Below are 144179 nucleotides of genomic sequence, written 5' to 3'. Positions count from 1 at the left end.
TATATATATATATATATATACACACACACACACACACACTCATAAATTACCATTAAGATTATACTAAAGATAAAATTTGTAAGGTTATATTTTTATACAAGTTGTTGTGTTTTTATGTGGAAAAATATACCTAAAGATTTTGGTTTAATTGTGTTTCACTTTCTGGTTACTGTTGAAGTGCTGCACTGTGAAATACATTTTATTCTGGAGAAAAAAATACATTGATGAAGATAAAAGGCTTGAAAATTGTTGGAAACACAAGCACTCAATTAATTTTGGATTATATAACTCTATTTTTAGTAGCATTTTTGGTTTAAAATACACCAAGAATACCTTAAGCATTTACTACCTCAAATGAACTTGATACCCTTGGAAAGCTTACTTGGGTAAAAGATGACTGTAAACTACTTTTATACCTCATTTATTGGAATCTTAGACAGTATTGCCCCACTGAAATCAATAAGGGTAAAATATATTTCACATCCATGAATAACAAAGGAACTAAAAGCAATGATATAGTCTGAGTCCGATGTACAAAAACAAACTGCAGAATGGCTTGATAAAACACAGGAAAGTCTGAAATGAGCACAAATCTGTCATGAAGAATGGCAAAAGTATTTTTTTTTATTACAACCGTCCATGTACATCCATTCAAAATTCTGTCAAACAATAACACAATTGCCCAGCTGCCCAATTCCCTCTCTTGAATTAACCAGATAAAATAATTTCTAAATTTATACATTCACATGTTGTGAAGTCTATTTTTATTTTCCCCATCCCGCATACCTCAGCTAGAGAAAAGTCTGATCAGCTATCATATCATAATTTCCAATAAAGTAAATATCTTCATAGTTAGAAGACAATAAAAAGGATGTAATCATAATTTCTGCTAAACTATGACATAAATTCATAAAAGTGTCCACTTACTCCCAAAAGAAATCAGCATCAATGCTTATAAATGTAGTGGCAGTGGCACAACAGGCTGTACCCTCACCTTTTGTGCAGATGTTTGTGGGTTCTATTTCCGCACCAGGTAGACGGGTTGTTGACACTGCAGTGTAGCATAAGGGGGATGCTACACTCCTGAATGCTGTCCATCAGATGAGACATTAAGCAAAGGTCCATTCTGTGTGACTTGGTTGTAGCTCAGGTAGATCTAAAGGATGTCATAGCACCTATCAAAAGGAGTAGGGGACATTTCCTTGCTACCCCAGCTGAGCTTCCCCAAGAAGTATAAATACCACTTTGGACCTCCCCTGAAAAGAAGACAAGTTTTAAAAAGGAAATTAAAATTTGAGTATCAATAACTGCAACATCTGATACACATAATTCATCTCTGTTTAATTTCTCCAAGTCTTTTGAGTTTCTAATACCATAATGGGAATGAACCACATTCCTAAGTCAGAATGTGATTAAAATTCATGAAATTACTATTGTTCCAGTCTTTGAGGTTGGCCAAAAGTGCTGTTTGTAGCACCAACAGTATGCCAAGAACTAACTACTAATGTAATTCATATTGCATTACATGTGTCAATAGGGTATCTAAATACAATCGTAAATTATTTTTTTAATAAACCTGTTGCTCCTACTAGTACTACTGGAACTGAGTATTCTTCTTCCACATTGATCTCATTTCCCCTAGCAAATCCTGGTATTTTATGATTTTGTATCTCTCTGTATGCATGACACTGTAATTATTGGGTGTAGAATTTCAGTGCTACTTTTGTCTTTTTTTCCTGGACTACTATACCAGGTTTTTATTTTGAACTGTTGGTAATGGGTGATCCCACCTGATATAAACTTCATCTTTCTGTTTCCTTTGCTTATCATCTACTTCAATATTATAGTTCGCACAACCCCCAGTGTGACAATATTGCCAGATTATTGTGCCCTTCAGTATACTGGCCCTCTGCCATGAGTGTATCACATCCAGCAAAAAGATGTGCAGCTATTTCCAGTTCTTTTTTACAGAACCTGCATTTATCTGTTTCTCCCACATGTTCAATGGACTTTGTAAACCGATGTGTACATAGTCCACTATCCTGGGCTGCCATTATTAACTGTTCACCTCAGTTTCTGTGTTATATCCTAATCAACATGAGGTTGCTCCATGAATCTAGAATTACTCCCAGTTAACAATCATCTGTGAACTTGATGAGCCAGATGCCTTTAAAATTAGCCTTGACTTCTAAGAAGTAGATGCCAAATAGGAGCAGGATAATCACAGAGCCCTGGCATAGTCTGCTGGTGACTGTTCTTTTCGTGAAGGTGGTTTCACCAATCCTGACTTCTTGGGTCCTGTCTGTGAGCCAGCTGGCAGTCAAAAACTTATGTAGGGATTAATGTCTAGCTCAGAGAGCTTGTCAACAATGCTTTGGTGAGGTATTTTATCAAATGCCATGGCCAGGTCAAGATAAGCAGTATGCAATGTTTTAACCTCATCCATTGTCTTTGGGACTGTCTCAAAGAAGCTAAAGAGGTTAAGAAGGAATGACCTTCCCTTAACATAGCCAAACTGCATTCAGTGTCTGTAGGTTGCCAATGTTCTTGTTTATTATTTTCATGATAATTCGTTCTATGGTTTTGCATTTTAGACTCATTAGACTGATGGGTCTGTAGTTCCCTGAGTTGGTTGATGGTTCACCCATATTTGGAATGACCATTGCAGTCCTCCATTCACTTGGAACACAGCCTGTTTCAAGACTGTAGTTGAAGAGTGCTTCAAGTGGTCTTCACAGGTTGTGTTTTAGACCATTCAGGAGGCAACTGGGGATGGTGTCAGGATCCATGGAGGCACTGTTCTTGGCTTTAGTGAATGTAGTCAGCACCTGGTCCCTGCTAATAACTGGAGAAAGTATGTTGGAGGATGTTTCCCCTGGTGGAGCTTGGGGGATGTGGGTTTGCTAAATATATCAGCCAGTAGATTTGCTAAGTCACCCTGATCGGTGAAGGTAATACCATTCACCACCAGTTCAGCAGACTGCTTTGTGTTGTCTTTAACATTCTGAACATAGGTTCATAGGTAGGTACTAGGCTATTGGCCCTAGTGCCTATATAAGCCTAGACCAAAAAGGTACCCTGGCTTTTGCCACCCAAGAAAATTATTTTCCTATGCCCCTGTCGAGCAGAGCCACAGAAGTGATCCTCGGGGTGATTTTCCTATCTCCCATCCAATCATCAAGCTTTTTATTGAAGAGTGCTAATGAGGAGCTTTGTTTGATATATATAGGTAGTTTGTTCCAGAGTATGGGAAGTCTCTGGGACATGAATCTATCCATCCAGCATGTTCTGTTTATTGTGGTGACAAGGTTTATGTCCCTAGAGAGTGTAGCTCAGAAGGAATGGGATTTCTTTAAGTGGAGCATGTCAAACAGCTCTGGGTTTCACATAGATTTGTATGTTAGGCAGAGATCACCTTAGAGTAGGCGATACACTACAGAGTAAAACTGGAGTTTTTTGAGATGGTCAGTGTAGGGCATCTCTCAGAGGCCAGTAATCCTCTTTGTGAGGTATTTCTGCAGCCTTTCCAGTTGTTATAGATGTCTTTTGAGGTACATATCAAAAGGGGAGTTGTACTCTATAATTGGTCTGATGAGTGACGAGTAGAGGGGAACAATGACCTCTTTTTTTCTGGATGAGAAACCTTTTGTGATAAGGTGTGCCATGTAGAAGGATTTCCTGACTACTGCAGCGATGTGATTATCAAAGGAGAGACTACTGTCCACCTGTGTCCCAAGGTCTCTTACCATACATTCGGCATTAAGTAGACTGCTGTTTATGTGGCAGTTCATGGGTACAGAATTTTTACCAAAAGGGATGACAAAGCACTTTCTGGCATTAAGCTTGAGGCCATGGCTTTGACACCAGGCATCTGTCTCAGTGAGGCCCTTTTGTAGGATGTCCACATCGTTAGGTGTTTCGATTATGGCTCCTAGTTTTCAGTCATTTGTGAACTTCATTAGTCAAAGACCTTCTGTGTTAGCCTGTACTTCAGAGAAGTAGATGCCAAACATGAGAGGACCCAGGACCAAACCCTGTGGTACTCCACTTGTCACTGGCCTGAAGTCGGATTTGGAATCTGCTACTTTCACAGTGTGGGTTCTGTCAGTGAGCCAGTTGGCAACCCATCTTGTGACATAGGGATTTATACCTAGTTTAATGAGTTTATCTATAATTCCAGAATGGGGGATGGTGTTGAAAGCCTTGGCAAGCTCTAGATAGGCTGTGTGAACCACCTTACCCTCATCTACTGCTTTGGTGACAGCTTCAAAGAAGTCTATCAAGTTTAGGAGACATGATCTGCCTTTTATAAACCCAAACTAGGTGGGGTCCAGAGTTTGGAGATTACCAGTGTCATTGTTTATAAGTTACATGATGATACATTCCATAGCCTTGCAGACCAGGCTCGTCAGGCTAATGGGATGGTAGTTCCCGGGGTCCATGGTGGTTCCCCCTTTGTGGAGTGGGATAATCATTGCTGTGCGACCATAGCTGTGCACCATAGCTGAAGAAGGGTTAGTGATTGTCCTTAGCCTGCAATGCTACCTTGACCTCATAGGCGGCCTTGCTGGATTAATTAGACATCTTAATTTCTTGTATAGTTTTATAAGAGAGCACTTGCCTTTAAGGGAGTTGCTCTTCCTGATTCTGACCATGAGATGTCTTCTTTTATTATATACCTGCTTAAGTGAGGATTCCAGCAGTGGGGTTTGTTTTTAATGTTTGTTTGGGGTTTATTTCTGGTAGGTATTGCAGCCTCTATGCAGCCTTTCACATGTTTGTATAGGGACTATGTGAATATTTCTTCATAGGTAACTGTGGTCTGTGGGTCAGGGGGAGTTTTGAATTTTGACAAACTGTCACTTAATAGGATGTAGTTGACCTTATAATAGTTCCTAACTGTTACTGGTTTAGCTAGGTTTTCTTTTTTTTTTTAAATATTTTTATTCATTTCCAAAAACAAGAAAACATGAATGCAGGTTATTTATGACAATGAAGTATTTACAAATTATTTAAAAAGGTAGGCTAAAACCTCTAAACAGATATTAAACATTAAAACCAAAATAAAGTATTTACAAGGGTGTCTATTGTTGACATATAATTGACTTTCTATGCAGTTACCTGATTATAATCTGCTGCAGTCATTATTCTCCAGTATTTCAGTTACTTTTTGCCATGCTACGTATAATGAAGTAGTTCTTTCAGTTCTTCCTTTAATAGTGTTCATTTCCAATTGCGATACTGCTGACATCATATTCATGAATTGCTTAAAAGTTGGAGAAGCTTTGGATTTCCAGTTTGATGTAATGTTCTTCCTTGCAATAGCTAGGAGAGTCCATAAGATTACATATTTTGTTCTTGGCACACAATTGGGTACAGGTGCATTAAACAAAATAATAGATTTGGAAATCTGGAATTTATCATTGAATACCATTTGCAGAAAATAATTTATTTTATCCCAATATGGTTTAATCAAATGGCATTCGTAGAACATATGTTGCCAGTCTGCTTTTATTGATAAATCACATCTCCAGCAGCCAATATTTTTCTTAAACATAAGTTCCATTTTATGAGGGGTTACATAAGATCTGTGTATGAATTGCCATGCAAAAAAGTCTCCAATGTAATGAAAGTGATGTCTGCTTTGGAGAGAGAAGAATTAGTTTTTTATCTCTTTCATTTGGCACATGTCCATTAACTGATCTATAATAATTCCATATTTTGTCATTATTATGCATTTTTATTTTTTGTTTGTTTTATAAATAGATGATAAGTATCCCTTTCCAGTAATGGGTTGATTCGTTAGTAATATTATATGTTCTATAAGGTTAGGAACATTTTGTCTTATTGATGGTTGCATTGTTTTTTGTTTGCTTAATATATACTGTCTTAATTCTTGTACATGTAACCACGAACTATCTTCCATATTTAATTTCTGTTTAATCTGGTCTATTGTCAGAGGTTTTCCAGAGTTTAGCAATTGATGCCAATATATTAATCCCTTTTCTTTAAGCATGTTGACTACTTCCATATTAAATGTTATTATATTACCTTGGGTTTTCTGAGTCGTTTTTACTTCAAAGAAGACAGCTTTGTAATCTGGCCTCACTAGTGATAATGTGACATGTGGGGGGGTGGGGGTCCAATGCTGTCCTGTGTTGGTGAGTACCAGATCTAGTATGCTTTACCTTTGGTTGGGACGTGCACTATCTGTTCCAGGGTGTTTATGTTGATAAGGTTCAGGAAGCATTATACTTCAGTTTGAGGCAATGTATATTTCCAGGTCTATAGAGAGCTGTTTAAAGTCATGGTGACCACCTCTAGTAGGCCTAGATAAGATGGTGACCTATTAGTTAGGCATGCTATGGTACGGAACCTTATCTATGGTGACTTGCATGTGGATGCGCTCCATGGTATCATCCTGTTTAACCAGCCTGGAGGGATGTTTTTTTGCTAATGTAGATCAAGATGCCTCCATCTTTGGCCCCAGTGAGTGTTGTTGCTGATCTACATGTATGAAAGGAACTGCAGCCTTGCACTGGCTGAGTACTTACTATGGCTTTAAACCAAGTCCCAGCCATGGCTCAGATGTCTACATTCTCCAGAGTTAAGAGGGCTTGAAAGGTGCAGAGTTTTTTGTTTAGGCTCCTAGCATTGAGCAGTAACACCTTATGATTGTTTGTAGATGTTTTCATTATGTTGGTAGTTTTGTCTTTTTGGCATAAAAAAAGCTCTAAGGGGGTGGATAAAGCCTTAGTCAAAATCCAAAGCCTATGGGGGGCATTTGCAACCCATTCTTGTTAAAGCAATGTGGTATTCTAATGATGTTCTCCTATGCTGACAAACATTGGACTTCCCGGTAATGATACCAAAAACTAAATCAATTATTAAAATCAATAATTTTCTTTTTTATTCTGTGGCATCATCCTTGATGCAAGTAGAATACTGCTCAGTATTGGAACCTGGGGTGCAGTGACTTGAGTGTGTGCATGATATTGCAGTTCCTTACTCTGGATAGGCAATTAACTGTTATCTTCACCTTGTCTAACCTGGTGAGTGGGAAATCAGTGTGATGCACGGTGGAGTCCCCAAAGATATGTGTTTTAGGTAACATATATGCTTGCCTTATGGGCTTTGTTGTTGGGGAACCTTTAAGTGTAGGCCTATGTGACAAGTTTGGTGTTGCTTTTGGTGTATGTTTTAGTGATTACTTAGGTACAGTGTTACCATTTGATAGCTTTGGAGGCCTTTAAGGTTTGGTAAGGTTTCTTTTAAGCACTTCAGCATAAGTCAGTCTGTGTGTGTGTGTGTGTGTGTGTGTGTGTGTGTGTGTGTGTGTGTGTGTGTGTGTGTGTGTGTGTGTGTGTGTGTGTGTGTGTGTGTGTGTGTGTGGTAAGTGGAGTGTGTGAGGGATGTAGAGTGGGTATTCCTGACAACTTCGGTAGTATATGAGATTTTTTCTCCAAGGAAGTTGTGTATTTACATCTCTCATGTACCTTTTTATTTTCTTTAATGATTAGCTAGATATCAGAGAATATGAGATAATTGCTATATTGCCTTAGGATGTCCAGATTTACCAAACTGATCACAGAGACATTTGGAAATTGCATATCCATGTTGTGCAGACCGGTAATAGGGTAGTGTACATAGGATTAAGGGCTGGGTTTTAAGAGGGTTTTCTGCGGTAGTTCTAGGGTTAAGGCCAAGATGTTATATAGTGATAGGAAATGGCAGAGCTATTTGATGCACAAGTTAGTTGCTCTAAGCTTAGTTCCACACAATGCCACACTGTTTAACATATTTTGGACCTAATTATAACTTTATAGTAGCATTTGCTACTATACAGGGCACTGCTAACTGTTGCTACTTGGTGAGCAGCTCTGTACAACTTGCTTGATTTATAGTACAGAAAAAAAGCTTGAAAGCTGACTTCATGCCCTCTAGCCAATAAACAACCACACTTTGAGCTTCCTGGTGAGCTTTGTAATTCAGAGAGTAAACACGTTCTGCAACAAAATGGATGATTCTTGAATTTCTTAATGTAAAAGAACAGCAAAAGCAGCTCTCAAGTGCACATTAAGTTAAAAAGAACAAATAACTACCAAACAACTAAGTCCCTGGCTAATTAGCCCTTCTGCAAGGTGATTATGAGACAAACAGAACTATAAAAGCCAGCAAACACAGAAATGTCTATTTTGCCACAAAATAAATCAAATGCTTTAAAATGCTCAAAAACAGCAGTGATCACTGTATAAAGTAAGTACAAGTGCAATAAATCAAGAAAATATAATTGAGGAGAGAGTCCTTCCCAGCTTGTACCATATAGAAGGCATGCCTCTTAAATCCAACACAGTCATTAGTGGTTTAGGCACATTTGTCAATAGTAAACTATTCTTTAATCACCATGTAGTAGCCATAGGTAGAAAATATTTCTGTCTTGCCCATTTAATTTCCAAGACCATTTCTTCTTGCTACAGGGAAGTTTTACTTCCTCTCCGTACATCCCTTAGCCTTCTCATTATACATTGCCTTGTATAATCTCTAGCTGATCATCTCGTCCTGGCTTTTTATGCTAGGAAGTACCCTACCCTTCTGAATTTCTCCACAAAACCAGTGACACCATGAATATCCACATTAAAAACCTCAAGGTTCATCTGTGCATAAATAGTATCTGTTGGCATGATAGATATTTAACCAAGTGCATCCTCTTTTCTTGCATCAGACTTCCTCTGCAAATCAATACCCTAGCTAACCTTAAAATTCATGGCTAGTAAATGGATTGAGTAAGTGGTATAGCTCATTACTGATTGACTTACTGCATATCAGCAAGTCAAATGACATCAGAAATACTCTGTACAAGGATGTAACCATCTTCTGCGACATCAGTAGAATGGTTTGGAGAGACAGGTATATTTCCTGAAGATATCACCACTATGGAACAGACTCCCTGTCCACATAAAGCAAAGTTCAGCCCTGTCCATATTCAGATGTAACAGATCTGTGGATAGGAAACAGAAAATTTACCCCAGGACTGTACTCCCATTCTTCTAACAGACAGAAGCAGCTCTTAAGTGCTTTATGCCATGCAAGGGTCCCTTGAAATTGTCTGTGGAATGATCCCAGTTATTCTTAATAGAGGTAAAATATAATTAACGACCAAGGGATGGGTAAGCCCAGTCCATAACCAAATGGGCTAAGTTATATTGAACACAAAAATTAAACTGACCAGACTTAAAATGACCCACAAGGGCAGCTAGCCTTGTACATGCCTAGGAACCTACAGCTCTCCTAAATCAGAATGGCTGATGCATCACAATTCATTTAGGTTATTTGCCTGTTTTTCCTCAGTGGTTAACTAGACTGTGTATGATCCTGTGAACTTATAACTCTGTTACTAATGTTTGGCAATGAATTTTAGATTCCCTCTGTGAAAGTTAAATAACGACCTGCATTGTTTGTATGGGGATGATACAAGATTATTAATGGGAAGGACATCTTATGTATGGAACCATAAATAAAGGTACACTATTGCATTCGTGAACTAATTTTAATGTAAGCTAGACAACAAATGAATAATTACTTAGAAAGATGTACTATTGGACTGAAACTCGTATGAAGGTTGAACTAAAATATATAGAAATATTATTACTGTTTTCTGGCTAATTAGCATAGCTTCTTAGAGATAGATGCATTCCTTGGCAGCTCACATAAAGTATAGTGTTGGAATTCAGTGACAGTGTTATTTGTTCATAATTTGCAATGTAGCTATAAAGACAGTTGCAAATGTTACTTATAAAGAATACATAAGAGGACACTCTGATTTTGAAAAAGATGAATCTAGTTTGATTTTAACTGGCTGACTAGCAGACAGGTAATACAATAGAAAAGATGGTTGACTAGAATGTCTCAGGCCTGGGGTACTGGACAAAATTAAAGAACTACAAAGCAGTACCATTACACTAAATAAATGAATGAATTAATAAATAAAAAAATACAATTTTGGTTGCTTATGTATGATTAAGTACCTTGATAAGGAGGGTGCCACTATAGGCTAGAAGGGGTATGAGGCAATTTAGACCTAAATTTGTATATATAAATCTCCATTTAAATAATATGCCATCTCAACAATTTAAGTATAATATATACAATAATATAGACCATTGAGGTACGAGACATAACCATCAGGACTGGGTAAAACAAATTTGTGTTAATGGAAAGTTTAAGAGTAAAGAATGAATACTTTTGTTATACAATGAAAGTTTTTAATGGGAATAAGGACGAGTGCATCCAGCTCCTGTAAGAGAAGATGTGTACACTGAATTAAACTGAAGGATAATCACTGCATAATATTATTACAACCTACAGTTAAAACAGTAACGAAGTAGGTATGAAAATGTCAGTGGAAGGGCCTAATAAATGGTTTGGGCAGCTTTATACCTGCATCGCACTACATTTATGTTTGTTCTTTTATAAAGATCGCATTGAAGGATTATGGTTTGAAAGTCTATATCCAGTTCTTTCATGGCTGTCTGATATTATAGTTTACTTCATTTATTTTTTTCAATCACATGAAATGATCTATACCATTTGGTCAGTAATTTGTTTTCTGTTGAGGGTACTATCAGTAATACCTGAGATCCAGGGATAATTTAAGTTCAGCATTCTTTTTCTCAATCCAGTGTTTAATTTTTTGGGTGTTTTCTGCATGTGTTCCTTTACTATGGTCATAACCAACTTTAACATAGGCTATAAATAAGCATAGTGTTTTGTCATGCTTTTAAATGATGTTTTGTCTTCTTTCAAAGTTTACTTTGCAACATCGAGCAGCCCCTTTAAGTTCTTGTCAATGAAAAATGGAAATGGAAAAAAATGAGATGAAGCTTGAGGCACCCCTCTGCAAACGGTAAGTACAATAACAAGGACTCACAGTTTTTTCACATCTGTGATTTTCCTCAAGATGGATTTCATTTTATTAAACCTATGTAGTAATCCATTACCTTGTGGCTGGTAGGCTAATGTCTTCAACTGTTTGAATTTAAAACACTCATATAATGCATGATTCTTGACACAAAGGGAGTGGTCTGGTCAGTGTGTATTGTTTTAGGTATACTTATTCTAGGGAATAACACCAGATCTCTGGAAATACCCTTGGGTTTAGTTTTCTGTAATGAGACTGCTTCTGTAAATTATGTTGCATAGTCCATTACTATTAGAGAGTACTGCTCCCCACTTAGCTAAAGCTTAAGTTACCCCATCTTTCATATCTAACTGCTTAGTGCACACAGCAATGCTTAGGATATTAACCCATGTTTTTATATCTTACCTTTAAAATCTGCAACATCTATTGAAAGACCATCAACTATTGGAAAGCCCATATTCTGCTTTTCAGTAGTTATCTTGGGATGAGTGCTTCTGTTTGAACTGGCGAGAGAAGGAGCACAGGACCGTTATTTCCTGGATACTGAAGATTACCAGAAAGCCTAATAACTGATTCTTAGGTGACAGCTTGACATTTGTATTTATATCCTGCTCTTGGTAAGTGAAGGAGCAGAGTGCATTGATTCCTGACTGTTTCTGATTGGGCAATAAGAGTCTGTGCTTGACTTTCCCGATTGGTCTGGCTACTATTTAAGGCATGTACCAGAAAAAGCTACAACAAGCCTATAGACCCTTGCGTCAACTGCAACAAGACTGTGGATCACCAAACAGGCTGTGGCCTGCTTCTCATCTTGGGATTGGTGCTAATGTTTTGCTTCTGGTGAGAGAAGATGCAAAGAAGCATTGTATTACAGCAGCATGAAGCTGTGGTGAGACCAGCACTAGTAGTGTCCAGGCAGTAGCCATTCCCACAACTCCCCTCTTTTCCTCATTCTTGACAAGCTAATGCTTTCTTTTCAGTAAGTACTGCTTGATTTGTTTCTAACTTTAGAATATTGGCCTAAATACTTCATAGTTAAATTTTCAGGGTCTACTAATTAGTTTCCCCTCAAGAGTTTGACAGTGCCCTGTATGGACACAGACACCCTGAGTGACATTTTTCCTGTAAATCATGATTGAAATTTCACCAATACCTACTTGCATACAAGTCAGCTAGTTTGCAGTGACAACCACTGTTCCCAGAGCTGCAGACTGGATACTCCTGACATTGCCTTATATTCTCACACCAACTGGCTAATCAATAAAAAAGGGTCTTTTGTCATAGATAGGAATGTTCTCACTATCTCTGTTACCAGCTTGGTGGATATGGACATCCTGTGGCAATGTAGAAATTGCCTCATGATTACTGACAACCAGTTAATTCTCAAAAAAAACTGATATGCTATGTGAGAGATGTATTTACACAATGTCGATGGAGGCAAAGCTCTCACTTAAAAGTACTCCTAAGGTCAATAAGGTTATCAGGAGTACGCACTCTGTACCCATCACACACAATTCAAAGTAGGCATATAGATCCACATATACTGAGGCACTTAAATGTAACCTTATTAAACTCCAAAGACCTCTTAGATGAAGTACACATAACAAATACCCTCAGCAGCCCTGACTGCCCTCTTTCAAAATAACACCGACATCAACACAAACAGCCACATCTCATGAAGCCTCTACGTCTAAGCCAATAAGGCAAGCCACCACACAATCCAATATTCTGATCATTGGAAACTCCATTGTGAGACACACTAATGTCCTTCTCACCAGGCTGAGTAAACAGAAAGTCATGGTCAGTTGTTTATAAGTGGCTAGGATCCACAACATTACGCACACACTCAGGTCATTGGACCACAAGTACCAGTATTACTCAGTCATAGTCCATGTGGATGTGAATGACTTGAGATGTACCTCCCTAGTCTATATGAAGAAAGACATCATGGAGCTCTTGGAATATGTGTCCCAGGCTGGTATGAGCCTAGCATTGATCAGCATTTTACCTTTTCTAAGGATAATGCCACAATACGATCTAAAGATGATTGACTTTAATAATTGGCTAAGTTTCTGGTGTAATTGTAAGAGGATTTAATATTTGTCAGCATGGAGGGAGATGGTCAACAGACCATGCTGCTTTGCCAGGGATATTCCTCACCTCTTCCCTCTAGGCTTTCAAGTATTAGCTAAAACATAGTCTTCCCCCATAGTCCCTTTTTTAGGCAATGCCAAACTCAAAATATTTCCGACATAGCAAATCAAAACCAATAAAATCTAAAGGCATTACTGCTCAATGCTAGGAGTCTAAACAAAAAACAAACTGCACTCTCTAGAAGCTCTCTTCACCCCAGAGAATGCTAAGGTCTGTCTAGTCACTGAGACATGGTTTAAAGCTGCTGAGAGCACATCAAAAGTGCAAGGTTATAATGCCTTCCACACATTTAGACACAAACAGGGAATAAAGGTAGAGTTTTTTTTTTTGATTTACATAAAAAATAAATATACCTCAAGGCTGTTCAAACAGGGCAAGACAATGTACTTAACAGCAATATTTGGTTTATAACAGGTGTGAGAACAAGTTTTGACCTTTCACTTTGAATGTATATTTTAAAAGTCCATCTAAAGATCTTTGTATGTATTTGAGTATATGGTTCAAGCAATGTCCTATTACTATTTAAAAGTAAGGTTTCATGTATTGATTTCCAATATGATGTTTCTTCTTCTTCTTTCGGCTTTTTCCTGGTTAGGGGTCGCCACAGCAGATCACGCATATTATTCCAAAGCAACACTGTGTTAATAAAGGTGGAGTTTAAATAAAAATCAGTATTTGGAAACCCTATACCTCCTTCATCCCATCTTGTGGTGTGCCAGAGAAGAGAAATTCTTGATTTTTTGGGGGGATACCAAAGAAAGTTGTGTAGTAAGTTATTAATTGTCTCTTTACTTTTGACAGGTGGAGGAATTATTATAGCCTGGCCAATGAATAAGATTTTAGCAGGGGCAGCTTGTGCTATTGGACTGCAGGACTGCAGCACCCCCCCCCCGATGTAAATAAACTGAAATTAAAATAAAAAGAAATTAAAAAAACAGAAGCAATCCCGGAACTCCACCCGTGCATGCGTGTTATTCCTGAGTCACACATAGGAATCAGTCTGGACTGCTGGTGAACCAGTTCAGATTAGGAAGACACCATTCATTCAGACAACAGAGATCCCAGAAGTCTATGCAGTTACAACTCCATAGACTGGAAGGGGATCGGCCTGCAATGTCTGCAGGCTGGGTATTGCTCTCGTGGGAAGGGAATGCAACGTCTGGCTGGGTAGCTTGCTCTCGCAGGGCTTAGAAGGAATGCGCAAAGGGCTTGAAGCTGCACTTTTGGACTTTGCTTTGAGAATGAGAAACAGAGATATTATTTGCTTGCTGCAGGGCTTAGAAGGAATAACCAAAGGGCCTGAAGCTGCACTTTTGGACTTTGCTTTGAGAATGAAAAATGGAGGTATTATTTGGTTGATGTGAAGCCTGTGAGAAACGGAGGTATTATTTGCTTGTTGTGAAGCCTGGGAGAAACAGAGGTATTATTTGCTCTGTGTGTGTGTGTGTGTGTGTGTGTGTGTGTGTGTGTGTGTGTGTGTGTAGCCTGTGAGAAACAGAGGTATTATTTGCTTTGTGTGTGTGTGTAGCCTGTGTGAAATAGAGCTATTATTTGCTGTGTATGTAGCCTGAAAAACAGATGTATTATTTTTTCTGTGTGTGTGTAGCCTGTGAGAAATGGAGGTATTATTTGCTTTGTGTGTGTGTGTGTGTGTGTTTGTGTGTGTGTGAAGCCTGTGAGAAATAGAGGTATTATTTGCTGTGTGTGTGTGTGTGTGTGTGTGTGTGTGTGTGTGTGTGTGTGTGTGTGTGTGTGTGAGTGTGTGTGTAGCCTGTGAGAAATGGAGGTATTATTTGCTGTGTGTGTGTGTGTGTGTGTGTGTGTGTGTGTGTGTGTGTGTGTGTGTGTGTGTGTGTGTGTAGCCTGTGTGAAATGGAGGTATTATTTGCTGTGTGTGTAGCCTGTGAGAAACAGAGGTATTATTTGCTGTGTGTGCATGTAGCCTGCGAGAAACGGAGGTATTATTTGCTGTGTGTGTAGTCTGTGAGAAACTGAGGTATTATTTTCTGTGTGTGTGTGTGTGTGTGTGTGTGTGTGTGTGTGTGTGTGTGTGTGTGTGTGTGTGTGTGTGTAGCCTGTGAGAAATGGAGATATTGTTTGGTGTGTGTGTGTGTGTGTGTGTGTGTGTGTGTGTGTGTGTGTGTGTGTGTGTGTGTGTGTGTGTGTGTGTGTGTAGCCTGTTAGAAACAGAGGTATTATTTGCTGTGTGTGCATGCAGTCTGTGAGAAATTGAGGTATTATTTGCTGTGTGTGTAGCCTGTGAGAAATGGAGGTATTATTTGCTGTGTGTGAATGTAGCCTGTGAGAAATGGAGGTATTATTTGCTGTGTGTGTAGCCTGTGAAAAACAGAAGTATTATTTGTTGTGTGTGTGTGTTTGTATGTGTGTGTGTGTGTGTGTGTGTGTGTGTGTGTGTGTGTGTGTGTGTATGTGTAACCTGTGAGAAATGGAGGTATTATTTGTTGTGTGTGGGAGAAACAGAGATATTATTTTGCTGTGTGTATGAGAAACTGATGTATTATTTGCTGTGAAAAACTGATGTATTATTTGGTGTGAGAAACAGAGGTTTTGAGTGTGTGTGTGTGTGTGTGTGTGTGTGTGTGTGTGTGTGTGTGTGTGTGTGTGTGTGTGTGTGTGTGTGGTGGCTAGAGAGACTCAAAGCCTGTACCATGGGAATCAGGTAGCTAGAACTTAGCTTCCCTACCCACCACTACTTGTGAAATTTTTGCCTCATATATTTGTTCCATTCCTCATAACATCTGTGGTCTTCTGGATTTTGAATTCACTAAATAATGACAGGCATTTGAACTTCAGACTTCATATTCTTCGGAAAGTACATGGTAACACAAAACCTTTTATTCTAGCAATTTTCTGTTTATATGATCAATATTTGGAAATTGTCCCTATTTTGGGGGCTGTATTCCCTCATTATTGGCTTTGTCTGGGTTTTTTGTACTAAGAGGTTGAGAGCTATGGTGAGAACTGAATTCACTGAATGTTTGGGGGCTGTATTCCCCCATTATTGGCTTTGTCTAGGTGTTTTGTGCTAAGAGGTTGGGCTCTTTGGTGAGAACTAAATTCACTAAATGATAGCCATTTAAGTTTTAATCTGTCTTTTAAGAAATGGTTGATTTCATATAGTGGTATGTTACTCTGACTGGAATGCACAGGGTCCTGGGGTCAAGACTTGATAGTGAAACGCATGGTGGTAACACAGCATTTTATTCTAGCAACTTTCCAAAATTATTCAAGCAATGTTTAAAAGGTGTCCCTAGTTTTTGTGCTTTTGTCTCCCAATACATATTGGCTTTTTCAGATTTCTTGTGCTTCAAAGTTGACAGATATGGTTGAGTGTTGAGTGGATTTTGCAAGGATCTGAGAGCTTGAAGAGAAGTTTAGTGCTGCTTATGCTGAGTCCACTTGCATTGTTAACAGAACAACAGGTAGTATCCTTGCTTTTGATGAAGAAGGCTGTGGTTTCTACTCCCACAGTATATAGATGCATAACTGATACTGCACTGTGTTGTACTTTTAAAGGGGGTGGATGCTGTAGTCCTGAGAATGTCCTTTTTGGCAGAGATACCTAGTAACAATGAACCTGTTATCAGTTTGCCATCCATTCCCTATTGCAATATTACTAGCTTATCATTTTTTTTTATTTTTACATAGGCAATTTATTCCTCAAGGGCAACAGGGAATTTATTTGTAGATAAAACAATGAGATATAAAGTTGTTTGCTAGCAGCAACTTCTTCATTAGTTACAGATCTCTTTAATGTGGAATTATTTCGATGACTTTTACTTCTGCAGAGATTGCATATTTACTGAGACTGGTGGATTGTAGAAATCTGAGTAGACTTTTATGATGGGAATGTTCTGAATTGGGCAGTTTGGTCATTATTGGTGCATGCATTTTATGTCATTGTTTACTGGAAAAATGTTCAAAACTATAAATTTAAAATGCCCTCTAAGAACTGTACTATATTATACAAGGAAAATAATTTAATACAATCAGGAAGGTGTAGCAAAGAACACATGTATGTTTCTTGTGAAAGGGGCCTATTATTTGAAAACAGACTAAAGTTAATCTTTATCTGCCACTGGCCAGATATATTTTCTTTGAATGTGGGTTTCAGAGCAGTTTCAATGAATGTGCGTTTCAAGGACAGAGAAGTTTTACTGCTAAGTCTATTTTGATTGTGAGACTGCACTGCGTTGTTTAGCAGATGTCTTTTAGCGTTTGTGCTACAAAATGTAAAATAAAACTTTTAAATGAAATCCATATCATTGTAGAAGTAAAGCAGTATGCACATTACAGTGTTTATGATAAGTGGGGTGAAATAGCCAAGTAATGGGACACTGGAATAGCTACAGGGGGGAGGCCCCATTTGCCCATGATTTTAGGAGGGGGAAGAGCAGCAAACTCAGACAGCCCCAGCTGAACTATACCTCTCAACTGTCCAGATTTTTGCAGAATTAATAGATTTTTGCTTCTTATTTTTGGTCTGCTCCTTATAAAATTTGTGGTTTTCTGGCAAATCATTTAGGAATGACATCACTAAATAATGACCGACATTGAGTTTCAGACTTCATACCTTCAGAAAAATGCATGCTAAAGCAAGGCCTGTTATTCTGACAACTGTCTAAGTTTATACAAGAGCAATTTTTAGTACTGTTTGTATGTTCCCCCAATATATTTGGCCTTGTTCAGATTTCCTGCATTAAGAGGTTGAGAGGTACATGCAAATAAATTGCTTTATAAACTTAGGTATATCCAAACCTCTCAACTGTCCCTGATTTTGGCTCAAAATGTTGCTCTCCCCCAATAATCCCTCCACAAAATGGAAAATTTGGAAGAAAATGTGGAGGGTTTACAATTCATAAATAATTGCAATGATCAGACTTATAGATTACTTTTAATTTCAGAAATGCATGCTGGTTCTCTTATTTTGTCAGCTGCTCAAGTTAACAGTACTAATATTAAAAAAGTGTTCCTTCTTTGACAGGTTCCCTGCTGTTATTGTGTGGCTATTTTATATTTTTGCATCACATTTTTGGTCCGTTTTTTATCAATTTGGGGTTTTCTGGCAAATCATTAAAGATTGAAGTTAGAAAATAATGACAGACATTTGAGGTTCAGATTTCATACCCTTCAGAATATTCATACTAATGCAAGACATACTATTCTATTATCTTTCTAAGTTTATAAGAGCAATATTTAAAAATTGTCCTTATTTTTTAGCCTTTGTCCCACTTCTGTTTATGGCTTTGTCCAGATTTCTTGCTCAGAGGCTGAGAGGTTTGACAAATGTGTCAGGGTCATCACTGTCAGCCAGAGACATTTCAAATTGTGACATACTTGTTACACCTCACTACCCCATGTAGTGACTCTGGATGTGCCCAAGGAAGGCAAGGAGCAGTTATGCAGTGTAAGTGTGCAGAGTATCTCCCCATCCAAGGTAAACACAAGTACTACAGTGGCTTTTCATCTGTCCTTTATTTTGCAGAATGTTCTGGTTTTCTGTCATTTTTATAGTGTTGATTTATGCTTCTTAGAGCTTGTGGTATCAATGGGGGCCATGATACAATTAAAATAATCTGCTAATAATAGCTCACCCTTAAACTTTAATGTTATGGTGTCTAAATGTTTTTTCGTAGTTTTAGCCTCAATACCCAGTATCCAGTAGGTGTTTGCAAAAGTGTATATATTTTTATGTAGTTTTAGTATAACTAAAGCAAGCATACCATCATTGCTCGATTATGAGTCAACTATTTCTGGAATTCTCATTGATTTTCTGTGTAAAAGTAGGACACATCTTCTTTTGGGGTTGTAGTTTGAACTTACAAAAATCTTATAATCCTTAAGGTTAATTTGTTTAGATCTTCTGTTACTAAGTGGGATTCCTGAATGAATGCAAAATCTGATTTATGTAGCATTAACTATTTGTTGACACTACTCCTTTTCATGTGATTGTTTAACCCATTTACATTAATAGATATGATGTTAAATATTATCATTAGATGGGGACTTCTATTATAAGTAAAACTGAAAAGTGCTTTCCTTGATTCATTATGCCAAATACATTTTTAAACTGTTATGGACAATTTAAAAACTCTAAGTTTGAAAATAAAACTGTGTATGTAATAACTTTCTGCATGGATAACTATATCCAGGCTTACTATAACTCTCACAGAAGCCACAAACTAACCATCTCATGACATCTAGTGGGAGTTCATAGCTACTGCAGGTTAATACCAACCAGAAGGGAAACTGCATGTACATTAAAAGCGTACAAAAGGAAAATTTTAATTTACTTTACATGCATGAATTAAGAACATGAAGCTGTATACAATTTCTTAAAATACTAGCTAAACAGACTAAGATAAATTAATTAATCCTAATAATTGTTTGTTGCTATGAGTAAATACAGGACTGTAATGTCATTAAAGCAGACAGGAAAAAAGATGCATTTAAAACTGTCACTGCCAGAAACATATTTGTAATTCTTATTTAAATATAAATGTAATTCAGATTAAATAAATCACTATTTACAGTTTAACATATGCTTATAAGACTTTTTAGATAAAAATAATCGCTAAATGAATGAAAACACAGTTCAAATGTTCATTCTTGAATCTGATTGGTTGTTAGAGTTCAGTGAAGAGAAATAGGTTCAGAGCTCACGCCTATTCCTGGAAGACAGCACAGATTGTTTCTCATGAGTCTGTGAGCTAACTGAAGCCTTTAGAATTTTAAGAGTGTCACAAAAGTTGTCCAAATTCCATCAAAAATTAAGCAGGCATGAATTTTCTAGTGAAGTGAAGCTTTTAAGCATAACTTGTAAAATGATGAATATTTAAAATAAAGGCTCCAAATTACCAACCATACACAACTATAAGATATATTAGCTAAATAGAGCATATTGCTGAAGTTCAGTTAAGTAGTAAATGTATATATAATAATAAAATGTCACCACTTTATTTTTAAAATAAAGGCTCCAAATTACCAACCATACACATCTATAAGATATATTAGCTAAATAGAGCATATTGCTGAAGTTCAGTTAAGTAGTAAATGTATATATAATAATAAAATGTCACCACTTTCTTTTTAATTACCTAACAGTAACACAGTAAGCATTTCTATCTCCTGCAGTGATTAAATACTATCACTCAAGGACTAAAAGAGAAATGGAAAGGACAAACACGAAGAAATAAGTACAGAATATAAAAGAAATGTATATACATGTTTGAAATGAGTGATTTTCCTAATGAAAATCTTTTTTATTTCTGTATTATGTAACATCTATTTGAATTCTGCAATATGGGTTTGTACTATACAAAATATGTATTTACAATTTAATTGAAATGTATATTATGGATCTATGCTCTTTCTGTACTATGCATTTGTATTTCTCTGGAGCTTTTCTCCCCAGGACTCCATTGAAAATGGGCTCCTTGTAGGCCAATGGACTATCCTGGAAAACAAAGTGCAAATAAATAAATAATAAATACTATTTCACTAGTGCTATGTCATGTATACAAAGAGATAAAAGTATAAAATAGTAGTTTGCAGTTGGATAAGATTTTGATTTACTTCAATTTTGAGTAATATATATTATTTATGATGTTAGCATTGTTGTGGGGAATATAATAGGAAGGAGAAAAGTTACATTACCTTCTATGTATGATTCCACTTTGTTTACTTTATTTATTTTATTACTTTATTATGTACTTTTCTGTGTCTCCATTTATATATTTGCTGATCTCTGGTTGAATTTTTCTTTTCTCTCACCCTCCCACCCAACTGCTGTTGTGTTCTTATAGTTTGTGGCTTTTGCTGTTGCCCGACCCTACTGTAAATTTGATAAGGGACAATCCTCCCAGTCCCATCTCATTAGCTCATTCTACCTAATACAGAGATCATTTGGGAAGGTCAAACCCTTTAGTTCTTTTACCTTGAATTTTCGTCTGTTCCTTCTCGCTCCCTTTCCACTTTACTAACAAAAAATACTTTATTCAGCTTCTTTTACTGTATTTGTGTTTCCTCCTCTTGCTCCATTACTTCATCTTGCTTTTTCTGCTATTTGCTGCAGTTTGTTCTCTAAAGTGTTCAATTGCATCTTTTATTACTGCTTGTTTAGGGCCTTTTTAAATTGTAAGTGGTATTCTAAGCCTCTTAGTTTTAGATTTAAGCACTTGGGCTTTAAGCTTAACCCTTAGCTCTCCCTGGCCTTCTCTGTCAGATTCTGAAGGATATGGATGGACAATTTCCTACAGTTTCTCCTGCCAGGCTGGTTGATATGGGCATCCTGAGACAGTGTAGCAACTGCCTTATGTACACAGACAGCCACCTACTACTACCACCTAGGATCACAGTTTACATTAGATGCAATTACATTAGGAACCTAGAGGCTTATGCTCTCTGCCTCACAAGCCAATATATCTGGAACTGAGAAGGTTGTCAGCACAATCACTACACCTCAAACACCACCCACACCTAAACAACACACACCCATATATGTGGAGGTCCTCAACAAAAACATACCCAAACAAAGAAGACCACTGAGTCAAAAACCTCTGAGAGAAAATCATGCGCCATCTCCACAGCCCTGCACACCATATACCATGCATAGTTCACAGACCACTAAGGCTTAACCATAAACCCAACATATTAGTCATAGGAGACTCCATTGTGAGACACATAGATGTGCCTCTCACCAGGCTGGATAAGGAGAAAATCATGGTTAGTTGTCTGTCAGGGGCCAGAATCCACCATATCACACACACACACACTCAGGTTTCTCAACCACAGATACTGTTATGACTATGTCATAGTCCCTGTTGGTGTGAATAATTTAAGGTGTACCTCCCTGGACTATATGAAGAGAGACATGTTTGAGCTCACTGAATATGTGTCACAGACAGGTATGTCCCTAGCCTTAAGCTGCATTCTACCATCACTCAGAATGATGCCTCAATACAAACAGAAAATTATTGACTTTAACAACTGGCTTAGTTTCTGGTGTCATTCCAGGGGGGATCCAGTACCTGACAACCTAGAAGATATGATCGGCAGACCATAATGCTTTACCAGAGATGGCCTGCATCTGTCTCACTTGGGCTTCTGGCAAAGGCACTTGCCTCCCCCATACTGCCTTATTTAGAAAAAGTGATGAGGTTAAAACTATCAACATAAAGATTTAAAAAAACCCAAATTAAATGTCATGCTGCTAAACGCTAGGAGTCTAAACATGAAACTGCACTCATTGTAAGCATTCTTAACCCTGGAAAATGCTGACATCTGTGCAGTCACAGAAACCTGGTTCAAAGCTACAGAGAGCACCCCAGCCATACCTGGTTACTCATCATGTCATACATTCAGACCCCAAACTGTGGGTAGTAAAGCCAAAGAAAGTAGAGTTTCAATATATATTAAAGACATGCACACCTCAAGGCTGGTCAAACAGTATGATGCACAGGAGACACTCCAGGTGCAGTTAACCATTGACAAGACCCCTATACAAACCATAGCTATCTACTGGCCCCCAAATCTGACTCAAGATGCCCAAACTGCCTAGCTATACCTCTTTGAATCTATCAGTGTTCAACCCTTTACCCTGATCCTGTGTGACTTTAACTACCCAAACATGGGCTGGAAGAACTACTCATGTCAGAACACAAATGCCTAGAGATTCCTCGATTTTGTCAATGCAAATGCTTTGGAACAGCTAGTCGATACCCCCCACAAGAGGTGATAATATCTTGGACTTGGTATTAACCAACACGAGTAACCACTGCAGCATCCCTGCAGTATCATCCTTCCTTGTAAGATCAGACCATAAAGCAGTCACGTTCGAAGTCACCATCTTCCCCATCCCTCTTCTAGCTAGGGTCAAACAAAAAAAAACTTCTCCAAAGCTGATTACAACCTCCTGCAGGATGGTATAAAGATATTTACAGCCCCCTCCCCTTCTCTAGGAATTGGCATCAGTAACCAAAAGTATACCAAATTACTATATGAACATTTATATAGATGCATGGAATCAGGAATACTTGACAGGACTACATCATACTCCACAAGGAAGAGTAAACCTGTCTGCTGGACATCTGCAATAAATAAACTCTATAGCAAAAGAAAAAAAATTGCTGTCCAAGACCAAGAAGGAGCAGGTGCCGAATTGGAAGCAATCTCTCCTTAGCCTAAACAAGCAAATAAGAGCACTAGTGAAATCCTCCAAAGCCAAATTTGAGTCCAAATTAGCCACATCTACTAGAGACAATCATAAGGCCTTCTTCACATCTGTCCATAATCTCAAAGGTAGCACCCAGATCTGTTCAGAACTGGTGGTCAAGGACACTACATATACAAATGCAGTAGATATAGCAAACTTGTTGGCTGACAGATTCAGCGAAAATCTCAACCCTCTGTCCCCCCATCAGTAAATTAGGACATTCCCAGTACCTACACCCTTCCCTTTATATCTAAGGATCAGGTCATCACTGCTCTCTCAAAGGCAAAAAATACAGCCTCCATGAGACCCAATAACATCCCAGGCTGCATCCTACATGAACTCAGGCAGGAACGTGCAGCACCATTAGGTGCCCTATTCAACCAAGGCCTGAATACTGGCTTTGTCTCAGCTGAGTGGAGGACAGCCACTGTCATCCCTTTACACAAAGGTGGAGCATCCACCAATCCAGGAAATTATAGACCCATCAGCCTAACTAGCCTGATGTGTAAGTCCATGGAATGGATTGTCATGGACCTCATTAAAAAGGACACTGACAACCTCGAAACACTCAACCCCACACAGTTTGGCTTTGTAAAGGGGAGGTCATGTCTGTTAAATTTGGTCAATTTTTTTGAGACAGTCACCAAAGCCATAGACAAGGGGAAGACAGTGCACACCACCTACCTTTACCTGGCCATAGGCTTTGACACTATTCCCCACTCGGGCATAACAGATAAACTCTCTCAGCTAGCCATCAATCCGTATGTTACCAGATGGGTAGCTAACTGGCTCACTGATAGAGCCCACCTGGTCAAAATAGGGGAAGCCACCTCAAGGGTTTGGTCTTGGGGCCTCTGTTATTTGGGATATACTTTTCAGAGCTACAGACCAAAGCCAGTGGGCTATGGCTGACCAAGTTTGCAGGTGACTGTAAGCTGGGCACTGTCATCAATTCTCTTAGTGATGTGGACATCCTCCATGAGGGTCTCACCCAAACAAATGACTGGTGCCAGAAACATGGCCTCAAGCTGAATACAAAAAAATGCATCATCGTCCCCATTGGGGAAAGTGATGTCCCCACAAATTATCACATTAATAAAAATGTCCTAAGCATGCAGTCAGTTGTAAGGGATTTGGGCACCTAGAGTGACAGCAACCTGACTTTTGACCACCATGTTGCTTCCATTGTATAGAAAGCTTTCTACATGGCCCACCTCATATGTAAGGGTATCTCATCCAGGGACAAGGATGCCACAACATCCCTGTATTCTTCCCTTATAAGGCCCATTATTGAGTACAATGCCCCATTCGGCATGTACCTTGCAAAGCACATGCAGCAGCTGGAGAGACCACAGTTTCCTCACCAGGAGAATCCAGGGCCTCAAAACTCTTCCATGCACAGATAGGCTAAAAGCCCTATCCCTCTAGTCTGTTCCATACAGACTCCTCAGTGGTGGCCAAGGTCTGGCATACAAGGCGATCTTGGACTCCTCCTTGTTGGGACTGCTGCATATCCGCAAATCAAGCTCCACTCGAGTAACCCACACATGTGGTCTCAACTTGGTCTGTGACATCAATAGGATTTGGTGGGACAGATTTGTGTCCCAGAGGCTCCCCCATCTGTGCAGTAGACTCCCTCTCCACATCAAGCAAAGTACCTCTTTACCCCTTTTGAAGTGCAACCTGGATAACTGGATGGGAAATAGAAAATACATTCCCGGTATTCCACCCGTGTTCTTGCTGGACAGGGATATTGGATGCTGATTTGTCTATACATGGGCAAAACTCTTGGCTAGGCTTATAAGGGCCTCAAGGCCAACAACCTAGTAACATCCTATGATCCTATAATTTAGAAGGGAGAAAACAAAAACTTGCACGAAATATGAAGTTATATATCATCATTTGTGTCTGGGTTTCTTTTTTTCTTTAATAGTCCACTCATTTTTTGAAGCTTGTCTTTTTAAGTTGAAAAGTTCGGGTTGACTTAAAAGTTCTTTTTTGGACAAATGTGGATGTTTCTTTGAGAAAGTCAAAAGTTTTATTTCCTTCTGGCGGGGATAGTCATATTCTTGCTGGAAATAAGAGTTGTGCTTTGATTACTTCCTTTTTTAATGATTTTATTAAAGGAACACATGCTCATCTTTTGGACATTACAAGAGGTGAAAAGTCATTGTCAAACCTGATAGTTGGATCATCAATTTTTAATGGAGTAAGGGACCAGGTAGTTCTTAAAACAAGGTATTTCTCTTGAGTGGAGATAAATCTTACAATAATAGATCTTGGATGGCTGCTTTTACTGGATACACAAGTTGTAGTTAAAGACCTGTGTTCCCCTTCTATCCTGAAGGATAGTGCTTCAGGTAGGTTTAGAATATTAGGAATCCAGGAAGTCAGGAAATTAATCATATTGTCCCCCTCCATCTGCTCCGGGATTCCATAGATTCTTATGTTGTTTCTCCTGGTTCTATTCTCAATGTTGTCTACCTTTTCAATGAGTCTGGTGTTTTCTTGAAGAAGAAAGTCTATGTTTTTCTCTCTTTCTGTTAACTTGTAGTCTGTATCTGTTACAGAATCTTCCAAATCAGCAATCTGGGCCATTTGTTGTTTCAGGGCTTCATTTAATAAAGTTGTTTGGTGGTATCGTCTTTTATATTGCCCACTTTTAAGTTTGTCTATTTTACCCACCAAGCCTTGAACTGGAGTAAGGGTGGCCTATATATTTTTCGTCATTGGAGTTGCTTGGTGAGAAAATTTACAGCTGCTCATCTTCCTTTGTAAATGTGGTTTCAGTGTCCCTTTTATTCGAAAGTTTTACAGGAAAATATGAAAATTTTAGCTTTAAAAATTATACAAACTTTTATCTTATGGCTTCCAGAATTTGATTTTAGTAGTTTCAGGTCTTTGTTGGTGAAACTAAATAAAAAATCCTATCAGGAAAAAATGAAGACTGCAGAGCTCAAGAACTCTGCTGCTTTCAGCTTGCCATCCAAGCCACACCCCCAAAGAAGTAGGTTTCTATTGTCAATTAATTAATTCATTTCACAACTATCTTATAGATACACAAAAGTATGTGAACGATTATATTGTTAATCCTATCAAGTTGATGTTTATAATTCTTGTATATCTGCTATTGTACATAGTATTTTTGTGTAACTTTTCTTCCAGGGCCTCCATTGAAAATGGAACTTGCTGCCCAGTCAGACTTCCCAATAAACAAATCTCAATAAATAAATAAGAACTAGAATATGGCTGAAATAGAAGCTCTACAGCTCTTTTAATCCTAGAAAATTGCTTACAGGATTCCTAATGAATAAGCAATATCAAATAAGTTCTGCTGAGTGAAAAAAGTGAAATAAAGCAAAAACTAACCAGGAGCCATGAACAGTCAAGCATTTAATATTGAAAAAAAAACAGCTATTGAACAAGTGCTTTCGCAATATGTTTTATCAGGATCATTGCAACTAAAGATCACATGATACAATATATAATTTATAATGTAATTAAATCACATGACATTAACAAACTGAATAATATATTTTAAAGCAATGCACTCAGTAAGAAAATCTCATCCAAGTACTCATTTATTTCTTTAGTGAATCAGGGGGATTCAATAAAGCCTACATGGTTGTTTTTGACTGTATGCATGTCACGGTGCAAAGCGTACATGGCTATTGAAAGTTTTAGATTCAGTAAGCAGCATGTAGCAGCGTGTACACTGTGAAAACAAAGTAAACACAGTAGCATGCTAATTACAGCATAAGAAAATGAACTGCCATGGTTTAGCTATTCAATAAGCTATAAAGCATCCATGTTGACTCCATGCTGGTTTGTCCAGCATATTCCAAAACTTTTGGAATACAGCGATGGGAAGGAGTCTACATGGGCAGAACCATATTCAACTGCTGCATTTACAAGGTAAATCTTGAACCTGGAGTTCATTGTGTAATAATAGGAATGAGTGGCATATCCTTGTATCACATTACTAGAGCAGCATATCCTTGTTTGTGCCATAACAGTAACTCACCTATGCCCCACCAAAAGAAGAGGAAAATTAGACAATTTGCTAACAAACCCTCTTTGAAATGCTACAAGTTCTATTAAAGAAGCTGGCCCTGAAATATTTGTACATATTTATCACACAGCATACCATTTACATGTATTGGCAGTCATGGATACCTCTGAAATGGCTTGGCAAATGTGTGCATGCCTTCAGTACACTTCTAACTAATGCATACAGATAAAAGTGTAAAAGCTTATACATGTAGCTGACCAAATGGAAGCATACATGCTGAAGTACAGTACTTCTCTGTACAGATATATCCTGAAAAAATAGGGTTATGCACAGTATTTCCAATATAAACAAGTGTCCCCCACCATCAGTTTGCCTAGCTACCTGGTTGCCCTTACAATGTAGATTCAGGGATGTTAGCACAGTGAAGATGCAACTGAGGTGTGAACTTATTAGAATTGCTGAATCCCAAAATCCATGTAGTTGATGTAAACATAGTGCAGGCAATCCCTCAGTGTTTGTTTTTAATGGATTGCAAGTGTGACTGATTAGAGGTTGGGAGAAGGAAAACACAACAGCACTGCAGGCTGACTTACTTCCACTGGGTATGTCAGGTTAGCTCTACAAAGTGTTAGATGTAAGGTTGGAAATGTAAGTAAACAGCATACAATTCTCAGGTTGTTCTCCTTAACATCCAACCTGCCCTTCATTTGCTGGCAACTGCATATGATATAATTCCACTTAATATCCTTATACATCTTAAGGCAAATGATATAGAACTGTTTACACACTGTATGTCTCAGAGTATTGCTCAGATAAATGAAGAATGGCCAACAAACACAGAAATGTAAGACAGAGCTGTAAGTTTGCAAGCAATAATCATGACAGGTTGTGTGATCACTAAGTGCACTACATCCAAAAATAATAAATGTACCATTAACACTTATATGGTTTGATATCACTGTAGATGCTGTTGCAGTTGGTTGTGTGCATATTGAGTTGTGTTCTTTGCTGCAAAGCTGTTTGTCTGGCAAAGAGGGATAAGGCACGCATCCTGTGTTCTAAAGGTACATTGGAGTGAGAGCTCAAATAAGATGCATTGGAATGAGAGCTCAAATGCAGACCTATATAGAAAAATCTCATGTGTACTAACATTTTCTAGTGTGTATTTCATAGATTGGTTTTCCTCATTTGAAATACCTCTTCCTTTTTTTAACTTTTGTTTTGGGAGGGGGCACTATTTGCACAATGCACTGCTTAGCCCAAACTGGACAACTGCCCAGACAGAACCCAGACAGAAACCGGATGCATTCAATTAATACCATTAGGCATAGCACAAACCCACTAAGCAATGTTGAATGGTGGTTAACAGTGAGACTTTAAGAATGATTAGTAAAATAGGGAATGTCATGTAACTATTCCACTGGCAGCAGGTGTTATTGTAGGGCTGGAGTACAGATGGTCCTGGGTTCTAGTACAGGGCATGCAACCTTTGTTTTACTGTTCTGACGTTGCAGTTTATACCAATGAACTGCAACATAGCCAAGTGTTTTCTGAACCTTCTTGTGGCAACAGGTGGAAGTGTAGGACTGCCATACACATGGTCCTGGATTGGAGTACAGTATATTCCATACTCTTTTACTGCTGTTCCGCTTCCCATTACAGTCACTCTCACTTATAACATTTGACATGGTGTAGCTGATATTAATTATATGTATGAGGGCTGAGGCACTAATATTGTGTCAGTTATGTATTCATTTATCTATATATTATTACATTTATTCTCAAATGTATGACTGTGGGTATATTGTGTACTATATTCCTGTAAGTATATTTCTACTATCTGGACTGCCATGGCCTTCACATTTGTCTAAGATACTTACACAACTGGATATATATCCAATAACCTTGTATTTCCTTTACTTGCCACTGTTGCACTCCACTTACCATCATACAAGTGCATGCTCATAGGAGCACAATGTCAAGTACTGTGTTTGCATGATGGTAAGTGGAGCGCAACATTTTCTAACAGTGTGCATGTGCTCCCAGTTAAAGAGATGACTTGAATTAGTGGGAAAGCATAATTTTCCATTGCTCTAAATCCATGGCAGACATGGCAGACAATTGTGAGGAAGGTGTCAGATTTAGAGCACAGAGATGGAGTGTCCAGGAGTCCAAGATTTTTATTGGACTCCTAGATAAGAACCACAGTGCCAGGCTGTTGCAGGGGGACTATTCTCATTCCCAGTATAAGTCAGAAGCTTAGGATAGTTTAGCTCGTGCTGTAACCAGTGCCACTGGTATCCCCCCACACTTGTCAACAATATAGGCATAACTACAATGACCTCCAGAAGAGGAAGTGGGAGTTTAGAACTGCATACATACCACACCTGTGTAAGTATCAACTATAGAGAGTACTTCTAAGATTTAAAAGCTGAATATAGGCAAGACTGAAACTCATAATGGTATTCTGTTCTGTTCTGTTTTATTTCCACAGCTGCCAGTGATCGGGAGGTCAATGCATGAACCCGGGGGGTTAGATTAGTGAGGATAAGGGAAGCATGTGGTATGTATGCAGCAGAATAATATTTATACTCTAGCATTAAATTTAAAGATAGCTTTTTTGGTATTTTATAGAGTTATATTAAAATGAGCATGCATAGCTCAACTGTAAAAGTAAGTATGCACAAATTAGTCTGTAGCACAAACCAATAATCCAATATTACAATATCAGATTGAGCATGCATATCTCAACTGTAAAAACAAGTATGCATGCATTAATCTGTAGCACAAACCAATAGTATAATGTTAGACTTTATTTGGAGGTTGTGGACTCAAAGACCACACTTCCCAACTATACAATACTGTTAATTCTTCAATTTTATGTAATTCAAAGATTTAAAGCAAAAGCTCTATACCAGTTACACACATACCCTGCTGTAAAGTGTAGTCTGTATTATTAGAACATGGCTATGTGCAATGTATGCACATGTCAAGGAGTACCTGCTGCAATCTGTAGCATAGTGTACATGTGTTAGGAGCTGGCAGTCTTACGTAAAAGTTAAGATAATAGAATCAGTTAATTGTTTCAATGCATTGTATGCCACATATGAAGGTACTAATCTTATCTCTTTTTTCTGTCACCCCAACCATTATCTTCTCTTTTTTATTTTATTATTATTTATTGTTTTGTTGCATGTCTTCAAATTATCTCCATGTCATCCATGTGTACCACATCACTAAATACTCCACAGAACAGAGGGGTAGGCTTGCCCCACAGAATCAGCCAGCCCCCACTCCAGAAGCTCCAGCACCATTGCCCACCACCTGTGCTGCCTCTGCACAACCTGCCCCCTCAGGCAGTCCTTCCCTGAAGGCTGGTCCAGTGATACTTTCTGGGAGCAGTGGCAGAGGTAGTAATTTTCTCACCCATGCTGAATTGCCAGGGATTGTGTGTAGGGTTGTGCTCTATGCTGTTGGTGCATGCCTATGCTGGCTGAAGATGCTACTCTCCCTCATTTTATGTAATACCAGGAGGAAGAGACACGGATATCAGGCATTCAAGCTAGCAGCAGAGTGAGGTGACAGTGATGACAGTCCAGTGGGTAAGAACTCGAGTCTCACTGTCCTCCAGCTTGATGACCATGGTTTCATGATGTTCCCACACTCAACTCAATCATGATATCTCCTAACTTTTTGTGTCAATCACCATCCCGGTCTCTTGTCTTGTTTGTCTTGTCTGTCTGCAATTACTTCCACACCTACCCAACTTACCTTACCAACACATTCCTATGTCCCTTCCCCAACATTACTCTCTCTCTCTCTCTCAAAAAAAAAAAATGGGCACCTGTCCCCCCAAAAAAAACATCCTATACAGAGCTCTTCATTTCACACATGTGCCTTCTTGACACACTTGATTTGGTCCATTTGGCTATACAACATGACTGCGTTGTGGTCATCCCTCTCTCTCTAGAGATGACATTCCAAAGTCAGCTAATATTCTGCACATATGATCAGTTTTTACTGTTGAAGAAATTGATATCTATGGTTCTTTCCTACCTCTCTCCTTCACATTCTTGTATTTCTTTCCCTTTGTTCTACCCCCTGCTTGCTCCCCATTTCACCAGTGTCCAAGCGTCCCCATTTCTTTTCTTTAATGTGTTATTGGGCGATGGTGTGCATTGAGCACCAATGAGCAGCAATGGAAATGCAAAAGTTAAAAGTATTACATACAGCTGTATTCAAGCCCAGTACTGTCTGGCCCCAAAAAGGAATGCATCACTGCATTAACTGCATAACACGACCTGCCACAGAGTCAGTTAGTAGCAGGTATATTCCAGAGACTCAGTACTAAATGTCAGATTTTGTTCTTCCTCCTACATGCTCCTCATGTCACCAGTTTCCTGTCTTCCCCATTTTAATATCTTTAATCTGGTCAGAAAAATAGAATCACACACAACACACATAAGTAGTAGAAAAAGCAACAGATCCCTTTACTTTTTGGCCTCCATGTTTGCCAGGAGGTGCACATCATGCAGCGACAGTGAGCAGTGGCAAAATACTGCTGCATTATATCAACACACAGCAACACATTTAGTATAAACAATCCATGTCATTGCATTATCACTCTGTAATGAAAAGTATTTTAAAGTATTAGATGCACTTGTATTCAAACCCAGTACCATCTGGGCCAAAAAAAGGAATGTATTAATGCATTAACATCTGCTGCCACAGAGTCGTTGAATCAGCAGATGTATTTCAGAGATTCAATACTAACTGTCAGGCTTTAGCAATGTGGCTTGCATTTGCACACTTTTTAACTACATGCAAACATGTGTATCTCACATGCATATGCACTTTGCTAACAGTTGTGTAAACCCGCTGCACTATAGCTATGTACATATTATACTCTATTACTGCTGTTTACTGCCCAATTCCTGTGTATGCCATGAAATTGCATGTGGAAACATTACAATCTGAGAGCTTTATCTAACAGTGTGTCACATATTTGCAATACATCTATGTGTCTGCACCTTCAAGCACTGCAACCCTGGGGTCTCAATACTTTTTCCACACTTACATCACCCACACTACAAAATGTAATATCAAATGTTTTGTGCTATGTAATGCACATCAGTCTGGTAACATGCAGAGCTCCAACTATTGCCCATATATCTAAAAAGCCTTAAGTGCAAGGGTAGTGCAGGAATCATCATGGACCATATCCACAGGGGCATAGGTGACCTTCAGCATACTTGACCTTACCCGTTTTGGTTTGTCAAAGGTAGATCTTGCTTACTGACCCTTGTGAACTTCTTGGATAATGATACCAAATACCTGAATATGGGATAACAGCACATAACGCCTATGCTGAATTATCTAAGGCCTTTGACACTATCACCCAATCATGTCATAGTGAAGATCTCCTATTTGGGAATTTTAGGCAATACAGTACTTTATGGAGAGCCAACTGGCTCAACAACAGAACACACACATTCAAAGTAAGGAACTGCACCTCCACCACTAGCCCATTCACCAATTGACTACCATACAGATTTGTGCTGGAACCTCAACTGTTTGGAAAATCCATCCCTGAAGCACAGTCAACAGTAGATGGTCTGTGGTTTATAAGTTTGCAGATGACTGTTGACTGGATGCACTCATATAGAATCCCCCAATGATGTTAACATATTACAGAAGGGGCTGACACAGACTGATGATTGATTCCAAACTCACAGACTGAATCTTAAAGTATGCAATGACTCACTGTCCACTTTGACATTGATGTACCCCTGGTAATTATGATATTCAAAGCACCTCCCCAAGCTCAAGCACAGTGTTGGGAGACTTGGGACCACATGTTGATAGCAGTCTACACTTTCATCACTATGTGCCCATAGTGATGACACACACAATCTGTATTGCACACATCATACATATGGACATCACATCCAAGACAAGAGTAGTCATTTCTCTCCTGTACTCTACCCTCATCACACCAATAATGGAATACAATGCTCACATCTATCTGTACCTCACTAGACATCTGCAGCTATTGGAGAAAACACAGGATTGTGCCAGAGAGAATCCAAGGCCTCCAAACAAGACATTCATGGAAATACTGATATATCTGTCACTGTACTTAGTATTATGCAGGCTGCTGAGAGGTGACCTCTGCCTGCCCTGCAGAGCAGTCTGAGACCCTGCCCTTCTGGAAATGATGAACATCTGCAATTCACATGGGACAAGAATAATTTTCTCCAGGGTTCTCAACCTAGCCTGTGACATAAACAGAACATTTCAAAAACACAGTTGAAAAAAATTACCATGACACAGGAACCACACAGACTTCAGGAAATACTGAATCATCAATGATTTATTCATTGATGATTCAGTATTTCCTGAAGTCAGTCTGGTTCTATTCCTGTGTCATGATGATTTTTTCAGCTGTGTTTTTGAAATTTGGAATTTCATTGAAGTGTGTTTGTTTGGACATAAACAGAACCTGCCAGGGACACAGATATATCCCAAAACAATTCACACTCCTCTGTAATAAGCTCCCACTGTGTGTGAAGCAGTGCTCCTCAATGACCCTGTTCAAGCCCAACCTTGAGTACTAGTTGGGTGATTGTAAAGTCATCTCTGGGCTGGCACCTATGTCCCTCATGGACAGGGCCAGTTTGTGCTGCTCACAAACTTGCTCTGCTAAAAACAACCATATCTGTACTTAGGTTTGTATTCTCTTCTCACTGAAGTAAACTCTGTGTGTGTGTGTATGTGTGTGTGTGTGTTTGTGTGTGTGTGTGTGTGTGTGTGTGTGTGTGTGTGTGTGTGTGTGTGTGTGTGTGTGTGTGTGTGTGTGTGTGTGTGCATGTGTGTTAACCTGCAGAAATGTAAAGTTCTGACTTGTGCTGTGGAGCTCGCTTAAAGTACTGTGATCTGTAGTCTGTGTATTTAGATAGGTAGGGGTTCTCTTCTCACTACAGTCAACTGTGTGTGTGTGTGTGTGTGTGTGTGTGTGTGTGTGTGTGTGTGTGTGTGTGTGTGTGTGTGTGTGTTTAGCCAGAAGAACAACTGTGTACCCTACAGTTTCTGCCTTAATTGCAGGAATTGACAGTATTTTGATACTTGTATATGGCTACAGTTCCAATTCAAGCAGGCCTCCCAGCTTCTTCCCTCCAACAAGCACTGCTGATATCATCCACTATAAGTTGACTTACAGCCACGTAATAAAGTTGTGTCATGGCACTCCCTTAAAGTACTAAGTTCTGTAGTGTGTGTACTTAGGTAGGGGTTCTATTCTCACTGTACTCTGTGTGTGTGTGTGTGTGTGTGTGTGTGTGTGTGTGTGTGTGTGTGTGTGTGTGTGTGTGTGTGTGTGTGTGTGTGTGTGCGCGCTTGCATGCCTGTGTGTCTGTGTGAGCTGTTGCTTGACATAACAGAGAGCATTTTACACCAGCATGTGGGACACTGTTATAGTCTCCTTACAGACACTGCTGATGCCATCAGCTATAAAGTGTTGCCTGAGAAACTCCAAGTCAGACTTGAGCTGTGGAACTTGTATAAAGTACTGGGTTCTGTAGTCTGTGTACTTGATAGGTAGGGGTTCTCATCTCACTGCAGTCAACTGTGTGTGTGTGTATGTATGTGTGTGTGTGTGTGTGTGTGTGTGTGTGTGTGTGTGTGTGTGTGTGTATGTGTGTCTGTGTGTGTGTGTGCATGCATGTGAGCTGTTGCTTGACATTACATAGAGCATTTTACACAAGCATGTGGGACACTGTCATATTCTTCTCAACAGACACTGCTGATGTCCTCTGCTATATTATATTTTTGGATATACAGTACTACTACCACGGTAGGGTCAGAGACAAGCTTGGAGGCCAGGCAGATGTCTCCTCATCCAATACAATAAAGATTGCAGTGGCATGACTTAATCTATCCACAGACAATTTATAGGCCCTGTGTTATTTTGCTGAGAAAGCCCTGTGGTCTCTCCAGCTACTACATGTGTCTGGTGAGGTACATGAAAAAGAGACCATTATACCCTATTAGTGTTGTTATAATGTTTGACTACAGTGCTGTCATACAGTCCTAAGATCTCAGTATGATTATATGAGTTATGATGTGCACAGCATAGATTTTCAATATCAGTGTGGACACTTGGCGGTCAAAGTTCAGATTGCTATTTACGTGTGTTCTGAGTGCTGGCCTCACTTGGTTTATGCATAGTAGGACAGTTAGTGCTGTGATTAACATGGAATTCCAATTTTGGATGGACAACATTACAAACTCACATCTCTGCATTTATTTGTAAATTGTGTGCCTCTGTCACCATTCAGTTGTATGTGTTAGCTAGCTCCTCCTGTACTATGTTATCACCATTGGTGGACTCAATGATTGCACACAATATGCAAGAATCAATAAACTTGGTAAGCCAAAGGCCATGTACTTTAGCCTGCAACATAGAGAAATAGAGTTCAAACAGTGAAAGGCCAAGCACAGATCCCTGGGGTTTGCCAATGGTTACAGCTCTAGTGGTGCAACTTGATTTACCAAGTTTCAAGTGATGTATTCTGTCAGGGAGCCAGTTGGTTTCCCATCAACTGTCATAAAGCTTAATCCCCAGCTTGGAGGTTTTCTCACTGATACCTGCTTGGGGGATTGTATCAAAACCCTAAGCCAGATCATGATAGGCAGTATGCACTGTCTTATGTTCATCCAGGTTTATCACATGGAATCAATGGGTTGTGACAACATCACAAAAAAATTATGGTGTGACTCAGCACATACACCTTCCTGATACTGATAAATACACAGTACAACTCACCTTTCACATGGCCTACTTTGCCATACGAGGGCGTACATTAATATACATCCACCTGAGTTGGGGACCAGCACGTGATGTATGCATGTATAGAGAAATCCAGTCTTCTCAATTGTGAGGAAGACCAACATGTTATCATGGATGTCTTCAATGTGTACACTATTAATATTCCAGGTGCGTGCAACAGACCTGTGTGAGTCGTTGATGGTACATCAAGTCTGTTACATCTGATAGATGTCTTCAAAGAGGTCATCAGGGGCATGCATGATGACAACAGCATCATCATATGGGACTTGACCAGGTCAAGGTATTTGACATAAATCCACACTGAGGTATTCAGTTAACACTGTCATATGTAGCCATGAACAGCAATATCACCAAATGGGTAAACTAGCGTATGACATACATGGCATCTCACAATGTTGAAATGTGCAATGTGAACTCTATCTCAGATCCAGTGATCAGATGGGTACATCAGGGATGTGTGCTAGTCCCTTTCCTGCCTATTAGCTAAGTGATGGACATCACAGATGACATATGCATGCTATGCCCAATGTGCTGCCTGAAGTTATACAGATTGTGGGCAATCATTGACTCCAACTGTGATATTAGTATAATGCAGACAGTATCAACACATACCAAAAACTGCTACCACAGCTATGACAAAACCTGCATTGACAAGAAACATGGAGGGATTTGTTGAATCAGGAAACAAACACACCACCCAAGTATAATGTGGACATCACACCCTATAATCAGACCAATAGGTATGTGACACATGTCCTGGGGTAGATGATAAGTGGTATATCCACTATCATGTGGTCACATTGTTGACTACTCCCTTGAAAGTAACAAGGCATTTAGGTATTTCTTTTCCAAAATCATAGCTTATTGTCTGTATACTATGTAATTGCACCCCCCCCAGCAGTTAACTCCATTTGGACCTTTTTCTCTAGTCTTATTTTTCTCCTTTCCTTTTCTTTAACATATTAAGTTTATGTTTTCTATTATTTGATTATAGCATCCCACCTTTTAACTCAGCCTAACCCTTTTACTTTCAACTATCTTTAACCTTCTGTGGTTGGGCTAGAAACTGTCTACAGTGCCTGGCTTGTACAATAGTTATAAGATATCTCTCAGAAGTCTTTGCATAACTTTTCAATAACTTACTGATAGGTTTTTGGCATGCTGCTCCAACCTACCTGGTCCTCCGAACTACCTGGTCCAACCCGCTCCATTCGCCCTTGCTTTGCTCAGGATCACTCAGCTCCCCTAATCTACCCTACCCCATTCCCACACACCCCAGAAAACAATACATCTATAGCTAGCCAACAATTTCCCCTCCCTCTAAGCACCTCCCCTTCCTCTCACTTTAAACCAATTACTTTCTTCCCTGTCCCTACCTTACTTTTCTCTTCTTAATACTCATTTACACCTACTCAGTAGCTTAACACTACTCTGCCCTCCCATAAACTCTACATCCTACTGCACAATAATACCTCCACTCCTAAACCTCTCTAACCAAACAAAACTCCCCCCTAGGCAACACTCTCATTATCACACTATATAACATACTTCACCTCCAACACATTACACCAAACTACTCTACACTATCTCCATTACATTTTAGTGCCTATCTATAAGTCTACACTTTTACTACATCTACTTTCTACTCTCCCTTCTCCATCCTTATACCAAACATCATCACTATTCTCATACCCTTCCACAATACTATATCTCCAGCTCATTTACTCTTCTTCTCACATTGTACTTATTCCTGCACTCCTACACTCCTGCCAATACTATAAAACCATGATACTACCTTTCCTCTGTACACCCATTCTATTTCTTCTGTAATACCTCTCCTCATATAACACTCAATTACGTCAGCTACACCCTTCTCCAACCTCTTTTCACGATACTCCATTCTTTAAATCACTGTACATATTCATAAATGCACCCACTATCTTCTCAAACACAAACTCCTCCCTTCCAAAAATCAAAATCCCTCTTTCCACTTCAATCACCCCTAGAACCAAGCCAAAATATCACTTCAGTCCTGTCTCAATCCCTACCTTAACTCATCCATCCAACACCCTGCTCCTTTCTAGAGACATTCATTCCAGTCCAGGACCAAATGCCCTCCACCTCACTAACAACATAACCACTCATCCTACCACTCCTCACCCTAAACTCTCCAATAAACACTTTTCACTATACTCCATGAATATCTGAAGCATACTCAACAAATAAGTGAATTTCATGCTTGGATGACTCACCACTCCCTTAATATAATAAATCTCATCGAAACTTGGCTGAAACCTGACATCTCTGACAAAGAATTCCTCCCCCCCAGGTTATAACATCTTACATCTTGACAGATTAAAGAAAAAAGGTGGTGGAGTTGCTATACTGTATTGTAACCACCTCAGTCTTTCCCCATTAGCAGACCCTTCCCCTTCTTTTTCTCCTGCTGAACTTCTGACTGCAAACTGCAAAATTAATGACCACAAGAAACTAACTGTAGCTGTAATATACATATCCCATGGTGACAACATCATGTTACTAAAACAAATCCTCTCCTGGCTCCCACAAATATACCTAATGAAATCATTATACTTGGCAATGTGAACATTAATTGGCTATCACTGTCCTCTAACAGTCCAAGATCATTTATTGACTTGCATGGCTTCTCCCAACTAATCTCTACCTGTACCCATGTTAATAAACGAACCAACTCTATTTCAGTTATTGACTGGATACTAGTTTCCAATCTACACAAATATCACTACCCTGACTCACTAAGTGACCACTCACCAATTAAAGTGCTTAGATACACCTCTCACCATACCCAGTCGCATAAATACATAGAATGCCACAGATTCTCCAATTTCCATCCCGATGCCTTCAATAACCATCTCTCTGCAATAAACTGGTCCTTCTTAACTCATATACCTCTAGATGAGGCAGTATAAAAATTCATCTCCCTATTGCTAAAATTCTAAACACCCTTGCCCCTCTATGAACTGTAAAAGTTAAATCACTTAGTTCCCCCTGGTTAACACAAACTACACTATCCCTAATGCATAAAAGAGACAAGGCATGGAAAACCTGGTCTAAAACAAAATCTCCTCCACATCTTCAGACCTATAAAGCATTTTGCAACCTTACCAAAAAACACATCAACAAAGATAAAAAGAACTTCTGCAACAAACCTCAAACAGGACCAACCCAAAAAATTATAGAACTCCATCAATCAAATACTACAGCCAGGTAACCTCTCACCTCCTAATCCTTGCCTAAATAATACTCCCCAAGAAACAGCATCCATATTTAACACATATTTCACCATCAGCAAACTGATGCAAACATCCAGCTCTGTCGACCTGCTAGACATCCCTACCTCCTCTATATCCAAAAACACCTTCTCTCTTAAACTAGTATCAACCAAGTATACAAAACACCTACTTCTCAAATTAAAACCTTGCTCTTCCTCAGCTGACAACCTACCTCCACTTTTCCTTAAGGCAGCTGCTAAGTCACTAGCCTTTCCTATCTCCTTCTTCTAATGAATTGCTCAATAGCAGAATCCAAATTACAGTACTTTTCCGTTAACGGAGCAACAGGTTTTTGGGGCGTGGTTTTAATGTTCTCTTTGCTATAACACTTTGTTTGCTCCTCCTATCATTGTCCTACATGAAGGAAGCTGAGAGAATGTGAGGGCACTACAAAGAAATAAGCTAGTAATTGTTACCGTAATGTCTGCTTCCCAGTTTGGTAGTAACGAGCTCAATGGTATGCCCGCACCGAAGGGAGGGTCTGCAGCTTCTCAACCCAGCCAGAGCAGTAAGGGGGAGGGCAGGGCCTGCATGCTGGGTTCAGAGTGACTCCATAAAGTATAGAAAGGCCCCAGTGGCTGAGCTAGGATGTCAGATGTGCAGATCATGTGTTTTCTTTAGTAATTTCTTATGTAAGAAGAGAGAAGGGACAAGTGCTTTCTGCACTGTTACTCGGTGTCTTCTTCAGTAAGTATTAGGAAATCTGTAAGGTTATGATGGCAGTCTTGTCAGTATTAAAGTGTTTCGATCACAGTTCCCCCCTAGTTAGTAGTCTACTTGCAGATATCTTGATAATAAAGTTGTGTTTTTAAATATCCCATGGTAAATCACAGATTTGAGGTCGTTATTTCTTCTTTATTAATAATAGCACTGTTTATCTTTGACAGTACAATGAATTAAACTAGCTGTATTACTTTGCTGTAGTTAATACGCCCTTACCGTCATAGTTGTAAATGTTTTGCTTGTTATACTTGTTTCATTGTTGGTGTTGCAGTTTATAACAACTGTAAACTAATTTTGTCCTTAATCTTATCAAGTTCTTATTGTGAGAAAAAGCTAGGTAGCTTCCATATTTTGTGTTTAAGACATTACCAGGCTACTGTAAAATTATGTTACTTTAAAAGGCTTGCGGTATTAGAGGTAAAGATGCAGGTGTGAAAATTGCTGGAGAGTTGGGTAGACCATGTGATTTAGTAAGCAGTGTTTACTGTTGCTTGACCAGCAAACATGGAGGAGCAAAAATGACAGCCCTTGCCTATAGCCTCGGCAAATGGGAGATTAATCAATACTTCACTGTGAGAAATGCCAAAGTGTTATCACTGTGCAAGCAGTACTGACATCTCATACAATGACTAGCACTTTGACAGCAAAGAGAACATTAAAACCACGCCCCAAAAAACTGTTGCCCCGTTAATGGGAAAGTACCCAAATTACCCTCTATCTGGAAACAATTCTTTACTTTACCCATTCACAAAGGAGGTAACTTCACTGAACTTTCAAACTTCATGCCAATAGCAATTATATCCCCTCTCTCCAAAATATTAGAGAAATGTGTGCATAAACAAATTCTGGACTACCTAATACAAGAAAAATTACTAACCTCCACACAACATGGCTTTTGCCCCAACCATAGTAGCTCAACAGCCTCATCCCCTTCACTAATACAATCTCACTAGCTTGAGACAACAATAAACGGGTTTATTCCTAGACCTAAACCATTTGACACTGTCTCCCACCCCTGCTGCTGGCCAGACTCTCTGACCTAAATCTTGTTAGCTCAACCATTTCCTGGTTTACTAGTTACCTCACTGACAGACATCAATCTGTTAAATGGCTTTCTACACTATCCCCTGCTCTCCCCATATAAATGGGAGTCCCTCAAGCATCAATACTTGGCCCATTATTGTTCAACATCTTTACCAACCTCCTAGATACAGCTTGTCCAGAATCATCTCTTATACAATATGCCAATGACTCCACAGTCATCACCTTAACTGATAGCCTCTCAGATCTGAACACCCTTACCCAAAAATCTTTCAAAGCTATAGAAAACTGGCTATCCAATAACCAGCTAATCTTAAATCCTAAAAAGACTAAATTCTTGATTTTTCTACCAAAATTGTTCAGCCAGTTTAAACCCTCTTTTTCCATCTCATCCCTTAACAATACTTCCATCACAATTAAATCACATACTAAGCTTTTGGCGGGATCATAATATATAACCAACTCAAATTTGACCTTCTTGTGCTCAATCGCATCAAGAAAACCCATCAAAAACTTAGACTGCTCTATAGAAACAAAAAATTCCTATCAAATGAGGCTAAAATCTCTCTTTCTCATGCCTACCTTCTCCCTAATCTCTTCTATGCCTCACAAATCCCCAGCAACCTACAGACCTCTCTCTTAACAAGACTAAAAACCGCCTATAATAAAGTGGTCAGATTTGCAGATAACCAGACTATTAAATATCACCACTGTCTTTCTCTCACAAGCTACTTCTCTCTCAGCTACAGATCATACATTCCATCCTGTATAAGCCCTCCTTGGGTCCTGGTATCTCCTCACTTGTCTCCATCTACACCCCTACCAGGGGTCTCAGAAGTTCTGATCAAAATCTATTACAAATCAACAAGCTGAAAACTACAATAGGACATAATCTGTACAGTTACTACAATTCCCTCTCTTGCAACAAACTTCTCCTGGCTAATAGAAGTATAAACCACCCATAACAATTCACAACTTTTCTCAAAAACTTTCTAACTAGCACCTGGACTTGCCACTGTAAACATCCTCCCTGAGCATATCCTTACTCCCTGATTCCAGCCTCTTTGGTAAATCTGCTTTCATGCATACTTTACCACTCCTGACTACTAAATATAAATCATGTAATACTTCTAATATGGTATATAAAACACTTTCAATTGTACCTTTTTACTAAATGCTCTTATTATACTCCATACACTACCTGTATAAACGTGTTCTGCAAACAACTCTTCTATTGATGTGATTAGTGTTGCTATCTTGTAAATACCACAGACTAACTGCTTTTTTTGCCTATTCAAACTGATCTTGAACTAACAAATACGTTTCCATAATCTGTAACTCAAAAGACTGTACATTTGTATATTGTAATCTATGGATTTACTATTCCAGTCATTGCACTATTCTTATTTATTAGTATTATTTTTTCTTTTCACCCCGGACCTCCTCTGTCTTTAGAATCAGTGGTGATTTTGTTTTCATAACTAGCTTTGGAGGATTTTATCAGGGATCATAGCTTCTTACTGAGGCTGACCTGGGAGCTCCTCCACTCGTGGGATTTTACTCTGTTTTGCAACAGTTTCTTCCTTCTGTTGTACAGTTTGTTTATGGCAGGGGACCACCAGATTGGCTTCCTTTTTTTGGAGGATAGCGTCTTGGTTCTATTTGGGATAGCATGATCCATGCACTCATGTAAGTGATTATAAAGTGCAACTGTGTAGGATTCAGTAGTTGTAACTGTATTGTCCATCTGCATGAGGGTCATGAAGTTCACCACTTCTGTCTTAAGACGCATGAAGTTGGCTTTGGAGACATTTTTTACCATGGTTTCCTTAATGGGGGGTGGGGGCAGGATGTGGATATCTAGGGTAATTAGCTTATGGTCGGATCGGACCAATGAGGCATTGACTTCAGGTGTGGAACACCGGTCACTCATGTTGGTAATGACTAGATCTAGGATATTGTTGCCCCTGGTGGGGGTGTGGATAAGTTGATCCAGGGCATTGGAGTTTATGAATTCCAGAAAGCATTGAGTTGGTACATGAGTAGTTTTCCCAGTTAATGGTGGGGTAGTTGAAATCGCCCATTATTAGGGTGTTTGGTTGAACCCTAATATTTTCCAGTACATCAAGAAAAGAGGAGTGGGAATCCTGGGGCATGGTGGGTGATCTGTAGCAAGCTACAATTTGGTTTGCAGTTTTGCCCAGAGTTAGTTGCACTTGGATAACCTTGGCTGCATTATGCTGAGCAACTAGCCTGGAGGTGTGGATATCCTTAATGAATATGGACACACCTCCATCTTTGGTGTTCTGGTCCAGGTTACATGGCCGAAAAGTGTGGTATGAGTTATAGCCTGGTAGTGCAGGGGTGCTCTCTGGAGCCTTGAACCAGGTCACAGTCACTGCACAGATATCGATGTTCTCCATTTTAAGGAGTGCCTTGAGTGAGTGCATTTTGAGATTTAGACTTCTAGCATTGAGTAGCAGCACCCTCCCTTTTTGCTTGCCTGTTCCTGTTATGGTGGTGAATTTGTCATTTGAACCATGCCTAAAAAAGGCATTATAGGGGCGGCAAGAACCTTAGCCAGTATCCAGAATCCCAGGGGTGACATGTGCAGGCCATCTCTGGCAAAGCATCGTGGTCTGTCGACCATGTCATCCCAGGCAGACAGATACTGGATCCCTTTAGAATGGCACCAGAAGCTTAGCCAATTGTTGAAGTCAATCATTTTGTCCTTGTACTGCACATCATTCTGGGTGATGACAGAATGCTACTCAGGGCTAGGGTCATACCTGCCTTGGATACAAGATCGGAGAGCTCTTCCATGTCTCTTTTCATGTAGTCCAGGGAGGTACGTCTCAGGTCATTCACACCAACATGGACAATGACAGAGTCATATTTGCACTTGTTGTGGAGTGACCTGAGTGCGTGGGTTATGTGGCGGATCCTGGCACCAGACAGGCACCTGACAGTAACCTTCTCCTTGTTTAGCCTGGTGAGTGGGACATCAGTGTGCCTGATTATAGAATCACCTATGACTAGTATGTTGGGTACGTTGTTTTGCCTTATTGGTTGTGGTTGAGTGGCACACTGAGTCTGCGGGCTATGTGTCATTTGTTTTGTGTTGGGGGGTGGAGGTTGCTTGCATTTCTGCTTTGGAGGTCTCTGTTGCTTGAGCAGATTATTATTGAGAGCTTCCGTGAATGTTTTTGTGTTTCTATGTGTGGATTTTGCTGGTGTAGATTTAGTAGGACTATGTGATGAGTGTGGTGTTGTGTAAGTGTTTACCTTCTCCTCTTGACTGTCAAGTTCAGTCTTGATTGGAGAGAGCTTTACCTCCAGTTTGGCTAGATAAGTGCATCTCTCACAGGTTGTGGTGTTGGGTGGTAGGAGGAGAGGGTTGTCTGTACATGAGGCAATTTCTACATTGCTCCAAGATGCCCAGATTCGTCAGATAGAGAGGAGAGAACACTGGGAGCTGACCCTTGGACATGCCTGAATAAAAAACTATTTTCCTCTAGATAAGTGAGGAAAGTCAGTACAAGAGCTGTTTTTCTCTAAGCAAGTGAGGAAAGTAAGTACCAAAACTGTTTTCCTCTACGTAATGAGGAAGGTTGAGTGCTGTAGTAATTAGTAGGTTATTTAGTGCTTACAAGTTCTGAACAAGTGCTGATCACGAATAAGCAAATTCAAGTGCTAAAACTAAGAATCTGTATCTGGACTAAACTAGTTACAGGAAAGGGGGGAAACAAGTGCAAATGTGGGCTTTTAAATCAGAAAGTTGAGAGAGATGGAAAACTGCCCAAACGGCCAGTAACTACAATTTCTGGGCCCAAACCACTCCTTATGTGGTAGATAGGTTACCTAGTGCTTACCCCTCCCACTGATAAGCTAGAAGGCTTCCCTCCAACACAGAAAGCTTGGGGGGGGCTCAGAAGCTTACATACAGTCCTGGATACAGCAAATCTGAATCTGGACTACACTAGTTACAGGAAAGGTTTTTATATATATATATATATATATATATATATATATATATATATATTTATATTTATACAGAAAAGTAGCTAAAACAGCAGTCAGAACAATTCAAATGCAGTGCAAGCTAACACACTTGAGTATGTAGCAATGTTAGACCAAACAGTTTAAAAATGCAATTAAATTAAAAATGACTAAAAGCAAGTGCAGAAGGAGTCTATTAGGTAGAATGAGGTAAAGAGATGGGACTGGGGGGAGTGTCCCAGATCAAATCTACAGTGGGGGCAGGAAACTGCAAAAGCCTCCAAATTTAAACAACACAGAAATAGGGAGGGTGGATATGGGAAAACCAACACCTTCAGCAGAGATCTGAAAAACTATACAGTGAAGCAAAAATAACAGTGCACAACTCTGAAGTCAGCCAGCAATGATATAAAATTAGTCAACCAACAATTACCAGTACACAACTCTGAAGTGCCAGAAAAATATACTCAGCTCTGTATATCTCCAGACTGTTTGAAGAGCACTCTTTCAGGACAAAGGAAGGCTAAAACTATACAGTGAAGCAAAATAAAAGTGCACAACTCTGAAGTCAGCCAGCAATGATATAAAATTAGTCAAACAACAATTACCAGTACACAACTCTGAAGTGCCAGAAAAATATACTCAGCTCTGTATATATCCAGATAATTTGAAGAGCACTCTGTCAGGACACAGGAAAGCACCAGCAATGATATGATATGTATATCATTTGTGATGGTGTGGATTGTGCCATCTATATATATGCCATGCACACAAGGCAACTAGCCTATATTGGCCATACTGTTACATACAGGTATAGTAGTGTCCCTCTTAACATCTTCTGCAGATATTACAGTGCCAAGACAGTGGGCATGGTCACCCTCATAGATTGTGGATGTATCATAATAGTTGTTCGTGTGTGTATGTGTGTGTGAGTGTGTGTGTGTGTGAGTGTGTGTGTGTGTGTGTGTGTGTGTGTGTGTGTGTGTGTGTGTGTGTGTGTGTGTGTGTGTCTCTTCTCACTCATCACATATGTTATGTCGGAGGTATGGGATTAGAGATGGTATCATTCTGATATTGTCCATGATTGTTGTTGGTTCCTGTACTGTTTTCCATTATCCTTTACCTGTGGCCACCTTGCTGGAGACCTCTGATGTGAGTACACTCATATTCAGGCATATCAGTTTGCACAGCTTCACAATGTGCACCCTACACCTATTGCATGTCAGATCTCTGATCAATGTCCTCTGTGTTATTCATGTAAGAATGCTTATCTCACACAGACGTCCTGCCTATTGTTATGTCACCTTGTGTGACTGTACCATAGAGATATGTGCTTGGTGCTGCTGCTACAACAATCTTCCACTGACATGCCATCATCTGCTGTACATGAGGGAGTTTCACCTACACCCTTTCCCTGTTTTCATTCCTATAATTCATCTGTGTATCCCTGTTCAATACACACACTTCCCCAGAGTGATAATTTTACATGGCAGTCCAGATCATTAACACAGCTTCAGTACCAGTACAGAATGCCAGGAATGAGATATTACAATACTCTGCAATGTAGATACACTATTCCATACTGTGTTTGGACCATATACTTCACATTCATACATCTCAACTGTCCAGATATTCCCAGGATGTCCAGATGTTTTCCTTATCAAATTTGTGGCTTTCTGCCATATCACTGGGATGATCTCTGGAATGATGTGACTCAGTATTACATACATTTGAGTGCATAACTCTCAACTGTCCTTACTAGTGCAGAATGTCCAGTTTCTGTCACATATTTGTGATCTTTTCCTCATAGCATTTTTGTTTTCGGGCAATGTCATTGCAGAGTGAAGTCAGAAACTGATAATTGACATTTGAGCTTCAATGCCATGCTTTTAGAAGGTTCATGCTACTATACAACCTATTTCTTCTACCAACCATATAAGTTTGGAAGTGCAATATTAAAAATCTGTCCCTATTTTGAGTCTTTATCCTCCTGTTATATATGCCTTTGTCCACATATGTTGCTCAAAGAGGATGACAGGTATTCTGAGTTTTATTCTACCACATGTCTAAGAAACATCTATGGCTAATATGTCCCTATGTCTGGTTAAACGTCCCCACATTATATTGGCCTTTGTGGAGCTATGTTGCACTAACAGATTCACAGCATACCTCTCATCTGTAAAGATGTTTGAAGAATGTCCAGATTTGGCCCTCATATTTTTGGTCCATTTCTCCTAAAATTGTGGTTTTCTCCAAATTATTCTGGAAGTCAGAAAATAATGACAGACATTTGAGTTTCAGACTTCATACCTTTCAGAACATTCATGCTAATGCAAAATATGTTGTTCTATCAATCTGCTAAGTTTGTAAGAGCAATATTTCAAAAGTATCCTTATATTTTGCCCTTTGTCCCCCCATTATTGATGACTTTGTCGAGATGTTTTGCTCTTAGAGGTTGAGAGGTATGATTCACAGCTGTCTGTGAAGCTCTGGTGGTCATTGTGGCATTCTGTGCTAAGCCACAGACTGTAGGTGCTCTGCTTTCAACAAAATTGTATTTGAGTTCACTTACGTGGTTTCCTAGCCTGCTTACTGCGCATCATTAATATGCATGGCACGTTGCTGTGTACAGCACACCATCACGCAAACATATAAACTCTATCTAGGCTTCGCACAAAGCCTACATGGAGTTTATTGAATCCCAGGGTCTTTTTTTTAATAGTCAGTTTTAGTGAATAAGAAATATTTAAACCTTGATGACAAGTTGAATTTAACTCTGTGATCTATTTATATTGACAATCTTCTGTATAATTTATAATATCATTCTGATATTACTCTCAACTTGGAACATTCTGAATGAAAAAGCATGCTGTGCACCATATTGTATAAATGCCTTGCTAAAGCATTATTTGCATTTACCTTCTACACTTTACGGACATGTTTACTAATGTCTAGAAGTTGGTGTTTGTGCAGTAGTAGTGGTGTTTTCTGTTTTCTCCATACACCCACACACACATAAGTGCGTATATATGGATCCACTTTGTAATTTCGAAATACCGAAATCTCAAATTTCAGTATTCCGAAACCATAAAGCTGAAAACCCAACCACAACTCACAAACTCGAAAACACACAACCGCGAATTTCAAAATCCCATACTCACTCTACACATACAGTACACACATAAACATGCACAAATCTCCCCCCCTCAACAAAATAAACTAATGTAAACTACATATAAGCAGGGGGACAAGCCGCCCTGCACCCGCCCTGTGGGGGGGATGTGCCCCTCACCCCCGCTACTTATATATTCTGACTCCGAGATTGCACAAACAGTAACACAAACGAAACTCACAGACACACAAACATCTTACAGTCCCTCAAACACACACTTACACACACTAAACCCCTAACCAACACACTTACATAAACAAACTTACCAAACTTACCAGAATTAGGTTCATAGGTTCATACTAGGCTATCTGCCCTGGGGCAATTATAAGCCTAGCCCGATTCTGTATGGCTTACGCCACCCCTTGATTTGAGTATACTGTGCCCTTTTTAAGGTTTAGTTTACTGTGCCTCTGTCTAATAGTGACATGGGAGTAATCCCTGGGACAAACCTACGATCCCCCATCCACCTATCGAGATTCTTCTTGAAGAGATTCAGTAAGGTGCTCTGCCTCACATGAACTGGAATTCTATTCCAGAGCGAAGGGAGCCTCTGGGTTATGAACCTGTCCCTCCAGCAAGTTCTATTTATTTCTGTGCTGAGGTTCAAGTCCCTCGAGCATGTGGCTCTAAGGGATTTAGATTTACTGAGGTGGAGCATGTCCATTAATTCTGGATTTGACATAGCTTTGTATGTCAGGCATAGATCGCCTCGAAGTAGGCGGTATGCAACTGAGTAGAGCTGGAGTTTTTTTAACTGAGCAGCATATGGCATCTGTTTGAGACCCTTGATCCTCTTGGTGAGATACTTTTGGGGTCTTTCTAATTGCTGCAGGTGTCGGGTAAGGTACATCCCAAAAGGGGCATTGTATTCTCCCCGGGCATCCACTGAGAATGGACCTGGTCCAGTTGGATCTTCCCGGTTAACAAATGTAAAATAAAATAAATAAAATTAAAAAAAATATATATATATATATATATATATATATATATATATATATATATATATATATATATGTGTGTGTGTGTGTGTGTGTGTGTGTGTGTGTGTGTGTGCGTGCGTGCGTGTGTGTGTGTGTGTGTGGGTGTGCACACGTATATGTATATATACCTATATATATCCAAACCAAAGGGTAAAAACATCACACAGACAAACTATTCAGTAAAAACTGCAAGAACAACCCATCTAAGCTACAGTTTTCACTTTGTGATGTCTTAAACCTCCTGTAATGGAGGCCCAAGGGATATATGCAAATGATGGCATAAGGACATCAGGTGTTTCAACTACATGGCTTCTGAATGTCCACAAGCTGGCATGTTTGATCGGCTGATTTTTGATCAGCTGTGCCAGCAGTTCTTTGGGATCGACAAGTTGTCATTTGACAAGACAAGACAGTTCATTGAATTACCTTTTCATCAAATCACACATGATTAAAGCACAGTTCACTGAAACCAGATTTAATCATATCACAGTTCACAGAAAAGTGTAGAAAACTATTGAGAATCATTAATGATGTTGTTCACTCTAGCACAACATTTGCACATTGATAATGCCCACCCCTTGTCATATCCCCATCTCTAGAGGTTTGTGTTTGTGTTAGCTGTGATTGACTGTGCTTGTTGGTTCTCTTTTCACTACTGTAGAGTGACTTTGGAGATACTATACTTACACAAGGGTGGTGTGTGGGGGAGACAAAGTCCTCCCACATACTGGTACAAGGCCGGGGCTTTCCTCTCTACAAAAAAAAAAAAAAAACTTTTGGAAGAGCATTCACTATATATAACATTTTCCACGAAATGTGTTTCAATGAACTAGATTTTCTGTCTACTTTTCAATAATTCATGATTCATCAAAAAGTAGATGTCATGAAATGTATTATATGCATAAATAGTTGCAGTATAGTCTACCAAATGCACTGTTGATAAAGTTTACTGGTGTCACTTCTTATCAAACTAGCTGATTGTTGATTGTAGGAGTTTTCAAAAGTAGGAACACTGAGTGTTCCTTTTCTGTTTGGAATGTGCATATGCTGACATTCAGTGGGTTTTGTTTTAATGCCAACATTTTTAGATATACTGAAAGCGTTGGCATTATGGGTGGGACAGTGTGCATGAGTGTTTTTACTTATTGTCAGAGTAAGGGATAGAAAAGGAGGGAAGTGGGATTTAATCAGCTCCCTGCTGAAATGTCAGCATTCATAAAGTGCCAACACACTGAGTAAATGATCACAAATGCAGGAGAAGAGCAAATATTGAACACTCTTCTCCTTTAAACTTGTATTTTGCAGGGGGTCAAGCTACCTTGCACACCCCCCACATCCCCAGACTAATATATACTGACTCAGAGATCATCATACCTTAGAGAAAAGGGAATATTCTGAGAAATGTCCATCTTGGACTCATATGCAGTTTGTTTTTTTTTTGGAAATGTAGTCTCTGAGTTTTGGGACATGTTGAAGCAGGGTCCTAACATTTCAAATGGTTACTAATTTAGTCGTGTGCATGTATGTGAGGTTTTGGAGTGGTAGTGCCTCTAGGTTAGGGTTAGAATAAGGGACAGAGAAAGGGATAGATTTAGGTTATGCTTGAGTGTTGCTCTATGTTAACTGAATGTGTGAGCATCTTTTTTAACTATACTGTTTGGGAAAGGGACTTTCCTGAGGCAATATGTTAGGTTGGGGGTTAGATACGGGGCAAGGTTATGGTTAGCACATTTGAGTAAGGTGGTGCAGGGGGATTGAGAAAGATATCTCGTTATACACAGCACCCCATGTCAGGTGTATAGGGGTAGTAAAGTATAGAAAGCCACACTCAAAAATGAAAACACTTTAATATCAACAAATGCCATAAAGCACTGTTTAGATGTTGCAGTTCTTTAAATATTGGATTATGAACTTGTGACAAGAAATCAAGGTTACCTTTTCTGTCACACTGAATATCTGCTAGTATCCCCTGCTCCAGAAGTGCTAGACATTTTACATTTTTTAAAGATATCACTGTCTTTTCAGGGTTTTGTTCATATTGCAGACCATGATTGCAATCCTTAGAGTTTTGAAATTGAAAGTAGAGCTATATTAACCATATAATAGGTTCAAGTCTGCCCAAGAGTATCCGCATATATAAGTAGCTGGGGTTGTGGAGGGACCCAGACCACTACATTAAAGGTACTGGGGGTTCATAATGACAGATCAAAGAAATAATTGACTATGGACAAAACACAAAAATATTTTGCTGAAAGCCACTTTGAGCTGACAACAAAATAAGCTTTTTTTGCACAAGCAAGTTCACTTGTATCCCCATATGAATGTAAACATTCAAACTCCCTGATTTATGCATATACGCCACCACCATTGTCACACAACAGTAGAGAAAAGAGAGTAGCTGATGTTTACTGAAAGTGATTTTCAACAAAATGTATGTGTAGTTCTGCTGCCAGGACAGAATGCAGTTGATTATCTTTTTGGCTCCCACAGGGTGAAGTACTCCTGGAAAAATCCAATAATAACATAATTGTTAGTTTCAAAAGTCAAACCTTCATATTTATAACTGCATTTTATTTATTTATTTAATTAATTAATTGATTATTTTTTTTTTACAATTGCAGGACATAGTTGTGGCTTTCACAGGCCTTAATGAGACCTCTATATTAGCCTACACAGTCATTTCAATATTTACCCTGGGATTTACAACATGCCTAACATGGTCACATAAGGGCTATCATGGTAATGTAAACTAATATTCATTTAAGAAGGAGACATTTAGTGCCTTCACTATTTAACTAATTAAGAAATCTGCCCACATAAATGACAGTGTCAGAGAATATAGGATTGTATTGCCAGTGGGACTGCATAAATCACAAGCAGCAATTGTTGGCATGTGATATGCACACAGTTCTCCATGTGCACAAGCACAGCCTCACAGCACTAAAGGAATGGATGTGAGTAATAATATGTGGCTCCCAGCAAGGTCCTTACAAATGTTATTCATGTAAACGGGGAGGAAATGACAGCACAGGAAAGTTAGAAAGGGAGAAGTGCAAGAACATACAGAATGACACAGGGAAGGAAAGTGTTTCAAGAATAGTAGATGGAAAAGGATTATGGGAAGGCAGGGGAAGTAAAAAGGGTACATGTATGTAAGCTGGGCAGACAAACATACAAAATGCAGACAAAGATCAACAGGGGAGTGCTGACACAAATTGGTGGAAATAGTGGCTAGATACATTCTGAGGGAGGGATGGGGGACTGTAATACAAATACGGGAGGGAACGACACACTCAGAAGATGAACATCATTATCAGGGATATGCTCGGGTACCATCTCCCTTTCATGATGCTTTCTGTAGCACCCAGGCAAAGGTCACTCCCCTCCTTCACTGCTCTCCCCATTGGGTCCTGCCTTAGATGGCACACTAGGCAGTTCCAGGCAGCAGTCTGATTCTGCTAGTCACACAAAGACATTCTCTATATGGCCAACGTGGGACTCAAGCAGCTGGTCAACAAACTACACCATCACTTCTTCCAGCTCCTGCCAGGTAATAAAATGAGACACACCAGTGATATCACAAGAGGAAGCAACAAAACCTTCCTTTGGAATCTAATGTTGGGGGCCAGCTTATAATCCATCAAGTAACCACCCACCCCCATGCTCTACATTACTCAATGAAAAGGCAGGCCTGTAAGCAATTGGATACCAAACAGGAGAACAGAGAAGTAAATGATGGAGCAAGGACTTCTGCCACACCACAGACACAGCTGTGGCTGACACTGGATAAAACAATAACAAGAAATAGAGAAAAATAAAACAACAACCATCAAATAAATTATAAGAGAGAGGAGGGATAGCGAGAATTAAAAGCATTAGTATTTTGCCTGTGTATGGCTATTGGCTATACAGGTCCTTACAGAAAGACTAGACGTGCTATGGAATGCTATGATACCAGAAGGTATGATGATGAGTAGGTACAGAATGTGCTATGGCCCTAATGGATAATGTGTTGACATGGGTGCAGCAGACCTGTGTATGTGTGCATTGGTACGGGACACCGTGCTCAGTCTGCCAGTGTGTTGTACCACAGGCAGCAAAGACAGTGCTGGTAACACGTGCAGCTGTCCTCATATGGTGGTGATAAGTACCATAATTAAAGCTGATATGCACTGTTAATAGCGTAGCCATAATGTCATACTGCCATGAGTATGTTAATCATAAGTAGCATGGGCATTTGTGGGTCAATGCATGTCAGACACGTGGAGCTGTGTATTTTGCTTGTTGCAGGACAACCTGGGGTGTGGTAATTCCCACAGAATTATAGTGGGCCAATAGCCTTGATATCTGTCACTGCACTATCATGGGAATGCTGTAAGGGCATGCTGTGCCAGGCATATGTTTGCAACCATGAATACATGTAACCCACTAACATATTATGTGTGTATTTTGGGTATCACTCATAAGCACAAAAGGTATGTCCAGTAGTGTGTTCTGTTGTTGTATATGGACGATACAGTTACCCTCACATAATTATAATGTGTAACATACTGTTGCTCTGATGGACAATACTTGCTTACAGTATAACAGTAATCTTACTTATTCCTCTGTTTGTAATGATGTTCCATAACCTCCATTTTTTTCTATCTTATCAGATACCGAAGAAAAAAAAAAAAAGAGAAACATTATGAATTATATGTCCTGGCAGGGCCATTGTACCTCTGTGTAAAATACTATAATAATTACAGGGTATACATACTTAGTGCATATTGCAGGTCACCCTCTATTCCTCACATTGGCTTACACATTTACACAGTAGCATCTCTCCATAGCCTATAATGAATTAATAATTTTATCAACATTCTCATCAGGGTCACTGACCTACACATACATGTGAACTGTATTTTGTAGGTACTTATGCAAGTGCATGGAGTCAAACAAGCTTCACAGCATAGCCTTCGATGCAATAAACGTGTGATTCAGATGCACTCACTCTATATACACTGATTATTATAATTAGCACATTGACAGCCTTGACAGTATTTATTTATGCATGTATGTATGTATTTATATATTTATTTATTCATTCATCCATTTATTTTGTTTACCAGTATAGTCTAACTAGATGAAGCCCTCTTTTCAGCAGAGTCCTGAGGAAAAAAGCTGCAGAAAAGAAATTAGATTTAAAAACAATATCTGGAAATATTACAAGGTTTTACCATTTATTTGCCACTGACGTTACCTTGCCCATTTATGCTACAGAATTTCCTATAATGAGAAAAGTGGAATCATAGAGTGTCCTATAATGGAACATCCTTCTACTTTCTTGAGTTATTAATGCTACACGCGAAATAAGTAAATGGGAATGATGTCTGCAAATGTTAGGCCTCTGTTTTATACATGAGCTAGGTACATGTTTGTTTTCTTGCATGGCACTTTTGCTTTCAGGAACTTGGGCTGAATTTAAGTCGAGCTGACAAAAGGTGACATCTGATCGGAAGGATATCTACATGGAGACGGAATTCTACATGACATAATTGTGCTATAATTAATGACATTAACTGCAACCCAGGAATGGTTGAGTGTTTTATGAGAGAGAGAGGCTATATATATATATATATATATATATATATATATATATATATATATATATACACACAAACACACACACACACACACACACACACACACACACACACAAACACACACACACACACACACACACACACACACACACACACACACACACACACATATATATATATATATATAGTATAGTTACAGTATATATACATATATATCTTATAGTGTAAACATCCCTTTGTTTTGTGTTCTGTATGATTGTAAGCAACTGCCATGTTACCATATACCATGCTGCGTACTGTCTAAGAGAGGAATATGACATGGCTATACAGAGAGAGAATATGAGAACTTTGGGTAGTACATGTTTGTCTGATGAGGGTTCAGTCACACAGAGTAAGTAATTATTGCCAGATGGGGAAGGAACCTTTAACTTGCATGAGTTGGTTTGTGATTACAATGGAACATGTCATCCACAAGCCTATGTGCTGTGACCTTTAACGGTGATACCTGTCCTCTTACCTCTTTGAATCGCCTCCTGTGGTAGATTGCACCTGTGTCTTTGTAAGTGGAGCTGGGCCTAAAATCCACCTGAGTAAGTTCATATGCCTGTTAGTGCTCTGAGGGGTTTGCAGTAAACACAAATGTCTGTTCTGTTTTAGGCACTGATGTGGGAGAGAATGAGCATAGGGCTTATATAGCATTTTTGGGCTGGTTGTTAATAAATCTATTTGGACTTTGCTGCAGGAATTTGGTCTTCACACATACCCATCTACAAAGCTATATGTGGGAAATGCTAGTGGAATTACACTGACATGCTGATGGATGGCTTGCCATAGGCAACAGCCTACAGTTGTGTTGCACACTTACTGAGGACAGTGGTCAAATACAAGTTTTGTTTGCTCTAGGGGTGTTCATACTGTGGCTGCTATTCACAGTGTATGTCACTAGCAAGGTGGTTGAAGCACAACTGCAGTCAGTTGCACTGATATACCCTATAATACTTCCACAGAAGTAGGAAAAAGAGAGGATGAATGGAAGTATGATTGTAACCATCTGCACTTTGGTAGAAGGCAGTTTGTGTGCTGCTGTGGGTCAAAGACACAAAGAACACATGACACACTCCAGATATCCTTATGTTTATGTATGGTATGTTGTGCAGGTTAATACTGCCTCCTGCCATGTGTCAGTGCAACTCCTAATATCATCTCATACTGAATGCTGCTGAAACAGTGGTACCTCTATGGTAGGCCTGTCTGTCATCATGGGTGAGATGTAACACAGTCCGTGGTAACAACGGAAATCTTTCTGGTGCTCACATATAGGTGGAACGTGTATAACATGCCAACATCATACACACACACACACACACACACACACACACACACACACACACACACACACACACACACACACACACACACACACACACACATCTAGAGAGAGAGGGAGATAGATATTTAAATTTACAGGTAGACATACCTGATACTGGCAAAAGACAGAAAGAGGAGTTATCCCACATGAATAAAGACATCCTGCAAAGGGCCATAGGTGGGATCTACCATCAGATTTACCCTTAACTGACATGGAGGACTTCCTGGCACATCTGTGTGAGACCACAACAGCTAACTTTATTCCCATTGGAGGACTTGACCCTGAAGCAGATGTATCAGTGACCCAGGTGGGTAATACTTAGCATGTAGTACAAATCATACAGTCTGTCTCACATACTCACAAACAACTAAAGAGCAAGGGTAGCCTGTTGTTATAATCATGTCAGAACTGCAGCAGCAATTTTATTTGGCACATGATATGTTAACTCTAAATTTTGCATGAAACTCTGTTAAACAGGCTTATCTTCATTGGTTGTTGGTAAAGGGTACATTCATATACACCGGTATGTTTATGTGTTGCGGCAAGTGCATTACTGTTAGGGTATTCCACTGCAGATAAAGCGATGCCTGATGTCAGTGGCCTGTCTAAGGCCAGTGATGACAACCACATCCCAGCACCGATGGGCATTATGGTGGCAATGTTAGACAAAGGTAATATGATGCCCATATCTGCTCAAGATGGTTGACACATCAACACATGGAGTAACCTTTTTCCAGCAGTAGGCAAAAACACCTTTCATTGAAGGTAACTACACTGAGAATGAGGAGATTAGAAGGGGTTAGCATTTCAGTGGACTGCAACAGCATTGATACCACCCCCTACTGATCTGAGTGTTATGAAAACTCAACATATGTGCATGGCCTTTATACAGGGACATGCAGATACCAATGTAGCCATAGGAGATCTAACTGGGGTGATATATGGTCTGCATGATAACCTGCAGGAATTCCTGGCCTCTTTATGTAACATATTCAAAAGCCAACATAGGGGTTCTGTATCTTGCACACAGGTTCATATGTTGAAAAGAGGTTACTAGGCTATTGGCCCTAGAGCTCTTAAAAGCTTAGCAATATCAATCCCAAGTATCCCCATTTGTTCTTTTTGGGTAGTTCACAGAATGAAGTTATGAACAGAGTGGGTCTGTGATCAACACTGGCTACCCCTGTCTATGAGGGACATGGGTGCCACCCCAGAGGAGAAATTGTGGTCTCCCATCCAGTTATCTAGGTTGCATTTGAATAGGGTTAGTGAAGAGTTCTGTTTTACATGAATAGGAAGTCTATTCCAGAAAAGCGTCAGTCTCTGGGAAATATATCTGTCTCTCCAGCATGTTCTGTTAATGTCACAAGCTAGGTTGACATCCCTAGAGTGAGTGACTCTTGTGCCATTTGACTTGTGGATGTGCAGCATTTCCATTAGGGCAGGGTTGGAGATTGCACTATAGGCCAGACACAAGTCACCTTGCAGCAGTCTATAAGATACAGAGTAAAGTAACAGGGCTTTCAGCTTGTCCATGTAGGTCATGGTTTGGAATCCCTGTATTTTCTTAGTGAGAAACCTCTGATACATATCCCTGCATGGCCAACTGTCATAGCTAGCACCATTATCATGGTTGGTCTTTCTCCATTTCTGGTGGGAAATCCCTCCATAGGAGAATGAGAATATGCTCTGGGTCCTGTAGCACCATCACTTACACACATCCAACCACAATGTATGGCAGTGTGATATGCCATAGCTGCTGATGTGTATAGCACTTTTGTCCTGAAACCACTTGTAGTAATTATGCTATTTACACTCCATCCTGTGCTCATGTTATGGATTGTTCCTGTGGCACTCCCTGCGGATGGTGCCCCCAAGCATGGGGGTCTACACATTTGGTGCACATATCACCTGTGAGCAACCTAAACCTGTCTCACAGACCCCAGCACAGTACTGCACCTTCTTCTGGAGCCATGTCGATGAACATTCACACATGACCAGCAGCACCCCCTATCTCTGCCCAGGTATACCCCACTGGAGATACCACCCCATTTCTGACCAGTTTTCCTGACTCTACACACTTGCCAGACCTCCTTAGGAAGGAAGGAGCACCACACTGGAAAATGTACCTTTTTTATGTAAGTATGAGGAGGATATAGTGCTTCAAAACCTATCATTGAATGGCACCAAATGAGGGAACCAAATAAGCCAGCTACAGCTGTCAGTAGGATCCCTGTGTAGGATATTACTCCATACAAATTGCTAATGTAACTCAGACATGTGCCAGATGTAGAAATCAGGGTTGCTGCCTGGGTGGCACAGTAACAGCTTGTATATTATACCTTATGTATTGTGTTCAGCTTGGCAGCTGATGGAGTGGAATTCCTTACAGTTGATATAAGGTGTCCCTGTTCCATAGTGTGGCCTTGTTGGCAATGTGGATGCAGTCAGTTGTTCCCAGCCCCGGATGGAAATGGGCTGCTTCATGAAACTCCAGCATGATATTTTTCCTTTCCTCTATGGTGAGTAGGGTCCACATATGCTGTTATACATGCTGTAGTATGGCACTGAGATGCTCAGATTTTTGCAGAATGTCCAGATTTTTGCCTCATTTGCACCCTGATTATTTATGGCTTTGTCCAGATTTTTTGTGCTAAGAGGTTGAGAGGTATGGGTTAAACTGCAAAAATGTGGAGGAAACAGGATATACCTTTGATAGAAATGCTGCACTGTTTTGCAAGCTGTGTTAGTTTATAGTACTTTTTTGTCTGTTTCTCCAGGACTAAATTAATTTCAGCAGAACAAACCAGTATTACTGTTTTTTGTGTGTTTGAATGAAAAAACTATTTGTCCTTTTATGCTAACAAAGATGAGTAAGGCACAGTTTTGATTCCTCCTGCCTTACGTGTGTTAGAGAAAAAAATGAAGATATTTTGAGGGAACGTATAGTTGGGCTTATTTGAAGCACATTAAGAATTGAAACAAAAATGTCAGTTAAGTATTCTGTAGACAACATGAAGCAAATGCTATAAATTCTGCACATTACAGATTTTAAAATGCATTTTTCTTGGTGTTCATTATGAATTTCACAGAACTATGAATATAAATGGGTCATTGCATTAAAGGAAATTACACACCTGAATAAATGTTGCAGTTTAAAACCAGCCTTAAAATCTACCTATTTAAAACAATGCATGGTTACATGTCATGACAGATATATGTTTGAGCTTATTAGTGTCTTTTATTTACTTGAGAAAGTGCAGTACAGTGTGAAATAGCTTGTATATTTCATCAGTTTTTCTACTTTTCTTAAATAAAGCCTTTCTGCCCGATTGGTGGTTATTTGCACTTCTATTTCTGATATCAGGCTGGCTGTGCATGGAAGATTCTAAATACTCCATCTCAGCCAGTAACTTTAGTAAAAGTTGTAAATCATCTTAAAACATATCCTAACCCCTTCTTGAAGTCATGGTTATACAGAGAGACATGAATTGCAATGACAGCACTAAAATGTTACTCTGCAATGTTGATTTTTGTTACTGCATTCGTGCAAACATTTTTCTTTTTTTTTTTTTTTTTTTTAACATTTGTCTTAATGACTTCAAATTAGAACACGTTTTCTTCAAGTAATAGAACTCTTTGTTGCAAAAAAAAAAAAAGCATGTATTTCTAAATAACAGTGTCTCTGTATGTTACATTGGAGCTTTTTTCTTTGTCTTCAGATTGTAATCTTGTCATGTTAGCTCTGTGACATGTTCTATCCCTGCCTGCAATCGCAGTTACCTGGGTTTATTTACTAGAGATAAGCACTGCAGAACTTATTGGGGAAGGACGGGGTTGGAATCGATGGCTGAAGTTGTTGATCTCATTTGAGTCCAACCTGCTGGAGGAGCAGTACTACATCATGCGCAAACTGAAAAGGGCAAGACTTCCCCATTGTGTGCTGTATGTGTGCACTATAACTGGCTGCACATGTAGACGTGGGCACTTGAGCTCTGGTACTGCTGGTACTGATAGTCCTGATATGGCATTCACTATCCAATGGATGGGAGTAGGGCATTACGGCACTTGAGCTCTGGTACTGCTGGTCCTGATAGTCCTGATATGGCATTCACTATCCAATGGATGGGAGTAGGGCATTACAGCACTTGAGCTCTGGTACTGCTGGTCCTGATAGTCCTGATATGGCATTCACTATCCAATGGATGGGAGTAGGGCATTACGGCACTTGAGCTCTGGTACTGCTGGTCCTGATAGTCCTGATATGGCATTCACTATCCAATGGATGGGACTAGGGCATTACGGCACTTGAGCTCTGGTACTGCTGGTCCTGATAGTCCTGATATGGCATTCACTATCCAATGGATGGGAGTAGGGCATTACGGCAATTGAGCTCTGGTACTGCTGGTCCTGATAGTCCTGATATGGCATTCACTATCCAATGGATGGGAGTAGGGCATTATGGCACTTGAGCCCTGGTACTGCTGGTCCTGATAGTCCTGATATGGCATTTTCTATCCAATGGATGGGAGTAGGGCATTACAAACATTCCGGAGTCTATTCAGTGCTGCTCTTCTGCGCCTTGCTTCTAACTGTGTAATAAGACAATGAAAAAGGAAGAACTAGGGGGTCCATTGAGTAAAACTTTCACAAAAAAAAAAACACCCCTCGCTAAGTAAGTGATGGGAGGTACTACACACAAAAGACTGAAGAGAAAGAAAATTCTATTTGTTAAGTGGAGAAGGGCTTGTGTTTGGATCTGACACAAATTGGGAAAATGTCATTAAACAAGTTGATCCATTTTTCAGTTGATTTACTTTAGTGACAGTAACTTGAGGGGAGGGTCTGGCAGAATCCTCCTTGAGGGGGTAACATCTACTGGTGTCAGTAAGTTGTGGCAGGGACTGTGCACCTCTACAACCTTCAAGGCTTCATTGCACATCATGCACAGTTACCTCCTCCAAATGAGCTGGTAGGAAGAAAATCTTGTCCAGGGAGTTATAACCAACGGGCCATTGGATGAATGTCTTTGAATCCTGATTAAGTGGCAATGTGTGTACCATATATGCCCTTAAGCCTGTTCCATTGCTTAATGAAATTAATGTATGCAAGCCTGCATTTATCTTTGGGTCTTGTGATTCAGATTACAGCTAAAAATACTACAATTATAGGAGAAAATACCCCCCCCCCCCCACACACACACACACACACACACACACACACACAGACACACACACACACAGACACACAACAAAAATACACACAAAAATGAGGACACTAGCAATTTATACACAAAATACTTTTTCAAGAGAATATCAACTGCTTTATGAACTTTGATTTTCAATAGAAGAGTTTGTGTCAAATTTGCCAATGTTTTGCATAGCTGAGATGGGTAGTGGTACAATGGGTCAGCCAACAAGGAAAATTTAGCTAAAGTTAAAATTGCCTTCAGACCAATTGTGCACAATAATGGATATTTCAGAGATCCCATTCCCATGACATAGACAGTAGAGGTCCTGACTACAATCCAGAAGGACCTTGTTTTATAGCTGAGGTATATGGCACAAGAAGATGAGCTTTAACTTCAATGGTCAACACTAGTTTTGCACCTTCTTGGACAAATGGTAGCAGTGACTTTATCACCTGCCTGGGTTGGCCATGAGGGTTCCTTCTGCATCCAGACAGTGACCTTTCTGCTGAGCCATGGGCAGAGGAAGAGGGGTGTAAAAGAGAGAAGGCGCATTCTTCTGATCCTGTAGCTCTGGGAAGACTGCAATCACCCTAGGAAATAGAATGATGCGTCCCAACTGAGAGAACAGCAAACTGGCAATTGTGTTAGAACAAATGGAATGCTAGGGCTTCTCTGGCAAGAATGCTTGAGCATTGTCTGATCACTTGACCCAGGCATGGCAGGCTACACCACAAGAGAAAGAATGGAATGATGTGTGCGTGTAGTGGACAGAGTCCCATGGAGGCTGGAGAGGGGAGCAAAACATGTAATGGAATGTTTAATTTGACCTTTACTCATCCTGTCATATATTGTGCCTAATATAGCATATTATAAACACAATAATAACCACTTTATGGCTTATAATTTATGTGCTTGACTGAAATGTGGGTTTAAAGTGAAAAGAACTGATTTCATGACCTGACTCGCCAAAATGGTAATAAAAACACATCCATACCTCTTAACTTTTTTTGCAGAATTTACAGATTTTTTTTCCTCATATTTTTGGTTCATTTTACATAAAATTGTGGTTTTCTGGCAAACTAGTGACAAATCATTAAAGGTTGAAGTTAGAAAATAATGACAGACATTTGAGTTTCAGGCTTCATACCCTTCAGAAAATTAATGTTAATGCAAAGTCTGTTCTATCAACTTTCTAAGTTTGTAAGAGCAATATTTAAAAATTGTCCCTATTTTTTTGGCCTTTGTCCCACTGTTATATATGGCTTTGTCCAGATTTCTTGCTCTAAGAGGTATGAATGCATTGCTTCCTTCATTAGCAAGATTGGGTCCGGGGAATGTAAGCAGCTATCCTCCAGCAGCACGCAGAAGCTCAGAAGATAGATAACATTTTTCTTATAATATCACTGCAGTGGAAATTTATAAGTATTTTCTATAAGTGAGTGGGTGAAATTGTTATCTTGGCTAATACCAGAGTCACATGTGACAGAGAAAACTTCACATGGCGTTATATCCTCATGGATTACGATTAGTTAAGTATTTCATGCTATGCCCTGTTACTAGATTAACCAGGTCTAACCAGGTGTGACTTTGCTACAAGTCCCAAATAATAGGAAGCTTAATTCATTTTTGTTTTTTGAGAATTTACAACTTAACTGTTAACTCTGTTTCTGCTAGAGTTTTGGTCATCTGTGTCGACTTACTGGTAGCTCTTCTAGTGTGACAGTAAGAAATTGCTGGGGTTTGGGCATTCTGTTGCTCCAAGTTTAATTTACAGCACTGTTTTTAGGTCAGCTGTTATATAACAGGACCTGCTGTTCTGCAATTTTCCTTGGTACCCATTACTGCGGTATTGACCATTTCTACCTTGATATGACCTTGCTATATTATGTGCAGCTCATGGGTGTAGTGCACTATCGACATACTGCTCTCCTTTATAAATGTCTTGCATTCCCAACAGTTATCTTTGTCCATCATGAAATTTGCGCGGGTGCTAAATATGCTACTAGTAACACAACTTTTCTTTAAAGTGCCATGAGTTATGCACCTTAGGTTTTATAGGAAGTATGAATATGTTGTTGCCTGAACGTTAGTTGTTGAAAGTGTTGCTGTTGTGCTATCACCTTGCTGCCTCCAGACCAGGTTATAGCCTTCACCAACAGCTACTTATTATCTGCATTTCCCTGTAAACTTGGGCTAGTCATTGACAGCAACTACTTATCTGCATCCCTTTTTTTGGCAAGTCTAAATCATAGAAGCAAGACTTTAATCATAGATGCAAGACTTTTTACTTCTTGCATGAGCACTCGTTACAGACAGAATGTGCTTACTCTGCTGTTACTACGGTAACTTTACACTGTACCATATATAGTTGTATACTATCAGAGTTACGGTGGTTTAATATATACTGCCTACAGTCCTCATACAGTTTAAGTATAGCAATACTACAAACTGTACCCATGTACTACTCAGAAAAATATATTTTATGTCCTTTCCTCTTGTAAGTTCATCTAGTTGCTGCATTAGTGTTTGTACATCTTCACCTCACATAGTGCATCTCTGTGGCACTACCCAACATATCTTTCTGCTTTACTCACTACATTTGACTTTGAATCACAATCAGCAAATAAGACATACTTGTTGGACTGATTTCTAGTTGGTGCCCCCCCCCCACCCCCATTTCTGCAATAATCTTCATGTATAAAACAAAGACCTGATACTTTCACTTGTTACAAGGAAACCCTTATGGATTGGAAAGACTCCTGTAAGTTCAGCCTAGACCTGTTATACTGTGGAAAGCATGTACTCTGATGGTGGGTCACAGCTAGATGATTGCAATCCATGGACCTGACTCTGCTGTGTAAACCTCTATATTTGAGATGGGGGATCTTTGAATATCCACTTCTGCTTTTTCCAGCACTAGGTGCATTCAAGCACTATTGCCTTCGCTGCTGTATTTTTCAGGCTATGTGTCTCTTGATAAAGAACATCCTGTAAAGCAAAAGTTAGGCTTGACTCTGGGGTGCACAAGGATTAAGCCGTGTTACCCTGGCACTGGAGATTTCGGCAGTAAGGGTGAGGACTGAAGAGGCTTGAACATTCCTCTCTTGGGGTTGGATTAGATTGTATAGAAACTCTGAGGGGAAACATTGGGCTATGAGATCTCCTTGCTTGGAACTGAAGAGACTACATCTCATTGTTTGGGAGACTGGTTATGCCTGCTTATAGGGAATGCCTCTTGGAGAAGCAAAGAAGTGTTCTTAGCTACCGCCAGACCATTGCACACCCCTTACTGCCACTTTGGTGGGAGTGCATAGGAGTTGAAGCATAAAACGGAATCACTAAGAGAATTCTGATAGCTGTCTAAATGATGGCTGCACCTGCTAGGCCCTCACCCTGGTAATGGGAAGTGAATGGACCAGTTGCATGAGAGGGGACTGATGGGCAGAAATGGCAAAACAAATTCTGCAGTGCTCCATATTGGAGATAAAAGATGTAATTTTAAAATTACAAAGCCTTCCAATGCAAAGATAAAAGTGAGGCATGGTCTGTATATAGTCCATGCAACTACAGTTGTAGTAATTGGCTCTGAAGAAGTCTGTAAATGCTCAGTGTTTTAATGATGCATGAGTGCAGTGTTACTTCATAGTCTTTGTTCTGTAACAATGATGCAAACAGCCTGCAGTTAAATTATACTCTAAACATTTCATGATGCAGATGAAAATTTCAGGAATTGGTATGTTGTATCAGAGTTCATTGTAAAGATTTGAAACACTGGACTGCACTTTGTAAAAAAAGGATGTTGATCTTGATTAATACTTCAGTCAAAGGCCTTTATACCTGCAATTCTGGTTTTCAAAAATAGATCAAATAACCACTAAATGTAGAGCTATGAAATATAAAACAATAGTGAAAATGGCTTATATTGAATGGGCATGTACTTTTTATCAAATGGTTGTGTGATTTGTGCCTAAATTGTACCATTAGACTTCTGTTCCACTGCAGATAAAGTAGCTGTCAGAAATAAAATAGCTGCGCAGTTCGAGGTGGAGCTTGATATAATAAATTACTTTTTGGTTTGTTTTGTAAGTATGGTAGTTAACTGCATTTGAATTTTAACTGCTTAACTGCTATTGAACTTAAATTTGGTTTTAAGATCAGTAAATTCTTGATGCCCGTTTATTCTGGTGTTACAGTGGTAACCACTTGTCTGTCTTAAATGCTAGAGTGACTTGAGTTTTTTAAATGATGTACACTGCTGACGTGATACAATGATATATGTAAAGAGATGAAAACATTGTATCAAATCGCTGTGCTGTTGGGACTGCTGTGCTTTGCACCTCCTCCCCCAGTGCTGAAAACATTGTATCAAGTCGCTGTGCTGTTGGGACTGCTGTGTTTTGCACCTCCTCTCCAGTGCTGAAAACATTGTATCAAATCGCTGTGCTGTCAGGACTGCTGTGTTTTGCTCCTCCTCCCCATTGCTCATCTTTGATTCTACACGTTTATATTACCGTCGAAATTTTACTGCATCGAAGCAATAAATGTCGAACACAATTGATCGATGCAGTAAAATATCGAACGAGTATAAAAAAAACAAAAAAGAACAAAAAAAAAAAAACTAAAGGGTGTAAGCAGTGGGGCAAGCCCTCCTGAATCCCCCACACCCCCGCTACTTAAATATACCAACTCTGAGACTGCACTACATTGAGGTAAATGGAATCTCCCCCTACGGAGATTTCCGTTTACCTGGCCGATATTCTTCACTTTCGATATTGTCGTGCCGACAATATCAGATTAGATATTGTCAGCTTGCGACAATACAATATAGACTCAATTCTACACAATGTTTGGAGAACACTTTGTGCTACTGCACCTGAGCACTGAATATTGATTGTGGCTGCATAACTGCTACTTGCTTGGCTCCAAGCTTTCTATTCCATCATTTGCTTCTGTTGTAAATTTCACAAAAGTCTTGGGTTATAAAGCAGAACTAAAATATACAAAAAACACCCTGGTTGCACAGAGAAATTTAAGTTAAATTTATTAAGCACTTTCAACAATACACTGTCTTCAGAATAAAGAAACCAGTACCCTTCCTTCTTATATTTAAAGAAATAGTAACAGCCCCCCCCCCCCCAACTTGGTTACCCACATCTCTTATGATTTCTCTTTGTCTGCTCTTTATCTGACAGTTGTGAGTTTCCCCTTCACTGGAGCCAGCATTCAGGAATCTGAGTTTTCATGTTTAGTTTTGAATCCTTATCAACCCCATGAGTGCCTGACAAGTGCTCTGTTGAAGTGAATATTTGTAATGAGCTGTTTACTGTATGTGATTTTACAGGGTGTGCCTTTGTACTGCCTGGATGTGGCATGTGGGTAACCCACACCCTGCATGCCATGTGGCTGACTTGTACTAGTGGTGTATTCTTAGCCTTCAGTAGGAGCCACCTAGGATATGTGATCTGGCTTCTGACATTCCTCATAAGCCTGCTAATCCTTTACTTGAACCAGTAATCCATGCCAGGCTATCTATGTTACAGGGATTTATTCTTAAGGGTAATGAAGCTGGCGCATTGTCCTCCAAGGTTTCTGTATCCCTAAGTCTGCACTCATATTTTTCTTTATACCACGCTGATGTAGTAGCCTGCATAATCTCTAACTTTCAGCCTACTGCAGTATTATTACTTCTCTCAAAAATTCTTGAAATATGTATTAATAAGCAACTCCTCCACTATCTTCTACAAGAATGGCTCTTAACATCCACCCAACATGGCTTCCATCCAACAAACACACACAACTACTGCCCTCCTATCATTCACTGACACCATAAACAAATACAGGGACTCCGTCAAACATTTTCCTCCTTATTTCTTGACTTGTCAAAAGCTTTCAGTACAGTTTCTTACCTTAATTCCCTGTATAAATTGTCTCACCTTGGACTATTCCCTTCATTAATATAGTTCAGTAGCTATTTAACTGACAGGCCCCTGTTTGTGAAATGGCAGAACACACAGACTCACCATACCTGCAGGTCTTCACTGGTGTACACCTTGGCTCTGTTCTTAGTCCCCTCCTCTTTAAACCTTTATCAATGACCTCTGTAGGTCCAGCCTCTTATACCATATGCTGACAATTCTACGCTTATATGTGCATCTAATAACTTGCCTCAACTCCTCCATATCACTCAATAAGCTTTTCCTCTGCTGAGAAATGGCTCCATAATGCCCAGCTACTACTCAACCCCTAAACAAAGTTACTGCTACTTTTCCCTAAATACCGTGCACCTGATGAAGCAAATGTCACAATCTTAACTTCAGTTTCAGTTTGAAGTCTCCCATACAGAACTTCTTGGAGTGATTATAGATGATAACCTTAAATCTGTTCTGCATGTTGAAAATAACATAAAGACTCACCAAAAATTAGGAATGCTCTTCTTCTTTTGGCTTTTTCCCAATTAGGGGTCGCCACAGCGGATCACTTGTCTGCTCATGATTGGCAGTGGAGTTTTACAGTGTTGAGTTGCCAGCCCAGTGCTCAACCTTCCACAGAAGGCACACACACGCACGCATTCACACCTAGGGCCAATTTAGAGTATCCAATCCACCTACAGCATGCCTTTGGGATGTGGGAGGAAACCGGAGCACCCAGAAGAAACCCACGTGACCACAGGGTAGACATGCACACTCTGCACAGAAGGCACCCCAGTCAAGGATCAAACCGGAGAACCTCTTGATGTGAGGTGGCAATGCTAACTGCTGCACCACAATGGGGCTTGTAAACATCCTTAGCACCATCACTAAAACCAAGCTTGCCACTACCTCTCTTCTCCCATCTCTTTTATATAGTCCACCCATCCTAACCAACCTTCAGGCTACTGTTAAAAATAAGCTGGAGGTATGCTAAGATAAGGTTGCATAATTTGCCAACAACAAACAATACCACAGTCAACACTGTATTGACCTTAAGGCTTTAAATTGGCTTAAGCTGCCTCATTGCTTAACATTGCATACAGCTTATCACCTCACACATTCAACAAGTTGATGACTGCCCTGCTTTTACTTCTATTCTACATTGCTATCACCCCAATAGACTACTTCAGTCTAATTAACTACAACATATCAGCATATATACACTCCACAAAGTCTCTGTCCAAACTCTCTACTCATACTGTCGCAAAAGATAGAATTTTATCCCTTTGAAAATTAGAGCTACCTCTAACCTCTCTAACTTCAAACTACTACCAGAAGACTACCTAAATAAACCCTGGCTCTGCTCCTGCACTACCCAGGCTGAACTAGTCCCTCCCTCTTTCCACCAGCGGAAATTACTAAAATCTATTTCTTAGACAAAGACCAAATATATTTTTACCTAGTCATCTCTGTTTAATGTTATCTCTATGAACCGGAACCTGTATGTACTCACTGACAATGTTTTTTTACAGATTGTTATAGCTGTCTAAATATTTGCACTATGTACGTATAGGTTCACACTGTATGAGCAGAAGCTGAATTTTTACTTGCGTCATTCTTCTGTACTGGGCTTTGTACTAACAGTATTTAATTGTAACCATATTATGTCAATGGGAAGTTTTTTTCCCTGGGCCTCAACTGAAATTGGGATATTATCCCAGTTGGACTTTATCTGTAAACAAATGTCAAATAAATCAATAAATAAGTCTCTTCTGTCAACTTGACAAGGTGAGTAAGACTTTTCTTTTTCTTGCTTTCCCACAGTTCAGCTGTGTGATTTTTGTACTACATAGATGATGATTGCAACTATAATCTCCAAGTTCCCTTGTCAGGGAAGAAGACTAGGCTAGCTATGTTTGGGGTGGTGATGGTGGTGGTGGTGGGGTTCCCCTTTGAGTAGCAGTTGTTGGGTGGTACAGTCTATTCTAGCCATACGTTTCTAAATGCACTGATTTTTTTTTTTTTTTTTTTTTTTTAGCATGATGCTTCCATGTAAACTAGGCCTACTTTGGGTTGATTCTTGATGCAGTACAGTCACAACCTTATAATAAAAGCTCACACATTCCTGATGCCTTTACTGTTCTTCTACATCATTTACTGTAGATGAAGCCCCTAGAAATACCAAATTCAGAACATTCTGCTTGAGATGATTTCTGGAAAGATAGAATTGTATTAGCAGGATTCCTTTTCATATAAAGTGTCAGTCATTTTACATTAGTTGCAGTCAAGAAACTAAATTAAAGGCAGAGGTGTGCACTTTGTACTAAATGTTACTTTTATATTCTGTCCTATTCAAAATCTTTGTGTTGCTGCTTATAAATGTGGATCCCTATCGTAAAAGGGATATGTGCATAATGCCTTGTTATATGCTACATGCTTGTTTGATTTATCTTTTCTGCTAGATAAGGATTTGCAACAGTAAACAGGGTGTTTTGTGGTATTTACAGTATCTGAAATGGGCTGCAGGGTAACATAGCTGTGCAACAGTTAACACTGCTGTCTCAGTGTTCATCTTATGCAGAGCCTGCTTGTCCTTCCCATGTCTGAGTTTGTACGGCATGCTGGTCTTTCTTCTTACATTACCAAAAATGTACTGTAGGTAGAGCAATAATCCTGTTCAAATTGCCCATAGGTATGTAGCAAATATGTGCGCGCACCCAATTTAATGACTAGATAGTCAGGATCCAGCTCCTCTATGACCCCTGAAATGGATTAATTCATTCTCCAGTTACCTGCTAAGAGATGCCGTACTAGTTTTTCATGCTGTTCAAAGTAGTTTGCTTTCTCTATTCTAGACTAGCTTCTGTTAGCCAGACTATTACTCTGACACACTGTTTCCTATTCCTTGCAAGATATTGAATTTTCCTGCTGAGGAAGGTTCCAGTAACCTTATGAATATTATCCACTGTCTCCGATTGTCTAAGGTTTTCCCAGTACTACAACTTCCTCTTGAATTTGTGCTAGTCTAATATTAAGACTCCTCTCAGCCTAGCCTTGTATGTCTTCATCTCAGTCCTGTGACAAGTAACCTGAGGCATACTTTTCCTTCTAACCTTTACCTTCTGTCTTCTTACCACTAAGAACCCCTCCTTTATAGCCTATTAGATACACAGCTGTGGCTAGTTCACTTGGCATCCTGGGTAAATATCCCAATGTGCCACACACTAATTCAGTTCAGGGCCACAACGAAAAAAGCTCTGAGAAGAAAAATCTAAGAGATGGAGCAAATAATTCTTTGACCCAGACCTCCATTATTTGAAATGATGTCTCCACTGCTTCATTTGTAATTACTTTACAAAAAATTAAACACCACAAACACTGAGATGTCACTAGCTAGACACCATTCCCCAATATAAAGCCAGCCAGCAACTTTATAGAGATACTTTATTAAAAACAAGGGCTTGTGCATTTTTTTCTTTGCCTTTTAATATCATATGTTTTGGCCTTCCCAGTTCCCCTGTCCATCACTGGGTTTACCAGCTCTTCTTACAACCTCAGATTTTTGGCTGGGGCCAGCAAGGATGCTAAGGGCATCCTGGGGGCGGGGGGTCAAAGGAGATATTTATTTATTTTAATGATACCCCTTGTTCTTCCCCACCCTTCTGTATTCATTGGTTTCATTTGAGGGTTACTCTCCTTTTTGGACAATACCTCCATTTAGAAAGTGTAGAGACAAACCATCTACCCCTAGGATAGGTACATTCATCCCAGTCTGCTTCCATCTGAGATGCCTGAACCTCTAATGGTTTTACCTCACTACACCATGGCACTGGCACTTACATATGCTGCTTAGCACTTAGAGTTACAAAGTTGGTATGGAGCAAGGAGGCCCTAATGACTAATGTGAGATACTTCACATCCATGTTTGGTGTTGCATTATTCATGATGGTGCTGACTTCATTGTGTGTGTTTTATATAATATAATTTATGTAAAAGGCCTTTTCAGTCACCATATCCAATTTGCCCTGCCTTTGCCAGCCTTCTTTTTGTCTTGTTTTTTACACTGTAGTATCACTGCTTAGCTATCAGATGTAACTTGGTTGTTGCACTGCTATAGCAATGCATGCTGTCCCTTGTTTCTTCCTGTAATATTATTAACCTCAGGCACAGGTTAGTGCTTCTTCTTAACAGGTGTGGTGATCTTGGCTTTTTGTCATCAAGGGCCAGCTGTTTGGGTTCTATCTGGCCATGTCACCACTGTATTATAGGTCAAATTCTGGTGTTTACATGTGTTCCTGATGTCTTTGTTTCCTGAGCAATGGGGAATTTCAATGGGTTGAATGTTGTTGCTCTGACAGTGGAACTGAGACACATTTATAGATCATTGTTAAATTAATCATTCATTTGATGTTAAATATGCGAGGTGTGCAGCCATACAAGTGATTGTATTTGTGTGTGTATACCTACTTTGTTCTCTGCATCCTTAAGTAGTTATGTTGTATAGGAAGGAATATATTGTAAACAGGAGCATCCTACAAGGTGGAATATATTTGGGTAGGATGCTGGGTTTCCTAGTGTTGACGGTGTATAATTTATTTGGATGTAAGTAAACTGAACAGCATGAAGTCTGAGTTAAATGACATTCTTTCCAAAATCTTTAACTTTTCCTGCTATTTTCTTTGCTTGTCCCCAAATGACAATTTATTAATGTTCATTATCATTATGTCACCTTTTTAGATCATAAGTTACTGTCGTGTTCATTAAATCCATCCAGGTTACTCTTAAAAGGGATTTCATTTCATCATCTAAACTCCTCTTCTTTCTTTTCATTCCCTGCCCTATTAGTTTTCACATTTTCATGGAAATAAGCCTTTTTATCTCTCTGAATCAGCAGGGTAGAACTGCTTTCTACTCTTGGTGACCTCAATGAAAATTATGGAAAAAGCTTAACATTCCAGTATTGGAATATATTAACTAGTACTAATTTATGAGATCATCACAGCTTTCACTTGAGCTACAGTGCCATGATAGCACCACTAACAACTAGCCACTGATCTAATGAAACAAGAGAAAGAGCTCTTTGAATGCAGAAAAATCTTTGAAGTTTTTATGTAGATCATGCTCCCCGTGCACAGCTTGACTTCCCTGACTTTCATAATATTACTTTTCCTTTGCTTGACTTACTGTATACATCGGAATAAACTAGCCCAATTAAAATACTGATTCACTTTTCTGTTCTCCCACAAAACTGAATGCTGGACCACCCCAAATTTCAGTATGGGCCATTTTTTTTTTTTTTTTTTGTATTTACATAGTAATCTTCTATCTCCCTTTTCTCATCTGACATTATTTTTCCCCTTTCCAGTAATAATTTTGTTCAATTTCACTAACAAACAGACATTATGAAGTTGAACTAGTACCAATACAAGTCACTGAAGAACCTATAACAGTAATTTTCTTTCTCTCTCTCTCTCTCTCGCTCTCTCTCTCTCTCTCCCTCTCTCTTTCTCTGTCTCTCTCTCACTCTCTCTCTCTCTCTCTCACACACACACACACACACACACACACACACACACACACACACACACACACACACACACACACACACACACAATGATTGTTTTTACACTGTGAAGTTCAGCTGTAACACTGTGAAGGATGTGCCACACTCCGGTAAAAACACTTCATTAATTATGTGGTGGCAAACACGTGAATTAAACTGAACATTGTCCAAAATTAAAAGACAAAGCAAATGGCTCCTTAATTCAAACACACATTTATTCAAACAACATAAAATAACAAAGAGAGACTAAAAAACTAACTGCTTTTCTTTTTGAGAATTGGGACTTCTTCAGAGCTTAATACAATGTAACACAAGTTCCTTTTAAAAAATGCGTTGACCAAATTACCTCTAATGAATCAAATCTTACCCTGCTGGTTGTAACATTGGAGTATTGTAGAAGTGTAAAACTAACCAATTTTATAAAACCATTCTATATTGCAAAACAATGAACTAATGTCACCATCATAAAAAGACCTCAAAGCATTAAAAAATCACAAGGCATTAATAAGTAATGAATAATAAACATCAATTAACAGACAATTGCCTTCCAAATAAATTAAATAAATAAATTAAATAATAAAATAATAAAATGGCATTACATCTCCTAGGATGGAAGATGCATAAGATATGTAAAAATATTAAATAAAATAACAACATTCTATCAGACTGAATATGTATAAATTAAATTAATTTTCCTTAAGTTATTTTGAATTTTAGAGAGACAGTTTTAACACATTTACCCTCTCCTTTAAAACACAGGCAATAGATACTGAGTCTCTGAGTCGGGTGGGGGATAGCATGCATTCAATCACAATTGCCATATCAGTTCTTTTACTTCTAGTCTGTTATTACCATCTGGAAGATCTTAAAACTCAATCATTTCATTAACAAAAAACCTGGATTTCATAAAATTCAAACACATTGTAGTGTGTCTATACAAAGCATTGGTGAGATTGCATTTTTTGATTTTTTTAAAGATGCTCCCTCATATGATCCTTTAATTTACAGATCATTTTGCCAAAATAAAATGCTGAACAACTATCACAGGTTGCTACGTACACTACTTGGTTGGTATTGCAATCACATTTGCCTGGGTAGTTTAAGATACGAGAATGATTCTCAGCAACTAAGTATGGACCTTCACGTATGTACCTACAAAGCTTGCATCTCCCACATTTAACCATAAGATGAACTTGATTAGTGTTGATCTACCAGAAACTCTTTCCAGTAGTTTCTTCATATTCAGGCCCCTGCTGTAAACAGCCATAGGTCGTCCACCCATTATGTCCATCATATCCTTTGGGAACACCTCATTCCACCTCAATCCATAAACAAACTTACATAATTACTTATTTCCTGGTTGAATAGTATTACATATGTTACCTTATTACCAGGAGTTTGACTCAGTATCTATTGCCTGTGTTTTAAAGGACAGGATGAATGCGTTAAGTTAATTCTTTTTAAGTTATTTTGATTTGATAGAGACCATTTTTAATTTCTACATATTCATTCAGATGCAGTCTTGCTATTTTATTTAACATTTTTACGTATTTTATATATCTTCTACAATAGGAGGTGTTATGTCAATGTATTCTTTTATTATTTAATTATTTATTTGGAAGGCAATTGACTGTGAATTGGCATTTTTTTATTATTCATTATTTATTAATGCCTTGTGATTTTTTAATGATTTGAGGTATTTTTTTATGAAAGTGACATTAGTTAGTTGCTTGGATTAATATAGAAGGGTTTTATAAAATTGGTTAGATTTACAGTTCTACAATACAATGTTTCAATTGATAGTATTAGATCTGATTCAATAGAGATAATTTGGTCAATGAATTTTTAAAAGGAACTTCTGTTATATTGTATTTAACTATGAAGAAGTCCCGATTATCATGCACAACAGTGCTTACTTTTTTAATCTGTCTTTGTTATTTTATGTTTGAATAAATGTGTGTTTAAATTAAGGATCTAGTTGCTTTGGCTTTTAATTTTGTATAATGCTCAGATTAATTCCATGTTTTTACTGCAGTGTGGCACATCCTTCACAGCAATTCCAACTGGCGTTCCCGTTGGTTATTGGTTCAAGAGTCAGTGTGTTGCTTGTGTTTTTACACTTCCTGGGGTTTTGGCTTGACACAAGTGTGCATCTGTCTGTTTGCCTGTCTGGACACTTTTCAAGATATCCACTATCAGGAAGTGAGCAAGTAAAGGGGTTTGGGATAGTAGATGGGTAAGGTTATCTGAGAGATTCCAGCAAAAGGTCTAAATTTGGAAACCATTGCTAAGACCAGACTTGACTGGGGGGTGTATTAAAGGAGGGATTTTATTTCAAATTCATATGTTTTCAGGTAGCCATTTCAGAAATTAGTAGGATTAGGTTTTTGGGGAGCCTGCTGCCACTTAATATCTCTCATGACCACAATAAAAGAACGATTTAGTAGTCTGAGGTTTTGTATTTAGTGTCCACCTCACTGGCAAATCAAGTAAATATATATAATTTACCTTCATAGAAAAGATTGCATGCAAGATTACTAAATTATTTTGCTTTCCTAGAATTTGCATGGGATACAAAAATTACTAGCAATGTATTTAATTTTATATATATATATATATATATATATATATATATATATATATATATATTATTTATATATATATGTTTACTATCAAAATACAGAATGGTACATAGGCGACTGCAGGTTGGTCAAATGCTTGTCTTCAAAATGTTGTAATGTTGAACTAGAAGTGATTAATGTTATGTTAGAGAATGTGAGTATACATTCACTAATATGAAGTTGACTTTCTGAATGGAGATCGTGATACAGTGCAGCTCAAGAAATTTATCTTATTCCTCACTGTAGTGCGACCCTGGAGTTGGCATATATAATATGCCAGGGGTGCAGGGGGGCTTGTTTCCCTGCAAAAAGTAAATGGAAGCATTGACTCTCAAATCCAGAAGTTCGTGAGTTCAAATGTCAATCATCATGTTTATAATGTTCGACATTTGTTTTAATGTTTTAAACAAACTTAAAAAAAAATTGACATTATTAGTCGATCTTTTAAACAAAAAACTTTGTGGCATTCCAGATTTTGATATTAAACCTATGATTGTGTGTGTGTGTGTGTGTGTGTGTGTGTGTGTGTGTGTGTGTGTGTGTGTGTGTGTGTGTGTGTGTGTGTGTATGCATGTGTGTGTATGTATGTATGTATATATATATATATATATATATATATATATATATATATATATATATATATATATATATATGGATATATTGATATATATGTACACACACACACACACACACACACACACACACACACACACACACAAACACACACACACATGTTTTTGGTCAAGAACCTCATTGGTGTATCTCTGTACATTGCAGCTTGATACATATAAGACAACTTTGAAATCATCTGATATCTTTTAAACTGCTACATTTCTTTTATCTTTTAAATTGAACTGAGGTAAAACTGAAAACTGCACCAAGGGAATCTGTCAAAGTACTATTGCAAACATTTATAGGAATTATAGATTAGCTTGACTTGTTCATTTTCCTAGTACATCTCCAGGGAAAATTTGTCCTCTCGCAAATACAGTGGCAATGCTTTTCTTTAAATAATAATTGATCACTGCATTTATAGCCTATGTTTTTTTTCTCATGCACTTTTTAGTAATTTTAATATTTCAGAATACTTGAAGGATCAGCTAGTAGCCTTGCTGTAATACCACTCATGATTAACACAGAGCAGCGTCGGGCAGCGCCGCTTAAACAAGCTTAAACTATTCTCGGCTCCACAAAGTATACTCTTCACTTTTTCCCTTAGAACTGCTCTAAATCTCAAATTAAGCCCTCTGTTCTCATTCTAAAGCCCTGCACTTGCTCGTATAAGTAATCTCATAGGTAAACGCAAACTAAAGCACTACATCCTCTTATACTCCTTCTAAGCACTTGCTCCCTATTGGTTCTTTCTGATCAGTCAATAAGTAGTTCCCTATATTATTCAGGCATGTCCAAAGGTCAGTTTCGAGTTTACTCTACAGACCAGCTGGTGAATCTGGGAATCTTGAGGCAATGTTACAACTGCCTTATGTATACAGACCACCCTCTCCTCCTCCCAACAAGCTCAAATATATGTGAGAGATGCAACTATATAGCCAAACTGGAGGCTAAGATCTCTCAACCCAGTACTGGCACAGCCTGTCAGGAGGAGAAGGTAACCACACACACCACAAATCATGTCTCACATAGACCTATCGCATCAGCAAACCAAACACATAAACACACAAAAACATACTCAGAGGCTCTAAATAAAAATCTGCCTAAGCAGCAGAGACCTCCAAAGCAGACATCCAAGCAACACCTACCACGAAAGAATATTCATGTAGCACATAGCTCACAAAGTCAGTGTGCCACACAGTCATAGCCCTTAAGGCTAAACAACACACCTAATACACTTGTAATAGGTGACTCTATTGTCAGACACACTGACGTCCCACTCACCAGGCTGAACAAGGAGAAGTTCACTGTAAGCTGCCTGTCGGGTGCCAGGATCCGCCACATAACACAAGCACTCGGGTCACTCCAAAGCAAGTACAAGTATGACTCCGTCATTGTCCATGCTGGTGTGAATGACCTGAGATGTACCTTCCTGGACTACATGAAAAAAGACGTACAGGGGCTCTTTGATCATGTAGCCCAGGCCAGTATGACCCTGACCTTGAGTAGCATATTACTCTCACCAAGAATGATGCCACAGTATAAAGACAAAATGATCAATTTTAACAATTGTCTAAAGTATGGGTGTCATTCAAAGGGGATCCAGTGTCTGTCAGCCTGGGATGACATGCTCAACAAGCCACGTTGCTTCGCTAGGGACGGCTTGCACCTGTCACCCCTGGGTTTTCGAATACTGGCTAAGGCTCTTGCCTCCCCCATAGTGCCTTTTTTAGGCAAGGCTCAAAAGACAAACCCACCCCCATAGACAACACAAAGAAAAAAAACTAAGGGTAATGCTGCTCAATGCCAGAAGTCTAAACCTCAAGATGCACGCACTCGAGATTCCCCTCAGTATGGAGAATATCGATATCTGTGCAGTAAGAGAAACCTGGTTCAAGGCTTCCGAGAGCACCCCAGCACTACCAGGCTATACTTCATACCATGCTTCCCGGCCCCAAAACTCAGACCAAACTACAAAAGTAGGGGGGGTATCCATATTTATCAAAGATACCCACACCTCCTGGCTAGTGGCACTGCACGAAGCTTCAGAGACCATCCATGTGCAACTAACAGTTGGCAAAACTGCCTTTCAGTTTGCAGCCTGCTACAGACCACCCTCCCAAACACAGGAACTTCACTCGGCTTTCCTGAGAACACTGGAGAATATGAAGGTCTCTCCAAACACTATTATATTGGGTGACTTCAACTACTCAAACATCGATTGGGAAAACTACTCAAGCCCAAACACCCTAGCCCAACGATTCCTAGAATCTATAAACTCAAATGCTATGGAACAACTGGTCACCACTCCCGCAAGAGGGGAAAACATACTGGATCTGGTCATCACCAACATGAGGTCTCTATGCTCCACACCAGAGATATAACCCTCATTGGTAAGATCAGACCATAAACAAATCTCACTGGACATCCATATTCCGTCCCCACTCCCAGCCAAGGAAACCACGGTGAAGAACTTCTCAAAAGCAAACTTCACACTTCTCAAAACTGAGGTGGAATCCTTCAAAGCCCCCGGGCCAGTTTACAATACGGCCAAAATGCAGAATCCTTTACAAAAGCATTCTATGTATGCCTACAGGAATGCATGGAGCATGCTATCCCAAATAAAACCAAGACTCACTCCTCCAAAGGCAGGAGACCTGTCTGGTGGACCCTGACCATAAATAAGCTATACAACAGAAGGAGAAAGCTACTACATGACAGAGCAAAATTCCAAAAAGGGAAGGCGTTACTGATCAGTACTAGCAAGAAGCTACGATCCCTCATTAAATCTTCTAAGGCCAGCTTTGAAAGAAAAATTGCACAAGACACTAAAGATAATCACAAGGCCTTCTTTAGTTATGTCAGAAACCTGGGAGGCAACTCCCAGATATGCTCTGAGTTAGTGCAAAATGACAAAAAATTCACTGAACCCACAGACATTGCCAACATCCTGACAGAAAGGTTCAGTGCAAACTTCTCCCCCCCTTCCCCCCCAAAAGAGCAAATGTCTATCCCAACAGAGTGTAGCCTTCCTGAGATCACCGATGCACAGGTGAGAGCTGCCCTCTCCAAAGCTAAAAACACAGCATCAGTGGGACCAGACTGTGCCCCGGGCTGCATCTTACACGAGCTCCAAGAAGAACTAAACCCTCATATAAAGTCACTGTTCAATCTCAGCCTTACTGCAGGATATGTTGCCAAAGAATGGTGTACAGCAACAGTGGTCCCACTCCACAAAGGTGGTGCCACAACAGACCCTGGAAACTATCACCCTATAAGCCTGACTAGCCTGGTCTGCAAAGCTATGGAAGGTACCATCATGGAAATCATAAACAAAGACATTGGGAACCTCCAGACACTGCATCCTACCCAATTCATCTTCATTAAGGGCAGATCTTGCCTCTTGAACCTTGTTGACTTCTTTGAAACAGTTACCAAAGCCATAGATGAAGGGAAGGTATTCCAAACAGCCTACCTGGACCTCGCAAAGGCCTTTGACACAATACCCCACTTGGGCATCATCAATAAGCTCACCAGCTTAAATATCAACCCCTATGTCACAAGATGGGTTACAAACTGGCTCAGGGATAGAACCCACATGGTCAGAATAACAGGTGCCATGTCAGACTTTAAACCAGTTACAAGTGGTGTCCCACAAGGCTCAGTCCTGGGACCTCTCTTGTTCGGTATATATTTCTCCGAGGTACAGGCTAACACGGGTGGACTATGGCTGACCAAGTTCACAGATAACTGCAAATTGGGTGCTACAATTGACTCTCTGACTGACACAAGCATCCTCCAAAAGGGTCTCACAGAGACAGATAACTGGTGCCAGAGCCATGGCCTAAGCCTAAATGCCAAAAAGTGTATAGTCATCCCCCTTTGGCAAAAACAAAGTGCCCATAAATTACCACATAGGTGGTAATCCATTAAGTACGGAAGAAGTAATTAGGGACTCTGGGACCCAAGTAGATAGCAATCTCTCCTTTGACAATCACGTTGCCAAAGTGGTTAGAAAGACCTTCTATATAGCCCACCTTATCATGAAAGGGTTCACATCTAGATCAAGAGAGGTCATTGTGCCCCTCTACTCATCACTTATCAGGCCCAAAATTGGGTACAATGCCTCATTTGGGATGTACCTTACCCGACACCTTCAGCAACTGGAAAGACCCCAAAATTATCTCACCAAGAGGATCAATGGGCTCATACAGATGCCCTATGCAGTTCAGCTAAAGAAACTCCAGCTCTACTCAGTTGCGTACCGCCTACTCAGAGGCGATCTGTGTCTGAAGTATAAAGCCATGTCCAACCCAGAATTAATGGACATGCTTCACCTCAGGAAATCTAAATCCCTTAGAGCTACACGCTCCAGGGACCTGAACCTCAGCACAGAAATAAATAGGACATGCTGGAGGGACAGATTCATATCCGAGAGGCTCCCCTCACTCTGGAACAAAATCCCAATCCATGTCAGGTAGAGCCCCTCACTGACCCTCTTCAAGAGAAATCTTGACGAATGGATGGGAGATCGTAAGTTTACCCCTGGGATCTCTTCTTTGTCGCTGCTTGACAGAGGTACAGTAAACAAACCTTAAAAGGGCTACCTTCTGTGACCTACTATACAGAGGCACAGTCAACTAATCTAAAAGGGTGGCGAAAGCCAAACACACTCTGGCTAGGCTTATAAATGCCCTAGGGCAGATAGCCTAGCATCAACCTATGAACCTATAAAAAGATATTCTTCTAAAATTTGCTAAACTTCATTTCTAGTACTTTCCCTTCTATAAAATAAACTGCAAAGCATTTTGTTCCAACATAACTTTTTTCGTTTGTTTTGTTTTTCCTTTCAAATTCTTTTGTCTCTTTCTTTACCAGTTTTAAAGCCTGTAGATGACTACCTCTTAGGTTAGGTTGAATATAATTTTTTAAAGCACTGAGAAGAATGCAATGTAGTAGATTCTATTCTTCTGGCAAAAGTTCTTGACTTTTTGGGATTGTTAACATGACTTTACCCCTTCCCAGTAATGAAAGAAAAAAAGCAGCAATGTCTGTGGGTACTTTTTCAAACAAGTGGGCTAGCTAACATTTAAAATCTAAGGTGAAGGTGACGTTTTCCAAAGTGCAGTCCATGTAGGACAAAACTTTTATTCAAAATACATTTATTTTACAGTTTAGAGATGGGACAAAAAATTAAATCATTCAAGTAATTTAGTGTGACAGACTTTTAGTCCGAAGCAGTATTATAGAAAACATGATTTAGAGCACTGACTACACTTGAATTTTGACAGAGTAGTCCAAGTAATTCTGAAGCTTCATTTTTTGCCATGCTTTGAACTGTAACTGCTCTGGGACCGCTGTTAGTAACATTTTACAACATGGGTACTTGTCACTGCAGTCCTGAGATTAGCATCTGCAGGAATAAAAACAAAAAATAACACCCCATCTGTATGGATGGAGGATTGGAAGAGGAGAGTGCATCATAATTTTGCATAGTAGTGTATTATAAGCTTTCCATTTGCATAAACAGCCTTTAGGTACTCTTTACAAAACATTGACTTGTTGTTAGTAACATTCATGCTGGTTGCATACATGCATCCCATCACATCTGTGCCCAAAGCTCAGACGTAATTCTACATTATTTGCCCATAAATATTTGGTAAATTGTTGCTAATTTTACATTAATACTATATTTGCTTTTGAACATGAACATCCTGGGCATCCATAGCAAATTGTATAACATTTGAGGAATTGGTATAACATTTGAGGAATAGGTATTACATTTGAGGAATTGGTATAACATTTGAGGAATACCAGTTTTAGGAAATTACAACCTTACAAAGAGTCCAGGAGACCATTCAAGCTAACTTGAATGGAATATTTATAAGAACTGAACTGCCTTTTCTGTAAGGTCTACTGACTTTTGGGGATTGATGATTTTAAGCAGGGGGGGGGGGGTGCACTTTTTTGCTGCATAGAGAATGCAGAGTGCTTGATCCAGCATGCAATAGCTTATATTTGTGATGTTCTATTTAGATTAGTACTGGCTTTTATGTATTAGTCAATGACCAGCCGGTCCATATTTGTTTTATCTCTGCTGCAGCATGGGCTTCAACGTTATAAAGTTGCTATATGCCTACATGAATCCTTGTTATCTATAGCTATTAACGTGCAAGTCTACACAGACAATACACATACCTATGATGAATTTGAATCTATATTTTCAAATAGATTTAATACTTTTGTTTTTGTTTAAGAGCATTTATCTTTAAACCTTTGACAAGCATTTTGAATACTAGGGATGATTTTTACTTTTTATAAGTTATAAAAAAATGCATCTGCTGATTTATACGTCTCCTATCATTTTCTGTTATGTACACTGAATATTTTAATTGAGATGACTGATTACCCAAGCAGTACTTGGAAAAATAAGACCAGAATGTGAATTATTACAATAATGGAAACAATATTGCACTTGTGTCCCCTTGATAGTATTCATTTTAAAAAATTCTCACTGTAGTCTGGAAAACTAATCATGTCGCACAACTATATTTTCATGAATTCCTCTGTGCACATCACCTTTCAGATAAAAATCATTTGACAAAAATAATGTTCCTTCTCAAAGGATGTAGCAACATGGAGACATGAGACCAAGGACTAAAATCATATTATACATCATATTATTACCATAAATGTAGAGAGAACAATGAAGAAGCATAAATTAACATGCAGTCTTAAATTCACTGGAGAGTTCTTTCATTAATGTTTTCTTCTGAGCGTGATGAGAGAAGTGAATACATCATAGCTCTGTTTCTCTGAGATCTGTGAATGTTTAATGTGTATTTCAGTTTATGGAATGCAAACTTTTTTTTTTAGTACAGTAAATGTATATTATAGAAACAGTGATATTCTTAACTGCTACTTAAGTTGAAGAAACCCTTGTGCCTCACCTAGCTGCTCGTAATTAAATGAAAGCTTTTCTGGAAGTAGATTGGGTTCAAATCCCAGTCAAATAATTTTCTATAGACATGTGCTAAAATGCACGTTAATATTTGTCCATATAACAAAGTGAAATACATGCAGAATTAGAAATTAGGCTAACGTGAACAATGCTGTGTTTTGAAGTAAAGATCTAGTAAGAAGGACTAGAAAGAGTCATATTCTCTACAAGCATGTAATGACCAGTCTAAGATATAAGCATTTTGTAAACACACAAAATTCTCCTGTCTTTGCTCTGGACAATATCATCTTGTATTCAGAGTGAACCTTCTTTCAGGGGAAAATGTGCTGTCTGATCATTGTACAGCTTTTTCAAAACTACAATTTAAATTAATCACAATTCCTTTGAATAACTGTCATGCAGCCTTGGATTTTTATACTACTTATGTGTATCTTTTTAAGATTTTTATTTTATTATAAAAGTTATCACTTGGAGTACAGTTCTTCTCCAGAAGGTAAATAGGCTCCCTGTTATGGAAACCTCCACCTATTCATTCAGTTCACTAATAAAGAAAACTTTCAGTGAAGGCTACTGACCCCCTTATAATATTTCACCATCAAAGAACCAAACTGCTCCCTTAGAAGTTCCCAACTTGATTATATTTCTCTGTACAGACCACCATTTAAAATGGTATTTGAAAGACTCTTTTCAAGGCTTGGGCTAGCCATTTGGAAAACCTTCCTTCTGACTTAGGGGTAAAAATGGTCTACTTTTAAAAGCCTGTCTAAACAACTCCAGTGACACAGCATGTACATGTTTTATAGATAATAGCAATAGGAGTTCTCCTATCCATGCCTGCCATATCACAACTTTGTCTAACTGATGTAGAAATTTGACCATAGTTGTAGGTCTTCTGTTAATTGCTTTCCATATTGTATGGAAAATACTACTTGTGTATATATGTGTAGGATCTCGACTACACATGTATTTGTTCGGGTCTTGTAATTGTACTGTGGTGTATTACTCTTCTGCTGTTTTGTTCATCTGGGCTCAGATCACATATGAAAAGGGTTTTCTTACCAGTCTGTCTACCTGGTTATCAATGAGAATGTTTGAGTTGAGTACTGAAGAACTTGCTACAAATGCAACGCAATGGATCTCAGATTGTCGGCATGGTAACAGTGTAGTAATTTATTAACATTGCACTTTAGTAGCACCTTCTTTATTCCCAAAAAATGTTTAATTTTAGACTTTAATTATATGACTACCACTTGTGGGAAAAATAAATTAGAAATTGCACTGATGTCTTGCTAGTACAGATAGACTTGCATCAATGCAAGGACAGATGTAACTGATTTGTTCCCATTGTAGTCATTTATAGAATCCAAGCAAACAGCTTCTCCAGTGAGGTTTAGATTTGGTTGCAATGCAATAGTTATTTTATTATAATCACTAAACTAGAACAAGAACAGTACCACCTTGAACTGTAGAGCACACCTGCAGTTTAAAGTTGTTGCCTCACAGCAAAAGGTTCTCCCATTCGATTCTCGGCTGGAGCGCCTTCTGTGTGGAGTCTGCATGTCCTCCCCGGAGTCGAGTGGTGTTCGAAAGACATGCGTAGAATGGGCGTGCCTTCATTGAAGGTTGGGCGTTGAGCTGGCATCTTGGCACCGTAAAAATCTACTGCCAATCATTAGCGGCCCAGAGTTCCGCTGTGGTGACCACTAACCGGGAAAAGCCGAAAGAAGAACAAGTAAGGAAAAAAAGTTGGCATCCACTCTAAATTGTAGTAAGCAATCTTAAATAAAGCTTAGTGTCAAAAGAGCAGCTGGATAAATTAGAAAACTCTATTTTTGTAAAATTAAGAATTAATTTTGCATTGTATCCCACACATTTTAATATTTTTTAAACTAGCATTTTCCTAGTAAGAAGCTATAACTCAACTGCAGGTGAAACACAACATATAAGCTTTACTGTTAGTTTGCAACATTAACTCCTCAGACTGCATATATAATCTGTTCTGCTGGGTAAGAGGGTAGTGCATTCAATGGTCAGCTTACTGAAAAAGCTGCATGCCCTCACTTAACCTGAACTGAAGTGCATGCCCAAAATTTATGAAAATATTTTCAGCTTAGGAAAATGGAAGCATTCACATAGCCCTGGTGAATTGAATTGTAACTCCTGACCCTCTGGTGGTCAAAAACCACCGTGTAGTGGAGGTTCTCTCAAAAAACATACCAAAACATCAGAGACCTCCAAAACACAAGACTGCTACAACTAACACAGTCCCCACAGCACCCATGATACATATCAACACCAGTGTCTCACCCACCCATAATTATATGTCTTGTTCCTACCAGGTGACCCAATTCTCAAAAATCCAAATTTCATTGTCATTAGAGACTCATTAATGAGATGCACAGATGTCCCACTCACCAAGCTGGATAAAGAAAAAGTCACGGTCAGTTGCCCGTCCAGTGCCAGGATTTGTCAGATCACACATGCACTCAGGTCTCTTAGCAACAAGTACCATTATGACTCTGTCATAATTCATGTTGGTGTTAATGACCTGAGACATACCTCACTGGAATATATGAAGAGAGACATGGTAGTGCTCTGTGTCCAGGCAGGTATGTCAATTGCCTTGAGCAGTATACAACCCTCACCCATTATAATGCCACAGTATAAACAAAAACATTTCAATAATTGGCTTAGTTTTAGGTATCATTCAAAGGGGATCCTTTTCCTGTCAGCCTAGCAAGCCATGGTCAACAAACCTTGCTGCTTTACCAGAGATGGTTTGTACACATCACCTTTAGGCTTTTGGCTGCTGGCAAAGGCTCTTGCCTCCCCCATAGTGCCCTTTTTAGGCAAGGTCTCAAACATTACTGACATGAAATTTAGTCAGTCAAAACAAAATAAGGGTCACACTGCTAACTGCTAGGAGCTTAAACCAAAAACTGCACTGCCTGGAAGCACTTCTATCACTAGAAGATGTAGATGTCTGTGCAGTCACAGAAGCCTGGTTCAAAGCCTCAAAGAGTATCCTGGCCTTGCAAGGCTACAATGCCTTCCACACTTTTAGACCGCAAAATGAATGCGTGAAAACCAAAGGAGGCGGTATTTCTATCCATATTAGAGATAAATTCACTTCCCATCTAGTTAGAGTGGACAACTCCATGAAGTTACTCCCAAGTCAAGGTTATGGTGGGTAAGACCCCCATTCAAGACATAGCCAGTTATAGATCCTCCTGCATGGGTTACAAAGTCCATGAAGCCTAATTGACCAAATTGGAGACAATCCAAATTTTACTAAACACTCTGATTATGAGGGATTTCAATTATCCAACCATCAACTGGGAAACCTATGCTAGCCCCAATTCACTAGCGCAAAAGTTCCTTGACTTTGTTAATTCAAATGCCCTGGAACAAATTGTTTATACCCTGACAAGAGGAACAAACATTCTAGATCTGGTCCTCACTAACATGTCAAAGAGATGCACTGCCACAACTGCCAGACAATCATTAGTTTAATCTAACCACAAAACAGTCACTTTGAGTTGGCATTAACACCGGAACTCACAAAGGGTGAAATCAGATTAAAAAGCTTCATCAAGACAAACTACACCCTCCTAGGAAAAGGCATGAATTCATTCCAAGCCCCACCCCAAGCTGGAAGTGGTAACTATGACAAAGCTTACACTAAAGCCCTGTACAATCACTTGCATATGTGTATAAACCCGGCTGTGCCAGAAAAAAATCAAAGCTAGAGCCCCAGGTAAAACCAAGCTGCAATGGTGGACATTCAGCATCAGCAGACTTAACAATAAACACAAAAAGTGGCTGTCCAAGAAAACAAAGACCTCAACAATGGAAAAGCACCATCTTCAGCCTCAACAGGAAAATAAGACAACTTATCAAATCCTCTGAGGGCTCCTTTTGAGAGAAACTTAGGAAGTTCAGCCAAGGATAACCATAAAGCCTTTTACAACTGTGTACATAGCCTAAAAGGTAGGACCCAAGTATTTTCAGAACACACTGACCCCACAGAGATAGCAAACCATCTAGAGGATAGGTTTGGTGAAAATTTCACTCTCTTATCCTCGTGTACCTTATCACAAACCTTCCCCCAAACTCCACCCCACTTCATATCTGAAGAGCAATGTCCTCAAAGCCATGTCCAAGGCAAAAAGCACAGCTACTACTGGAACCATATGATATCCCAGGTTGTCTTCTAAACAGGCTAAAACATGAACTAGCATCACTGTTAAGTACCCTTTTCAATGATAGCCTAACCACAGGCTTTGTTCCTGTGAAATCAAGAATAGCAATAGTTATTCCCCTCCACAAAGGTGGGCCTAGCAACAGACATGGAGAATTTCAGACCCATAAGCCTGAACAGCATATCTGTAAGGCCATGGAAGTATCATTATGGACCTCGTAAAGACATAGGTGACCTCTAAACCTGGGATCCTATCCAATTCAGCTTCATCAAGGCCCTGCCCATTAAATCTGGTGGACAACTTTTTGAAAATGTGACCAAGGCCATTGACAAGGGCACATCTGTGCACTCAGCATACCTTGACTAGGCAAAGGCTTTCAACACAATCCCACATTTAGGCATTCCCAATAAACTTAGCAAACTGAATGTAAACCCCTAAGTGTAAGATGGTTTGTCAACTGGCTCATAAACCAGACACACACTATCAAAGTGGTTGACTCCACATCAACCAGCAGACCTGTCATCAGTGGGGTGCCACAGGGAGTCAGTGCTAAGTCCCCTACTGTTTGGTATATACTTCTCAGAAGTTCAGGTCAAAACTAAGGGGCTGTGGCTGACCAAGTTTGAAGACAACTACAAACTAGGTGCAATCACTGAATCCCCAAATGATGTCAGTATACTTCAGAAGGGTTTCAGTCAGAGTAATGACTGGTGTATTAATCACGGTCTCAAAATGAATGCAAAGAAATGCATCATCATTCCCTTCAGTACAATGTCCCTTCACACTGTCAAATCAACAATACCCTAAGTACCCATGAAGTGGTAAAGGACCTGGGATCACAAGTTGACTGCAAACTTAACTTTGACCACCATGTATTTACTGTAGTAAGAAAGGCTTTCTATGTAGCACGCTTGATCAGTAAAGGCATCACCTCAAGAGCAAAGGAGGTAATACCCCCTCTATACTCTGTACTAATCCGGCCCATAATTGAGTATAGCACCCCATTTGGCATGTACTGTATAAAGCACCTGCAGCAGCTGGACAGACCTCAGAGGCTTCTCACAAAGAAGATCAAGTGGCTCCAGCATGTACCTTTCACAGACTGACTAAAGTCTCTGCCACTATACTCTGTATCATATAGACTTCTTGGGGGAGACTTATGCCTGGCATACAGAGCAATCCACGACCCAAACTTAATGAACTTGCTGCATATCAGTCAATCAAATGAGACGAGGGATACCCATTCCAGGGACCTAAGTATAGCCTGCAACTTAAATAGGACATGCTGAAGGGACAGATTTGTCTCCCAGTGACCGCAGCATCCAATTCATGTGAAACAGAGCATCTCTATGACACTTTTCAAAAGGAACAAGATGGAGCACCATAAATTCACACCAGGGATAGTGCCCGCAACCCTCCTGGACATGGGTAGTCATTACTAAATGCAATCTTTGGTACTGACCAGCATTTTCATGTTATTACATTGGAAAAAAATGGCTAGGCTTACAATTACCTCTGGATTGATAGCCTACTAATCCCCTATAATTAATCTCAACAGTTTTGAGCAACATTATCTAAAGTGGCTAATGCCTGATGGCAATATCTTTGTATTCATCCCCCCACCTCACCCAATTTGTAACACATTTGTATGCTGTCAGTCCTTCAATAGGAAGGAGGCTATTTGGGCCAAAAGATGACAGTAGAACTAGTTCATGGAGTTATTGTAAATGGTTGGAACTGTATTCCTTTAATTTTAGATGATATAGCATGCCTGGGGTAGAAATATTTCTAGCATTCCTTCTAATAAGCTGTGCTGTTGGTAGACATAGATGAGATCAGTCCTTACGTCTTTTAATTACATGATTATATGTCTTGCTCCTACCAGGTCACCCAATTCTTCTTTAATGATGGGTCTCTACATAGAAGAGTTATTGGTGGAACCACTCCTATAATAATTAAGTTTCAAAAATGACCGATTAGTGACCTTTAGCCTGGTCCATAGCCACCTAATTAGCACTACTGTTATAAGTAAGTAGCATATGAAATGTAAATGCCACTGCATGCAAAATGTTATGGAAGTTCAAGCCACCGCCATGGGATGAAAAGACTATTACCTGAGAGGGGATTTTGTACCAACTTGAACTCAGTATAAAATTAAACCTTGGCATCTGAACTTTTGATAAATATCAGGATAGGACTCAAATTTTCAAGCCAATATATCTGGTCTAAGTCATGAACTATGGCTACGAATGGAAGATGCACTCTGTGCCAAGATTATACTTCAACAAACAAACTGGACCATAATATAGCTAGATTAGATTAACTAGTTAAGGCAATGGTAGGACGAAGATTAGTCCTGAGGTATCTGGGGAAACCTGTTACATAATTTAAGACATTTGATCTTTTCTCTGTCTGGCAGCTGCTGAGGTATTGAGAAAGAGCTCTGTGTGAGATAACTTTAAGGCCTATTATGGTCTGATATTCTGGAAAGTAAATATTACAAGAATAGTAGCAGCCATTATGGAGTCCTTCAGTATACAACAAAGATTGTGAATTTAACCTCTTGTGACCATAAGCTGTAACCAGGAAGGAAAGGTGAGGAGACTATCGACCTTGCTAAAGGGTCTACTACTGGCAGAGTAAGGGGAAAGAATGCAACCCTGTCATGGTCTGCCTGCTCATATCAGGTGGAGATAGTGGAGTAAGCTAATGTGCTAGCCTTAGGCTACCAGTATAATGCCCTAATAACAGTTTTCATAACTTCAGGAAAACTGTGGGCTGCTAAGATCTTCCTTAAAAAAATGCCAAAAATCGAGCCAAATGATTACGCTCCATCTACAAAAATAACTAAAGGGCAGTGCTTTGTATGCATGCCCTGTAACATGGCAATTGGGGCCCCTAGTGTGATCTCTTCTTTGCCTACCCTTAAGGATTAAAGTGGTTAGTATGGTACCAGTTCTTTTTACAAGTATTTTTGCATATAATTTAGCACTGAAATTGGTGAGATTTCTCTGTAACTACCAATCTTTAAATGGTCTTTCTCTGGATTTCCATTCTACATACATGCATTGACAATGGTGTGGAGCCTGAAGAAAGAAATTGGCTAAATAAGTCAAAGACTTTGTTTTATGCTCTTTGGAGGGCAGAAGTTGAAAACTGAATGTTAACCTATTATGCCGAGGAACCCTACTTCTAGAAGTAGCTTTAAAAGCAACAATAACCTCATTCTCAGTGGTTGACTCATTTCCCAACTCTGTCCAGTCCAATCTGAAGATTGTTCTATGTCTTAACAACTACCAGCACATGGGTTAGTCAAAAATTGTACACAGGACACAATTTTTTTTAAAGCAACTAAATGCGAAAGCAAATGAAGGGGAGGAGAATAGGAACCATGTTTAATATTGTACAAGATTCTTAACTTGTACAAGATTTTTAACTTTAGATTCACGTCTGCTCTTTTGAAAACCAATGAACCAGAACAGTAAAATAAGAAATGGTAAACTTCATGTAAGAAAAGGTAAACTTTCTGTTGTCTGCCTCTTCCTTGTGTGATCTGTAGAATACCTGTCTTAATTCCATGTTGTATGTCTTTGTTCAAAACTCTGGATGGGAGTAAGTAAGTGTAGACAAGAGAAACATAAGCAGGAGAAAAACAAGTGTCTTGATTTCCCTGTCTGAGGAAAATAATTTTAGTATGTTATATAACACAAGATGCCTTGAGGTGGAAGAATCTTAATTAAATCAACACTTAGTTTGTTGGGGGATGGTTAATTGCACTATGTCCCCATTTATAATGGAAAACAGGAAACAAAGGATTAGCAAAGGTAAAATCACTTTAGGTAGCAGACCTAGTAGACACTCTGCCGTCTCTGTTGAAGGATAAACACCCCTTGTTTTAGTTTCATGTAGTTGATTCAGTTAAGTAGATAGATGGACCATTTGTCTACCTACTTAACTGAAAAAATTCTTTTGACATGGAGAGTATCAGAGACAGTTTCCTAGATTTGTTACTTAAACAGATTTTATTTGGCCTAATCCTGTGTACTCTGCCTTGTTATTCCTATCACCCTCTGGGTCAGAGGTGGGATACCAGACCTGACTCCAGCTTTCTGGATTACCTTTATTTTATAATGGAAATGTAAAAACATTGGTGTTTGAAATTTTTGGGTTGTCTTCTGAATCATTTGTAATTTCTTGCATGCATATTGTAACATTCATTTTTTTTCTTTTCCAGAGAACATACTTGCCTGTTTGTGATGCTCTGTTTTTGTTTATATAAGGTATTGTGTTTGTGTGCAGGACTGTAAAGTGATATTTGTAAGGGGTGTATCTGTGACTGAATTGCACTGTTTATTGGGAATATATTTCTGTGATGGGGAGGTGGCGCATTTGAATCACATCTGGTGGAGCAGCAGGGAAGCTTGGTGCTGTGGCAGAGGACCTCTAACAGTGTCAACACCTACACTTTTGCTGAGACCATATACCATTTAATTCGAGTGAATTTGTATAGTAAGTGATCTTGGCATGTCATGTCACTAGTGTGTCAGTAACACTATGGAGACGGCACCTTACCCTTCTTCCATATAATAGCATTACCACAAGACTTGCTCACCTTGGGAGTTGATATGACAGCACCTGTTAAGGGAGTGGCTTTTTCCCTGATTGGTCCACAGAACAGCAGGTGACATGCTGGAGAGTATAGGCAACACATGGTGGTCATCAGTTCATTCTCCAGGCAGAAGGCTATGCAATGTTATAACTGCCACCATGCTTTAATGTCAGGGTACAAAGCACATGCTTCTGCACACACTGGCCCAAACTACACTACATAGTATCAACCTATTTGTAGATGCCAATCATTTAACATTTACATCCAAACCAGTTACAAGTGGTGTCCCACAAGGCTCAGTCCTGGGACCTCTCTTGTTCGGTATATATTTCTCGGAGGTACAGGCCAACACGGAAGGACTGTGGCTGACCAAGTTCGCAGATGACTGCAAACTGGGCACCATAATCGACTCTCCAGCTGACACAAGCATCCTCCAAAAGGGCCTCATAGAAACAGACAACTGGTGCCAGAGCCATGGCCTCAAGCTAAATGCCAAAAAGTGTATAGTCATCCCTTTGGCAAAACAAAGTGCCACAAATTACCACATAGGTGGTAATCCAGTAAGTACAGAAGAAGTAATTAGGGACCTGGGGACCCAAGTTGATAGCAATCTCTCATTTGACAACCACGTGGCCAAAGTGGTTAGAAAAACATTTTATATAGCCCACCTAATCATGAAGTGATTCACATCTAGATCAGGGAGGTCATCATGCCTCTTTACTCATCCCTCATCAGGCCCATAATTGAGTACAATGCCCCTTTTGGGATGTACCTTACCAGACACCTGCAGCAACTGGAAAGACCCCAAAAGTACCTCACCAAGAGGATCAAAGGGCTCAAACAGATGCCATATGCTGCCGGTTAAAGAAACTCCAGCTCTACTCAGTGGCATACCGCCTGTTCAGAGGCGATCTGTGCCTGACGTATAAAGCCATGTCCAACCCGGAATTAATGGACATGCTGCACCTCAGAAAATCCAAATCCCATCGAGCCACGTGCTCGAGAGACTTGAACCTCAGCACTGAAATAAATAGGACATGCTGGAGGGACAGATTCATAACCCAGAGGCTCCCTTCACTCTGGAATAAAATCCCAGTCCAGGTTAGGCAGAGTCCCTCATTGACTCTCTTCAAGAGGAATCTTGATGAGTGGATGGGAGATTGTAGGTTTACCCTGGGTATCACTTCTGTGTCACTGTTAGACAGAGGCACAGTATACTAACCTCGAAAAAGGGCATAGCAAAATAAATTTAAAATGGGTGGCGAAAGCCAAACACATTCTGGCTAGGCTTATAAATGCCCTAGGGCAGATAGCCTAGTATGAACCTATGAACCTATGAACCTATGTTCTGTATCCACTCCACCCCCACCCCTTTTATTTAACTAAGTTGGCCCTATAGGGCAATGCACTTGTTTGGAGAGGTTTTGCAAACACAAAACAAGTACTTATGTTGCTGTCAAACATACGATAAAAATAAAAATATAAATATAATAAAAGATGCAAAAGCAATGTGACTATGCTGTGCAATTCAGTGCCTCACCAATATTCTCAAACACTTCAGATATTGGAAGTGTGTGTCCTTGATTAACAGTTATAGTGCATAAGTAACAAGCACACACAGTTAAGTAAACAAAACATTAGCTAATGCTTTGAAGAAAGTAGAAAAGAAAGCAAAGGTGCATTTTCAGAAAAGAGTACATGGGTAATCCTTTCTTTTCATCATAAGTTAGATTATGTAAGGAAAGCACAGCATTTGAAGATGGGGTGGTTAAATGGGTAAGAGATCTGTAACTGATTTCTGCTTAAATGTTAAACATAGAGATGAGGATGAAAAGGGGTTAGTATGGGGAAGATATTGGAGACATACCTCTCAAGTCTCCAGGTTTTTCACAGAATGTCCAGTTATTTCTCACTTTTGTTCTGTTCTGCACAAAATTTGTGGCTTTCTGGCAAATCATTGATTAAAATCCCTAAATGACATACATTTAAGTTTGAGACTTCATATCCTTTATAAAATGCATGCTAACACACATCCTGTTGTTCTAGCAACTTTCTAAATTTGTAAGAGCAATATTTAAAATCTAACCCGATTTTTGGGCCTTTATCCCCCCCCCCCCATTATTATTGTAGCCTTTACCCAGATTTCTTGGACTGTGAGGTTGAGAGGTATTGTTGGAGATTGTGTAAAAAAGGGAGAAATACTGCCTTAATATTGCCCATGAGCAGAAAATTATCTATAAGCTTAAGATGCATATATAATACAACAGAAAAAAGAATGGCAATAGAAACAGAGAGACCAAGAAAGAGTTGTTTAAATGCTTGCATCTGTGGTGTATGACTGTATATGCAATTGCCTAGTTTCTGTAAAATTAGTTGTTTGATTGTGGGGCCAAACTTGTGCTCCAGAACAGTGAGGAACTGGGATCTGCGCATTTTAAGTACAGTAGATTATTTACAAATATGAGATGGATAAATTTGATTTTGTTACCCAAGGATATCATTTGCAATTTGTAGAAAGTATTCACTTTGATTTGAAAAACATCCCCTTGATAATGCTTCTGTCACTCTCTAAGCAAGCATTAATTTTCCTAACCTGTCAGTGATCCACTTATCTTCCAGTAAAAACTTTGACACCATGCATGTGAATTATCTTTAACCCATCATTTTAAAACTTTATATCTACCTAAACACACTTGATACTCTTATGTTTTTTTCTTTTTGTCAGCTTGTTCATCCTGATAAGATGTAGCTAGCCTCATAGGAGTGATATGATTAACTGGACAGTAAGGAAGAGGGGTCTGTAGTATACTTACTAGATTATATGGCAGACATTCAAAGTTCTGATCAATGGCTTGTTACAGACCATGGAAATGTTTCCTAATTAAACCTCATCTTCTAAAAGGCCAGACTTGTCTTTTTTTCTTTCTTTTTTTTTGGGGGGGGGGGGCAAATCTAGGTTGGGTTGCATGGTTAGGCATGTAAAGATGCTGGGGTTTATAGTCACTGTGTAATCAACTTATTAGTCATAGGTTTATAAGTCACTGTCAAGCTTCCTAAAATATCACACACACAAAAAAATGTTCACATGAGGAGAGAGGGCCCTGCAACTCCAAGAAATGGAGCTTCACATCTATTAATCTCTCCTTAAGTAGGCCAACTCATGAATCATGCAACTATTGGAATAGAGATTAAATAGACAGTCCAAAATTTCCCTGTCTTTATATATGCTGTAAAATACAATATCATGTACAGAAGTGTTAATAAAACTATATGCTGCAGAATATTTGGTTTTATTTTACTCTGTATGTGTTAGGCAATGAGGCAAGCATTTCTGTCTGCAAAAAGCAATGCATATTCTACACAAAACACTGCTGTACTTGCCCTGTAGTTTATATTCAGACTCTATTGTTCTGAACTGTTTAATTCCATTTTTCAGTTTTGAAAATCTGTATGAGTTTTTAAAATGTACAGAGAAACTACATCATCTTGGCATAAAACACTTATTTTAATTGTCATCCATCCCTTGGTTTATTGTTTGCTGCTGCAAGGATATTTATACTTTTAATGTTTAATGTTGTGGTGGTTATAAGAAACAAGTCAAACCACACATTCACTGACTGCTCAGAACAATGCATTGCACCTCAGCATGCTAAAATGGAATATCTGAATGGTTTCTGGTCAGATTCCATCTTGTTGCTTCACTTTTAATAGAAACATATGGCTGCAAGGCCCTATAAATAGAGCAGACAGCAAATTTGTTACTTCAGTTTGGTTAACATTAGCTGTAGTGAAACAAAGGTAATGAAATTAATAGAGCAGCATGTGATTTATTAGTTGGCTTGAGGGGATGGAAAAATGGCTAGTATGACAATTTACTTGTTAGTCTTGCGTACGTTCAAATAGTAGCAGTATGTGTCTTGAAAAGGTGCAGAAGATTTTGTTTATATAAAGTGTGATCATCAATGTACATGTATCAATGCAGACATGAATGTTGTGTGTGTATGTATACACATACAATCATTTGAAATTAGAATAGCAATAATTTAACCTTGTGGATTCTGGAAAATGCATTATAAGAAATTTGACAGCTCGAAAAGATCTTTTCATTTTACTTACAATATTGTATGCAGCTACTCGAACATACAGTCATCATCATCTTTTTTCGGCTGTTCCCTTTATCACCCTGGGTCATCACAGCGAATAATTTGTTTCCATTTCTTCCTGTCCTCTGCATCTTGCTCTGTCACACCAACCACCTGCATGTCCTCTCTCACCACATCCATAAAACTTATCTTAGGCCTTCCTCTTTTCCTGTTACCTGGTAGCTTCATCCTTAGCATCTTTTTCCCAATATACTCAGCATCCCTCCTCAGCACATGTCCAAACCAACGTAATCTTGCCTCACTGGCTTTATCTTCAAACCTTCCAACCTGGGCTGACCCTCTAATATACTTATTCCTAATCCTGTCCACCCTCGTCACACCCAGCACAAATCTTAACATCTTTAACTCTGCCACATCCAGCTCAAACTCCTGCCTTTTTGTCAATGCCACTGTCTCCAACCCATATAACAAAGCTGGTCTCACTACCTTCTTGTAGACCTTCCGTTTCACTCTTACTGGTACTCGTCTGTCACAAATCACTCCTGACACTCTTCTCCACCCACTCCATCCTGCCTGTACTCTCTTCTTCACCTCTCTTCCACACTCACCATTACGCTGAACTATTGATCCCAAGTATTTAAACTCATCCACCTTTGCCACCTCTACTCCTTGCATCCTCACCATTCCTCTATCCTCCCTCTCATTCACACACACATATTCTGTCTTAGACCTACTGAGCTTCATTCCTCTTCTCTCTAGAGCATATCTCCATCTCTCAAGAGATGTCTCCACCTGTTCCCTACTCTCACTAAAGGTTACAATATCATCTGCAAACATCATAGTCCACGGGGACTCCTGGCTGATCTCGTCTGTCAACCTGTCCATCACCATTGCAAATAAGAAAGGGCTCAGAGCTGACCCTTGATGTAATCCCACCTCCACCTTAAACGCATCTGTCACTCCCACCACAAACCTCGCTGCTGTCACACTACCCTTGTACATATCCTGTACCACTCTTATATACTTCTCTGACACTCCCGACTTCATCATACAATACCACAATTCCTCTCTAGGCACCCTGTCATATGCTTTCAGTAAGGCTAGCAAAGCTGTGCTCTGTTACACTACATTGTCAATGAATACCCCTGATAAAGTGTATTCCTGCCCTTGAAGGACAATGCTGAAAGCAAGAGCCGTTAGTATTTTTTTTTTATGTTCGCTGCTGTCTTCATGAAGACCTTAATGATAAGATTTCCTGGTTAAGCTATAACCAGTCTTCTACTTGACTAACCAATGACTAGTAAGTCATTCTTCAGATGCATTTCTTTACTGCTGATGACCTCTTGCTGGGTTCTCATTGTCTCTGGATTATGCTAAGAACTCTTACTGGAATTACAATCTGCAATCATACTTTACATTCAGTCCCTCTTCAAGAAATTTTTGTAAGTGATCCTTTTGTTTTCCTTTTTTTCAAGATGATCTGTCAAGCTACATTTTGGCTTCTGTCAGTAACAGCATATGTACGTTATGCCATTTATGGAGGTTACATTCTTCAAGATTTTCTCACTGTAGACTGCTGATCCATGTTCTAGAGATCAGTTGCCAAAGAATTATTTTTTGGTCTTCTGTAACTGACCAGGTTCAGATATTGTCATAGGTGGTTAGATTTCTCCTCTATCCTCTAAGAGGCAATACTAAGTCTTCTTAAACTCTAAATACAATGATGATATTTTTTTCATAGCAGAAGTTTAGTTTAAACATTCTCTAAACTTGGTAAGCTCATTTCCTTGGAATAAACTATTTCTTTCCCCCCACTAGAGATTCACAACCTTGCATCTCCTAGATCTCATTCATAGCATAGCTCCTGTTTGCTTTATACTTGGTCACCACTTATATGATCCAGTCTGATCATCATGCTTTTATGATCTCCAAAACCATAGGCCTACATCACTGACCGTTTTCACTGACTTCTCTAACTCAGATTTCTTAGGTCAGCACTCTGTTAATCATAGGAAAACATGTCTTTTGAGCATGATGACCCTGCTGTCAAGGCTGCCACATCTAATACCAATTTCTATTCTCATATGACTTCCTGCACAGAAATCTGTCATAAGTGTAGAGGCAAGTTCAAAAAAACTTAATGGGAGAATTTTTTTTTATTTAATTCTGCATTAAAAAGCAACAAATGCCTTGCTTTAAGCAAGAAAAAGTAAAGCCGCAGGCTGTGCTCTCTACTTGTATAATCGGTCTGGAAGAAGATTTGTAGAGCAGGTGCTGACATCCTTACTTATGAAGATACAAGCCACCATCTCGGAGGTTATGAAAAGCTTTATGGTTAATGAGACAGGCAGATCTGCTCAGAATTATCACCATTTGATACAAATGGTGCTGAAATTTCTAAAGGGAAAAACTTTCTTGTGCTAATTAACAGATTAATAACTTTTTTATAATAATTATCTGGATCAGGTTTGGTCACTCAACACCAGAGCATCTTCATAGATGGCATAGCCTTTGTACTTTCTACTACAGAATGCATTCCTCTAAAATATAAACCATGGTTTGCACACTGTAAGCAGAATAAGAGATGCGTGACATGGCAGGTCAGGTGATCAGATGTAGTTTAATACCACTTCATCTGGGACACCACCACTGCCTTCTAGGAGGAACTTGAAGTGAAGAAAGCAAAAGCAAACAAGGTATAACTTAATAGAAATTGGTTCAAGATTAAGGTGAGTAACATAGGATATATCTTGAAAAAAATGAACCAGGAAGTATTTGCACCAAGTCGCCAGGTAAACTACCAATTCAGAGGCAGTCACTTCCTGTAGGAATATTGAGAATTAAGTTGCCGTACTCCTGCATAAGAGGGACAACTTTTGTCAGAGCCAACAAGTTCAATCAAATATGCACCACCAAAAAGTCTGTCAATCTTCTCTCAAAAGAACAGCATTACAGTCCCAATAATGAGAAAAAATACGACCAACAAAGCTGCAGTTAAAATAATTTAATTACAGGTAAGCACTTTCGTATAACACTTCATCAGACCATAAAACAAACATAAATCCAGTGTCCTTAAATACTCATCCAATTCAGTAATCAAATAATTAGTCAGCCAATAAAAGCATTTATCCAATAAAAGGACCCAAATGGAAAGTTAATCAGTGAACCAACCTCTGATTTTTCAAAAAAGATTTTAAAGAAATATTATCATTCAACCCAAAACTTTTATCTACTTGCAAGGTTATAATCCATTTTAGTTCCTCGTTTTCTATTCTAGTAAGCATGCTACCCCCTCTGATATTCTCATAAAGGAGACTTAATATAATAAACTCAAAGGAGTGCTCTTCCATTTGTTTAATATGCTTATTCAGCTTTATGTTTGTTTTATGATCTGATGAAGTGTTATATGAAAGCGCTTACCTGTAATTAAATTATTTTAACTACAGCTTTGATGGGCGTATTTTTTTCTCATTATTGGGACTGTAAGAGCCAACAAGTTGTCAGTCCAAATTCTGAAGTTACCAAGAACAACAACATTATGATGATACAACACGGTCAAGGAGAATATCATTACATTCACTGAATAAGATTCATAGTATATGAGGAGTTTTTATCTGCACCTTGGACATGTATTCAAAAGAGATGGTATTCCTACTTGTAACCTAAAACTTGGATTTAAAACAACTGCAACTCCTACTTAGATTTTTTTTTTCATTGTCTACAGTACTGAATAATGATGCCTGTAGAGCCTACAATGATGTGTTGGGGGGGCAAAGTCGTCATCTAACCATATTTCTGTTTACAAATATGAAGCTAGTGTCATATACTGGGAGTAACAAACCATGTTACAAATGGACCTTTCATTAATTTGGGGTACAGTGCTCAAGTAACTAGTTGCACCCATCTCTAAATTACTGTTTTAAGTGGAACTAACATTCTTTATACATGCAGTTGAAGTTATCATTTTATAGGTATAATGTCCTTTTTTTAATATTGTTGTAGAGATAATTGTAGTTTTTTAGTAGTTTCATATAGAATGCTGAATCAAAAAATCTGTGTTTTGAACTGATCAGTGAAAACTTTGGTAACATGGTGGTAATTATAATTGACAAAGTGTGGTACCATTTAAAACACTTGTATGTTCATTTGGGGAAGTAAAGATGGGTGTGAAGTTCTGTGGATCCCATACATGATGGGGTTGAAAACAAAGTTTACACTGGTAACATGTCAAAGATCTGTATTTTATTCCCTCAGAGGAGAAAATGTTTAATGTTTAATATCTTCACATTATACATTTGAAATATTATTGCACTTTTCTGCTATTGATAAAGATTAGGTGACCATTGTGGGTTTATGTGATTCCACATAAAATCAGAAAAGAGAAATTTAGTCAATTTTCAATGAGTTTTAGATAGGTGGGATTTATGAATTATAATTGCTATGATACTTAAAATTTTTTACTGGCAGGGTTTTCATGATGATGCTCTCCTACTACATGATCTAAATTTAAAAATGCAGCACCAAAACTTTTTGAAATCTTTTTTTCTCCAAATAGTACATTTTTGTTATTTTTCTTTCAGGTTAGATGCCTTTTTGGTGGATGAACTATGCCTTTTAGAATTTATTGTTGCTGGTTACAAATTGGCTATCTTCCCAGTCTGATTTCACTATGGTCCTCCTGTTATATTATTTAGGCATTTTTAAAGTGGTTAATGCAGAGAGTACACTTTATATAAGTAATCTAGTTCTATTTGATAGTTGACTGCATGCAGGTACAGTCATTTTGCTAGCATAAATAGAACAACAATCAGTGAATTTAAAATCACATGTATGTTCTGTTTGTGCAACTACTATCAGGGGCATATGTAAGTGGGTTGTATTTTCCTGGTTCCTATTAGAGGCATATATAGGTGGGTTGGATTTTCCTGGTTCCTATTAGGGGCATATATAGGTGGGTTGTATTTTCCTGGTTCCTATTAAGGGCATATATAGGTGGATTGTATTGTATTGGTTCCTATTAGGGGCATATATGTAGGTGGGTTGTATTATCCTGGTTCCTATTGGGGCATATATAGGTGGATTGTATTGTCTTGGTTCCTATTAGTGGCATATGTAGGTATTGTCTTGGTTCCTATTAGGCATATGTAGGTGGGTTGTATTGTCCTGGTTCCGGCATATGTAGGTGGGTTGTATTGTGTAGGTGGGTTGTATTGTTCTGGTTCCTATTAGGGGCATATATAGGTGGAGTGTATTGTCTTGGTTCCTATTAGTGGCATATGTAGGTGGGATGTATTGTCCTGGTTCCTATTAGGGTCATATATAGGTGGATTGTGTTGTCATGGTTCCTATTAGGGGCATATGTAAGTGGGTTGTATTGTCATGGTTCCTATAAGGGGCATATATAGGTGGGTTGTAGTTTACTGGTTCTTAATAGGGGCATATATAGGTGGATCGTATTGTCTTGGTTCCTATTAGGGGCATATGTAGGTGAGTTGTATTTTCCCAGTTCCTGTTAGGGGCATATATAGGTGGATTGTATTGTCTTAATTCCTATTAGGGGCATATGTAGGTGGGTTGTATTGTCCTGATTCCTATTAGGGGTATATATGTTGGTGGGTTGTATTGCCCTGGTTCCTATTAGGGACATATATAGGTGGATTGTATTGTCTTGGTTCCTATTAGGAGCATATGTAGGTGGGTTGTATTGTCCTGGTTCCCATTAGGGGCATATGTAGGTGGGTTGCATTGTCCTGGTTCCTGTTAGGGGCATATATAGGTAGATTGTATTGTCCTGGTTCCTATTAGGGGCATATATAGGTGGGTTGTATTATCTTGGTTCCTATTAGGAGCATATGTAGGGGGTTTATTGTCCTGGTTCCTATTAGGGGCATATGTAGGTGGGTTGTATTGTCATGGTTCGTATTAGGGGCATATGTAGGTGGGTTGTATTGTCCTTGTTCCTATTAGGGGCATATGTAAGTGGGTTGTATTGTTCTGGTTCCTATTAGGGCCATATATAGGTGGATTGTATTGTCTTGGTTCCTATTAGTGGCATATGTAGGTGGGATGTATTGTCCTGGTTCCTATTAGGGTCATATATAGGTGGATTGTGTTTCCATGGTTCCTATTAGGGGCATATGTAAGTGGGTTGTATTGTCATGGTTCCTATTAGGGGCATATGTAGGTGGATTGTATTTTCCTGGTTCCTAATAGGGCCATATATAGGTGGATCATATTGTCTTGGTTCCTATTAGGGGCATATGTAGGTGGGTTGTATTTTCCTAGTTCCTGTTAGGGGCATATATAGGTGGATTGTATTGTCTTAGTTCCTATTAGGGACATATGTAGGTGGGTTGTATTGTCCTGGTTCCTATTAGGGGTATATATGTTGGTGGGTTGTATTGTCTTGGTTCCTATTAGGGGCATATGTAGGTGGGTTGTATTTTCCTAGTTCCTGTTAGGGGCATATATAGGTAGATTGTATTGTCCTGGTTCCTATTAGGGACATATGTAGGTGGGTTGTATTGTCCTGGTTTCTATTAGGGGCATATATAGGTGGGTTGTATTATCTTGGTTCCTATTAGGGGCATATGTAGGGGGTTTATTGCCCTGGTTCCTATTAGCGGCATATGTAGGTGGGTTGTATTGTCTTGGTTCCTATTAGGGGCATATGTAGTTGGGTTGTATTGTCCTGGTTCCTATTATGGGCATATGTAAGTGGGTTGTATTGTTCTGGTTCCTATTAGGGGCATATGTAGGTGGGTTGTATTGTCTTGGTTCCTATTAGGGGAACATGTAGGTGGGTTGTATTGTCTTTGTTCCTATTAGGGGCATATGTAAATGGGTTGTATTGTTCTGGTTCCTATTAGGGGCATATATAGGTGTATTGTATTGTCTTGGTTCCTATTAGGGGCATATGCAGTGGGTTGTATTGTCCTGGCTCCTGTTACGGGCATATGTAGGTGAGTTATATTGTCCTTGTTCCTATTAGGGGCATATGTAAGTGGGTTGTATTATCCTGGTTCCTATTAGGGGCATATGTAGGTGGGTTGTATTATCTTGGTTCCTATTAGGGGCATATGTAGGGGGTTTATTGTCCTGGTTCCTATCAGGGGCATATGTAGGTCGGTTATATTGTCCTGGTTCCTATTAGGGGCATATGTAGGTGGGTTGTATTGTCCTGGTTCCTATTAGGGGCATATGTAGGTGGGTTGTATTGTCCTGGTTCCTATTAGGGGCATACATAGGTGGGTTGTATTGTCCTGGTTCCTATTAGGGGCATATGTAGGTGGGTTGTATTGTCCTGGTTCTTTTTAGGGGCATATATAGGTGGATTGTATTGTCCTAGTTCCTATTAGGGGGCATATGTAGGTGGGCTGTATTGTCCTGGGTCCTATTAGGGGCATATATAGGTGGGTTGTATTGTCCTGGTTCCTATTAGGGGCATATATGGGTGGATTGCATTGTCCTGGTTCATATTAGGGTCATATATAGGTGGGTTATGTTGACCTTGTTCCTATACGGGGCATATGTAGGTGGGTTGTATTGGTCTAGTTCCCATTAAGGGCATATATAGGTGGATCATATTGTTTTGGTTCCTATTAGGGGCATATGTAGGTGAGTTGTATTTTCCTAGTTCCTATTAGGGGCATATATAGGTGGATTGTATTGTCTTGGTTCCTATTAGGGGCATATGTAGGTAGGTTGTATTGTCATGGTTTCTATTAGGGGCATATATAGGTGAGTTGTATTTTCCTGATTCCTATTAGGGGCATATGTAGGTGGGTTGTATTGTCCTGGTTCCTATTAGGGACATATATAGGTGGATTGTATTGTCTTGGTTCCTATTATGGGCATATGTAGGTGGGTTGTATTGTCCTGGTTACTACTAGGGGCATATGTAGGTGGATTGTATTGTCTTGATTCCTATTAGGGGCATATGTAGGTGGGTTGTATTATCCTGGTTCCTATTAGAGGCATATGTAGGTGGGTTGTATTATCTTGGTTCCTATTAGGGGCATATGTATGTGGGTTGTATTGTCCTGGTTTCCATTAGGGGCATATGTTGGTGGGTTGTATTGTCCTGGTTCCTATTAGGGGCATATGTAAGTGGGTTGTATTGTCCTGGTTCTTTTTAGGGGCATATATAGGTGGATTGTATTGTTCTGGTTCCTATTAGGGACATATATAGGTGGATTGTATTGTCTTGGTTCCTATTATGAGCATATGTAGGTGGGTTGTATTGTCCTGGTTACTATTAGGGGCATATGTAGGTGGATTGTATTGTCTTGGTTCCTATTTGGGGCATATGTAGGTGGGTTGTATTTTCTTGGTTCCTATTAGGGGCATATGTAGGTGGGTTGTATTGTCCTGGTTCCTGTTAGGGGTATATGTAGGTGGGTTGTATTGTCCTGGTTCCTATTAGGGGCATATGTAGGTGGGTTGTATGTTCCTTGTTTCTATTAGGGGCATATGTAAGTGGGTTGTATTGTTCTGGTTCCTATTAGGGGCATATATAGGTGGATTGTATTGTCTTGGTTCCTATTAGGGACATATGTAGTGGGTTGTATTGTCCTGGTTCCTGTTAGGGGCATATGTAGGTGAGTTATATTGTCCTTGTTCCTATTAGGGGCATATGTAAGTGGGTTGTATTGTCCTGGTTCCTATTAGAGGCATATGTAGGTGGGTTGTATTTTTCTTGGTTCCTATTAGTGGCATATGTAGGGGGTTTATTGTCCTGGTTCCTATTAGGGGCATATGTAGATGGGTTGTATTGTCCTTGTTCCTATTAGGGGTATATGTAAGTGGGTTGTATTGCTCTGGTTCCTATTAGGGGCATATATAGGTGGATTGTATTGTCTTGGTTCCTATTAGGGGCATATGTAGTGGGTTGTATTGTCCTGGTTCCTATTAGGGGCATATGTACATGGGTTGTATTGTCCTGGTTCCTATTAGGGGCATATGTACATGGGTTGTATTGCCCTGGTTCCTATTAGGGGCAGATGTAGATGGGTTGCATTATCCTGGTTCCTATTATGGGCATATGTAGGTGGGTTGGGCATATGTAGGTGGGTTGTATTGTCCTGGTTCCTAATGCTATAATTTGTGCAGGTTTCCTGTCACTGCATGATTAATGCTGTCTTGATATTGTTGTCCTTTCCTGCTTGTGATTACTTAATGACATTAGTCATTCAGGTGTACACGTGTTTTTAAATATACTCTCCCACTGATGACTCATATCAGCCTGGTGTACTAACAATGTTCACTTGCACAGAATCTCTGCCACACAGCAATCTGTATATAATCGCATGCAGCTATTGGGGCACCATGATAAACCAATTTCGTCAGTATCATTTCAACAAACATCATAAGTTCCTTGGATACTTATTCAATCGTGAGCTCTATAACCATGGAAACTAATGATTCAAAATTGTAAATTAAAAATGTACAACATAAGAACACTTCTAAATTGTACTCAGAGCAAAGGTATATTATGGATACAGAGAAAAAATACTGTTTAAAGAACCAGAAGGACTTATTGCATGCCCTCCAGCAAAGAGGCTCTTACTTTTTCCTTATTGAATGTTGCATGAATGTAGTTCATTTTGACACCAGGATTTAATGACCATTAAGTGTGAACTATTCAAAACTTCTACATAATCAAGAACCTGTTTAAGATGCCCTGGACCATCTGTACATGGTATTGTACTATAGACAGCTAGAAATATAAAATGAGCACATTTATCTATAAATATCTATAATATAATAATATTTATCTATAAATATTTAATTATATATAAATGTATATATAATTTATATAGTATATAAAATAGATTGTATATAAAAGATAAGATAGAAAATATATATATTTATAATATTTGTCTTTAATGTGGACATTTTAATAAAATGCTTAAATAAGTCACTCCATTATTTTATAGAGGTATAGCAAATATTAACAATCATTCACAAAAACATTGCACAAGGCAAACCACCCAATCTTTGGTACAACTAATGCACACCTTGCATCAAGCATGCCAATAGCATTTGGCATAAAAAAACTGCATTCCTGCTTTTAACTTGTCACAGTGAGAACATCTACTGCATTTAAAATTGCCTGTAGATTCATTTTCAAAGATGCTTCATCAAATCTGCTATTGCAAATAATTAAAAAAACTTCATTGGATCACATTATTATGATGCACTCTTTTAGTAAATTCTTAGTTAACATGCTTCTAAATATAAAAATCATATACTGATAGAAACCTTTGAGAACATATAAAAATTAATATTTAAACTTCCCACTTCTTACTATTGTTCTCACTTAATCAATATTATCTGGCATGAGGTGGATTACTGAGGACATTAGTATTTACCTAGTAAAGGCACTAAAATCCTTTATTGATCATAATTTTATTTTAAGGGATGCAAAACCGTTTTTGAAAGATCTATATGACTCTACTCAAAATGTGAATGAGTATTTGATCATAATTGATATCCATTCTTTATTTATCAGTCTACCAAGCAAGGTAGGTGTTTAATTTATTAGGGTTTTTTAAGAAAGTATACAAATTATTATAAAAAATTAATTTAGTTTATACATTACTTGAACTTGTTCTAGAAAATGTTCACATAGTTCTTACTTACAAAAAAGTGTAGCTATGGATGCAACTTGTGCCAATACAAAAGTTAATTTTGGTCTTTTTTTGGAAATGGGTATTTGCTGGAAATTAATTTAAATAACATTATTATAAATAGTTTGACTATTTTTTTATGGCAAGGCAGCATTTAAAGGTTGCTAAAATGTCTAATTTCTACATTAAAAATGGAATTTTTTTTAGATGTCACTGTTTATAGGGACAGATTTTTTTAAACCTTTGCATTCACTGCGTTTTAATAACTCGATGAAGTATGGTACATCTCTCTCTACATAAAGTTTTTCCAATACATATAGCATCTGGTTTGGTCTTTTTATGATTTTTGTTCACAAATTGAAATCATCTTAATCATACATTGCTTGGTAGCCATTATTTCAAGATCACTCTATCTTGGAAGGGAGGGAAGTCCCTTGGATACTGCAGTGTCATAGGTTGATAAGAAACTAGGCTAGTTGCCCTTGCAGTTCATTTAAAACACAGTTTCCCTTTTTGTGCTCAGAATAACCTATCCTATGTTGTAATAGATTGGCCTTACCATCCCATGGTCGATAATTATATATTACCCCTAATGAGAATAACTGGGATTATATCATAGATAATTTGAGGGGACTCATGCACTGGATAAAGCATTTGGGAGATACCTCAATCCATTAGTAATATAGGGGGCCATCCAGGGGTAAATTTTCTATTTCCCATCTATAGATTCAAGTTGTGATTGAAAATGGATGGAGATGAGCTTTATGTCGATGGATGGTCTGTTCCAGAGCAGCAGGATCCTCTGTGAGATATACCTGTCTCTCCAAACCCTTCTGCTGATGTTACAGAAGATGCTTATATCCCTCAACTGAGTATTTCTAATTTGATTTGACTTGCTGATATGCAATAAATCCATCAGTCCTGGGTCAGAGGATGCCTTGCATGCCAGACACAGGTCACCTGCTTAGCAGTCTATAGGATACAGAGCATAGTGACATGGGTTTGAGTCAATCCATGTAGGACATGTTTAGGTCTTGTATTCTTTTAGTAAGGGACCTCTCTGCATTCTAGTTGCATGTGCCTGGAGAGATGCATGTTAAAGGGGGGAGGGGCATTATATTCAATGATAGACTGAGATTATTAGGCCTCAGTAGGTCAAAGTACAAATAATAGAACTTGCATACTAGTGATACTACATAAGGGGGATTATCTCTAGTGTGTTGAACTCAAACCTGACACTTACACTTTACAGCTAGAAAAACAGAAATAAATACTGCATTAGCAGCCTAAAAACATTTTATTTTCCAAGACAAACTGGAACATGGACAACTAAAATTAATTAAAAGTTGGAAAACTTTTGTTGATTGAGATACAAGTATCTGAAACAAGTGTTTGAAAAATGGCTTTTAGCATCATGCCACCTACTCTATAAAATTCTACAGTTGTATAAACACAACCAAAATGAAAAAAAACGTAAAATTATATAGTTAAAGGAATATGGATCAATTCAGTTTGTTGAAGTAGTTATGAATCATTTAAAAAGTATTTGACAACATTGTTAAATGGCAGCAAGCTCTATATAGTATAGTTTATCACTAGACATATGCAATTGTAATATTTTTAATCTGGCATCAAAAGTTATATTTAACGTAGTTGCATAATTAAAAATTGCCCTAGAGCTTTTTATAATGATCCTAAGCAGTGTGTCATAGTTGCTATAAAATGGGTGAACATTACCTGTGGACTAATTTCTTACAGCACTTTTTTCTTAGTGGACACTGCAAAGTTTTAGATTCTGTATCATTTTAAGTGAAGCAGTCCAATAGTAAGGTTGATCTTTTCACATCTGATAATTGTGATCTTGTCTACCTTTTTACTTTCTGTTCCCACTTGAAGGTCACTTTGCGTTAACAGGAATGAAATGGTATGTAATCCTTGACCTTATTTTTTTACTAATGAGATTCCTGGTAATTTAACAGGGGTTCATATTACGTTATCGAAAAATAACACAATTCAATGCTCAGAACTTCGAAACAGCTGCATTTTGAAACTTTTATTGTGGAGGGCTGTGCCCCCCTCACCCCCCGCTAAATATATATTGCAACTCCGAGATTGCACTACAGTGAGAAAAGGGAAAATATCCCAGTCTTCGCTGTACTGTGATCTCACAATGCGATCTTCAAAATGCTGCCATTTCGAAGTTCTGAGCGTTCGATTGTGTTATCTTTCGATAATGTAATAGGAACCCATTTAAAAGCATCTCTTCCTATTGACATTCTCTATCCTTTGAATCAATTTCAGTTTTATTTAGGTGTTTTTATTTCCACAAAATACCAATCTCCAAAGTAAAATTAGGTATAGAATAATGGAACTGCGGAAAAAAACTAGAGAGGTTACCGATTCCCTTCAAGGTACCATTTCAATATTGCATATGATTTACTGAAGTCAGTAAATGATGGGCATTGCTGAAGACACTGAGATACTAAATTCCATTAAAGGTGTGCTCGATATGGAAAGGAATCATACCACTCAACCTCTTAGTACAAAAAATCTGGAGAAAGCCAGAAAATCAGAAAGCAAAGCCCTAAAAATATGGACAAATTTTAAGTATCGCTCTCAAACTTCGAAAGTTGCAAGAATAAAAGGTGTTGCTATGCATTTTCTGAAAGATATGAAGTCTGAAACTCAAATTCATGTCATTATTTAGTGAACTCAGTCCTCAATGAAATGCCCCCCCAAAAAATCCTAAAAAACACACATTTTGAGGAACACACCAAAAATGAGGCAAAAATCTGGGCAGTTGCTGTTTGTTCCTTTCCCACTACTCAGCATTCAAAATATAAGTGAGATTGCCAGCAGACCGTGAGTGGCTGAATGTAGAGCCATAGATGGGGTATGAAGTATCAGTCCCCTTTTAAATGTTGAGTGACCCCAGTCCTATATAGATAAATGTCACAAAACTTTTACTCCTGTTTTACAAGGTCTGGACTGGCAGCAGGCTCAATTTAGGATTAATGTAAATTGATTGCCAATATGTTGGCTGTCAACTGTCAACTGCAATTTAAGTTCAGTGCTGAAGTTCCAGGTAAGGTGCATTGCAATAATCCTGCCATAATGAGAATAAGGCATGAACTACTACTGAGACACCACCTTGTGACAAATCCTAAATGGAGATTTGAAAATTTTACAACAGCTGGCACTTGGACTGTAGTGTAAATCTTTGGTCAAGGTTGACACCTAATTACATACCTGTCTAAGGTCAAGTTTATCTTCATAGAAAATATAATCTGGAAGTGAAAAGGCACAAAAATCCTTTAAAGTCACATAAACTACAGATGGCCTCAGTATTGGAGGTGTTTAGTTGTCAGTGTCAACCAAATGCAACAGAGTTACAAGTGCATAACTTCAAGGTGGCAAAGTAAGGAATATTTTAAACAGATTCGGCCTTCCTCCTTTGAACTGGCCATATAAGCTGGTTTTTTTTTTGTTGTTTTTGCTATGAATCTTTCAGTTTTGTCGGTACTTTGGTTCTGTATGCTACATAAATAAAAAGTTAACTCGAGTTCGACAAAGATAACATTTTCATTGTACTGACTGCCACTGTTATCAAAACAGTTACTACACACGCATTGAATAAATCTGTTGGCTTGCTGGTATACTATACAGATAATTCTTAAAATTAGCTTGCTTAATACCACACTGTCCACATAATAGCACCCAATGTATTTTAGGAAAATACAATTCTAAATATACAAAACAAATGCCATCTCTCATTTTGCATCACTTCAGGATGGAATGTAAAGACAATTTTCTGTACTGCTATCGGACTGGAACCTGTTCCTTTTTTAAGCTGGTTTTGTAGGAAAATAGTACCTGGTCCCAAATAGTGACAAAGCAAGACAACTAAAGGGCCTCTACTACAACCATCTACAATTTCACAAAACAACTTGCACAAGTATTTTACTAGGGTTTGTTTATAAAACTCATAGATCCACCGTAAAACTTGCTTAATCTTTCACTGTTTTTAAGAATGATAATTTGGATGCTTGCCAACAAGAGCAGTCTGCCTTAATTAAGTACCCAGTGTTAGAAGGTTTTGCATTTTTTTCTTTTACAGATTAAAGCATCATATTTCACAGGCTACCTATCTACGTTAAATATTCAGTAGTCTGTCCTTTACCTACAAAATAAGGATTTCCATCCCAAAACACAAATTTTAATTGCATAATTTTGTAATATTTGTCACGATTGGGGTGTTGCATGTTAAAGAAGTCTTTAAACTACAACATAAAACTATTCAGTATCCTGCTGAAAGAATCTTTGTTCTTGTTGCTTTACTTTAATTTATTTTTAAATCTTGGAGTTGGAAGGAAATATGAGCAGATTTTTTTCATCCTCTTCTAATAAAATCTTCTTAGGGAATTGCTGCTGGAGCTGTTTTCAACACATTTAGATAGAAATAAATGAAGACCTAGGAGAGCAGAATTTGACATATTTTTGTTTGATTCTGCTGTTAACTTAATAGTTATTGTGCATGCCCAAATAATTTCATGTACATGATGACTGCAAATAATCTGATTTGTAAAGATTTGCTATTTTGAAATATCATTTAAAAAGATGCAACAGAAAGTTTGTAGCATAATACAGCAGCAATTGCCTTATTAAACAGAGTCAAATAAAATGTATAACAAACTACTTATTGGAATTGCTTACAGATTATTGAACAGCCTTCCTAATTGTTCATATTAAGAGATTTTGAAAGAGCTGCCGCATTATGAGTTCGCAAGTCAGACTGTGCCATTATAAAGGCATGGTATATTGGCAGAGCATTTGTCAATAAAGGGTAAATTTATATTGACACTCCTCGATATTAGATTGGTGCAGCATGGTTGTACTGACAAATTAAGATTATATTAGTGTAGCACTTCCTAAATCTTATTTGCATTGAGAAGAAAAACAACAAAAGTTACAAGCATTAAATTACATGCATATATTGGCTTAGAATTATGATTTTAAATGCAATACTGGTATTAATATTTGATACTCTACTGAAACCTATCGTTAATGTAAACACATTTTAGCTGAGTAGGTGTTACTCTGTAATTGAAAAAGTTTGCGTTTCATTTATTTGATTTCCAGTAAGTGAGGTGGTCTGGCACCCTTTTCAGTCAAGAAATGAGCCATAGGATAGAATATGCTACGGTACACTGGCTTTATGGCATAGGTGAGAGTTTAAGTCCCAGAAAAGATGTTTGCTTATTAGTGCTCAGGAACCTAATTATTCTAAGAAGGCTGTGTGTGTGTGTGTGTGTGTGTGTGTGTGTGTGTGTGTGTGTGTGTGTGTGTGTGTGTGTGTGTGTGTGTGTGTGTGTGTGTGTGTGTGTGTGTGACTTAACTCCATTGGTGTGAGGAGCTATGTGTCCAAATGAAAGATAAACACCTGTGGTCATGTCTCCAGGCCACTGTACTCTGTGCAGTATTTAGTAGCATGAGACCCCAAGTTGGGCAGTGCTCATATGTCAGGTATGCAGAGATGCAAGGCTGAAACACACTGATGTGGCAGATAGCACAACAGGCCTTGTAATGTCAATGATGGCCAACAGGGGCAGCAAGGGCCTAAGAGGGGAAAAAATCTTCCAGCCATTTACGTTGGTGGTCCATGATCCATGTCCTGCCTCCCATGTCCAGTTTAGTCAGATGCCACAAAGCAAGTGAATGAATGGGTACAAGTGGAATGGGATTTGACTATTTCAGGGAGAGTAGAAAAAAATGACATCACATCATTTACAAACTTACCAGAGAATATGGTGAACATTTTTTAAACCTAATCCAACTATGCTTTATGTTGCCACTTATGGATTCAGTTTTCAATCTTGCTTGCAGATCAGACTGACATTTAGTACTCGTCTGCCATATAATGATACTCTCAATCTCTAACAGCATCCCATTTTGTAAATAACAATTTTATAATAGCAGTGAGTGCATGCCTGCAGAAATGTGACCAGTAAATGCTGCAACATGTATATATAAGTTATATAATATACTCTTTGCATTGTGATCTTTAGAGTTCAGTTCAGACAGAGATGTACTGAGTTCTGGATGATCGTCATGGACTAGCACTGAAGAACAATGCCTGCTGCAATACGTGTATGACTTTCAGCTCTGGATAATCATGACTGTACATTGTAACATCACATAAGGCAAGTCTAGTATCATAAATGTAGCTAACTGGACATTTTAATTATTGGAGGAATGGCCTATATGAATATTTATTGGTTTTTTTTTTTTTTGTGATACTCAAGTTGAATAATCTGAGTAATAGAATTGATTGACTTCTGTAAGCAATTATTTAAAAGCTCACACTGCATTCTCTAATAGTATCAATGGTAAGTGTAGAGGCTGAATTCTAGATAATAGATATGGAAAAGCATATGTACAGTGCCGTGTCTCTTGCATCCTAGTGTCTGTTCACGTATTGGCATAGCAAGCTTGCATGTTTAAGATTCTGTTTCAGTACTCTGCGACTATTGTCTGACTCCTGTCATCAGGGTACACTTGAATGCTGCAGTCAAGGCTATAATGAAGAACCTACAACTGTTACACCTTCATAAAACATGTTGAGCAGTGTGACTTGATGATGGAATCAGTTGAATTATAAGACCAAGTGGTATCTGTTTGACCCCTGCCACCTCGTTTGTAAGTATAGAGTGTTGGCTTTCAAAATCCCTCATTAATGAATAATCTTGAGTTGCATGAACTGCTCGCCTTTTCTTTTTTCAAAAGGCTTAGGAGTACATATAGTACTGACATGACGCTATTCTATCAACTTAAATTTGAATATATGCAGTTCTGCATATTTTTAAATGACTGCCAAAATAGAAATGAAACAGAAAAGTATGCTCTTGTATTCAGCCTTTTATCCTGCCCCATCTTTGTTTCTGCATAATATTCTAGTACTACATATTGGTACATTCTGTCATCTTTATATTCAATTACCTTTTCTTTGCTCATCTTTCCACCTCCCTGCTGATGTTGATCTAGTATGAAATTAGCCATTTATGCCTAATGCTTCCAGCCATATTCATATCTATCACTAATGCAGTTTGAGCAGTCCATTTTGGTAGCAAAGCTGTTTTAGTTCTGTCCTTACTCAGATGATGGTAACTTGCACTTTTAAAGTTTGTTTTAATAAAATTCATCTTGATGCTTAATTTAATCATGTCCGCCTTGCATATAAAGGCCTCACTTGTGTTCTCCCTGTTTTTGTTTGGTTATTTAAGCAGTACTCCTTGAATTCCTGTTGTCATAATTATGTTGTTAAACCATAACTTTAGTCTGCGGGCAACCTGATGAGCCTATCAAGAAGACAAAGATAGCATTTGTTCAAGTGTTACAGAAGAAAAAGACTGTTGAATTTCATGTTCCTAGAACTATCTATCTATGCTATATAAAATACGGTGACATTTTTTTATTGCATCTCTCCTACTTTAGTCAGTTTTTATTTTGCAGAATCATATTTTTTTCCTTCAAATGCTGCTAGTGTTGAGATAAATTCAGATTGCTGTATTTTTTTATCAGTTCAAGTGAATGGATATGTTCCCATAACCAGCAAACAGTGAGGTAAGGGAATTTGTTCTTTTTCCCCTGCTGTTATGCTATCTTAGTATCAGTGCATAAATAAAAGCAGTGGGAATGTCAGTAGTGCGGGGGGAGGGGGTACTAGCCCTCCTGAAAAAAAATGGTGTTGTGCATTTTTACTTTGCTTTATTGTTTTTCAGTGGGCTCAATGAAACAAAATATTTCTGATTAGTTTTTCAGTAGATCAGTTCTTGATATATTGTATAAACTGACATACATGTACTGTACATAATAAAATCTTGCATGATCCAGTCTGACCACTTTAACTGAGGAACTGTTTGGCACTTGTGGGTCCAATATAGCAAGTATGCTTCACTTTCTCTCTTCTCCAAGTCCCATTTGTCACTGATTTTAGTTAGAACATTAGAAATACGCCCTTCCTAGCTAGTAAGAATTTTTGGGTTAGGGTTTCCTTTTTGTTTCTCATGTTTTGAGGTTTAGTACTATTTGCTGCTGTCTGATGCAGACACTGTTTTGGACTTAGCCTGTGTTTTCCCTAGACTGCCACTCATGTCCATTACTAATAAAACAAGTTATACGGCCTTGTCTGATCAGTCATGGACAAGGCCTCTGCTTATAGAAAGTACTCCAAGTGTGGCAACCCCGCCCCCATGTGCACATGATCTGAGTTTTGTATGTCTGTGGTGGGAAACTAGTAAACATTTTGGCTCTTCTACCTGAGTGTTGGGGCAAGTTAATTTTGAAGGGTCTTTTGCCAGTCTGAGATAAAGAGAGGGGAAAAATGACTGTTCAAACTCAAGAACCAGTACAAGGCTCTTTTCCTGCAGTCTTTTTTTTTTTTACTCAAATAATTTTTATTTTGATGAAAAAACACAATAATTGAATACATTCGTAACATTCAATAACTATTTACAGTATTTACATTCAGTCTGGCAAAAAGGATTCAGATAAAAACATTTGTAGTTATTTAATATATAAACTATGATAGTTAGGAAGAGTTTGGTTCCATCTGTACGGTATCAATCAAATTCAAAAATTTCCTCCATGGACTATTAACCAATGACTTAGGAAAAGTTCTTAACTCTTTAGTTCTTTTCTCCATTAGTATGCATTTCTTCAGTGATGATAGGAATTCCTCCATTGTGGGTGCTACATTAGAGTTCCATCTTCTAGTTATACATTTTCTAGCTATTGCTAACATTGTCCACAACAAATACAGGTCATCTTTCTTCATATTATTACTATTAACATAATTCAACAAAATTAAGGACTTTGTCAAAACAAATATATCAGTATAGATATCTTGAAGAAATTTGTTAATCTCATTCCAGTATGGTTTAATATTAGTACAGTCATAAAAAATATGAGACCAGTCAGCATTAGTGGACAGATGACATCTCCAACATAACTTGCTGTTTGAAGGGTTCATTTTTGAGAGTTTCTCAGGTGTCAAAAGGATCTGTGTAAAAATTTCCAATGAAAAATCCTCCAGAATTGTGACTAAGAAGTTAGTTTAACTGAAAATAAAATGTTTGTTTTATCTTCCATTGATAATGATACTTGAAACCATTTAGTTAGGTGTTGCCAGTAATAATCTTTAGGAGCTGTCGTATAGACAATTAAAGTGTTATATAGATATGATAATTCATTCTTAACATTGATATTATTATATAGAATTCCAAAAATCCAGTTTATAATTTTTGGCATGGTTATGAAGGATGAGTTATATATTATTCTACACAGATCCTTAGTGTATGCTGTGACATTCTGAAGAACAGACCAGTCATTAAGGGATAGGCCATAGGTTGGCAATATACTTTCTGTGTTCAAAGCTTATTGGTTTTCAATACACTGCAACCAACAAAATAAGTTATTATTTTCCCATAAACCAAAAATCTCTCTATGTGTTTTATCAGGGAAATCCCTTGTAATAGTAATTGGTATTAAAAATCTATGCCAGAGTTTTATATTTAAATTTGTGTCAATTATTTTTTTAAACACATCAAAAATATTGTTTATCAGTGTTAGTTTAGTTAATTTTGTTGTACTATACTGTAAATTTAAACTTAAATAGTGCCATATCTTGTTATCTTCATCAGTTACCAAAGCATTCTTTGATAAACACGTTTCATTCATTAGTATAATGGAGTGTAACTTTTTCCAATTGGAAGAGCATCTAGGATTTATCCAATTCATCGTTATTTTAATTATAGATGCCTTTATATAAGTTTCAGTCTCTGGGAATTTTAGACCCCCCCCCTTGTTCCTATTTTCTGATATGATGAGAATATGCCACTCTATTTCTTTTGGGGTACCATAGGAATTTTATCAGAGTTGAAGTGATTTCTTTAAGAATTTTCTTATCTGGTGGAAGTATAAGGGCTTATGTTATATATTATATTTTAGGTAACAAAACCATTTTTATCAGTTGTAACCTATCATCAAATGTTATAAACAAATGATTCCATTTGCTTATTAATGTCTTGATTAAGTCTATGGCTTTAGCATAGTTAAGCTGTAAGGTTTCTTCTATATTCTTGGCTAGGACTATTCCTAAATAGTCTAGAGTTGAAACTTGGTTTCCAATAATATGATTAACTGGAACCTGTATGTTCTTTTTTATTTAATAATAAATATTTTGATTTAGATTTGTTGAAGGAGAGTCCTGAGATTTTTTGGAAATTTGTTGTTACTATATCCACTTCACCTAACACTTCCTTAGAGTTGGGTAAGGTAAGTAAGACATCATCAGCAAACATCATTATTTTAGAAATATATTGGTCATATATATTTATACCTCTTACCTTTGGGTTATTACATATTAAAATGGCAAGTATTTCTATGGCCAGAGCAAATATGATAGGGAACATGGGACATCCTTGTCTAGTACCTTTAGTGATTTGGATTGCTTTGGAAGTAAAGGGACCTAATTTGACATATGCTAGATTATTTTCATAGATTTTCTTTATCATTGTTATAAAAAGTGGGGTTCAAATCATTGTAAGACTTTAAATAAATAACGGCAATTTAAGGAGTCAAAGGCCTTTTGAATATCTAGACCTATTAGAATGCTTCATGGTTTCCTCTATTGAGGTAATCTATAAGAGTTAATACTCTTTTAATATTATCCTGTGTATGCCTGTTATGTATGAAACCAGTTTATTCTTCATTAATTATTTTAGATATGGGTATTTTCAATCTATTGACCATAATTAACATAAATAGTTTATAATCATTATTCAACAAAATAATTGGTCTATATGAGTTGCAATGATTAGGGTCCTTATTCTCTTTTAATATAGAGGAAATTAGAAAATATCTCCAAGAAGGAGGGATATTTGCTAATGTCTGAACTTCAAAAAAGGTTTTGTGTAGGAGAGAGATTATAGAAGAAGGAAACAATCTATACATTTTGATAATTAAGCCATCTATTCCAGGTGCTTTATTAGACTTACTTCCTTTAATCCCATCTATAATTTCCTTTTGAGAAATAGGTTTTTGTAGATCTAACTTAAGTTCCTCAGAAATTCTTGTTATGTTGGGAACTATATTCTCTAACTTCTCACATTCATTTGTACTTATTTTATCTTTATGATGCTCTGCATAATGATAATTAAAAGCCTCCAGAATGCCCCCTATGTCTGAGACTTTTTTCCTTTTCCCTTCATGAAAAATACTATTAATGTTATTAATTTTTGATTGTATCTTAACTTTCATCATAGATAGGTTATGAAGATGCTTAGGAGAGGTACCATAAGAATTTAATTTCAGTTTTCCATAGCTAAATTAGTTTTATGGGATAATATTTCATTGTATTTCTTATTTGCTTATTCTGTTTTCCTCTTATTATCTGTAGCAGTTAAGTTTTTATTCGATTTATTTATTTTGATAACCGGGTAGTGTCCGACTGGACAAGAAGCCCATTTTCAGCGGAGACCCAGGGAGAAAAGCTCCAAAATACAAACAAGTTAAGAGGTAGATAATACAGATGATCAAGGAATAGCAAAAGATGCAGCATAACACAGATTAAACAGTACTATCTAAGAAGCCACAGATATATAAGTACAGTGTCAAATATTCAATACAATAGGTTAAAACTTACAGAGTAAACAAAACACAAATTCTTAGCTAACATGATGCCACTCAAATTACAGATGAATACAGGAACAGAAAACTATTTACAATGAAGTTACATTTATGTATAAGTGTAAATATAAGGACACACTAAAGAGGATGAGAGGTAAGTAGAAATTGGCAAACAGTTCGTGAGAAAAATACAGAGGTTACATGTAGGTAACATTAAGTAGCAGAGCATAACCGTTGTGAGCAATGTTTTAAGAGGGGACAGGTCCCAACAAGTCAGTGGATTGTTGTCTAAAAAGAATGTGATAACACAGCAAGAGGAAGCATAAAAGAGAGGGTACAGTTGTGGGAATTCTTGAAGGATTTTAACCTGGATTAATGCAGGAGCAAAGCCAGTGATTTGCTAGGTGCATTTTTAGGAGTTTTTTGAACTCATGGTTGTTTGTGGGTTTTGTAATTGTCTGAGTAAGTGTGTTCCAGAGCTTGGCAATTTTGTAAGAGTAGAGGGAATCTCCATGAAGGTTGTGGGAGCGAGTGACATTCAGCATAAGTTTATAAGATGATCTAAGGGGTCTTTGATTACAGTTTGGTTGTACAAGGCTAGCCAGTGCAGGGAAATTATTGGGTTGGTGGATAATTTTATGGACTATGGTCAATTGATTGACGGATAAAAGGTTAGGGAGTTCAAGCCAGTTTAGTTGAAAGAGGGCTGTGCAATGGTGAGTCCTATATGAGTGACCAGTGGCAAATTTTGCTATTCTCTTGTAACAGGCTTCTAGATTATAGAGGTCATTCTTACACAGATTAGTGAAAATGTGAGAGCCATAGAGGAGAGCTGAGAGCAGGTGAGACTGGGCAGTGGCCAGCCTGACACTGTTGGTTAGGAATGGTTTTGCTCTATAGAGGGCGCCTAGTTTGGAATGCACCTTTTTGATTGTACATGAGATATATATATATATATATATATATATATATATATATATATATATATATATATATATATATATATATATCAAACTGTAGATGTGTATCAATTATTATGCCTAGAAGTTTAGTTTGGTTGGTGGGAAGTAACCTGGTTCCATTGGAGGAGAGGATTGAGAGTGGGAGTTGGCAAGGAGTTGATTTTTTATTTGAGAAGACTATAATCTTGGTTTTGTTTGGGTAAAGAATAAGTTGATGTTTGGCTATATGTTTTTCAATGTCTAGGAAGGAAGACTGCATTTTTACCTGAAGTTCTTGGGAAAATGAGGCTGAACAGAAAAGGGTAGAGTCATCGGTATATTGGACAATGGTGGTATGATCCATTGAGGAGCTGAGGTCATTGGTAAATATGCTAAAGAGAAGAGGGCCAAGAATGGAGACTTGGGGTATGCCTACAGAGATAAGAAGTAGGGGGGAAAGATTGTTTTCTCATTTAGTAGCTTGCTGACGATTGGAGAGATAGCTATGGAACCAGTTCAGGGATGTGGTCTGTAGACCAAAAGAAGAAAGCTTGTTAAGTAGTGGCTGGTGGGACATGGTGTCAAAAGCTTTGGACATATCAAGGAAGATAGAAGAGACAAGTTGTCCTTTGCTTAGTAGGTGATTAATGAAGTTGGTGAAAGATAATAGGGCAGTTGTAGTACTATGTTTAGGTCTAAAGACATGCTGGGAGCTGGCTAATAGGTTGTGGGTCAGAAAGTGGTAGAGGAGTTGATTGTGGATACATTTTCAAGTATTTTTGGGTGAGAGGATGGCAATGGGACAATAGTTTGCAAGTTCTTTGGAAAGCCCACCTTTGTGAAGAGGAATGATATGGGATATTTTCCAGAGAGTTGGGACAAATTGTTCAGAGATGGATCAGTTTATCAGGATTGATATGGGGTAGGCAATAGAGGGAGCTGCTATTTTTAGGAATTCATTTGGAAGTAGATCAGCAGCAAGACAGCAGGGTTTTAGCTTGGCTAGGAGAGCATGTATGCAGCTAGTTTGGATGGGAGAAAAAATAGAGGGGTAGGATGATTTACAGTTGGAGAGGGGAGAGTAGGAGGCTTGCTGGGAAGGTCACCTAGCAGAGCAGTAATGGTACTAATAAAGTGGGAGTTTAATTGGGTAGAAATTGAGTCAGTGTTGTTTGAGAAGGTAGGAGCTGGTGTAGAGGAGCGGCCATGGTTGAGAAGACTGTTGATGCTTTGCCAAACTTTTTGGGGGTTGTTATGGTGTAACTGTTGACAGGACAGGAAGTAGTCTTGTTTGTCTTTCCTGATTTGTTTTTTAACTAAATTTCTAAGCTGCTGATATGAGGGTAGAATTATCTCTGGAAGTGTGGTAGGTGGCCCATGACTTGTCCCTGTGTTTTATTTATAACTTGGTATCTGCTGTTAGCCAGGGCAGGGGCTTGGCTTTTGACCTAACCTTCCTGATGGGAGCAAGATTATTAAGTATATTAAGACAGTTATTGTTGGAAATATTGTACTGCCTTATCTAATTGTAGGTGTTTTAGCGGATAGCAGTTAACTATTAGCAGAAGGTGATTAAATAAAGTTGCAGAGAATTATATCTTGCTACGGATGTATTTGTAGGTGATGTTATGTAGGGTATGTATTCATTTTTTGTATAGGAAGGTTGGGCAATGATAACTGAGGGAATCAAGGAGACACCCTGCTAAGTAACTAAGGTTGGGCTTGTTTGTTAAAATCCAGACTAAAGATGATTGTTTTTGGTGTGCTTGTCTAAACGGGTTGGGCAGGTTATAGTTTGGGTGAAGTTAAACAGATTCAGGAATTTGGAGAGGATGTTTGATGAGCATGAGTGCCAGTCAAGTTTGAAATCACACAAAATTATAGTTTCTTGGTTAAAACTGCTAGATGCCCAGACTAACAGACTCTCTATGGTGGGTAGGTTATTACCAGGAGGGAGATAGGTGGCTATGATGATTATTGATTTGTATGGGTTGATATCAAGGTGAGCAGTAAGGATTTCTGAGAAGGGCAGATCAGGGGGAGTGCAGCTTAGTTGAATGACCTTAAGGGTGTCCTTGAATATAATGGCTTCTCCACCCCCTTTTTTATTTAATCTGTCAAGTCTAATGATGTTATAACCAGATGTAATGACTTCAGTGTCTTTTATGTGGGGCTTTAGCCAGGTTTCTGTAACTGCAGCTATATCAGGATGGTAGGTGATGAGGGCAAAATTGAAATCACTAGCTTTCTTGATTATGCTATGGAGGTTAAAGTTTGTGAATAGTAGATCAGAATCGGAGGTGTTGGATGGGGGGTAGGGGTGGGAGTGGATAGAAGAATTATTGAGAGTAGAAGGGATATCAGAGGGAGAAAGGTGGCAGGGAGAGCAGTTGTTGCTGGGTCCAGGGTTGGGATAGATGCCAGCTAGGAGTTTAATTTGTTTTAAAGAATGCAGTAAAATGAATCTAATGTGATGAATACATTTGTAGTATCTTAAAGTGGGTGGCTTAGGATAATGGGTGTGTAAGTGTTTGAAAGGCTGTAGTAGTGTGGAGTAGTGGTTATAGAGTTGAGGGTTAATGTTGGTGAAAGAGTGGTTGTTAAGAGAATGATAGCATAGAGGGAGTGTAAGTGAGTGAGAGTAATTGATATGGTATGAGTCTAGGGAGGTGGAGCTATTGGTGAGGTAAAGGAAGAGGAGTATAGGTAATTTCCATACTGTTGAATAGCACAGGTGCATAGTGATAGGCAGATAGGAGAGTAGTACAGATGGATCCAGGAGAGATGGGTAGGATAGATTGATTGAGTTGACTAAGGTAGGGGAGGGAGGAGCTAATAGGTATAGGTGAATGGAGAAGATTGGTTGTTGGGAGTGGGTGTGGTCAGATTATGTATAAATCAAATCTTAACAGGGGTGGGTGGGAATGGGGGTAGAGTAGGAGAGCGGAGTGAGCCAGAGTGAAGTCAAGGGTGAATGGAGCAGGTTGGACCACGAAGCAGAGCAGAATCAGAAATTCACAAAAAAATTATCAGTAGAAGGATTTCTTTCTACAGGTCAGTGAGAGCCTGTGAGCAAGTTAAAAAGTAGAAAAATGTGTGGGACCAAGAACTGTATTTTAGCGCCTTACAATGGCAGCTAACAAACACTAAAAAGAACTATATCTGCTTGTGTCCTAATTATTGGTAGTACAGAATGGCCCCAATATAGAATGAGATAACATATATTGTTTTACCATATGATTGGCACTATAGACTGTTCACTATCACAATAAACAAAATTCCACTTAATGGCTATGAAAACTCGATAACTCTTTGGCTAGAAAAGGAGGATGGAGAGAGAGCAAAAAGGTATCGGCACCCTTAATTCAGTGTGCACACCACGAGGTAAATCTAATTCAAAAACAGACTGAAACCTTAGCACAGGGTTATTATTTTAGATTAGCTTAGAAGTACACTGCAGAATAGACTTTTATTTGATGAACTGGGCCCTGATTTCTTTACTGGCAGAACTGGTAAAACTCAGGCTAGCAGAAGATGCAGTCTGCTGAGGTAAGGGCTGAATAACACAGCAGATGGTAATTTTATTTGGAGAACTGGACCCTGAATTCTTATGCTGTGCTGGTACAGTCCAGACTAGCAGAGGATGCAGATTGCTAAGGTTAGGTCTGAATAAAACTGCAGAATTGTCTTTTATTTGCAGAACTGGGCCCTGATTTCTTTGCTGGCAGAACTGGTAAAATCCAGGCTAGCAGGAGACGCAGTCCACTGAGGTAAGGGCTGAATAAAACAGCAGATGGGAATTTTTATTTGGAGAACTGGACCCTAAATTCTTAGGCTGTGCTGGTACAGTTCAGGCTAGCAGGGGATGCAGATCGCTAAGGTTAGGTCTGAATGAAAATATAAAAGTTTCTAAGAGTGAAGTTATAAGTGATGAGCACACTGAACGGGGAGAGCTCCAAGAGTAGATAATATTTGATTTTGGAGTTGCTGTACCTCTGTGTCCCATTCTTTAATTTTATTTTGTACCAGCTAATGGTTTTACCCTATAGATAGGCCTTAAGAGAATTCCAAACCATAATTGTGTTTGCTTCAGGTTTATAATTAATCTCTAAGAAAAGCTGAAGTTCAGAAGTTATCCAAGATTTAAAGTCTTTAATTTTTGTGATATATGAAGGAATCCTTGAAGTAATAACTAATTGATTGATTTCCAAGTGTATTGTTAACAACAGGGATTATGATCTGAAAAGAGACAAGGTTGCATTGAAAAATTCAAGATTTTAGAATAAAGATCTTGTGAGATATAAATTGTATCTATTTTAGTTTGGGTACCATGTCTATAGTCCTGGTGTGAGAATAGTAAAGAATGTGGTCCCAAAGCATTAAAGCTATCTTTTAATTTAAACATTTCTGTCCATTTTTTTTTTTTTTAATTTTTGGCTGAGGACAGTAGTCTAGGAGATTTCCTACTGGTAATTTCTGTAATATCTATGATACAATTGAAATCACCTCCTAGTATAATATTACCTTTAGAAGTAGTTGTAATAAAGTCTGTGTTTCTTAGCTAGTCCAACCCCCATACCTGGGAACCAGCATAAATTAACCAGGGTCCAAATTTTTTTATTAAACTTAAGTATAACCAAGGCCATGAGTCCATCATTATCTACATGTTTGTAAATGATTTGGGGATTTAAGAAAGTCTTTTTACATAGAATTGTTACTCCTTGGCCTTATTTTTATAAGAAGATTGAGCAAGTATTGTGTATTCCTGAGGGTCCCACATAAATGTGTCATTTATTTTAAAGTGTGTCTCTTGGAGAAAAACTGCTTGAGCCTTGTTTAGTTTAAGATACCTTAGTAGGTTGGCTCTCTTATATGGGTTGTTTAAGCCATTAGTATTTAAGGATATCAAAGTTAAATCCATATCAGAATTCTTTAATGATAACAAATAATAAAGGAACTTGTATTAATAGAATTCTGTATACATAATATTCTTCCTGAATAGACAATAGAATATCAATTGTTGTATTTCTATTTGTCTCAATCCAAATAACTTTCCCCATTAAAGATAAAAGTAAAACAATTATGTCAGGCATTTTAAAACTAGAAAAACAGTTAAATAAGAAAATATTAGCATATTTCACTCTGATATAAACTTTAATACACCCTATACATGGAATGAGATACATTCCTAGTCTAGCAAATAAAACTGAATCTGCTAGACTACCTATCCCAACCATCAACCTTTGTTGGTTCGAGCCCATGAAAACAAAGTACAAAATGGAGAATATATTATAAATAAGGAGAAAAATAGTAGTGATAAACAACTAATCAGATATTAATTTCAGTTAGGGTTTAGAGATGAGTTACATACACTATTATTATAAACATTAAACATTTATACAGTAATTATTCACTAAGGAAGTAAGAGGCATATTAGGATATATATAATCTGAATTTAGTGTTTAATAGACTAAGGAAACATTAGCTTTATTAACAATCTAAATGATTACCCAAAATACCTAAGCATGTCATCTGTATTAGTTCTAATAAAAACTTCAGAATGGCAGAACAAATCAAAGAATCTTTTAGCATTTGCATTTACTTGCCCTCTCAATAAATCTTATCATGACAAACTCCTACTAAATAAAAACTTCACAATAATTGGGTGTTAGCACATAGTGAGTGTGTGTCATTCCCAAAAGATGCTAACATAGATTTTTAGAAATATTCCATAAGACATATATGTCCTTAATTAACTCCTAAACTTTTGGAATAGCAGATGTTTAAATAACTGACTAAAATCAATAATAATTAACTGGCATCAGTTAGAATGACAAAAATTAGTAAAAAAACATTATTTATATAAAACTTACTACTTGTAAGACTTAGAAAGTTGAATAGGCAAGAATGATATGCATAATGGTGTTCTGTTTTTTTCTGTTTTTCCATGGCTGCCAGTGATAGGGAGCACAATGTCAGATCCCACTGAGCTAGATTGGTGAAAATGAGGGAAGCATTTGGTTTGCATGCAGCAGAACGGTACTGTTATAGTGGCATTAAAAGTTAAAGAGTGCTTTTTTGGTATTTTATAGAGTTGTATCAAATTAAAGCATACATATCGCAACTGTAAAAGCAAGAATGCATGCATTACTCTGTAGAACAAATCAATTGTAACAGTCGAATATTACACTTTAGTTAGAGGTTGTGGCTTCAAATATCACACTTCACGACTATCCAATACTGTTAATTTTTCAATATTTTCATTAAGTTGAAACCACCATATCAGTGGCACAAATGGCCTGCTATAAACTGTAATCTGTATAACTAGAACATACATATGTGCAATATATGCACATCTCAATGATTACTTGCTGCAATCTGTAGTATAGCATGCAACTTTTAGGAGGTGTACACTTAAATATAAAAGTAAAGATAGAGTTAAATAATTATTAATGTATTGTTTATCACATATAAAGGTACTACTCTTGTCTCTTTTCTTCTCTCACCCCAATCCTTATATATTTTATATTTTATTTTATATTGTGTATTAAAATAATTTCTTTTTTATTTTATTTTCTGAATTTTTTTTCACATTATTTTGTTATTGTAAAAAATCATTTTACTTTATTTTATTTTTATTTATTTTTTTATTTTTTTTCTTGTTTTATTTTTATTATGAGTGGTCAAATTGTGTCCATGTCATCCATGTGTACCACATCACTAACTGCTCCACAGCACAGGGTAGGCCATCCCCAATGGATCTGCCTGTCCCCTCTCCACCTGCTCCAGCACCGATGCCCAGCATGTCTGGGAATCAACCTGGCAGCACTGCCTTTACTTACCCTTGTACTACCTGCACCATCGGGAAGTCCTGCCCTGGAGGCTGGTTTAGTGGTACCCACTGGGAGCAGTCGCAGAGGTGGTGATTTCATCATCCACATGGAGTTGCCAGGGATGATGCATAGCTTTGTGCACCACACCATTGATGCATGCCTATGCCAACTGGAGAGGCTGCTCTCCCTCATTTTGCATATTAATAGGAGGAAGAGGAGGAGAAGGCATTAAGCTTTCCAGACGCAAGCAGATTGAGGTGACAGTGATGACAGTCCAGTGGGTGAGGACTCAATTCTCACTTTCTCCTAGCTTGATGACTGTGGGTTCTGGATGTCCTCACCCTCACCCCAGTAATGGTGTTCTCCAACCTTTAGTGTCCATCACCATCCCTGTCTCTTGTCTTGTTTGTCTTGTCTGTCTGCATTTGCTTCTTCACCTATCCAACTCACCTGATGCAGACATACCTACATCCCTTCCCCAACTTTCCTCTCTCTCAAATAAAAAATAAATGGACATCTGTCCCACCAAAAAAAAAAAAAAAAACAATTGTCCCATAGATAGTTCACCATTTCACACACATTTCTTCTTCACACTTGATTCAGTCCGATTAGCTATACAACATGATTGTGCTGTGGCCACCCCTCTCTCTGGAGGTGACAATCCAAATTCAGTTAATATTTTGCACATATGTTCAGTTTATATTGTTAAAGAAATGGATAGCCATGGTTCTTTCCTACCTCCATCCTGCACATTTCTGTCTTGTTTTGCATTTGTTCTTCCCCCTGTTTCCTCCCCATTTCACCACTTTAACCTGGTAAATAAATAGTATCACACACAGCGCACTAGTTGCTGCAAAAGCAATGGATCTCTTCAGTTTTTGGGATCCATGTTTGCATCATTGCAGCAACAGTGAACAGCAGAAAAATGCTACTGTTACCTCTGCACAATGCCACTTAACACTGCTGCGCTATGCCAACACACAGCAACATATATAGTATCATGTCATTGCAATATCACTCTGTAATTAAAAGTATTTAAAAGTATTAGATTCACCTGGATTTCAATGCATTAACAAGTGTTGCCACAGAGTCAGTTAAGCAATAGGTGTGTTTTATAGACTCAATACTAACTGTCAGATTTAAGCACTGCAGCTTGCATTTGTTCACTGCTTAGCTATATGCAAATGTGTGTTTCTCTCATGCGTATACACTTACATATGGAAACATTACACACTGAAGGCCCTATCACACAGTGTCACATATTTACTATACGGCCATGTGTTGCCACCCCCCCCCACCCGGTACTGCAACCCTGGTGTCTCAGTACTTTTTCCACACATATCAACCACACTACAAAATGTAGAATCAAATGTGTGATATGCAATGCACATACATCTGGTAACATGTAGAACTACAACTTTTGACCCATATGCCTAAAAAGCCTTATCTGCAAGGCTGGAGAAGGAATCAACATGGATCATATCCAAAGGGACATGGGTGACCTTCAACACACTTGACCCGCCCCATTTTGTTGTTGGCAAAGGTAGATACTGCTTATTGAACCTTGTGGACTTCTTTGATACTGACCCCAAAGACCTTGATGAGGAATAATAGGACATACCACATATGCTGAGTTATCCAAGCCCTTTGACACTATGTCCCATTCATGTCTCAAATTGAAGATATCCTATGTAGGAATTAAGCCATACAGTTGTATATGGACAGCCAACTGGCTCATGGACAGAACATGCAGTCTCAAAGTTGGGGATTGCACCTCCAACCCTAGCCATTTACCATCAGAATACCACAAGGCTGTATGCTGGGCCCTCAAATATTTGTAAAATACTTCTCTCTGAAGCACAGGCAAAGGCAGGGGGCATGCGGTTTACTAAGATTGCAGATAACTGGTAACTGGATCCACTCATATAGAGTCCCACAATGATGGTAACATATTACATAAGGGGCTGACACACACACAAATGATTGGTGCCAAATTGATGGAATAAACCATAAAGCATACAATGCATCATTGACCCATTTGGCCATTGAAGTACACATAATTATAGTATACATAGCAACCCTCTATGCTCAAAACATAGTGAGACCTTGGAACACATGTTGATAGCAATCTACATTTTCATCACTGTGTCCATAGTGGTGACATGCACATTCTGCACTGCACACAGCATACATATGGACATCACAAACAAGACCAGGGTGGACATACCTCTGCTGTACTCTACCCTTATTAGACCATTAATTGAGTGCAATGCTCCCTCCTGGCTGTACCTCACAAGACACCTGCAACAACTGGATAAAACACAGGTTTGTGCCAGGAAGAATACAGGGCCTCCAAACATGACATAAAGGGAAAGACTGAAAGAGCTGTCGCTGTACTCTGTATCATACAGCATGCTGAAAGGTGACCTCTGGCTGGCCTACATAGGAGTCTCAGATCCTGCTCTACTGGAAATTCTGGACATCTGCAAATCAAATGGGACAAGAACAAATTGACCCGGGGTTCTCAGCCAAGGATGTGACATTAACAGAATATGATAGAGAGACAGATACATCCCCCAGCAATTCACACTTTGTAAACTGTGTGAGGCACAACTTCTTCAAGTGCAACCTTGACTACTGGTGGGTGATTGTAAAGTCGCCTCTGGGGTGGCACATACTGTCCCTCATGGACAGGGCCATTTGGTGCTGCTCACAAAATTGCCGTGCTAACAATGACCATCTAACTATGCTCATTAAGGGTACTTGTGTTTTTACATGGTTAGGCTTCTAAACACACTAGGGCCATTACATTAGTAGCCTCCTATGAAGTTATGAAGCTATGCAGGCCTTCCAATATCTTGTCTCCCACATGGCCTGCTGATGTCATCTACTATAAGTTTACCTGCACTCTTGTAAAAGTCAGATTTGTGCCATGGTTTTTGGGTAAAGTACTGTCCTCTGTGGTCTGTGTACTTAAGTAGGGGTTCTATTCTCATGGCAGTCAACTTGGTGTGCATGTTTTTGTGTGTGTGAGCTGTTGCTTGACATTACAGAGAGCATTTTACACCACCATTTGGGACACTTATATTCTTCTCAACAGACACTGTTGATGTCATCAGCTGTAAATTGTTGGCTGACACACTCAAGTCAGACTTCAGCAGTGGCACTTGCATAAATGCTGGGTTCTGTACTATGTGTGGTTAGGTAGGAGTTCTATTCTCAGTGTAGTCAATTGGGTGTGCATGTTTGAGCTCTTGCTTGACATTAGATAGACATGAAAGAAAACAAAAGCTGGATAAACGCCTGGTATACACCTCTAGTGAAAAAAATAAATAAAAAGACCAATGGTTAGACCACAGCTGAAGATAAAAATGGAATAATCCAAATCAGGAAATAAATCACTTGCAGCTTCACAGTAGTGCCCTTTATAAAACCAAAAGTTGTAACTAAGATGTAGTAGTCAAGGTAGGAAACGGTTCACTTGCAGTTTCACACCACTTTATTAAACAAGAGTAAGCACTTTCACGATCTAAGTCAGCTGATCACTTCTTCAGACTCATAAAAACAGTTAAAACATTGGTATTTAAAATATGGTTCAACCAATGAAAACACATATAGAACTATGACATAGACTAATTAAAATTGCATACATCAGTACATTCATTTGCCTTATATTCTGCATAAGATGAAATAAAATATACATATAACAGACACATTTTATGTAATAATCCATATTACTTAATGTTTTAGTGGTCTGTTTTTTAAAAAAGGTTTCAAGTAAACAGCATTGTTCAATCCAGGAGACCTATCTGCCTGAAGTAATAAAATCTATCTTTGTTCTGTTTTCTCTACCTTATTCCTTATATCACCTCCCCTCTTACTTTTATTTATTATTTCTAAAACCATGCAATTAAAAATATGTTTCCTATCTTCTTCTTCCACATGTTTTGCTAAAGCACTTGTGTCTTTTTTATTTCTTATATCTCTAAGGTGTTCAAGGATATGTTCCTTTAGACACCTATTGGTTTTGCCTATATAAAAGGCATGACAGAAATAAACCAAATTTTGAGTTCTGCAGTCAGCATAAAAATCTATATCAATTATAAATCCTAGTGTAGGATGTTTATATATAGATTTATTATATAAATAGTCACATGCTGTACAATTTCTGCAAGGAAAAGTCCCCTGCCTATCAGATAGGATAATTCTTTCATTGCTTCTGGATTTATAACAGAGTTGCCTTTTTAAGGACCTCTTATTTCTAAAAGAAAAGCTGGGTCTATCTTCTAACAATTCTCTCAAGTCAGGATCCGACAATAAAACATTCCAATTCTTCTCAAAAATATTACAGAACCTTCTGATGTCACTTGAATAAGTTATAGGGAATCTAACTTTAAAATCATGACCTTCCTTGCTTTTAACATCTTCTATAGTATTTGAGAAGAGCGGTTTACATCTCCCATCCCTATTTTCAATGGTATATTTAGAGCTTTCGTTTATGTCATTGTCTTCACAAAGCCTTCATCTGTATTATGTAAGTGGCTTATTCTCATATATTGTCCTTTCACTACATTTTTATGTACACTAGTCTTATGTAAGATACTATTTCTCCATGTAGATTTTCTATACATCCCTGTTGTAAGTTCATCTAATGCTGTCTTCTTAACCAAAACATCTAGGAACTCAATGGAGTCCCTGGAATGTTGACTAGTGAATCTTAAAAATTTAGTGGTGCTATGTAAGTACTCCACCATCTCTTGCAACTCTTCACTAGTACCATCCCATAACAGGAAGATGTCATCTACAAAACATATATACCATACAATTTTGCCAGCATATTTATTGCTAGCACTTAATACATGATCTTTTTCCCATGCAGCCAATGCAACACAGTCAGTGTACAGAAATTACTGAACAGGTGTGTAGGTGTGTCAGGAGTAAGTATAATGTTTGCAAGCATGTTAAATCTTTGTCAGATCTACCACAGTAACAGTGATCATATGAAAGCATGATTTATATTTGCCAAGAGATACACTCTAGGATTTGCTGTAGGAAACAGGCATTGCTGACTTTAGCATCATTGTATAAGCAGGTGTTATCAAAATCCAGAAAGCAAAGTCATTCAACAATCTGACATTTGTAAAACATTCAAGAATTTTTCATGCAGCATTATTCTGCAATAGAGAAAGTCAACCACAATGACATATCACAGTATGCACATCTGAAAGAACACCAGTTACTGAAGATATTCCGTCATTTGTCGGTGATTTACTTGTCAATGTATGGTAGTTCGGTGTTATGAAGTGTCAGTAATATAGCTTGTTGGTGAACTGGTCTTGGTATTTCAGTTGTCGGTAAATTGAACGTTCAGTCTATTAAAGGTGATCCGTATATATATATATATATATATATACCAGGCAACTAGCCTGTATTGCCCATACTGCCGCATATGTGTATAGCAGTGTGCCTCTTAACACCTCCAGTAAATGTTACAGTGTGCCAGGACAGTGTGTGTGGTTACCCCTCTTGGTGTGTGGATGTATCATAATAGTTGTTCCAAGTGTGTGTTAATATGTGTGTGTGTATACGTGTGTGTGTGTGTGTATGTGCAGACTCATGTCTTATCACATATGATATATCAGAGGCATGGAATTACTGGCGGTGGTATTCTGATATCGTCCATGATTATGGTGGATTCTTGTAATAATTTCCATGATTATTTACCTGAGGTCATCTTGCTGGAGACCTCTGCTGAGAGTACAGTCATATTAAGTCATATCAGTTTGCACAGCTTCACAATATCCACCATACCCCAGTTGTATGTCAGATCCCTGATAGATGTCCTCTGCACTATTCATGTAAGGATGATTAACTCACACAGACATCTTCCCCATTGTTATGTCACCTTGTGTGACAGTCAAATAAAACACATTTTGACTGTACGGTCCCTACTGTACCATATAGATATGTGATTGGTGTTGCTGCTACAACCATCTTCAATTGACATGCTTTCCAATGCTGTACTTGAGGGAGTTTCAACTGTCCTCTTTCTCAGTGTTCATTCCTACAATTAATCTGTGTCCCTCTTCTATACACACACTTCCCCTGGGTGATCATTTTACATGCCAGTCCATGTCCTGTTACAGATCATTAACACAGCTTTGGTACAGAATGCCAGGAATGGGATACCACAATACTCTGCACTGTAGGTACACTGTCCTGTGCTGTGTTTGGACCATATATTTCACATTCATACCTCTCAACTGTTCAGATATTCCCAGGATGTCCAGATGTTTTTTGTATCAAGTTTGTGGCTTTCTACCATATAAATGGGATGATCTCTGGACTGATAGTTATTTCATACACTTGAGTGCATACCTCTCAACTGTCCTGACTTGTGCAGAATGTCCAGTTTTTGTCTTATATTTGTGATCTTTCCCCATAACATTTTTGTTTTCTGGCAAATCATTGGCATGTCATTGCTGAGTGATGTCAGAAACTGATGACAGACATTTGAGTATCAACTTTCATGCTCTTCAGGGAGGTCATGCTACTGTACAGCCTATTATTCTATCCACTTTCTATGTTTGGAAGAGAAATATTAAAAATCTGCCCCTATGTTTAGCCCCCCCCCCCATTATTTATGGTTTTGTCAAGATTTCTTGCTCTAAGAGGTTGAGAAGTATGTTTGAGTTTCATTCTGACACATTTCTATGCGACATCTATGGCAAATATATCCCTGTTTTTGGTTTAATGTCCCTGCATTATGCTGGCCATTGTGCAGATGTGTTGCACTAACAGAGTAACAGCTGTCCGTGAAGCCCTGTTGATCATTGGGCATTCCACCCAAATCCGGTGACTGTTAGTTTTCTGCTTTAAACAGAATTGTATTTGTGTTCGCTTACATGGTTTCCTGGCCAGTAATACTGTTGCCAGCCACAAAACCTAGCTGAGATGCTCTACATGGCATTAATATGCTTTGCATTCTGCTGCTCACCACTCATCACTGTGCAAACATGTAACCTCCATGCAGGCTGAGACGTGCAACGTGGCATTAATATGTGTCCCCATGCAAACATGTAAACTCCTTGTAGGCTTCACGCTGAGCCTATACAGAGTTTATTGAATCCCAGGGATAGATATACGAAGTAGAATAAGACAGGGTTGTCCAGCAAGTAGTATTTTATTTGCATTAGTTATAAATGCAGTTGTCAATGAAATACATTTGAGTGGCAGAATATAGTACAAAAAAAGGAATTCAAGTTTCAATAATGTTTTTTTATGCTGATATACAGGTAGATTCAATAAACACTACATGGTCCATTAAGACTGTTTGTATTCAGTATGTGTCTCTAAATGGTGTGTAGAGATGTGCAACCACAATAAACACTGTGGCATGCTAATTACATCATAAGCAGCTGAACTGTATGCAAACCAACTAATCCAAGATGGAGGAGCTATTCAAAAAGTTATAAAGCAGCTGTGTAGACTCAGTTCTGTTTTTCCCTATGAATTTCAAAACCTACAGAAAGGAGTCTACATAGAAAAAATGTTAGGGGCCACTGTTTCTTTAATTCATGTGTATGTGCAACAGGTTGAAGTTTATGCTGCTGCTGCTGGTAACAGACCATAGCCAAGAAGAATTTTCAGCCCCATTTAACATTGCAATCTGCATGAGGTGGAAATTGTAGCATGATACAGGGCTGATAGAGAAGCACTACAGGAACCTTTCAACCTCTGTCATCATCAACTCAGACCCAGGGCAAACTGAGGGGAACCCATACCAGTGGAGACAAAAGTATGTGTAGCACTTAGAATTTTAGCTACAGGAACCTTTCAGAGGTGAACAGGGGACCTGCCAGGGGTGTCACAGGCATCAGCACCCCATATCCTCCAATTCCTGAATGCTATGCTCCAGCATGCCAGTGACCACATATATTTTCTTCATACTCCTGAGGACAGAGCCACAAATATGCAGGTGTTCTGCCCTGTAGCACACTACCCTGAAGTACTGGGTGCCATAGATTGTACACATATAGAAATTAAGGCACCAACCGGGGAATGAGTAAGGCTCTACATAAAAGGAAAGGGCTTCCACTCCATTAACTGCCAAGTCATGTGTAATGCCAAGGGAATCCTCTTGAATGTGTTTATTGGCAAACCAGGCAGTTACCATGACTCATATATCTGGCACACCTCCCAAATGTATCAGATGTTCAGTAGGGGGGATATCTCACAGGGTAATTTACTGGGGGATGCAGGTTATGCACCAGAACTATGGCTGAGGACGCCCATTAGAAATGCACACAAACCCACTGAAGAACATCATGATGAGGCACACTCTCAAACAAGAAATATGATAGAGTGTGTGTTTGGGCTGCTGAAGTCGAGATTCTGATGCTTGGATACATCTAGGAAAGCCCTGCAGTACAATCCATGTGCATGTACCGAAATATTCAACATCTGTGCCATGCCATACAACATCATCTGAGAAAGCAGCTTCAGCAAGATTAACAAGGGGAAGGGGCACACATCCAATGGCAAGGCCACCACAGCCACATGCAGATGAGGAGTCAGAAGTGGGACCAGCAACTGCTGTGGGTGTAGCCAGACATAGGAATACTCAATATGCTCTCACATTGGCTAAGAGGCAACACACAGCACACTCACTCACCAACTAAGGGGCTAAAGCTTCATCCTAGGCATATACATATAGTTACATTATTGCCAGGTAATGCTCAAAAGCTTTACCTACCTATGTAATGGATTTGTACTGATAGCATCAGACAGAGTCAGCCCTGAACTAAAACAGTTGCAACTGCTGGATTTACAAGGTAAGAATTGAACCTTGAGTGTATTGTGTAATAATATGAATGACTAACATACACTTACATGTTGTTACTTGGTAATGCAAGCAAGTAAAAGGTGAGTGATTTGTACAGAAATTACTTTAACATGTGACAGCAGAGGCATATGTGAATAAATGTGTCCTCTATCAAGTAGTAGGCCTCAGGCATCAAAGATTCACACATTCATACCTTTCAAAAGTACTGATGGTCACAGTCATCAGTTTGGCATCATCATTTTATACTAGAAATCATTAAAGAGAGAAGTTAAAAAGTAATGAGGCACATTTCAATTGGACTTCACAACCCTCGGAAGTTTATAAGAATCAAACTTTTTTGCATCAGTGTGTGTGTGTTGGGGGGCAGGAAACCTAGGCTGACACAAAAGGTCAGTCAGTGAGTGTTAATAAGAAAGAGAAGCACACAGGTATTCAGATAAAGTAAAAAATGGCCAGTGAGTCAAAATAAGCTTTACGCTTCTGAACTGAACCATGTAATTGTTGTGTAATTGTGTGTGTGTGTGTGCGTGTGTGTGTGTGTGTGTGTGTGTGTGTGTGTGTGTGTGTGTGTGTGTGTGTGTGTGTGTGTGTGTGTCAGTCCTCTAGGTGAAATTGGTGTGATTGTCTGCAAGAACACAGCCAAGCTCTGCTATGCACAGAGGTGTCTGTTCATGGTTGTCATACCTAACCATGAGAACTGGCTCTGCCAGGAGTTGCACTGGCATGTCCAAGCCCATGGTCCGATGCACTGCTGTTACCTGAACATGACCAATGTCTGCTGGATGAGCTTCCCTCATGAGGATACCCAAAAGCACAACTCCATGGCCTGCCAGATCTGGGTGTGGACACCTGAACCACCAATGGAGCAGTGGAAGTAATGTCACTATGGGAACGTGATCGGGCATGGCTATGTCACCTTCCCAGCAGACGTTCCATCACAGACACCATCTGTTCTAACCTGTCATTCATCCAATATATTGAAGTGGCAACACGGTCTAGGCAGTCATGCATGTCATACTACAGCCCTAATCATTTCTCTGGAGGACCTAAAGGAATATTGTTTGTGCCTTCATGACAGTCATAAACATACATCGAGTGGGACAGGAAGACACACCTGGTTCAGGTGGAGTATGGGCAGTAGGCCTCCTCTGAGAACCCCTAACAACCTTTCCATGTGGAACCTAGCCCACACTTTGGATACAGCTTGAATCAACAAGCATTGAAGCTGCAGTAATCACATTTCCCTGATCGTGTCTCACGCTCCACCTGTTCAATATCTGAAGGGTCACTAGAATGGGTTGGCACAGACCTACTGTTTATTCTGATGGACTTATAGGGGATGGCTGAATGTCAACCTTGGTGTCAGATTCAACCTCTGCACCCCCAGACTGTGCCTCTGTTTGGCCACAACCATCATCAGAGTCTGCCAATACTCTGACATCAGGAGGCAAGAGTACTACACTTCCACTGTCAGGATCATCTGTGAGAATAAGCAACAAACACATGAAAGAAATTAATACCTAGACTACTATAGTCCAATGTATGCTAACAAACTAAAAGTGTTGGCACTACTACAGACAGTACATCAATACACACAACAGTCCTGACACCCACATCACACATATGGATAAAATATTTCTTTGAACTGCTCATCACTACTGATAAAAAAGATAGTTGACGTACCATATGCAGATGATGCTATGCTTCCGATGTATGATGGTGCTGGAAGAAGTTCAGCAAAAGGTAAGGACACCATCATCACAATTAACAGTAACACAGCGGGTTAAAACATTTTGACCTTTATATGCCCATTAACAATACTTTTAACCAGAACTTGGCTGACAAATCTACCCTAATTCCATGTGTAGTCAATCTACAACTATCCTTCCACCAAACAAATTTAATGTTAAACAGGACATTAGTATTAATGTCAATATTTACTATACAAGAAGTATTTAACAATTGAGATAGATAAGCCTACCTGGAAGCTCCTCCTGGGACATACTTGTTCTGCCTGAAACAGTAGCACCAACATCAGTGACATGGTCTTGTGCACTTTCCAGTGAGCTGTCTGGATCCCTGACAGTGGACAGGAACTCTTCATTTGCTGTTAATGATGGCTGTGAGGCAGACCCCCCCTGGTACCCATTCATTCACGGGCCACTGCAGCTGCTGTCCTCAGTGCAGATGAAATCATATCAGTGGCCTTATAGCACACTATTTCATATGCCCTGCTTTGGCCACCTACTGCATTCACATCAGCAACTATCTGATGCCAAATCTGCATTCTGCCTAACATATTTCCATGTCTCGCTCAGAAAGGCACCATGCCACCTAAAAGCTTCCACAATGATCTCATTCTCAGGGTCACTGATGGGGGGGGGGGGTGTTCTGGGATTTGGACGCCTGAGTGCCATAGTCCTAGATGACCTAAGAAGGATGTTAAACAAGTATCAATCAACTAAAAGTCCTTTTTCTATACAACACAAAAGGTAGCATTTCACTATTACCCACTGGGGAAACATAAAACACTCACGATATTCAAATATATTTAAAAAGGAATTGTGTGGTTGTAACATATTACAATCACACATAAAGCAATGTTGGATATAAAACAAGGAGGGCAACAACAGCAAAAATCTTGTTTGTGCCAAAACAGATATTTAGCTTTGTTCCCCCACCCCCAAAAGAATAAGCAAATGACACATTTTGCCAACCAGCCACCAGTGAAATGCTAAAAGTGCTGTCAAATAAACTGCCCCTGAAACATGTACAGATTTACCATGGAACATTTCATTTTAAGCTATTGCCAGTCATGTGTATCTGTGGCCAGCACTCCTCTAGAGGTGTGTATGGCCCATCCTAGAAGGCTAACACTCCTGTGTCATTGGCAATATAGGACATTTACATTTCACAGAAATAACAATAAAAGAGTGTACAGAGAAAAGCAGTTGTACATTAGCACTTGTGATGCCAGCTAATAAAGCTATGCATCTGAGAAAGTAAAATGCCCTGACAAACATGCCCATGCCATTAGAACACTTCTAAGAAATGCATACATATAAAAGTACCATTTGCTATTGCACAGTATATAGATATAGAAATATATCTGTATATGGGTCTAGGACTGTTGAGCAAAAGCTCATTTCACCGAAGCCAAAACAGGCGAGCACACTTTTGCGAAAGTGCATTTTTATTGAAAATGCACTTTCGCTAAAGTGAGTTAAAAAAAAAAAAAAAACATGACAGAATGGCTGTTGCTGAGATCACGGTACAGTGGGGATAAAAAAATATTCCCACTGTACCACGATCTTAATGGTACAGTGAGAATAAGGGAATATTCCCTTTTCCCCACTGTAGTGCAATCTTGGAATGAGAATATAAAAGTAGTGGGGTGTAGGGGGGCTTGCCCCCTGCATAAACTTGTTTACTGTGTTTTTCAAAGGTTGTGTTTTTTTGCAGACTTTTGCAAAAGTGCTTTTCCAGTGAAAAAGCACTTTCACTGAAGTGTGCTCGACCATTTCAGTTTTGTTGAAACGTCATCAGTAATTAGTCCTAAATCGCTGTATATAAATATTATAAATATATATATATATATATATATATATATATATATATATATATATATATATTTATATATATATCTGTGTGTGTGTGTGTGTATATATAGATATATATATATATATATATATATATATATATATATATTTATATATATATGTGTGTGTGTGTATATATATATATATATAGAGAGAGAGAGAAAGACAGCAATAAATATATACATAGATTATATATATATATATATATATATATATATATATATATATATATATATATATATATATATATATATATTAACAGAATTTTCTTAATTACATTTGGGCATATGTGATATATAGCTGAAAATGCAACCATACCTTATCAAGGTCAGTAGTCTTCTGTGCAGATATATCCCAAAGTAATATCCTCTTCTGTGCTATCCACATAAACACGTCTCTACACCTTCTAGTTCCCTTGCTACATGGTTCCCTTTTTATGGTATAGCTTCAGGGCTGTGAGCACAGTGAACATGCAAATGAAGTGTGAACTAATTTGAATTTCTGAATCCCAGTTACTTGACTCCGTATTACAGATGTAAACATAGTGCAGGCACTGCCCCAGTGTTTGTTGATAATGGATTGCAACTGTGAATGTTTACTGGTAGGGAAGAGTAGAATACAACAGCAATTTACACTGCTCTCCCTCCAGTGTGTGTGTCAGCTATGTTATTCTTATGAAGTGTAGAAGTAATTGTATCAAGGTTTTTAAATGTAAGTAAGCAGCACACATTTCATAGTTTCTGTTCAGTAACATTCAACTTCCCTTTCATTTGTTGACAACTGTATATTATTGCCATTTAATATCCTCACACATTTTAAAGACAATGATACAGAATGCTGTACAGATTGCATGTCTCAGATTACTGCTCAGATAAGACAAGAATGAGCAAAAAAGGCAGAGAGATAAAACAGAGTTGCATTTTTCAAACAATAGTCATAAATTGTTGCCTGATCACTCAGTGCACCACATCTGAAATTAATATATGTACAAACAACTTTCATATATTTTGTTAGTACTGTGGATAATGTTGCATTTGGCTGTAAGCACAATGATTTTAGTTCTCTGCTGAAAAGCTGTTTGTGTGGCAAAGAGGGATAGGACACCCTTACTGTGTTTTGATGGTTTACTGGAGTGAGAGTTCAAATCCAGACATGTGTAAAATATTTCAGTGTACCAATAGATATTTTGTAGTGTTTATTTCATAGATTTCTTTTCTTCATTTCAACTAATTTTCCATTTTGTTATGCACAGCGCAAATAAGAGTAACTGAGTAACACAATGAATGTCAGGTTTAGCTGTGCTTATCTCGTTTGCATGATGCTTAGCAGTGCACAAACCTGGACTGGTGGTCCACAGAGGAAGCAGAGAGAACACCTGCAGACAGGGCATAGACAGTGCAAAGGTAAAAAAAGATACATTGTTTCAGTTTTGCTTTCCATTGCACAATGCTGCTAAGTGACATTGTGTGGCAGTTGGCAAGCTACCCCAACACCTGCAGATAGGATGCAGACAGTCAACAATTTAAAACAGATATACTCTATTAAATCTGTTGGGTGCCATGCAAAAAATCTAATTAGCATTGAGTAGTGGTTAACAGATGGTTTTATTCTTGTACTATTTTTATTTGGTTAACATTAAAGTTTTATTTTTATCAGTCATGTTGGTTGGAGTTTTGTTATACTCTGCAGAACTTAAGAAAAACTAGGGGATTATGCAACTGTCATTTAACTATTCCTGTGGCAGCAGGTATATGTCTAGCTGTAATACAGATGGTCTGGGTTCTAATTCAGGAAGTACAATATATTTTCCTGTTGTGACAGTCCAGTTTATAGCAATGAGCACAAAAATATACACATGTTATTTCAACATTCTTGTGGCAACAGGTGTTAAGTGTAGGGCTGCCATACACATGGCCCTGGATTCTAATACAGAACATTCCAGACATTTTTACTGTTCCATTTTATATTATATTAAATCTCACCTATAACAATTTAGATAGTAGAGCTGGTATCCCTCATACATATAATTCATAAGACACCATTATTGTGTTTTCAGATGTATGACTGAGGGTATACTGTCTACTATAGTTCTGTAAGTATAATTCTGCTATCTGGACTTGGATGGCCTTCACTTAAATAAGACACATACACAAATGAATCTATATATAAGGACCTTATCAGGTCACACAAATAGATGGTTAGCACCTCAAAATGTAATCTGTATGTATGAGTAATTCATGACTGTCTGTGAAGCACTTCTGTAGCAAAGATGAAAAATCACTACTGTGGAAGAAAATGTTTTGTCCTTTATGAATAGGTTTGAATCCCATACTATAAAAATCAATTTGATCAGTGTATGAAGCCAAATCAAACATGTCAGGTCATGAAATTTATGTCCCCGGTACATGTCTGCAAAGTTAAATCACCTAACAGTTGCAGCAGCACACACCCCTCAAACTAATGTCAAGTGTCAGATTAACCTTCCAATTTCAAAAATTAATTTCCAACTTATTGGCACTACTGCTCTCCACATAACATCATGAAAATACAGCTGGAATCATTTATTGGGTTTGCATACTACCAGTAAACACTATAATATGAATTTGTGGGAAATCATTAGCTGCCATTGCTCTAATTTTGGGATTAGACATGCCTGGCATTAGACAGGAAGGTGCCAACTTTATGGTGGCAAGGTGGGGTGTTCAAGAGTCCAGGATATTTACTGGACTCCTGGTAGAGTGCCACAACCAAAGGATTCTGCAGGGCGACTATTCTGGCTCCCATAACAAGTCTGAGGCTTGGAATTGTCTGGCCAAGGCTGTATTCAGTGTGACTGTCATCCAAAGCACTGGAGAAAAGTGTAGGCACTGTTTCAATGACCTAAAAAGGCACAAGAGGGAGATGCTCAACCAAGTGGTTGGATGAGTTTCAGATTGGTGATCTCCCACAGCTGTGCAAGTATGCTAATAAAGAGGATTTATAATACTCTGAAAGCAAACTATAGGCAAGCCTGGTGTGCATAATTCTCTTCTGTTGTTTTCTTTTCCTTTCACAGCTAATCCTGAAATTGAGTTGAATCTGCAGGCTCATGCTGATCATTTGGAGAGACTGAGGTAAGCACCTGGTATGTATGCACCACAAGAGAAGTATTACTGTAACTTTAAAAGTTAAACATTTATATATTTTTGTTTTATACACAGTAGTAGCAAAGAGGGCATGCATATCCTAACTGTAAATGCAAGAATGCATGCATACCTCCCACAATACAATATACTGCCTTCTTTTTTCATCATCAGCCGTTACTTATATCTGTGCTGTCTGTAACTATAATAGTGGAACAGACAAAACTACAGAAAGTGCTTTCTACTTTTCTGTGCTTACCACTGACTGCATGTGAGTGAATTCCTGTATACCTGATTGGTTCTTTGCAGATGTTGTCTTGAAGACCAGGTTTCTAGGCATATTCATTCATGAGGCAATAATATCACAGGTCTCTTTGCCCCACAAGTATTTTCTTGTGGTATTGCCCTGCCCCCTCCAGTCAGCTTCCCAACAGAGATAATAAAGCTCTGTCCATTCTTTGGGTGCCAGTTTTAATTTCCAGAGGAGCTGTACTATCCTCTACCTGGTCCATAGCGCAGTATGCTCACCAAGTAAGTTATATTCTGTAGTTTTTATCTAAGAGTAGGTCTGGGTTAATAATGCACTTGTGATTTACATTGCTAACATATTACTTGGATATACTGCCTTTTCTTGTACAAGTTATCTATCTGTCTGATTAAATAAACAAGGGTTACAAGTTAGTTCCTGTTTTATTGCTTACAGATTATAATTGAAAAAATTCAGCATTTTCTCAGTTTCCTTACCATACCGACTGTTAGCGGCTTACCTTGTATAGTAAATTATTGGCTGAATTTGAGCATAGACTGCATAAAATCAGCATCTGTTCATGTAATTTAACTGCAGCCATTTTCCGGTTTATAACAGAACCGTTTTTAGTAGCTATGGTGTTCCTTTAATTATTTCATTATTAAACTATTGCTAGCAGAATACCTTGTAAAGATTCAAGTTCCTTTACTACACTAACCATTAGCAGTGTAACTTGAACAGTCAGTTGTTGGCTGTACTCAGGCATAGACTGCTGAATAGCACCATCAACTTAAGCAATTTACTTGTAGCTATTTTCTTTTTCCAAAAGAACAGTTTTTATTTAATTATTAAACAATAGCTAGTGGAATACCATGTAAAGGCAAAGGTTGGTGCATCCCTTGCTCATATTGCTGAGCACTCACCACAAATTGTGTATTTAAACTTGTATGTTTTTTTTACCAACTGATAGTGTTTCACGTAAAGGATCCAATGAAGTAAATGCCTGATAAAGTAGCACATGGCACTTTACAGGGTATGTAAATGCCACCGACAGTGTATATTACTTCCTGTAATACACTGCATATTGTATATGGTGTTTTACTTAATTGCATAGCAAGTGATATTGCATTTGAGAAGTACATTACTGTAAGCTGTTTTGCATTTTATAAATGGCTAACAACTTGTATCCTATTAGAATACTTCCAAATTAAAAGCATCTATAAGTATCCATACTTTCTCCCAAAACTCACCCATTTTCTCTCCTTTCTCTTCAGTATTTTCAGGGTTATATTTCCACCAGTATTACAAGTGCTCCCCCACATCCTGGCTCTAAAACCTTACTTCAAAACTCTGACTGTGATCCTTTCTGCTGAGAAAAACAAAGTATGTCCTTTTGTTGTGCAATTGAAAGTATTATATGACTATTGAACTCTGTTGTAACTTTGTAAAGTGGCTTGCACACTAAACTGACTTTCTTTATGGACCCCCCCACCCCCACTTTTAAGTATAGCATCCTTCCATGATAGTATTCTTCAGTTTAGTTTATTCGCAATTCATTCACGGCAGGATACTGAAGTTATTTAAACACATTTCCTTCCCAGCAGTAGCTATTAAACCCCCACAATAGCATATACTGTTTTTCTTTTTGCATCATCTGCTATGACTTATATCTGCGCTGTCTGTAACTATAACAGTGGAAAAGACAACGCTACAGAAAGTGTTTTCTACTTTTCTGTACTTACCACTGACTGTGCATGAGCTAATTCCTGTTTCCCAAACTGGTATACAGGATGTTGTCTTGTGGAATAGGTTTCTACCCACTCTGTTCACCCTCGTTACACTCAGGCTGACTCTACTCTTCTAACCTACTCCCATTCCTGACCACCCCCTTTTCAATTATATTTATCATTTACACTTCAAGTAACGACTCCCCCTCCACCATACAAAGCAATCACATTCAGGCACACATTACTGTTACACTCCGACCCAACTAATCCATTTACACTCATATCTTATACTTTATTAGCCCCCCCAACAAATACTACTACTTCCCCTTATACAAAAGACTATCATATCTCCTTTTCTCTCCTACACCATTTCATTTATTCACAAAATGGCAAACCCTTACTTAGTTACTATAAACCTACTCTGTCTTAAAG

This window comes from Protopterus annectens, chromosome 7.part0 (assembly GCF_019279795.1).
Source record: "Protopterus annectens isolate FY-2018-M chromosome 7.part0, PAN1.0, whole genome shotgun sequence".
NCBI classification, from domain to species: Eukaryota; Metazoa; Chordata; order Ceratodontiformes; family Protopteridae; genus Protopterus; species Protopterus annectens.
The sequence above is the reverse complement of the archived record's forward strand: the minus strand, read 5'-3'. Positions refer to the sequence as shown.